A 109,453-nucleotide genomic window follows, 5' to 3' on the forward strand; every position below is an offset into this window, starting at 1 on the left:
AACTACTTTCAATCCGTATTAACTCCGAGGTTATTATAGATAATAGCCGTGATGTTCCGATTTATCGCCACACGATATACTTGAAAAGTCCGGTGCTATTTAAAAATTGACAGTTAGCTTTTAATTTACTATTAAAGTACTATAAACATACTTTTTGGCGTTTCTTAAAAATGCTTTTGATTTTTTAGTTTTCTATTTTAATTTCTAAAAGTGGCTGATCGTTCGTTTCCGTCTTTTGCGTATGTTAATTTTTTATTAAGCTGTGATAGATATTTAGTATTTTGTTTAAAAGTCAAATACAACTTTGTTGAGATTTTTGGTTAATAATTTTACATTCACCGCTTCAAGTCATAAGCGGCTGCATGCTTTAAGATAGTTAGTTAAACGTTATAAAACCCGTGTTCGCTCTGGTAAAAAGTAACTCGCTTCTGAGACATAATGTACCTTTAGCATTCAGTACAGACCCGACATTTAGGGTGGAACCGTAGCGTGACATAATATTTTAAGGGGTGAATCGAGTGCAGAAAATATATGCTGTATTTCTCACTAAAATGTTCGTTGAATGACATTAAAATATTTATCCGTTTGATAATAGTCATGTAAATTACATCAATACTTTTAGTACTTTGATTTCATGTGTGACGTCAAAGCGCGCACTGGCTAGACTGTGTCTCGCGTGAATTTTGTCTACGACAAAGGCTGCGACGTCGCAGAAACACAACGTCTGCGACACGTTTCATAAAACGGTCGTACGACGTTGTCGCAGACGTACGGCACCGACAAAAAATTGTCGTAGACTACGACATGTTGATAAAACGGCCCCCTGGTTTGTTAGAAATTATTATTGTCTTGACGTCGTCATTAATATATTTGGTTTTTCTGTCAAGAAAAGTATAATATTCAATTGTTTTCTTTATGATATGAAATATGAATGATCTAAAGGAGCACTTAATAAATAAAAAGATTTTTTTTTTTTAATGAATAAATTTCTTGCAGAATCATACATTAATTAAAACTTTTATACATTTTGTCCCATTGATTTTCAATTGGACTAGAACAGATATGTCAGTTTCGACCAATGAGATTTTCCCTGGCACATAGAAATGTCTTTCATATTCTGTGCTTGAGAATGAAAGCTGCAGCATTCACGCCATAGTAACATCATGTTTGTATGTAAATCTTAAACAGGATGTAAAAAGAATTCAAATCTCACCCCAGAAATTTAGATAAACTATTTTCAGCTTTGGGGTAGCTTTTATGATTAAGTCAGCACCTTGATAAGAGAAATAGGCCGTATAAACATAATCCGCCACACGCAGCAAAAAAATCGGAACAAAAACGCATGTCAATAATTATTCTCAAGTAGCCAGAATATGTAATAACTATCGAATATGATAGAGACGTTTTGCATTAACATCTATGTTTTTTTTACTGCCTGTAACTAATTATGGGTATTTGTATTAACCGATTTTGTCTTCTTATTGTGAAGAGTATTCTGGCATTCATCATATTCCTCCGTCTTTTATACGATGTTAGATTGATGAATATGAAGGGCTGTGGACAATTTTTTTGCAATTTCTTTTATGATCTTACTATTAGATGAACTCTTATAATACTTGAACTGTATCCATAAAAAAACGCAGTTAGAGTGTGAGGAGAACATGTGACGGAGTGACATAAAAATGCGGAGACTTTATTGTGATTTGGTGCCACCCAAAAACCTTGTTTGAATATTCAAAAGGTGTGAAACCTCTTCCTGTGGCCTTTGATATCTGAAGATAAAGGGTGTTAACTCCGGTAATTTATTATCCAAAGTGTTTCTAATACAACGAAATTGCCACAAAAGCCTAAATATTCAGTTCTTTGTACCATGCTTTACTGTTTCATGCTTTGCCTTTGCTATTTTGTTCAATAAATGTTGTACAGTTACATAAAGCAATTATGTCATTGGAGGATTTGACATGATTTTTATTATAATATTCTAGTTTTTATTTGTACCGAATGCCGTAATTGCACTTAACTGATTGTTTGTCTTTGTTGACATTATTTTTTGGCAATAATGGCTTGCCATGTCCAAGATATTTCTTTATTTTACTTATCATTACTGTTTCAAGTTACTTGCCAATCCACTTCAAACTGTAATCTTTCTAATATTGATGTGCATTTTCTTTTCATATTGTTTTAAATTTAATTTTTCATATTGTTTGAAATTTAACTTCTGAAATTGTTTGAAGTTCAACTTTTCATATTGTTTGAAAATTAACTTTTGATTTTGTTTGATATATAACTTTTGATATTGTTTGAAGTTTAACTTTTGATATTGTTGAAAAATTTAACTTCAGATATTGTTTGAAATTTAACTTTTCATATTGTTTGAAATTTAACTTTTGATATTGTTTGAAATTTAAAATTACTTTCTTTCTTTTTTTCAGCAGCTGAATTGTATAGTATTACAAAAAGAGCTATAAAGAATATCAAAATGTATTTACTAGTTACGTAATAAAGACAAGAGGGAGTACAGAGGTATGCCATTTTTACCATTAGGACGTTAATACTTCCACTCCCACATGCTTATTTCTAGATTTGTTTTTATTAATTCTTGTAGAAGTCTGCCAAATTTTGACCTATCAGCGCTTTCATTAGTGAAAGCTGTACTCAAGATTCATAAGGAATTTGTAAGTTTTTACCTATTAGCACAATTTTAGTGAACTTAGAGCTGTACACAAAATTTATAAGGAATTGTATTGTTTTACCTAAAATCACATTTTGAGTGAACATAAATAAAGCACTACACAAAATTCATAATGAATTGAAAGTTTTGACCTATCAGCACATTTTAACCTTTTCCCTTATATAAGCGTGTTTCGACGGCTTTTTGCCCCCCCCCCCTTTTTGAGGCCTCAAACAGTGAAAAAATGTCCTATTTAGACCCCAAACACTGTTTTTCGTTTGAGAAATGTTGTTAAAAAAAGTGACCATTTTTTCGGCGCCGCCCCCCATCCAAATAATACATCAGGGGGTTGCCAGAAGGGGGATGTGCCCCCTTCTGTTTGGGGGGTTTGAAGGGGGGCGGAGTCCCCCTCATCGCCAAGAAAATTTTGGACTTGTTAGAGGCTTAAAATGACCCCAGGTTGATCATAAAGTAACGTGTAACCAACGCTGAAAAGCCTTTGACTCTATCTCAATCCATTGAGAAGTTGCAGCACTTTGAAATAAATTTTGATGGAAAAAATCGAGGCAAAATAGTGATTTTTGGCAATTTTGAGAGGTCCCCTCGTTGCCATGGTAACAGGAAATTTGAGACTGAGCATGTCGTTACAAAGGCAATGGTCCAGTCAACATTTGTGCCAAGTTTGATTAGTATTGAAGCATTTCTCATAGTTTCATAGCAGTTTGAACTTGTAAGAGGAGGCTTTTCAGTTAAAATGGCCATTTTTCACGATATGCTCATGGGGGAAAGGGTTAACTAAAAAAATACAAATGTTACAAAACAACAATTTTTCACCAAAATTAGACAAAAGACCACATGTTAACATGGAAAAACTAGATTTTGGGTGATTCCAAGGTTTTTCATCATTTTTTGTTAACTAAAAAAATATAAATGTTACAAAACAACAATTTTTCACCAAAATTAGACAAAAGACCACATGTTAACATGGAAAAACTAGATTTTGGGTGATTCCAAGGTTTTTCATCATTTTTTGTTAACCTTTTCCCTTATATAAGCGTGTTTCGACGGCTTTTTGCCCCCCCCCCCCTTTTTGAGGCCTCAAACAGTGAAAAAATGTCCTATTTAGACCCCAAACACTGTTTTTCGTTTGAGAAATGTTGTTAAAAAAAGTGACCATTTTTTCGGCGCCGTCCCCCATCCAAATAATACATCAGGGGGTTGCCAGAAGGGGGATGTGCCCCCTTCTGTTTGGGGGGTTTGAAGGGGGGCGGAGTCCCCCTCATCGCCAAGAAAATTTTGGACTTGTTAGAGGCTTAAAATGACCCCAGGTTGATCATAAAGTAACGTGTAACCAACGCTGAAAAGCCTTTGACTCTATCTCAATCCATTGAGAAGTTGCAGCACTTTGAAATAAATTTTGATGGAAAAAATCGAGGCAAAATAGTGATTTTTGGCAATTTTGAGAGGTCCCCTCGTTGTCATGGTAACAGGAAATTTGAGACTGAGCATGTCGTTACAAAGGCAATGGTCCAGTCAACATTTGTGCCAAGTTTGATTAGTATTGAAGCATTTCTCATAGTTTCATAGCAGTTTGAACTTGTAAGAGGAGGCTTTTCAGTTAAAATGGCCATTTTTCACGATATGCTCATGGGGGAAAGGGTTAACCCATTACTTCATGAGCATTTTGTGAAAAATGGCTGTTTTCATTGAAAAGTCTCCCGTTACAAGTTCAAATTGCTATAATACTATAAAAACTGCTTCAACACTAATCAAACTTGGCACAAATTTTGACTGGACCATTGCCCTTGCAACAACATGCTCAGGCTTAAATTTTCTGTTACCATGGCAACGAGGGGACATCTCAAAATTGCCAAAAATCACTATTTTGCGTCGATTTTTTCCATCAAAATTGATTTCAAAGTGCTGCAACTTCTCAATGGATTGAGATAGAGTCAAATGCTTTTCAGCGTTGGTTACACGTTACCTTATGATCAATCTGGGGTCATTTATAGCCTCTCACAAGTACAAAATTTTCTTGGCGATGAGGGGGACTATGCCCCCCTTCATTCCCCCCAAACAGAAGGGGGCACATCCCCCTTCTGGCAACCCCCTGATGTATCTTTTGGTTGGGGGCCGCGTCGAAAAAGAGGTCACTTTTTTTAACAACATTTCTCAAACAAAAACAAGTGTTGGGGGCCTAAATAAGGCATTTTTTCACCATTTGAGACAACAAAAAGGGGGGGGGGGGTGAAAAAGGCGTTAAAAGGTGTGTATATAACGTAATGGGTTAAGTGAATTTAATGAAAGCTGTACAGAGTATTGATAAGGAATTGTAAGCTTTTAATAATAATAAGCACATTTTGAGTGAACTTAAAAGAAAGTTCTACACAAAATCCTTAATGAATTGAAAGTTTTGACCTATCACAACATTTTTGAAGTGAACTTAAAGCTGTAAAAAAAAGTCATAAGGAACTGAAAGTTTTGACGAATCAGCACATTTTGAGTGAAAGTTCTACACAAAATTCTTAATGTTTGAAAGTTTTTGACCTTAGCACATTTTGAGTGAACTTACTGAAAGCTGTACACAAAATTCATAAGGAATTTTTAGGTTTTACCTATTAGTACATTCTGAGTGAACTAAAAGAAAGCTGTACACAAAATTGATAAGGAATTAAAAGTTTTGAAATATCAGTACTGGTTTGGGAGATAAACTCGGCCGAAAATCAGTGTTTTGGGGGCATATTTCATTTATTTGTTTACGTATTCTGATGAATCTTGCACCATAATAAACTTCAGCTCTTCGATTTTCCGGTATCACCATAAAAGTTATATTTAGAAACATAACGGGTAATTTTGAGAGGCCCTGGAAGAGGTACGTAAAAGGGATATTTTTAACGCGCGCGAGTAGATAATTCCGGCTCTTTGTTTTTCTTCTTAAATGAGTAAGTTAAAACGTAAAATAACATGTTTAGACATTTTATTATTTCTTTGCTGTTCATTTATGTCAAATAAAAATATTTGTTACCAAAATTGTTGAGCATTACGTTCGTATAATGAATATCTATGTGACACGATATTTATATGCAACGGACTTGTAACATATTAATCATTTTTACTTAAAAACACATGCATTATCATTTATTAACGTATAACGAAATATGTAGTAAAAGAATTAGTGATTCAGATTTATTTTTGCTTAGCTTAACAGAGTGAAGAAGAAATTAATTTAGTGGTATTCAACTTACACATTAACATATAAAAGGAGCATTTACCATCAGTCTTTCAATCCATTTCACTTAAAGATTACAATTGTGTAATCAGCCTTTTTTCTGAGTTAGCAAGAATTTCATCTACAAAATGTATACGGAAACGTCGTCACCTTTACCGGTAGTCGGTCAAAATATAAAAGTACCCCTGTGCGAGCCTCAAAATGAGCACCTGCTGCACATGCGCACAACAATGGGATTCCCGTACTTTTTATAGGCATGTTTTGTAAACAAACAGGTAAAAGTGTGTGTTATTTTTTAAATACCTTACCAAACTTGACAAAATTTCCAGATATTGTCGAATTCCAGCAATACTATGAGATGGTGAGCTTGATTAGATTAAAAATTCTGATACTTCGATTTAATTATAAAAAGCCGAGTTTATCAACCAGCCGAAGTTATCTCCCCAACCAGTACATATGAGTGAAGTTAAAGAAAGCACTACCAAAATTCTTAATTAATTGAAAGTTTTGACCTATCAGTTCATTTTGAGTGAACTAATAGAAAGCTGTACACAAAATTTATCAGGAATTTAAAGTTTTGAAATATCAGCACATTTGAGTGAAGTTTAAGAAAGCACTACCAAAATTTTTAATTAATTGAAAGTTTTGACCTATCAGTTCATTTTGAGTGAACTTACAGAAAGCTGTACACAAACTTTCTCTGGAATTTAAAGTTTTGAAATATCAGCACATTTGAGTGAAGTTTAAGAAAGCACTACCAAAATTTTTAATTAATTGAAAGTTTTGACCTATAAGTTCATTTTGAATGAACTTAAAGAAAGCTGTACACAAAATTCCTAGGGAATTGAAAGTTGTGACCTATCAGGTCATTTTGAGTGAAGTTACAGAAAGGTCACCAAAGCTCTACACAAAATTCTTAAGGAATTGAATGAAGAACCCTTGGGTTCCCTTCATGCATATTATCAAGCAAGTCTTATACAGCATGCACCTGAGTATAACTACCAACCTACCAAACTTTCATAAAACTACCTGGATAGCTTCCTCACATGAAAGTCTAAAGTCTCTGGCAGGATTTCGGAGGAGAACGAGGTTGTAAGTCAGAAACATTTAAAAAAAAAATGCTTAAAGCCTTATGAAATTGTGGTCACTTGAGGATATGTAAGGTATTAAGTGTATTATGATACAACGTTATATTGGTCTCGCAAATAATCGTCATGATCTGACACTCAATTCTTGTTAACAAATTTCCTTTAGGTCTTGCCTGGTTTGAAAGATGACAAAAATGTATGATTAATATGTACCAACTGGAAATTGGAAGCAAAGTTTGTCTGTAGTAGTCTAACACTGAAAAAGTTGTTTCTTTACTATAAATAATAAATTCTGGGTCAAAGGAAATTGTGTTTTTTGCGTGCACAGGTGATTTATTGGTCTATATGGAAATATAGTTTTTGTCACAATGACATGATGTTGACATGGTAACCAGGTTCGAAATAAGATGGTAATTATATTTTAAGATAGACAGTAGAGTAAAATGTCAGATTAAGGAATATATAGTAAAAAAAAAATTATTTTTTTTTAATAATTTTTTTTCTTTTTCTTTTTGCATTATCAATGAATGGCTTGTTAAAGGTGCTGTACATTGTGTTGGTTTGTGAGTTATATCTACATAGTAATCATAGTTAGTAGCCAATCTCGGTTTCCAATCTGTTAGCTTCTTTCCTACATAAAGTTTGGAAAAGTCCCCTCTCAGAAAGTGGGGGGGTGGGTATAGTTACTTACTGTGATGATGATTGTCGGAACTGAAGGGTACCGTGTTTCAGCTGAACTACATTCATCAATGAAATGTATGTGTTACATGAGTTTCTAAGGTTTATTGTTCCTAGGGGCCTGTTGGTATGAAGAGCTCCCTGTCATGGAACCGTACCAAAAGTACCTATAGAGAGGTGCATTTTCACATTGGTTTCCCTTGTACGAAAAAAATTTATGAATCAAGGACCTTTGTACATTTGTATATATGTAATTCTGGTCTCTAGAATTGAGTATTTATGGAAATGTTTAAAATCAAACAGAGTAAGGATTTTAATGAAATAAAAAAAAATAGTTCTAACAAATCTCTTATGTAGTCAGACAACAAAAACTTCACCATACAAAATGTTAAGACTTCTTTAATAGTTGTTTTCCATATCTTGTACTAGTATTTAAATTACATTTGTGTATGATTTAAAATGCTGTTAAAGTTGGCTCATATCCTTAACAACCCGAAACAGTTTCCTATATTTAAGCTTGAATAAATTAGATTCAAATTATGTTTTGTGTTGCTTTGTGGTGTTTTTTATGTTTACTCTTTCTTGTTGTTTTTATTTCAACAAATCCTAATTGTCAGTTACAGACACAAGTGGTGATAATTTATGTACTTGCATAGCCACTAAAAATGTCCTTGACTTGATAGTCAATACTTGATGGTGTAACTGGGTTAATTAATCTTTTTGACTCTTCACTTGAGAAGTCGCCAATGGTATGTAATAAACGCCACACAGGCCTGCCATACTTAAATAACGGAGCAATATTGTAGCCAGGTTTTAGTGCAAATTGGACACAGCTGATCTGGATTTGTCACTGATTATAAGAATATGCCCAATTACTTTAGTTATCAGTTATGTGATGTGGCTAATTTCTTTATGTTATTGCATATAGTCACTTGAACTTATTTTTTTGGCTTTTGTTGTTCAGGGTTATAATAATTAACACATAGAAAACAATAAAAATAGCGCCTTCGCACCATGTCCTGGAAACGTGTTTCACACATGTTTTTAATATACCATCAGGATGTATTTTCTGATTTGATTATTGGATTTGATTTTTTTTGTCTTTGCTTTGTCATCAATGTGCATATTTTTTACGCCGGTAGCAGTCGTTATGATAACAATAAAATCCAGATGTCACTTGCATTGTTACTTACTTCTTAATGTACAGTCAAATCTTAGACCAGTGACAGGGCATCGGCAGAAGATTTGAAGACTTGAGATATCGAAAAGAGAGACCAGAACTTGAAAAGCAGACTGGCTGCCAGTGTCCTGACTAATGCTGAGGGGAGTGAAGGCAGAGTCGACGAGGATGGTGTACTAGGGTGCGTGAGCCCCTAGTGCGAATGACGGCTTGAAAGGCAGGCCCTTTGCTTTACACCAACAGCCCTTTTAAGGGCTACCTTCTTTCCTCATACTGTCTAAGCTATATATATATATATTATCCAGCTAGCTTACGGAACGTTGGTGGTTCTACTCAGGTGCCCGTTCGTGCCTGAAAAATGCACGGAGTGCCACCTAAGGTCTTCCTCCACCAGTAAAGCTGGAACGTCGCCAATTATGACCTATACTGTGTTGGTGTGACATAAAATTCAAGTAAAAAAAATATTGTCTCAGGTTTCTGTACATTTTGGTTCTCATTGATTGCAATACAATGATCTAATTTTAGTAGTAAGGGTCACTAACTTTGAATCAGTTGAACCTCATCGATGTAGGTTTGAATCCCAGCATGGACTTTGGATGTTACTAGATTACAGAAGGATTGGTCCTTCAACATATGTTGCCCGTTTGTGCCCTGAATTAATGTAAAAATTCATGCTTTTTTTCATGAAAATTATGAAAATCAATTTAAAAAGTAAAATATTGTGAAATGAACCAAGACAAAACTTTACTTATTGCAAACAGCATAAATTACAAAAAAAGATATGCCCCTACAGTGTTACCCCTGTGAAATGAATGCTTACAGTTCATGAATAATTCATGAAGTATTCATTCTAGTTCATGACCTAGATTCATGAATAGTTCATGGGATGTACATGAAGACAAAATGGCACAAATTCTTGAAAAGTTCAGAGGACACCTAGTTCTTGAACTGTCCCATGTTCTTGATCAGTTCATGACTCAATAAAACATGAACATTTCATGAACTGTTCTTGAACAAAATGCAATGAAATGCTCATGAACTGTTCACTTACAGTAAATTATGAACTGTTCATGAATTTTACCTCTACATGAACTTTTCTGGCACTTTTTCCAGTGCAAATTCATTGTGCCATTTTATCTTCACGAAAAGTACAAGAACAGTTCAAGAACTACAGTTCATGAACAGTTCCTAAACTACATTTACATTATTTCACATTCATGAAAAATGCAAGAACAGAGCAGACAGATGATACCAATCAATTTGCGGACTAACAAGTCTAAACAATATGTACTCAACATAAGCTCTAAGTTATATTGTTCAAAAGTAAACCACAAACATGTAAAACTGCTTGTAAAATTTAAAAACTACACATCTTTGTTTAACAAGAACTAAGAAATAGTTTCTTCAATACAGCTTGCTGATTTTCAAAAGTGCAAAAATCAAGAACTTGAAATTAGAACAGTTTCCAATGTTTCACTTATTTTGTGATTTATTTCCTTCTGATGACCTTTTGCAAAGTCTCTAGTTTTTTATTAAATACTTCTTTTGATACACCGGTTTTCCTCCTCACTAGTCTTTCAAGATTGCTGAGTTTCGAGGGTTCAAGTGGTGGTCTCGGGGAATCCTTACACTTATTGGTCATCTTTCCAGTCATAGAGTGGGTTCTAAGTTCCTCCACAGTGAAGATAGTCTTTGCTATTGTAACCAAGACTTCTTGAGTATCACTAAGATGTTCCACAGCTTATAATTCGGGGTCCTCCACTTTTGTATTCTGACTCTCTAAAGCAGTAATTGGCTCCTCCATGCGTCGAATCTTTCTACGCAGGCTTCTGCACTCATCCTCCCATCTAGTTTGGAAATAACAACAAAAAAAACAACAATATAACGTCTTGTGTTTGAAATGACAGTTTTAAACATCACACAAATGTTACGAAAAAATGCGTTTCCATAGTACACTTCAAACCTATTTTTATACCTCGATATCAGGGTATATAAGTTTTTCATTAATATTTAAGTAGAAAATGCTAATTATGCGAATTTTAATACTGGTGAAATTAGACTGAATTAAAATTCTAGGAATTTTGCCATGCAAAAATATCTGGTTCTACTGTAGACAATTGTAAAATTGGGTCCTTGTAACCTCAACTATATTGCTTACCCGTCAGATCTAGCCTCAACCACACAACCCCCAGCAGTTCCTGCATTTTCGATTCACTTTCACATTTGACACTGTCAGCAGGACCTATAATATTATATATATAGAGAGATTAAATCCAACACACCCCAAAAAAAACAACAACAAAAAAAAAAACAAAAAAAAAACAACAGAAAACGTGATTTCTGTTCCAATAAAAATTTTGGATGTATCTTATTTGCTTTAAAAATACAGTCAGTCATGTGTTATTTTCCTTGTTGATCATATTCCATTATAAAACTACATAAATAATGGTGATATAAAAATATTGTCTCTTTATGAAAAACTTTTTTCTGATATAAAGGAAAATTGGCTAAGGTAGTCAACTGTCAGCATACCAGGGTGTTGAACTGTCTGGGGATAAAAAAGACTTGCTGCCATGCATTTTTTCAAAAAACTATTTTAAACTAGATTCTATATTTTAGAAGGCATTAGCAAATAAGTTCCTGCAGGGAAGCAGAACCATGTTCAATCTTCAACGATGCTTTGTTTTTTATTCATTTTATATTGATCCTGTTCAACAATAAAGAAATAAATAAAAACGGGTCGCGAAAATATGTGACAAATGTCCGTTTACGCAATATTTCCAGTAAGGTTGAAGTATCTAAACTGTAACAAAGAATGAGCTGGAAATACAATTATTATTTCTATTGTTACAGTCGGCAAATTGTTACAAAATAATGCTTTTAGAAGTGAAGAAAGTTCATTAAAATAATTATAGACTCTTCATTTTTTTCTTGGAGGAGTCATAAACACGCCGGCTCTGTTTGAAAAAAAATCAACGGGTGCATTTATGATAATACTCACAGTGAATTTCATCGATTGCAGCTTTGAAGGTCTTCTTCTGATAATTTGCTTGAGCAATTTCACTTTTCTTGTTGTATGTCAATTGTCTTTATTGGGGAGATGATATTAGATATGAGACGAAGTTTTTGCCGTCTTTGAATATTGAATATTGCGCGCTTAATAGACCTGTGTACTACGTAATAAATCTGTGTACTACGCAATAAACCAGTGTACTACGTCAGCAACATGTGCTCGATTCTCATAATTTCGTGTAATTCCGTTGTTTTTGCCGTCAATACAATGACCATACATGCCATAATTTTTAGACTCATTTCCGAGACACTTTTCATTTGAAGGTGGGGCATTGATCAGCAAACGTATTTTTTTTTTCAATTTACATAGTGGCATACAGCCTATAGGCCCTATTACCGGTAATTACAACTTGCAAATTTAATGACACCATAAACAAAGTCAGAATGTCAGTAATTATTAACAGTTTTTCTATCTTTTAAAGTACTTAGGCATCGTTAATTCAATCAGACACAGAAAAGAATGAAGATATGTTAAGTAATGACAATGAGCCATGTCCTTTACCTGAAACATTCACTGAATATTGTAGATTTTATCACCTCATATTTAGCGGGTATTTTTCACGGTGTTTGACCACTAATAAAATTTAATTTATAATGGCCAGTTGGCCAGTGTATGACACCTTCACTGGGGTAATTAATCTTTTATTTGATCAAAATTATTGCCGATAATTGTTATTTGGAAGGGGCACGTTGATATACCAATCAAAGGATAAGTGTCACCATTGCAAAGCTGTTAGGCCACTTAGGGGATAATTGTTCCTTATTAGCGTTCTAGATAAGTTTACAAAAACTTGACAATAAAATTATATAAAAAAGTAAAATTTCTTGCTTCAATGTAGATTATTTTAGATTTTTTTACCGGGACATAAATCATCTCCGGGACTAGGGCTGGGGCGAGTATCCGAGTACTCGGATAATCACGAATCAAAGTGAAAAATCGAGTTTGAATATTCGTAAGCCCAGAGATCGTGGATCGCGATCTAATTTTTTTATATACATTCACTGTTTCTCACAATCTTCAAATCGAGAAAAATACGATTTGAGTATAAATTATTTGAAGTTTACCTAAATGCAATTTGCCGGTTAAAGACCATGTACCATGATGCTGAGCTAGGTAGTAATTGGTTTCAAAAACAAAACAAAAAATACCCATCCAAAGAATAAATACATAAACAAAGTTTATATTTTATATGTTAAATGTATAGTATTGTTGCTGTTTTCTTAAATGAACATGTTTTTTATAACTTTTGTACATGTTTTTATGGGTGTCTTGATAACAAAAGATTTGTGGTTCGATTTGTGAATCGTAAGTGCTGAATCTTGGTTCGGATCGGATCGTCACTTATCTGACGATCCACACCCCTATCCGGGACAGACACCTTATTTCCGGGATTGTCCCGGACACGGGACGTTATGGCATGTATGACAATGACTGAATAATTTCAATTAAAACATTGAGGCCTACAAATTTTATTTCACAAACCTAATTTGAAATTAGGCAAAGCCTATGAACGGGGAAGTCGTTAAAAATTCCTTTCATTCTTTCCGTTTTAAAGGTGTCATTCGGTATTACATGCACCGCTTCCGTTTTCACTCGGAATACTCGACGATTATCTTTTATCCGAAAAGTTGAGATTTGTTCCGTTATTGGAATACCCGCCTATTATCATTGAGTAACATTGTAAATGGCGGCGCCCGACTAGAACTGACACTGAAAATTTCATTGATAGGTATAGAATTCTATACAGTATATTTTTTATGTTTTTTTATTCGATTTTCTTTTAAATATACACGTGTAGTCTATAGCCGGGCAAGCCAAAGCCTGGACCCGCTTCGCGGGCCCGGTCTTTGACTTTCCCGTATTATTTTAAGCCCAACAGGCACTTGAATTTCAAACAAAGCTACCATAGTTTTCCAAAAAATTTGTGTTGCTACGTCAGTATAAGTATCCAATATATATAGATAGATGAGTTGGTTGAGTAAAAAAATGGGGAATTTTATTAAAGAAGTGACTGATTGAATTTCCATGGTCAAGCAATAAAAAAAAAATACTGATGTCTTTATTTTATGCAAAAAAATGTTTTGGGCCTGTGCTAATCTACCCAGGTCTATATCTTTTCTTAACCAGTTATCATTCTATTTCTGTAGTTATTTAATAACAATTAAATCATGAACACATGGTCTTCATCAAAAGTTCTTCAGAAATTCATTAACCAATGTATTTAGGTCATCAAGTGTTCTTGAGCAGTAATCATTTCTATTTCAGCAATTATTAAAGGACAAATCATGAACTCATGGTTTTCATCAAAAGTTCTTCAATAGTTTGTGACATTATTAAAGGACAAATCATGAACCCATGGTTTTCATCAAAAGTTCTTCAATAATTCATGATCCTAAGTTCATGAACCTTTAAAGAATTCGGTTTTGTTCTTTTTATGTCAATGAACAGTTCATGAACAAGCTTGAAGAACTGTTCATGAACATAAGTTCTTGAACAATCATTATGAACTGTTTAGGACCAGTTCATGAACTGTTCTTAAATGTATTGAAAAGTTCATGATTTCAAGAACACTATTTCACAGGGGTAGTCATGCAGTATAAATAAAGTGATACATACTGCAAAGTAACTCATTACTAACACACAAAAAAATATGAATTAATACATTAATTTGATGGGAAATGGCAATCTTTACATGAATTGACCAGAAGATCAAGTAATAATGAGTTTGACCATGAGTGGCAAAAGTTATTTTCACATAATGCTTTTTAATTATTGATTGATGAACAATATACCGCCTTTACCACCAGCACAGAGCCAGGCCAGCCCGTAGGTCTGTGCAGACTGCTTAGGCTCTATAATTTCGGCTAGCTCATGAGATTTTGATTTTTATCTTGAAATATGACTGTATCTGCAAAATTAACAGTGGACATTTCCAATATTAAATGGAAACTGGAAAATCTTACTGAAGAAAGTCAGCTGCTTCAGGGTAAATATTACAAAATCAAAAACTTAATATGAAATTGCGTAAGATATAAGGAGAATAATTATATTTAGAAAGAATTTTGTAATTGTTATTGCCTCTTGAATAAATAACTAGGTCTTGAATAAACAATAATACAAAAAGACAGCATCATTTTCATGTGACACTTAGAACAAATGAGTTAATAAGCACTTGCACAGTGGGTAGTAAATTCTGTAAGTTTTTTTTGTGTGTGCTAGGAATGATGTTTTGTACCCAATTAAAACCTCACTGGTGCAAAAATGTCACCTGTCATGTATGTTATTGAACTACTTTTGCAACAGAAGAATGCCATTCTTCATTCTTCCAGAATGTTCTCATTCTCAGTGTGTAGCTTTTACCATTGGTAGCTTTTACATGTTGTACAAAGGATCATTTTCTTGTGTTCTTAGATCTTTTAAAAGGTTTTTTTTTCTTTATTTGACATTTCCTTCAGTTCTCCAGACCATTCTATACCTTACTGTTACTGGGCAAAGTTTAGTAACTTGTGTTTGAAACAGATTTAAAATAGTATCCACTTGGATTGTAACAATTTTTTGAAATACCCAAAATGTATTCTCATAAACAGAAAGGCATGTTGGAAGATGAAATTGAAATTGATGTCCATTTGGAATTAATTTATTTTATCTTTGAGCATTTGCAATAAAACTCAACATAAGTGACTTACATTACCGGTTATACAAACTTTTGCATACAATATTTAAGGCCTCTGTTGCCGAGTGATTGTAAGGTTGCTCACTGACTTCAAAGCGCTTGCCCCTCCACCCTGTGTGTTTGAATCCTGCCAGGGACTTTGGATTCTTTCATGCATGACAGTCGAGGTAGCCCATTACTCAACCATTTTTAAAGAAATCAACATCAAACTTAGAATGCTTCAGATTATCATGATAAGGTACGGCTGTTAGACAAGAGAAATAATTCTGAAAGCTGTATTTTTGGAGTTATGCCCCTAATATTTTAAGAAAAGTAAAAAGTTTCAAGATTCAATTAATAATTTACATGTCACATGCATTAAATGACTGATTTTGCTGTATTCATCATCATATTTGTACTGCATGACCAATGCAGTAAGGACTATTTTTATATACTTCAAACTTATTTTTGGTAATTTTTGTAGAATTTTAAGTGTTGTTTGCAATGTGTTAATTGCTTTCTTTGTTTACTTGACAGTATTTTACTTTTGAATAATTTTTATTTTTTTAAAGTCATAAAAAATTGGCATGAATCTGGAGGCTATTCCTTAAACCTGACCTTGTAGTATGTCAAACCCTAGTCTTACAATGATGAAAATATCTTTGAACAAGCCTCTTACCTCGCAAGTCACAACTAAAGACATAAAGTGATAAACAAATGCTAACTATATTAGAGGATAATGTTCTCAAGACAGAAATTCCATTATTCTCTCTCACTCACATTGGATCAGGGAATGAAATTAAAGGAATTAACACCATTGTTAAATAACTGGATAGGGACAGCACACTTGTGCCAGTAATTGATGTATGTCCCTATTTACATCTTCTGTAGAAATATGGAAAATTGAGTTATGGCCCTCAGTAATGATGTGTATAGGGAACAGGCATGTTCTAATTATTATCACATTTTCACCAATTACTGTACTTTTCTATTTCTCGCTGGATGGAGAAGAATTGACCACTGGTCGATAAAAATCTGCTGACCATAATGGTCGTAAGACTGTATGTAATTAATGTAATTAGCATAACTTTTGTTATCTGCTGATAAGCCCATTTGGCTGGGCATTTAATGCCTGATAAGCCAACTGGCTGGGCAGTTAGTGCCTGATAAGTCTGTTTCAAGCTGTGATACCTTGTATTATGACATGTAGACAATAGAAGGTGTAATGTTTCAAATTAGTAGGACAATTATTGGACAGCTTTATTCTTACTAATTTCTAATCAAACAGATAAGGGTCATTTAGTAATTGGTCATTATTACCAAAGTCTAATTAGATAATCATGGATAGATAGGCTTATTGTATAATTATCACCCTTTATTTAACACATTTATATTCATGGGATATTAACTTTAAATGCCCATACAGACACACTTCATTACAAATTGAACCAGATGTTAAGAGATCTTACATATGTTGGAATCAAAATAGAACCACAGCATAAGTATTTAACAAATTCTGATCAAGAAACAGTTACTTTACTTAGTTGGTAAAGAATATAAGATAAGAAAGTGACTGTTATGCAGTGTCATTTATTTACTTTATAGCAACCCATCTGAATGATATTTTGACTCGGCTCAACTTGCGTCACAGCCATGTTTTCTCATATAAGGCAAGTACTTATCGGTATCTCAAAAATGTGAATACCAACTTACTATTACATTGATACCAACTGACTATTAACTTTATTCCATTAGACTTGCAGGTTTATATAAACTAACTGTTAAACAAAATACCAAATTACCCTTAAGCATATTGGCTTACTGTGAAAGTTATATCAACTTACTGTCAAGTTTATAAGAACTTAATAACTGTTATAAGTTTATTCCAACTTGTTGTTAAGTTTATTTCCAATCGCAGCTGTTAAGTTTACACCAACCAACTATTTCCAAAAGTTTATTTCCAGTTACAGCTGTTATATTAACAACGACCTACATTTTCCAAAAGTTTATTTCCAGTCGCAGTTGTTAGGTTTACACCGACCTACTATAACCAAAAGTTTATTTCTGGTTGCAGCTATTAAGTTTACACGGACCTACTATTACCAAAAGTTTATTTCCAGTTATAGCTGATAAGTTTACACCGACCTACTACTACCAAAAGTTTATTTCCGGTCCAAATGTTAAGTTTACACCTACCTACTATTACCAAAAGTTTATTTCCAGTCATAGCTGTCAAGTTTACACCGACCATCTATTACCAAATGTTTGTTTCCAGTTGCAACTGTTAAATTTACATCCACCTACTATTACCAAAAGTTTATTTCCAGTCGCAGCTGTTAAGTTTACACCGACCTACTATTACCAAAAGTTTATTTCTGGTCCAAATGTTAAGTTTACACCGACCTACTATTACCAAAAATTAATTTCCAGTCCGGCCGTTAAGTTTACACCAACTTACTATTACCAAAAGTTTATTTCCAGTCGCGGCTGTTAAATTTACACCGACATGCTATTACCAAAAGTTTATTTCCAGTTGCAGCTGTTAAGTTTACACGACCTTCTATTACCAAAAGTTTATTTCCAGTTGTGGCTGTTAAGTTTACACTGACCTACTATTACCAAAAGTTTATTTCCAGTTGCAGCTGTTAAGTTTACACCAATCTATTATTACCAATGACAGCTATTAATTTTTACCAACCTGCTATTACCAACTGCTGTTAAGTTTATACCAAACCAATTGCTGTTAATTTTATACCAACCTAAAATTAATTGTTTACCAACTTACTGTTAAGTTCATTATCCATTTTATTTAAGTGTGCTTAAGCTATACATTTAAAGGGGTTATTTTTTGCATATCAATTGACAAAAAAACATGTTTTCCTATGATATTAGATTGAATAGTTTATGAGAAAACAAATTAGATTTTATTCCAGGAAAATCCTCTTTATATTTCAAGAAATAAAATAAACAGTAAAAAACTGTAGTTAATGATTACAGACTATCCAAACTTCATAGGACTTTTTTGTGTATGTGGTTCTGTAAATTCTATGTGATATTTACACCACAAGCTTTCTTATTTATGAAATGAGCCACGTCATGACAAAACCAACATAGCGCGTTTGCGAATGCGAAGGCTGGTCTGGATCCATGCTGTTCGCTTACCAACCCTGTTACAAGACAGGAACTGATAGTGAACAGCATGGATCCTGATCAGACTGCGCGGATGCGCAGGCTGGTCTGGATCCATGCTGGTCGCAAACGCATTATGTTGGTTTTGTCGTGACGCGGCTCAAATGTTTTATTTCATAGAGAATCTTTGTATAAGATGTTGTGAGCACATTGTAACTTGAACTTTGATTATGTTAGATGTTTTTGTGCATTATATATATAGATTAATGACAGAAGGTCACTTTGTGGTATTCTGTCTTGTCTTGATATTTACCACAGTTTCTAGTTAATATAAGTTGGAATATCTTTACCACAATATCTAGATTATGAGCTTAGGTGGTTTAATATGCATGGTAATATGTGGGTTTTTTTATGTGATAAAGCAGAGTTTATTACAGTATTATTTACATAGATCAATGTATTTATAATAACTATAAACGAACAAAAATAGACAAATAAAAAAACAAACAAAAAGCAAATTAGTTTAACAATTGTACAGCTCGTGTGCCAATATGTCTTAATTTTAATAAATGATTCTGTCTTGTTTGAATCATTAGAGTGTTTCTTTGAATTATAAGAGTGTGTCTTAAATTTGAATTATTAGAGTGTGTCTTTGAATTATAAGAGTGTTTCTTTGAATTATTAGAGTGTGTCTTTGATTTATAAGAGTGTTTCTTGAATTATTAGAGTGTGTCTTTGAATGATTAGTGTGTCTTTGAATGATTAGTGTGCCTTTGTATGATGAGAGTGTGTCTTTGTATGTTTGGAGTGTATATTTGTATGATAATAGTGTGTCTTTGAATGATTAGAGTGTGACTTTGAATGATTAGAGTGTTTATTTGAATGATTAATGATTCTTTGAATGATTAGAATGTATCTTTGAATAATTAGAGTGTGTCGTTGAATGATTAAAGTGTGTCTTTAAAATATTAGAGTGTTTCTTTGAAATATAACATTGTGTTTTTGAATGATCAGAGTGTGCTTTTGAATGATTAGAGTGTGGTTTTCAATAATTAGAGTGTTTGTCAGTCATTTCCTTGCTAAGGGTTTGTCTGCCTCCATTTAAGTTAATCTTTTTAAGATAACATCACTTCAGCCATCTATTTAACTTCCAGGTACCTATATTTAGTGTCCAGTTTACAAGACTTATTTTATTCCTTTCTTGTCATATTTGTGTGCATATGTTGTGTTTATTGTAATTTTATTTTGTCTGATGGTTGCTATTGAAAATTCTTTAAATTCAATTTGATCCAAAGAAGGCTCACATCTGCAATCAAAGGCTCAATAATAGAAACCTCTCCTATTGAATTCCCTCTGTACTTGCATATCCATTTCACTATGGCAAAGTTTCTTGTTGTAGCAATGGAACTAATAAAGAATTTTTTTCAAAAATCTTTGTTGAATAAATCACTTTTTATTTTAAATGCTGAGGCATTTTTTGGACAACATTCTTTCATAAAATTTGTCATAAAATTTAATTATTAAGAAAATAATTATTATGAATACGGTAATTATCATATATGATTCGTTTAGTGAAATATTTGCCTAATTATCCAATGAAATAAGGAGAGAAAAACAATCAAGTAATGTAAAAAAATAATATTTATTTAAACCATGGATTCTCTATTTTAACAGTATCCAAACCAAAGACTTAATGAAAATTTTAAAGAACGCTTTCAAAATGAAAAGATTCAAATTTTGCAGAAAAGATGTCACAAAATTCATGAATTTTGTGATGATAAAGAACAGGTTTCATTGTTCTGATCATATATAATAGTTATTGGCCTCAATTTTATAGAGAACAGGATAATTTTGCATCATGATATACATTGTAGGGATGTAGATGTTTCTTGGGTCAGTATCTATGCCACAATATAACAAGTGTTGTCAATGTAATCTGAGGAATATAGGAGTTTCTTTGGTTCTTTCGCTAATGAAATGGTTCCATGCCACAATATACCTCCGAGTGGTGTTATCAATGTAATGTAAGGAAAAAGATGTTTGGGATTCTGATACTATAGAGAATTCTGTTAAGTTTAATTTAAGTTGTTTTTTTTTACAGCGCATGACTGTTGCTCACAAGCCCAACCATTAAAACACATCTAATGACTTTATAAAAATATATTTTGTTGTTTTAACATTTAAATTGACAGTGTACTGATATAATTCATACTTCACTAATGAAATATCCAATATTTCACTGAAGATCATGAATAAATAATCGTAATTTTTGTATATTTCAGTGAGATCTGAAAGGAGCAGCACCCAAGTGTTCTTGTTGATGGCCAGGAAGGGGTACAGTATAAGACATTAACCTTTCCCTACCATCTGACTGACCATCCAACCCCCATAATTTTCCTGTAGTAACAGTCTTGTTCCAGATTCAACTATATATTTTAAACAAGTAAGTTACAATATTTGGCGAATAATTGTTTTCAATAGATATGAAACTAGATAAGATTGGTAATCTTGTACGATCTTGTTGGTAATGTGTATAGTAAGTTTGTGATATAGCAAGTTTGTAACTAACCAAGAGGTTTCGGACACATGATCCCAAGGTTTGAGAGACAAGACTCCTTTAATACTTAATACCACAGCCCTTTAATATATCATATATTTTAAATATGTTTCTTGAATGATTATAAACACATGTTTTATGACATTTTCTGTATTCTAATGTGACAAGGTATATTATGGTTTAATTTGCTTTGTGATAAAAGGGTGTACAGTTTAACTATTGTTACAAATCAGTTTTGACCAATTTTGCAACTGATACATTCTTATACAAATATGAGCCATTACGTTAGTACATATATCTCAAAGACTACAAACCCTGTCAAACAAATTCGATAAAAATAGATATACTAGATTATAAAGAAGATGAAAAGAAATAGTTGAAGAGGCAATGAAACAATTACTTGAAACCCTCTCAGGAGTAATGATTTTGTATGTAGGTACTAAGTAATTAATACAAGATATTGTTTTTTCCAATCTATTACATAACTATAATATTTCAAATTTGTTGCATGACCTTATTTCAGATCTGTAATTCGACCTTTTTCAAAATCAGTAACTGTTCCAAATCTGTTACAAGACCATGGACCAACTCTGTTACATGACACATATTCCAATCTTTTACTATAGCATGACCTTATTCCTAATTTGGTCCAAGACCTTATTCCAAATTTGTTACTGTAACATGACCGTATTCCAAATTTGGTCCAAGACCTAAAAAATATTCCAAATTTGTTACTTTAGCATGACCTTATTCCAAATAAGGTCCAAGACCTTATTCCAAATTTGTTACTGTAACATGACCTTATTCCAAATCTGTTACTGTAACATGACCTTATTCCAAATCTGTTCCAGAACATTATTCCAAATTTGTAACTGTAACATGACTATTCCAAATTTGTTACTGTAACATGACCTTATTCGAAATTTGTTACAAGACATTATTCCAAATTTTTACTGTTAAATAACCTTATTCCAAAAATGTTACATGACCTTATACCAAATCTGTAAACATGACCTGATTCCAAATCTGTTACATGTGACAATTTTTCCAATCTGTTACTGGACTTTATTCCATATCAGTTACATTTAAGACCTTATTCCAAATTTGTTCCAAGACCTTATTCCAAATTTGTTACTGCAACATGACCTTATTCCAAATTTGTTCCAAGACCTTATTCCAAACTTATTCCATGAACTTATCATAATTTACCATCTTTCTCATATAACTTGAAGCAAGACATATTTTTGTTTCAACAGATATATTCTATTTTCATATTTGTATATCTTTGTCTGGTGAAGTTCTGCTGTTAATTTTCTGCCAGTGAGTTTAAACGGTATTAACTTAATAATGCACCCAATTTGTCATATGGTAATAGCAACGTTTTCAGAACCGCGGTTTCCTTTACATTCTTAAAATTTGTTTTATTACATTTTCATTCAGCATTTGCCTCTGATGAGACAATTAATTGCTAAGAGTTATGCCAAGGTTTTCAAAGACAATGTTTTGATATTAGAACCTTTGCGGTGCATTTTGCATTGCCCAAGGAACTTTCCGTCTTTAAAATTACCGACAAGCCTTATTCATTTAATGAGGCAAATATAAATGATGATTAGCCAAGAAAAATAAATGTATATACATCAATGAACACAATAACCTTTTCGCACACGTACATAAATAATTAGTTTAGTTTATAGGTATTTGTACAAAAGAAAATACTTAATTACCATCCTAGATAAATGTATTTGGTCGATTATAGTTCTTAGTGATGACGAAAGCAAAATTGCAGTGTGATGCGTTCCCGTCTGTAATTGCTGATAGAGAGGCATGTAGAGAATAGAAATATACTCGAGACCAATGTGCCGATGTTGTACACCAACTGAAACCATATGTTCTTGCTCATAAGAACGACTGTTATTGTTTATGTTTTGAGCGAATTTGACTACACAGAATGACATCCAATAGAATTGCGGAGATTCTTGGGATTATCAAGGGATTTGAGTAGGCAAGAGAATTATTACTTCATTTAGCGTACAGCCATCGTCTGTTTTTACTTTCTTCGATTCTTTTTTTACCTGAGAAAGTCTGGTATATTTACGGATTATATTTGTAACCCCTTATGTCTTGTATTCTACCTTATGTTTAAAAATAATAAAAAATAATCTTCGACATGAAAGATAAGTGAAACAAAATATATTTCACTGAATGATAAATTATACTAATTAGCAACTTTTGCTAATTGATTGTTTATAAATTTGCAAGCGTGTTTTTTTTCTATAATATATGGGGGGTATTTTCTAGACTAAAGTTATGTTTTACTAAAATATGACTTGTATAATGAAAGGTTATAAAACATGTTTTAATGTTTTGGTGCTGTTGCCAAAAATCAAGCCCAACTTTTACTTCTGTTTTCAACATAGAAAAAAGATCAAGCACACTATTGACATTTAAAAGAAATCAAGCACACCTTTTACATAATTATGTTTTCAAGTAAGAACATAATTAATCAAGCATACCTTTTGACTTTAAAAAAAATACAAGCACACCTTTTGCTTAATATTTTTAAGTATTAAAAATTATCAAGCAATCTTTTGACTATTGGTTTCTTTTCAAAGAAATCAAGCACTCTTTTTCATAGAAAAAAATATAATCAAGAACAAATTCAACTTGGTTACTTAAAAAACATCAGCCAGAAAAATAAATTAAGCAGATCTTGTTTTGATCTGCTGCATTTTCAAACAATTGCAAAACTATGAGCTCAATGTCGCTTTACGATGGTAATGTTTGTTTATATAATATACATGAGACAGTGATTGACCGTGCCATGTGAAATATCCTCTATGAATGACTTGCAGAATCTGTACTGGAATCTGGACTTTCCGTAGGTGAATAAAGATCCATAATTCAGGCAGGTGTCACATATTTTCTTAAGTTTCCTGAAAAGAAAGGCCACTGTCACTTAACATCACTGGGGATAGTAAACAATATGAAATTGTGTATCATATGATACAAAGAATAGAAATTTTCTATAGCACAAAAGTTCATTTCCTTAGAATTTAAGAATTGTATAATAATGAATGCTCCAAATGGGATTTTCAATGTTAATTTAAATTTGTACATTAAGGTAAAGGACATAATTTATTGGATGATCAGGCTCGATTACAATACCAGTATGAGTACAACATTAGTTTCTCCTAAGCCTAAGAACATACCTTAACTATCCTGACCGATTGTAGGGAAACTAAGATTTCCTTCTACTTTTGAATGGCACCCTTTGATGTAAATATATAAAAAAAGAGGTACAAAAAACAAATCATCAAGTCACCTTTTCCCATAGAGATGAGGAAAAACAAAGCACGGGAAATGCAAGTTATGCCGTCATCGTGCATATTTCCTCGTGCAGCAGCTGCTTACACTGGTCATGGGTGCAGACAACATAAGTTTGTACCTTAGGACAGATGTGATTAATGATATGGCTTTCCAGCAATGGTAAATAATAAAGTCCGCAGCTGCTTTTGATGTCTTAGCCTTATACTTAATAAAGGGAAATGCTGCTGATACAACTTAATTTTGCTTAATAACACTTTGTTTGCTTATGGAGGATATAAGAATTATTATATTGTGCTGGAGCAATAGTTTGTAACACAAACACTGAAAGAGAAAATTAAAATTAGCATATCTGAATAAAAATGTCATATTTTAATGATATTTTTATTGGATTTGTAAACATATATCAGATATTCATAAACATTTCTCTAATTATGTCAGTATACCAAACATTTGGACCAAGTCATCTGAACTTTGTATGCAGTTATCAATCATCTGGTATATACAGTAGAGACTGCCTGAGCGACCCCCCTGATTTAAATGACTCTCTGTCTTACCCGACCTTGTTTCAGTCCGTCCAACATATTTACTGATTTAAATGGTCTGAATTGTATGACTCCCTGTCAATTTGTGACAAGCGACCCTAATTGTTTGGTCCCAATGCAATGGTTCTAAATCTAAAAGATGTCAGGTTGGAGTAACATAATTGAAACTGATAAAGAAACTGTCTTGTAATTGCAAGAAATTATATAATGAATAAAGGAAATTTTTTCACTCTTTCCAGAGTAACTTAAGTGCTTTATTATTTAATTCTTTACACAAGACTATGTAGGCGGTACCACAAGGTGACATGTCGGGTTTTGTTCCATTTCTTGATTAAACAAATTAGAGAAGGTTTAGGGGGGTAATTGGAGAGGGCTAGGGGGCGAATACTTCTTGCCTTTACTTGATTGTTTCATATTATCTATGAAGTTTCTTATTGTGCTTGGAAATAAGTAAAGTTAATGAAAAGATCTTATCATATTAACCTGTGAAACAAAAGCCACCGTTAAAAAATTACCTTTGCTTATCAAGAGATGGTTCACATATTTGTGGCTTTATCTGAACAACTTCTGATGTAATCATATTTTGTTCTTCTGGTGTGAATGATTTAATATTGTTTTAAAAGTTAAATAGAAGAGAGAGAAAAAATTGATGTCCTTTACTAATGTCTGAGTCTGTCATAAGTAAGAGAATAAGTGTTGAATTGTTTCGACAATGTTTTGCATAAATTTCTGCTAAAAAGTAATACAATCAAAAGTAAGCCATCAAACCTTATAGTTAAACTTAAGACACATACAAATTATTTCCTGTCATTTCAAGATATAAAAAAAAGAGTTATGGCTCTTGTTAATGTTACAATTTATGAATTATGCACATGTAAACTATACTATAAATCGTCTTTATGCTGCCACAATTATTCTCCTCTTTAAACACTTCTAATTTCTCTATCTTATCCCTGGAGTATCATTTGAATTCTTTGAAATTGACTCTAATCTTCTTGAACCAAAAGTGATCTTACCTTGCCACAAACATAAAGCCATGCGAGCTTTAGTTCTCTACCTTGATATCCTTTAAAATTGATAATGGACAATGCTAAAAAATGAAAAATGGGCAAGTCCAATTTATTCAGCAGATTAAAGGTTTTGTGTGACGTCAGTAAGAAATTAGATAAATAGAATGCCTGCCAAAAAGAAGCAAAAAAAATCAAAAAGACGTTCCCTTGACACAGAAAATAAACCAGCTCGTTTACAGTCATGTACTTGTTGACTATATGATGCATGTGTTCATCAATTGGTTACAGATTTTGACATTCTTTTTTTTTCCTTCTCACGTTGTTTGCCTAAACACGTGAATGTCTATTGAAAGGTACGTAATTATAAGCAATGTTTTGTGTCAACGTGAATGAGATCCACTTTACTCAGTAAAGATTCCGTTAATTTCGGTAAACGATTCCGTTAATTTTCATCCATTTGAACTACACCGTTTTTTACTGATGAATGTCTTTTTTTTTGAAGTAACGAGGTTATGTATTAGAGTGACGTTACATTATTTCAACATAATAGACTTGTTACTGGTTTATTTATAGGTGCTTTGTAAAATGAATGTAGATCATTTCCATTCAGGAATATTTTATTGTTTTACTCTTTTTAAGATGAAAGTAAAAGAGTCCGAAGACACTCTAGGTGCCAGAAGAGTGTTCTTGTGTTCTTGTTATTTAAAGTTCATTGATGCTTAAATTCCCCCTTTGTAATACTATTATGTTATTTATGTATGATTGTTATAGTTTCAACAATAAGTTGTTACTGTTCCATCAGACCATTTGTGGTTGAGTGGTTATGGTTGGCATTTTGTGACCGAGTGGGTAAGGTCGTTGACTTAAGCGGTTTATAACCGCTTGCCTCTCACCCCTCTTGATCCTTTTATGTGAGGGAATATACTATACCAGCTAGCTTTAATAAGGTGGTTCTACTCAGATGCCCATTTGTGCCTTTTAGGATTTTATTTTGAATTTTTGAATTTCACCTTTGAAAAAAGAAGAGCTTACAAAGTGCAGATAGGGTTAATAAACTCATGTGAGAGTTATATAAGCCCTGCATGAAAGAAATATATAAAAAAAAATGATTGAGCATACCAATTATTGATGTTGCCAGATTGTGTTATTTGCTTTGATATTTTTACAAGCAAAAAAGAAGACATAAAATGACATTCCTAGGGTTGATGTTGCTTTCAGTTTAGCTTGGAATCTTATCCTATGTTTTTTACAGATTTATAAAGATTATTTGACAGTTATTATGATTTTTCTTGTGATACTGTAAGAACAGACAGCTATATCTGTCTACTAATTTGTTGAAGATAAAATGATGCAGGGATTGGATAAGTTATGATGCTTTTAATTGATTACCTCCCTTTGTGATTCTGTAACCATTTGTAAGTATAGGATATGCAGTGATTAACTCCCTTGATTATGTTATATCTATTTTTGATGGAAACCGAATTATTGTATATTTTTTCCAATAATGAATTCATTACATAAATCTTTTAACTTGTGAATGATAATCTGTTGTGCTTATTGTATGGAAGAAAGAAATTGCAATAGAATGGGAAGGAAAAACTGAATGAATATTCCAGAATTCTAGTCTTTCAATATGACACAATGTATTAGAAAAAAATCCCATCAATGTAAGTCTGATGTAAATCCTTAAGTATATTTTTATGCAGTTAGGATTATCTAGCTCTAAATGTGATAGGTATTATCTTGCCCTCAGAGGCACATGTTTCTAGTAAAAAATATTTCGTTCAGAAATTTCCCTCATTCCGAAAGACTAATGTACACCCACTATTTAACCATAAAATATACTACCAGCATTTATTGTATGGATTTAGTGAGGGTGACTGACTCTTTTAAAACAAGGTAAAAGTTTATCTCCCACTAAAACAGGCTTACCGACAAACATTCAACAGTTCGTTCTTCCATTTCTTGTAACACTTGTATTTTTCAGTACCTATTCCATTTTGCCTCTCATACCAAATTTGCGAGGCAAAACTTTTTATATATATATAGAAATTATATATATATTTTTTTATGTAATTAATATAATATCAACTTATGACAAACATTGTGTCAATTTTATCAAAATTGGTACCAGTAAATAATGTCTAATAATTGAAAAGAGGTATCATATGTAAGTTAATGAAGCTCGAATAATTACTCTAATGTATAGCCTTAAATCATCAAGTTTTCTTCTGTCACAAATGTTTAGCTCTAACTGTCATAGTAAATTATGATTTTGTCAGGTTTTACACTATCAGAATGTGAAAAAGATAAATGAAACTACAAAAACATAATATAAATATTATTTAATCTCTTTTTTTATTATAAAAAAGAACAAGTCTGTCTGAAATAATGGTTGTTTGTTATTTTTTGTGTATTGTACTTTTACAAGAAGAATGAGTACTTCTTTTATATGTATTTTTTTTTTTGGCCGGAAATATGAATTTATGATAAATCTCATTTATTATTGAATTTCTTTGTATTATTTAGTAATTAGTTTCACATTAGATATCTTGCTGTAAAAAACAGATGTTATTATTTTTTTCCAAGATATTGTTATCATGGCAAGGAGAGATGTTGCAACACCTTGGGTAGAGCAAATGTTAAGCATACCTAGGGTAACTGTTACCCCACCCCCCTGTGAGAACACCTTTTTGAATATATAATCTCTGAATTTGCATGTTCCTGTGGAACCCTGGGAAACTTGTCTGGTACTCAGCATGCACTGTGGGAAGATAAGAAAAAAGTAAAAATCTCTTTAAGAAAATAAGTAAGCGCAGATGATGAGTGCAAAGTATTAAGTATTGACTCCATGCATGGTGCTTCTTGTTAAAAATTGATAGAAAAAATATATTAGAATCTTAAATAGCTCGAAATTGGGTGGAAACAGGGGGCTGGATATATGTTTGTTCATCAGACAACAATTTTAAAGTCAAATATTTTTGTAACTATATTCTATAACAATATAATATGTCTTTGAATGACTGATTATTGACTTGTGATAACTTCTGTTGCCCCTATGCATCAAAGGACAAGTTGCAATTACAAATATTTCAGTTTTGTGACGGGAAGCACTTTCACACACAGCAGCGTTTCTTTTTTCAACTTACCAACCTTACAACCTGTGTCCTTTTATAGATACCAAATAAATATTTCATGAGAATGAAATCAATTTTGAAATGATTTTATAAGATACACAAGTGCAGAGCTTGCCCTGCATGGTAATGAACCTAACTAACAAATTGCCGAAATAAGCTGGCAGTTGGCTGGGAAACGATTTAGAAAAAAATGTCCCAGACTAGAAAATCCTGCAATAATTCTTAGTCCCCTGCGGTGGTCAGTAATTTCCTGAGATATATTATATAGATGGAACAGTCCTTAATTAGACCTTCAGACAAATAGAGTCATATTTATTTGAAGTAAATGATTATTTAGAGAGATCTGTAATATAGAGTTACTTCCCTTTGTAATAAATCCCCATTTGTACAGATGAAAGAGATTATTGGCTCTCAGTGAAATTGTGTAATTTCAGAAATGTGTATTATAATATTATGTCACAGGAATGGCTGTCCTAAAGATAAGAAAATGGCAAAATGTATTTATGAAACATTTTTTTTTATTTCGAAGAAGACAAAAGACAAAGACTACAGTGGGGGAAAAAACAATAACCAAAACAACATAATTTTTATTTGCAAATCTTACTTCACATAATGACTGTGAATTTTTATTAAACCTATTTTAATTAACCTTTAGTTTATACAGTAAGCAACTGAATAAATTGTATTTCCTGCAACCATGCTATCTGAATAAAGTCTACACTGATAGGTATTTTAGAGCCAGTTCATATATATTTTAAAATTTTCCCAAAAATTAACTGGTTTTGTCCAGATGTGAGATATGTTGAGTAGAAACAGTTGACTTATGCCTATGTGTCTGTGATAGAACATCTTGTATGACTTTATTCAATGTCACAATGTGTTTATCATTATTATAACAAAAGAAAGTGGCATACTGTGTTAGAGTGCAAGAGTTGCAGTTTTATATATAGGTGAAATATCGGTCAGGGTAGCCTATAATAGACAATGTCCCACCCATAGAACATCAAAACATCCCCCTGCAGAACAGATCACCCGCATAACTTTATTGTTTGTCTTCAGGTGGATTGGCATGAAACTGTAGGCAATAATAAGAATAAGCAGGCCTCGACCTTATGTCGGAAATCTGAATAATGCAAGCTAATGTTGACCATGTGTTGAAATGATGGGCAAATAACTTGTTGATGTCTTCCAAATTTGTACCCCTCATTATTATGATTAGAAACAGCTTGGTCATCTAAACAGTGAGAACAATTCCTCCCATTCTTATATCTTGCATTATTTCTATTACTTGTTGGCACTGTCTGTAAAGATCCAGAGGATGAAATACATTTTTTGTAAACATTAAAGCCTATATATACAGGATATGCATTATGATTGAGGCCGACGATAAATACACTCGTTTCTAAAACAATGTCTTACTATAAAAACATTTGTATTTTTGTATGCTTCCTGTGGAAGTTTGTTGTCCTACCTTAAATTTTTTCATAAAATACATTTGCTTCCCAAAATACTTCAGTGGAACTATTACAAATTCTTGTTTGTCCATCCCCTAAAATTTCCATAGCTTAATTATATTATAATAATGTCACTCTTATGTACCTTTTCTTGCACCATTTTGTAATATATTTATAGCTATAGCAATACATACCTTTGCCAGATGTGTTTGTACCTTCATTGGACAATTGTACCCTTTCCTTATTTGAGCTTTCAGGACGATAAAATCAAGATCAAGGTTGCTTGAAATAATTATTTTTCATCTTCTCCCGATAATTACTGAAATAGGCCAAGTTTTTAGCTTTGTCACATATGTCAGTGAAGGAGCATCCATCTCTGTTGTCAATACTTCCTCTGGTGGGAAAGTTCATTCTATTTTTCAGCAATTTCAGCAAAAATTACTGGTTAGGAAATAGAAAACAAATATGTGTGTTTGTCAAGTTAAGTAACATACCACTTATATTACCTACAACCCACTCTAATTGTAACTTTTAGACAGTCATTTTTTACGTACTGTTGTTATTTTCTTTTGCATTTCATGCATTTTTACCTGAAAAAAAAAAGACATAGAAATATGTGTTACAATGTATATACCAAATACATTTATTTAGAAGGCTGAGTAACTAGCTTTTAGTTAGCATTGAGAATGGAAAAAAAAACCCAACTTCAATCTGGTTATTTAATTTAATAGTCAAGTTATGATATGTTTTGTCCTGATTTAGCTGTTTTCAAAGCAAGGAAGAACATCAGTGTAAACATTATATTTAATATATTTAATATAAATATAAATTTTATCTAATGTTAACTCTGAATATTTTGGACATTGGTAAATGTTTTTGTTATATTTTGTTGTCAGGCTTTGATTAGGGCTGGATTAATCATATTGGACATAGGAAGTGGCAAATTATGACAACATTTTCACCGAAAAATGTTGTCAGAGTCCAGGGGCAAGAACTCCTGTACATCACAAGTTTTGTTATTTTAAGCCTTTGAATGAATGTTGATTTTGTGAAAATATGCAGTTACTCAAGAACTGTAACTCGGGATTAATTTATTAGGATATTGACCCAGCTTGTTTGCGTTTATTGGAATATTTGCCTAATTACATGTCAAATACATCCCATGTTATATATGTACCTGATGTATAATAGACAGCAGAAATTGTTGTTCTTTATAGCTGTCCCATTCATTTGACTACTTTGAAAAGGCAGAAAAGAACTTGGGAAAAGCTTGCCATTAAGGGTACGGCTGAACCTGAAAAAAAGTCTGAAAATCTTTCCAAGAAACCTTGAACAAAGAAAAAGGGTAAAATGAATGTCTCTCCACGAATGTGAATAGAATGTGTGTATTTTGAAAATGACATTGAGCAAAAAGGAAGTTTACATTTTTCTTGTATTGTCAAATCGTTTTCTTCTTTCCATCCTTTATTACATTGTGTTAAATCGTAAGATGTTCCTGGAATCTCCACATCCATTTTAGAATAACTATAAAAACTTAAGTAGGAGGAACTAAAAGTCATTTGCTATTTTTGTGTTCATGACAAAGATAAATGGGATTTAAACTGTTTGTTTATTCTATCCTTGATCTATGCACACTCAAATTATAGAATATATTAATGCAATACATAAATCATTATTACACAAAATATTACTCTGATAAATATTTTACTTGCGATGTACATTGCTTTTTACGGAGGCAGTCATTTATACTGCTTCCGATCATGTCAACATGTACGAAAAAGTAACGGACCTCAGATAAATGTCATCATCATGCCCTTCGATAGTTTGTTTTAAAAGCACAAACGAGAAATAATTTACGTCTGTGCAATTTCCACTGAGTATTAGTCGAAAAGATGCATTTTGAGCCAAATGGGTGACCAATAAGACCTAGAATGTACCATAACCTGTGACATTAATATGGAAAGGTAATTTAGCACTGTTATGCCAACTTAGGGCCTGTGCCTTGCAATACATCTCTTCCTACAAGGGGTTCAAGCACCCTTTAACCTTTCCTCTTTTTCCCACCACTTTGTAGGCAACTTATCAAGGCATTAGTCAGAACATGGATGCTGGTTTTTCAGAGTCTAAACATTAGTGCACTTAGTTATTTTCATTTTTAGCTCGACTTTTTTTTTGAAAAAAAAATAGAGGTATTGCTACAGTCAGGTCGGCGTTGCCGTTGCCGTTGCCGTAGCCGTTGCCGTTGCCGTTGCCGTCCGAAAACTTGTACCTGGATCATAACTTTTTTATTTCTTTGTGTATTGTCTTCATACTTGGCCACAACAACCCTTGGGACAAGACCTTTCAGTAGACCACACTAACCTTGACCTTCATCCATAAATGACCTTGACCTTCAAGGTTAAAAGTCCAATTTTTGCTTGTTCATGCTGTTATTGGCTGTAACTTTGTTATTTTTGAATGGATTGTCTTCAAACTTGAACATAATAATCTTTAAGGATATCCCTTAAAAATAACCAGCCAGACCTTGACCTTCACTCATAAATGACCTTGACTTTGAAGGTCAAATTATTGAAATTTTCATTTTTTTGGCTTTTATTGGCTGTAAGTTTGTTATTTTTGAATGGATTGTCCTGAAACTTGAACATAATGATCTTCAAAGATTACTGTTAAAGATATACCGGAAGACCTTGACCTTCACGCATTAATGACATTGTCTTTGAAGGTCAAATTATTGAAATTTTCATTGTTTTGGCGGTCACTGACTGTAACTTTGCTATTATTGAAGGGATCAACTTCATATTATAAGAGAACATTCTTAAGGACCAGACCTTGTTGTTTATCAAACCCAACTTTGCTTGGGCTCTTAAATGACCTTGACCTTGAAGGTTAAATTACTGAATTTTCTCAGATTTGTGCATTAAATGACCATATTTAAATATTTATTGGTGTGTGTGTGTCTATATATATATATTTACAACAACAACAACAATAACTAAAATTGTGTCATTGTTTCTATTTATAGAATTGCGTCATTGTTTCTATTTATAGAATTGCGTCATTGTTTCTATTTAGAGAAATTGGGTCATTGTTTTTTTTTATAGAAATGCGTCATTGTTTCTATTTTTAGAGATTGCATCATTTTTTCTATTTTTAGAAATTGCGTCATAATTTCTATTTTTAGAAATTGCATCATTTTTTCTATTTTTAGATATTGCGTCATAATTTCTATTTTTAGTATTTTTAGAGATTGCATCATTTTTTCTATTTTTAGAAATTGTGTCATAATTTCTATTTTTAGAAATTGCGTCATTGTTGCTATTTATAGAAATTGCGTCATTGTTTCTAATTTTAAAGATTGTGTCATTTTTTCTATTTTTAGAAATTGCGTCATAATTTCTATTTTTAGAAATTGCGTCATTGGTGCTATTTTTAGATATTGCGTCATTTTTTCTATTTTTAGAAATTGCGTCATAATTTCTATTTTTAGAAATTGCATCATTGGTGCTATTTTTAGAAATTGTGTCATTGTTGCTATTTTTAGAAAATGCGTCATTGTTTCTAATTTTAGAGATTGTGTCATTTTTTCTATATTTAGAAATTGCGTCATAATTTCTATTTTTAGAAATTGCGTCATAATTTCTATTTTTAGAAATTGCGTCATTGGTGCTATTTTTAGAAATTGCGTCATTTTTTCTATTTTTAGAAATTGCGTCATTTTTTCTATTTTTAGAAATTGCGTCATAATTTCTATTTTTAGAAATTGCATCATTGGTGCTATTTTTAGAAATTGTGTCATTGTTGCTATTTTTAGAAAATGCGTCATTGTTTCTAATTTTAGAGATTGTGTCATTTTTTCTATATTTAGAAATTGCGTCATAATTTCTATTTTTAGAAATTGCGTCATAATTTCTATTTTTAGAAATTGCGTCATTGGTGCTATTTTTAGAAATTGCGTCATTTTTTCTATTTTTAGAAATTGCGTCATAATTTCTATTTTTAGAAATTGCGTCATTGGTGCTATTTTTAGAAATTTCGTCATTTTTTCTACTTTTAGAAATTGCGTCATAATTTCTATTTTTAGATATTGCGTCATAATTTCTATTTTTAGTATTTTTAGAAATTGCGTCATTTTTTCTATATTGAGAAATTGCGTCATGTTGCTATTTTAAGAAATTGCGTACTGTTGCTATTTTTAGAAATATGCTTAATGTTTCTATTCATATATATACAAAATATATAAAGAAAACTAATGTGACAAGACAGACCAACTAAATTTATAAAAAGGAAACGTTAATATATGTTCAAACCTTTCTATGTTTGCGTTTAGAAAAAGTAAAAAGTCGAGCGTTGCCCCCGCCCGGCGGTGGCTCTTGTTTTTTAGTTCTGTAGGTCTGTTCCGTATGCCCTGTGACAATCTGCAAAGATGTACACACTCTGAGAGGATAAGAGAGACAAAAGGCTTGTCCAGATTTTCATATTGCATTTGTGCTTTTATTTGTTGGTTTTAAATATGTGTCAGCTTTCTGTATTGAAATATGAAGTAAACATTGTGGTCATTGAATGCAGGTGGTCTTTTTCTCAGGGGTCAAAACATTGGTGTCACTGAAGACTGAGACAACAAAAAGGTTTCTTAAGTTGTCATTTTTCTTGCAAAGGTATATCATCATAAAGTCTCCTTAACAAAATATTGATGATGTGGATATTGTTTTTCATCTAGGTCATAAGAATGCTTATTAAATTACTTCTGTCTAATCCAGGTCATATTGGTGCTTTGAAATATGAATTAATAGTTGATGGAAGATGACAAAAAAAGACGCTGAGTAAATAGATTGGTGGCTTTGGAACCATTTCTTGAATATCTAGATATCTTACATGCTTATCAAACAAATACCATAAATACACCAAAAGTAAATGAAATTTAAGCTTTTAAGTCTGTTTCTTTGAACTGGCTTCATAGAGCAGATTATGTTCTGTTACCTGGAGTTTGCCAGGCGTACAGAATTATTTGTTTGCTTGTAATTCTTGTAATTGTCAGAATTCAAAGAGATAATTAAATGTGTTTTCAAAATGATTTCATACCAAAAGATTAATTATGCTGTATCAACTGTATATCTGGAAACAGATTGCAAAGGTGCCGTAAATATTCTGATAGAGGTAACACCTTTTGTAATAAGTACATTCTCAGAATAAAATGTTTGTATAAACAGTATTAATTAAACACACCTATTAATAATCAATCAAAAAATTGCCTTTGGATCAAATAACACTATGATGCAGAAAGCCATTTCAGGTTTAAAAAGAGAGCCACTGAAATTGATTAATGGTATTTAATTTATTTTTAAAAAAGAATCAAGTTTAAAATGGATTCTATTCAAGCAAGCATTGTGTTATTTGATTAAAATGTGGAATTGTTCTTTTATAAGAACATGTTTTTACGTCTTGACCAGTGAATTGCATCTATGAAATATTACAATGGTTGATTTGTGAAATTTCAGAAAAGATCTCGGGTTTTTTTTGCCAAGGACCTTCAATAATGATTTCTTGCTATATTCTGTGGCTTAGATCATTGCCCCATTATTATATCAGCATGTTTTTTCAGGTAACTTCTTAACAAGATTAAGAAAATATTCTTTTTGTAAATGAAGGAAGGCAAAATGAAAACAAACATAAAAGGCCTAGGTGTCTTTAAGTGTTTCTCAACAAAGCTTGGTCCTGTATAATGTAAATATTTGAACCATATTCTGATGTGTTTTGTAAATTATAATTACTGTTCCTCTAATGAATAGCAGAAGACAAAATGAAGGTATGATGTTCTGGGAGGAAAAATGATGATACTGTGTCAGAATTTATTTGCCACAGGCTATATCTGGGATGTTTACGTAATCTATAAAAAAGAAAGTCATTTTCAGAAGTTAATCAAGAGGAAAATTGAATTGTCCCCACGGTATATTTTTGTTAAATATTCTCAGCAATTCCATTGATTTGCACCCAATTACTGAAAATAAAAAATGCTTTGTCGAAACAAGGGGGGAAAAAAGGCACTACTTTTTAGGCGTAGTAATTTCTCATAAAAAATTTTTAATAATAATATTGCAAGTTTTACAGGTAACTAAAACAGCTCTTCAGAGACCAGTTGTAGATGTTTAAACTGCAATTTTCATGGCAAAAAAGTGTGCAATTTACATTAATGAAAATCTGCTAATGTGATGTACTGATTAAAAGAACCGTCTCTGTAAATATCGTAAATATTGGTGAAAGTTTTAGGTAAGTGATTGAAATCTTATCACTAGAATGGCAGTGCTTTGTGATAAGTTTTGAAGTTATAAATTTCTTTTGAGATTAATTATGCGCAAGATTTATTATGTACGTATGTAGCAAAAAAAAATGTACGGAGGTTTTTGTTTTTGTTTCCAAATAAGTTTATTAACTTTATTGAACAAGTTATCCATTGTCTTACAAGAATTATGCATAGTTATGACCCTTGATTTTGAATAAAAATTGTTAATATTTTTTCATAACAAAACAGTTTTTTTTATGAAGGAAACAAGATGATGTGTAAAAAAGGGAAATAAACTTAAATGTATAATAATGCAGTGATTTTTCTGTATTCCAAAGCATTGAAAGACAATTTTATATTTACGGGTTAATTTTTTTCTTTTGAGTTATGTCCCCGTTGACGTAACAAATAATATTATCATTAAAGAACTTTTTCTTCTAGTGACACTCATTAAGGTATTTATTTATAAACTTATGTTATATGCATTCTTCTGTAAAAATTAACATATGGGCAAAAAAAAATGATCACACTTTTTACTGATGCGCAAGGAACCATGAGTTTATATAAATACAAGTGCCAACTGACAGGGATTCCTTATATTTATTTACTCCAGGAATATCACGTATAATGCATCAGGATATATATTAACATCTGTTTTAATGAAAATATGTAAATCATGGAAAACTCGTCTCTTTCACAATTATTTACACTTTCATCCGTCTTGCAAAAATTTCAGCATGATTTGATAGGAGAGTATTATGGCGCCATGGATTAGGTCTCGTTGATGAATCGAATTGTTCGGATTGGTTATTAGTTGAAGATTACAATCAACAATAAACTGGTATAAATATAAATAAGCGTGTTTGTTTATGAAATTGACATATTTCAATGTTTTCCCATGCATTTGTTAATGTCGGCGGAAAAAAGTAATGTTCAGTGAAAATCTGCGCATCATAAGTACGTTGACTGCATTATTGAAGGAGAGAAACAAATTAATGTAATGAATGAAATCATTTATTTATTTTAATTTCTGCATATGGCTGTGAAGTATGGGGACAGATTAGTGATAAATGCTGTAGAATGTGGTATATATGCTTATAATAATTTTAGAGATTATTTTATTCTTCTATTTTTGATATGCACTTGATATACTTAAATGTAACTCTTATTGGTGAGAAGCAGTTGATTTCTTAAAACTACGAAACTTTTACCATTCAGCCACCACTGAGTCCAGATACCAAGGTTCAGTCTTCACCATATAAAGGGTTGTGCTCTGTTCAAGGCAAATTTGAGCACGTGTGTACTAATTAACAGAGCAGTGTACAATATACACGGTCTATAACTTGTAGATAATTTTTATCAGAGATTCTAAGCTATGATTTTTTAACAATCACATAACAATATGGGGGATATTACTTTGTCATAAATTTGCTTTTAAAGAAACCATTTAGAATAATATATAGACATACTTACTAATAAACAAGCCTGCTTTCAGTTATAGTTATTAGTAACCAAGAATGCAGTTTGTAGTAATTTATAATATTACAACGCAATTGGTCAAAAAAAATGTAATTGCTTGATTTTTGTTATTTTTGGATTCGGAATACATTATCATATACATACTTCATTTTATTTTGGTAGCTTAACGCATATGGCATTGGTTAGTATGAACGTGTGACAGCTGTATTATGAGAATATTACGAGCCGAGCTGTATGGCAATTTTTTTTTTCTTTCGATTTTTTCTTGTTTTTTTGGACGATTTTGGATCATAGTTAAGTAAGTTGTTTTAAGCATAAGATTATCCTGTACATTAGCAAAAATACTATTTTGTCAAGGTTACATGTTATATATGTGCACGGGCTTAGTGCGAAATTGTTGCATTAATATCTTCATTTCTTTATAGTTTATTGTACTGCACTCAGGCTGGGTACTAATGCACTTATTCTCTGCACATCTGTGTGTGTTCTTTAAGATGATCTAGATACTTTTGTTACTAATGTATGTGAAAGTTTGATTGTGAATACAATGGAGCTATTGACAGCCCTGAATTTCCAAGCACAGCTAGTCAGCTATGATAAATTTCAATATGGAAGTTTGAGCCAGGTTATTTGAAAAAATAGAATTCTGACAAAATACGCCAAAAATGGTAATCTTGAAAAATTTGCTTGCTTATTAATTAATCGAGTCTGTTCATGGACGGAAATGGTACATGCAAGGTACACACTTTTGTCAGTACATTTTCAATTGTCAATAACAGTAGGCAGCAATATTAATGAAGTAAAATCTTCACAAAATAATTTGTATATAAGAAGCATTTTGATTGGTTGTTTCAAGAAGCATTCTAATTGGTTGTTTCAGGAAACAATTGAAAGGCAATTAGTCAAAAGTTTAAATCTGTCAAACTTTTTTACAGACATTTTTTTTTCCAGTAAATTCATTTTGGTAACATTTTAAATTCTAAAAACAGATTAACTTTTGTTAAAACTTTATTTCCCTGGGCAGAAGTAAATGCGTAGTAAATCTAGACTAAACAGTCAAACATTTTAAATTTTTTTTACATATATGCAATTTTTTCCCATTAAATCCGTTTTGATAATAATGTTTTGAGTGTATTGTATAAAAGATGCATCTTTAGCACACATCATTTCCTTACCTTTAAAAAAAAATTGATGACTGACGTATTGTGGAAGATTATTTTAGAAAAATGGTAAAATTTAGTAACACTTTATTTTATTTCTCTTGAAAAACTGTAAGATACAGTGTATTGTTTTATTTTTTTGTAAAGTTTTACAATTAAGTCATTTTGCACTGAAAGAGATACAGTGTAAAAATTTAGTATATGTTAGAAATAAATAAACATGTATATGAATTAAATCTGTAGATTAAAAAAAATTTGTAAAAATTAAATAATATTGAGTTTAAAAACTTTTTTTATAACTTTATATTATGTATGATATTATAATACATGTATTTTTTAAAATAAGAAAGAAATAAAGAAATACAACACTTGAACACCAGTGCAGGTTGAGTAATTTAATATTCTACAGGTTTTGGTTCTTAACGAACCTTCATCAGGATGTATTTTTTAAGGTTGTTTGGTGGGACTGTTATACTGGTACTGTTCTGACAGTAGTAACATTAGGAAAGTTCATTAAACTCTGTATCATCAACAAAATGTGGTGCACCAGTTTCTACTGCACAAAGTCATTATGATACAGACATAGACTAGAGAGGTTTCTCTCGTCTTCGATGACATTATATTTACACAGATTCTAAACAGAATGCCAATGATTCGCTAGCGGCAACAACATTTGAATCAAGCGTGGTTGATATGACAGCTAAATGAAAACAAGCCTAATTGATGCAACAAAATTGAATGTAACCGTAACTTTTACTATCTATATAACATAAAGTGATATAATGTAATATCATCATGTGATGAAACTGGAATTCTTCCTCCTCCATTGAGTGTTGAGAGATATGAGTGACTTTGCAGATAGTATACAGAAACTGGTTGTCACATTTTAACATTAAGAGCTGCACATTTCGGAATTTTTTAGCACATGTTGCGATACGTTTTCTAAATGTATTATAAATATATGTATAATGCTATACTATAATTATGATAATTAAACAATGTATGGGGAAATTCTTAAAGAAATAATGTTCCGACATAAAATTTCGGAAGAAATTCTCAAATGTAAGCTTAGAGTAGCCGATTTTACAACAAAATATTCTTAAAGTTAGAAAGTGTTTGTTCATTTTTGTTTTCTTCTACCGCTGCTCATGAAGATTGTTAAATGCGAAAGAATTATTAATTTCATTGTAAAACAAACAAAAAAATTTAAATGAAAAAGAAAGTGCACAGATGTGTGTATTGAAAATGAGGCGATAAATATTTAAACATGGCGTGAAGTGGGCTGATTAATGAACAATGTTCGAAGATAATTTTGCGAGACTTAGTATGAAATTTAAAGCGTTGCTTTCCTGCAAATATTGGACCAATTACGGGGGACTTTGCTCGTTATCGAATTGATTCAATATGCAATATCTTATGCACAGCGTAATTATGTGCTAACAATATGTGATCAATCTACGTTAGTGCAGCGCAAACTTTGCAAATTTCGTATCAAATCTTTATCTGACTTATCAGAATGATTTTAATTGGAAACAAGGTAGAAAGCAGACGTGTTTCTTGCTGTTTTACATACATGCCGTCATGGTCGCAGATGTAAAAAAATGAGAAAAAAAATAACATAAATAATGTAGCGAAACTGTGTGAAAAATAGAGAGAAATGCATTATATAAATGAGATTTACTGTTCGGTACCCTCGCATATAATCTAAATCATGACTTTGCGATGCAGGTCTCTTTTTTTCTTAGAAATAAATGAGTGTAAATGTATAATTATTAAACTTGTAATTGATTTATATTTAGTAATTATCTTTACAATACCTACCAGTACGAACAAGATAAGATGTAATCTCCTTCGTAACCTTTTATAAATAAGTACGCGCAGACTGGTTGGAGGTGTGATGTAGTTGTAGTTCCTGATATTTGTAGGAAGAATTCTTAATCTTCAACATAACAAGTTTTATGCAGACGTTACTTGCAGATCATATATTTAGTATATACTGTATCTCAGAAAGGCAGCCATATTCTTGTTAAGGGATTCTTGAACAATTTTATTCGGTCAAGCTGTTATCAATTTATTTTGTTGCAAAAGAGGACTTAATGTCATATTTATTTGATAAATATTTTGATGAAATCATAATTACAAAGGACCGACTTGGTGAGAGATAATTGTAACTGCCCCTTTATCGTCTGTTGAGTTACAACCGTCTTGCACAAAGTGCTAAATATTGCAAATTATTATGCCCTAGTTTTGGAACTGTTGTTAAAAAAAAAAAATAAGCATTCAGCAAAAATAAATATTCTGAGCCGGGCCAGAAAGCATGCAATAGTAATGCCTATAAAATTTGTGGAACAATCCTTCCATTATCATATCGGCACTTAACGAAATATTATATAGTTCATGTCAATGACCTATGGGGAAATGTTCAAAAGACTTCTTCCTTTGTTGTATAGCTATTGTTGTTACAATATAAACTTATGTTGTTTCAATATAAAGTTTCCCGACTTTCCTTTAACTGTACTCTTTTTTTTATTTTTATTGTTTTAATAAAAAATGTCCGTGAGCATTTCGGTAACTAAATATAGCAATAAACATAAGCATTTTATATGAGATAATAAGGATCATTATTTATAATTCAAAGATCCGGTGCGTGTAAATAAAGTTACCATTGAGTTGCAGTCGTGTAAGTTTTGATTACCAGTCAGTACTTTGCTCTACTAAGTACCTCACTTCAGATGAATGGAAAATTAGCTGCTGGTAGTTAATTATATCCAAGTGTTTAACTTAATACTTGAAAAAAAATGTAGGGCTATAATTCATTAAGAAAGACATATACAGTTACAAAATACAAAGCCTTTTTTCAAACAGGGTCTTAAAAATGAGTACATGTATTTAAGTTCTTTTGTTGCTCCTAGCTTAAATGAACTGAAGGATGCTGTGATTTGATAAATTAATATGAGTCTTGTAAGTGAATGTATAGGGTTTAATAGTTAATCCCAGTGTCAAAGACAAAGATGACTGTAATAAACCGGAATGATTTGATTTCTTTATTATTTGAGTAAGCGAAAAAAATCTGAAGACCTCATACTTAGCTTAATGTAATATAAGTTTATGAACAGAAGTAAAATCATGATAATTATATTGTTACTTAGTTTAAATATCCAAAACTTGTAAAAAATGTTACAGTCAGTTAGCTTAAAGGGAGAGTATCAGATTTGTAAACCAAGAGGTTGCTGGTTTGATACCTTGGCAAGGTGTTGATTTCTCCATGACATTTGCTCTCAGACATTCAGTCTAATGGTCATTTGTCTTTCACCACTGATAGGGGGAAAAAAAAAGAAACAAAATGTACAAAAATTGCGCTAAAGCAGGTGCTTGATAAAGGGGTGTGAGTGATGTTGCACCTTTAGCTATCACCTTTTCACAATGGTTGTCATTGCTGATCTCCATTGCAAGGATGGATTGTTCTTTTTCTGGAGATTTTGGAAACGGAGACTTAAGAGAACCTGGATACAAGCACTGTAGATCTATAGATGTATGCACGTTTATCTGTTTATACAGTGTCAGCATGCTGTTGCTAATTGAGGTAATTAGTTAAACATGGTGTCTTTATTTCTTTTTTCAGGTTGTCAACGGTGTAAATCAGAATTTGTCTTATCTAGAGAAAAGGTAATGACTTTTATTGTAGTTTACCAGATTTCATGCAATCCCCATCTCCTATTAATTATTCTGTATACGATTCAGACATCTTTAGAGCCCTGAATGCTGCTTTTGCCAACAGTATTACGACCAATAAAAATTCTTGTTATAAAATAATGCTCATTTAATTAACCAATCAGAGGACAGTTTGCTTAGAAACAGATGGAAATAATTCAGTTGTAGCATTATGCAATGGAATTTCAGACAGATTATTACTGTCGCATTAAATGAAGTATGATAAATAAGGTCTGTTACATATTTCATTGTACAATATTAGCTTATAAAGTTCTTTCCTTGTTTACTAGGTCTTCTTTAATATCATTCTGTATACAAGATTGATCTCTGTTTCAGATGTACTTTCCTAAAATCTTACCATGATCATAGTATATTCTCTCTGCTTGAACATCAAAGATTCCACATTTTGCTTGTTACTTGTATTAGATACTATAGTAATTTTATAGCTGCAAGTTACTTGCTATCTTAGTTTCATATTGTAATTGATTACAGCTGATCAAGGGTTGTGGCCCCTGATACAGTCCGGAACATCTATTTTATATTACTGCTTATTGACACATTTAAGTAGAATAATCAACTAGTTCGCCTGATGACAAGAATATTCCTATTTGTTTTAAGTATCATAAAATTCAAGTTAGTTTCTTTTAATAAATTTAGATATATATTGTGTTTGAAGGGACATCACTCTTCTTGTGTAAGAGAGCTTCAGATATGTTTCTTTATATAAAAGTCTTTTATTTTGCATTCAAAGTAGTACTGTACATTTTAAAGAATCTAATTTTTTGACATTGGATTAAGTCTACTGTATTGTTGGACTGAAAGTATATACTATTAAGCAGTCATAATAATTATTGGTACCAATAAAGGGAGATAATTGTAGTTTAGACAGAAAAGTTATGGTTCTTGAATTATTCAATTAAATTTCAATTATTGTTACCTTACATCTGAGAAATAAATATACAAGATGAAAATAACATTGTTCTTTTCTGCAGCTTTATTAAAGAAATTACTTGGGGGAAATTACTTAAATTCCCTTGGGAGGTAGAAATAAAATCAGATAAATAATTAGTTATGTATTTTCTGCCGTGATATATAATGCAATAGCAAAGTGGAACTAAAATACAAAATGTAAATAGTACTGGGAAAACAAAAGTTAATTGACATTTTAAGTTTTAACACATAAATCTTGTAGATTAAAGTATAAATTGAATTTGTAGATCTAGAATATGTGAATATTAACAGAAATGAAATATGTAGATTAAAATATAATTATTTTGAGGCACAATTTTACATATAAAGCTGAAAATTATATGATATTCTTTTATTTCTATGAGGTAAGTTTTGAATGTAATCTTGTATTTCCCCATAAAAAATTTTTTTTTCATAAAAAAGCTCAAGGTTTTTTTATTGAGCATTCAAGATGTATATAGTTAAACGATTTTGTGTATTAGAGTGATTTTGTGTTTTAGAATGAATTATTTTAAATATTTTAAGAAAATTGATCGTCATTTTAATACTTTGCATGCACATAAAGTATTTAAGTGACATAAATAAATATTTAGTATATATAGCATATTAAAAATTGTTTTCTTATGTTTAAATTAGTATTATAATATTACTCAATACGGACTTATCCCCCTTGCAGCAATAGATTTGACAAGTGCAGACCAAGATTAACAGGCACATACATGCCTTCTGCTGATTGTCTGCACTGTTTGCTTTTTGGTCTGTATTTCGTTATTTTGAAATTTCCCCAAAAAATGATGAATGGTTTTTGTCTAGATTTAAAGACAGATGAGAGCCATTTCAGATATTTAGGGCAGAAAGGGTTCTAAGATTATAAAATTTATATATTTAAACTACGTTATACACATTATAAGTATCATTTAAATGAAACATTAAATATTTTAATGTTTTATATAAGCATTTAACTAAAGTGATAGTACCATGTTTAAATTTCATATTCTTTTTATCAATATCTAATTTTATTTACCTAATTAATTATGTGTCAATGAGCCAGTCTATATTCTAATGATTGGAATCAAATTCAGACATGGAACAAAGGGTATGACTATAATACACAACAGAGATTTTTTTGGTGCTACGGGCCAATATATATCTCATTCTAATAATTATAAATGTTTGACATTTGCTTTTATTTATGGTGAGAAAAAATACTTTGCAATATTGCAGTACTGCACATCTAATTTGAGTGCATATATAAAATATGAAAAAGAAATATAAATAATTTTTTCTGTGTATAATCATGAAAATGTTTGTAAATGAACAGACTTTCACCATGGTTTTCAGGCTTGTGGGAATTAGAGAGAAATTGGAAAGTATTAGTAAAGATGTTGCACCCAGATTGACTTTATCATTTTGAGCATCCTGATTAGTCCCTTATGATATAACAATCAAGTATAATATTAAATACTGTAAAATTGTCATATTTTATAAGCAATTGTTTTCGAGGTTTTTGAGACCATCTTTGATGCTAAATAAAGGGGCTATATTCTATCTCCCCTGGTGCCTTAGTCACTGAATTAGTAAAGTACTTATATATGGTTTTATATTTTAATTTGTATTTCTCAGTTACCACTGGAGGTGTTTGTTCAAAACTCCTTGCACTTCTCTGAGATCATTCCTGAAGGACTGGTCTCCTGCCAAAGAACCTTAACTCTTGTAGTGATATTCACAGAATAATGTTCCTTTATAAAGTTAAAAAATTCTCAAGTTTTCATTTAAAGTAGCACGCCTCCAGATTCAAGTTAAATTTCATGAGAATTTTGATATTGTATTTGACAGTAAAATATTGTGAGGTGAACAAATAAAGTTATTTACATATTGCAATTGGCACTTACATTCCATGCAAATAACCAAAAAGAGGTCAAAATGTGCAAAAAAGCCCTTACTGCGTTTAAGTAACACAGTAGAAAATATGGTGATAAAATACTGCAAAATCAGTCTTAAATCGCAAATAACATGTAAACTTCAACATTGATCTTGATTGTTTTTACCTTTCCTGAAAAAGTACATAATCTCAATTTTCATTTTCTTGAAATATTTTGGCTCATCTGGAGGCGTGCAGCTTTAAGTTTCATCATCATGGTGTCATTATCCTGAAATTATGATGCTAATATTAAATATGCTTATTACCTCCCCCGGACAGGAAAACTATCAAGCTTAATTTTGTTGAAGGTTGGTGGTTCTACTGAGATACCCACTTTTGCATGAAATAATGAATGAAAGGGCAAAGATATTGGGGAAGAAATTCTAGTAATGTCATCTTGTTAACATCATTTTGCAGTCAAAACAAGTTTTTTAGAGAATTATAAGAATCACAGGTGTAAGCTGGTTTGCATATGTCTCATCTTTTTAATTACAACTTTTATTATTAGAATTCAGTATAACCAGTCTGGCTGGATGTGTGCTATTGATCTCTTTCTGTTGTTGGAATTTTGAGATCGTTGTTTCAATTTTATTTCTGCTATTTTGAGATCATTGTTTCAATTTTATTTCTGCTATTTTGAGATCATTAATTCAATTTTATTTATAGAATTTTGAGATTGTTGTTACAATTTTATTTCTGCTATTTTGAGATCATTGTTTCAATTTTATTTCTGGTATTTTAAGATCATAATTTCAATTCTATTGATGATATTTTGAGATCATTGTTTTAATTCTGTTGAGATCATCAATTGTGTTTCTGAAATATTTGAGATCATCTTTTCTATTTCTGATATTTTTGAGATCATCAATAAATGTATTTCTGATATTTTTTAGATCATCAATTGTATTTCTGATATTTTTTAGATCATCAATTGTATTTCGGATATTTTTTAGATCTCTATTTCTGATATTTTTGAGATCATCAATTGTATTTCTGATATTTTTTAGATCATCAATTGTATTTCTGATATTTTTTAGATCTCTATTTCTGATATTTTTGAGATCATCAATTGTATTTCTGATATTTTTTAGATCATCAATTGTATTTCTGATATTTTTTAGACCGTCAATTCTATTTCTGATATTTTTGAGATCATCAATTGTATTTCTGATATTTTTTAGATCATCAATTGTATTTCTGATATTTTTTAGACCGTCAATTCTATTTCTGAAATTTTTGAAATCATCAATTGTATTTCTGATATTTTTTAGATCATCAATTGTATTTCTGATATTTTTTAGACCGTCAATTCTATTTCTGATATTTTTTAGATCATCAATTGTATTTCTGATATCTTTTAGATCATCAATTCTATTTCTGATATTTTTGAGATCATCAATTCTATTTCTGATATTTTTGAGATCATCAATTGTATTTCTGATATTTTTGAGATCATCAATTGTATTTCTGATATTTTTGAGATCATCAATTGTATTTCTGATATTTTTTAGATCATTAATCGAATTATATTTGTACTTTAACTTTATAAGACTTGCTTTGGGGACTAAATAATCTGTGTGCACCAGATTAGTTGCTTTTATGTGAGTTTTTCAAAAGAACCATACTGTAGTAACTGTTCATATTTGTGAACCAATTTTGTTCTCATGTAATAATGTCAGGTATTTTGAGATAATTTATTCAATTCTACTTAAGCCTTATAAGTGCAGTAAGTTCTTAAACTTTATAAAAGTACATATGAAAGCCATTGCTTTTGGGAATACATGACTTGATTGTACTGTCTTTTACAAGTAATGCTTGTGGGCAGATTTGATTTAACACTATAAATTTCCCTTTATACCCATAAAGGGTCTTTAGGGATTTCTACCATTTTGAGAAGTTGAAACGTTTTCATTCAATTCCATTACTTGTATCTGCTTCATTGTGCAAAATTCAAAGTTTTTTTTCCGTTTTTTTTTTTAACCTTTATTATGTGTTTCATTAGGCATCTTGAAACATTTTGCTTCAGTTTTTTTTTTCAACAGCATGTTTCTGACTGGCATGATTGTTGCAGATTATGGCAGTGGCCCATTATAAAATTTTTCAAGAAATAATTGACTCTAAAAAAATGTGTTTTACTTCAGACAAGATTGTTTTTACGCCATTGTCAGATTTAATCATAATTAAGACACTTCAATAGTAGGTATAAGGTATAGGAAAATTATGTACCCATGTTGCAGAAACAATAGAATCAGCTGGTAGAGACTTCTGTGAACTGCAGGGAACCAGGCATTTGTTCCCACCATGTGTTGTGTGGGAGGCGGGGCTTAAGAAGATAACATGAAGGTATGATTATGCTGAGTCCAGGGCCTAAATGTAAAGCGCACATATTGTAATGATTACATGAATGCTTGGTACAACATATAATAATTGTTCTCTGTAATTGAATGACAATAATCATTTGAGGGGATTTGTATAAGAGATGTGCAGAGTTCTACATACTTTCATGTGTCAGTAACTACAGCTGTTCTCAGAGAGGAAAGGTATATTGCTGAAGAACCAGGGTGATTTAAGAAAGTGTATTATTAACACACTTCTCATACTGTGGTGGGGAGAAAAGATTGGTGTCTCTGCTAATTTACTGATTATGGTTCAGATCATGACTTGTGATCAGCAAGCCTAGTTGACTTGGAGGTCTACTTTTGTCTCATTTTGCCTGTTATCTCAGATTGATACACTCTGATAGTGAGAAGATTATTGGACTTAATGGTCGCAAAGTCCAATAACAGTCTTAGTGTCAACAAAGGATTTACACAACTTAGTTTAGTTTTCTACCAGTACCTCCATTTGACTGTGAAACTACAACTGCTTTTATAGATATTTTTTTTTATGTTTCTGCAGATAGGAAAAAGAAAGTAAAAGAATAAGTTATTAAAAATATTGTAAAAGACAGTTTGGTGTTGAAACTAAAAGAAAATGAGTGAAAGTGTTTAAACAGTGGATGTTAGACATTTATCTAAAGCAAATCATACATATTTACATATTATAAAAAAAGTGGAATTCATCTTCTATATCCAGGTAATTACAAAGTTTACATTGTATTTTCAAATTTCTGGAATTTATAATATGTACATGTACTTCATTTCAGTAAGTGGTTCATTGATTTTTAATGCCTCAATGGGATTAAAGATGATACTAAAGAAATAATGCTTTTAACCAAGAAATTATATTCTCTTTATGGATTGTTGTTCAAACAATAAAATAGATACTTAGCTGTTTTATTAATAGCTCACATACTTTGAATATAGCATCTACAAAATGTAGGGGTTGAAAAAAATATATCTGATCTAAATGGACAGATTTATTTTTACAAATTGTCAATACAAAATAAAAAAAGAGAGATTATTTCATGATACAAATTTAATGGAGGGGAGAAAAAATGTTCATATTTGATAAGAAAATATGTTAAATGAAAGAAATTAATGGCAAATGAAAGTACACTTATGTATAGATTATCAATACATTTTTTTGTGCTGCAACATTTTTTAGCAATTTCAAAAAAATGCTTATTTAATTAATAAATCAAATTGTTTTGCACTAACAACATAAAAAATAAAGTCCAAAACATATGCATGATTATTATTATTTTTTTTTTTTAAATGCAATTATGTGAAAATGCCAATTAAATGGGGAAAAAAGCTTTCAGAAAATGGCGAATTTATTGTTAAATTCTGAGATATAATTGTCTAAAGGAATCGCAATATTAATATACTATGCAGAGAATAAATGAGAAAGTAAAATTATATTGCAAATTGTTATTTGACTATTTTATTGTGAAGATATGTTTATGTTCTCATTTATTTCCTCAGTAATATCTGTTTTAGTGTTACAAAGGTGAAGGGGCAGTAAATCTGAGAGGCCAATTTATATAATGGTGCCATGAAGAGTTAATTACCCCAAATCTTACAAACATGAAAAATTGAAAAAAAATAAAAAGATATGTTTACTGTTATTCTGAAGATTGTTTTGTAGTTTAAGTCAAATGCTGCATAATGTTAGTACATAAATAATGATGATATTATTTAGTGTTTAAAGCAGCATGCCTCCAGATACCTGCTAATTTTTCATGAAAATTGTTGAAAATGTTTTAAAAAGTAATCTATTGTGAAGTGAACAACACATTTCAAACGGCACTTTTTTGTTTGTAACCCATGTAAATTGTAACCATAAAGAGGTGAAAATTTTTTTTTAATGAAGGTGTCGTGTCAATGGATATGTTTTTCAAGATTAATGAATTACATAATTTCAATAGATCAACTTTATTCCATTATTTTGGGTCACCCGGTGTAAGAACAAATTGAATTAATTAACAACATTCAAAATTTATACTATATATACATGTATATGGGTAGGGATGAAAAAAAGAAAGAAAGATTTTGAAAATCTAAAGAAAATAAATGTTTTTGTTATGTTAATTATGGAATGGAAGTGTTTATAAATCTATACAAGAATATATACAAATGTATATAAGATTAAAATTTAAGCTTCAAATACTATATATTATATATATATTATATATCCTAGTTAATCAGCAAAACATCATAATTTTCTTGTAGAATTATTTGTGATGTTTGCTGAGAATATTATCATGTTTGACAGTGTTGCAGTATATATCATCCTTAAAACAGTAATGCAGGCAAGTTGTTCCCACCTGGGAGGGGAATCTCTCGTCAAATTCGACACATTTTACATCCATTTTGCAGGCAGAAATTAGATTTTAACCAGATTTTTACAACCTTTTTCTCTCCTGTTAAATGATTTATTGCCGTGATGTAAAACCAGTGTTTTGCATTGTTGTATTGCCGGTTTGATAATGAATGAAGTGCATGATGGGAAACAGCGAAAACGTAAGATTATATACCTATTTTACTGATAGTTTCTGTTAATAAATTTTACGGATTGTTTCGAATTATTAACGATTAGTTGAAATGTGACGAGAGTGTAAATATCGTAAGCAATAATCTTAATGAACCGCAGATGCTGCAAACTTTAGTAGAATTACACGAGGGTTCTTGATGGTTCATGCTGCTCAAACATGCTAAATGATTCTGAAATGTTTTCTGACTTCGGCATTAAGACATTGCATTGCAGATGGATTTTAAAAAAATATCATTTTGCGCGCAATGATTACGAAGTGCTGAGTTAAAGCCTTTTACATTGATAAGCTTGATTTGTTTTCCGAGGTATAAAGCTTAATTTGATCATTGATGGCATAAGCTTAAAATTTACATGAGCTTTGATGATAATGAACATTATAGATGTGAACTATCGTATTTTTTTCTGGTTTGGTTTGGTTTCACTTTTAGTTACGCATTCAAGGCCATTTAATTGGCCGCTAGAGAAAGACCTATAACAGAAATACCACAGGCCCCTGGTGTGTATCTGAATAGAACAATGAAATACAGACCACTCTGTAAGTCAGTTAGATGATAATTTAAGGTCCCAGAATTTCATGTCCGGGGCAGGGATTAGAATCCACATTCAGGAAGGTTAATTATGATTTGAAGACATCAAAGGTAAAACCAGGGGCCCACTGAAGATTCCCGGACGATTCCCCTTCCATATTATTTACACAACCCGGACATTTCCCCTCCCGTTATTTTAATAGGGCGGACTTTTCCCCTCCCGTTAATTTAGCAGAGCGGACAATTCCCCTCCCATTTTTTAGCAGAGCGGACAATTCCCCTCCCGTTTTTTCACATTGCGTAAAAAAAAATCTATAACCATTCTTATTAAAGATGACAGTTTTTACTCTTAACAATAAACTGTTAAAGATCGGAACTTTTAACAATCATTATTTCACAAAAGTGACATTATACCGCCTTTAATCATTGCCGCCGCTGCTTAAGATAAACAAACTGTCAATAAAAAATCTTTAATCATTGCCGCCCTTAATTAAATGTGTCCTTGATTGCAAAACCAATTAAAAATGAAGGAGAATATTCCGACAAATGTGTTCAATCATATATAAAATCAAAATGATCACTGATATTTTGTGTTAGGACTTCATGTACTGATTCAATATGGTGAATATGATTTTCTAATCATAATGACGATGATGACAGTTCAATTTACTATAACATGTGCATAATATATTCTTTGCAAGAATCTACAGCTTAATTGTTTTTTTGTTCTTATCAATTGTTCTTTTATTGTTTTGCCGCTGCAAAAATGTATATACCTTTCAAATAAACAATATTATATAATAATTATATATATTCAATAGCCACGGGAGGGAAATTGTCCGATCTGACAACAGCGGGAGGGGAATTGTCCGGGTTGTTAAAAGAACGGAAGGGGAATTGTCCGGGTTGATAAAAGAACGGGAGGGGAATTGTCCGCCGTAAAAAAATAACGGGAGGGGAAATGTCCGGGTTGTGAAAAAACATTCAAATTTACTGGGAGGGGAATCGTCCGGGAGGGGAATTGTCCGGATACCCCCACTGAAACCCCTGAAATTCTCAATGTAAACTATATTGAGAAGAAACATTAACTATTATAAGCATGTACTGCATGACTACTGTTAATAATTTTTTTTATCTTTTAACTTAAAATGACAAATTGGGTTAATACTCATGTCATATCAAAGATAGATAACTATTGTGGGACAATCAAGAGATAGCACTTATCAATTATAATGGTCAATGTACAAAGGTTAGGGAGCTAAATACTTCTGAATGACTATAATAATCACATGGAGATAAGATAAGACCCTTCAAATAAACACTTAGACTGCTTTCTAGAGGCCATATTTGTGTAAAATTTTAATTTTATAACATAATACTGAGAGGATTTAGATCGGGCACCGATATCACCAGCTTCTTGAGACTTAAACATGCTGGTTCCCGTTCTTTTAACTGTCGTCTGCTGCAATATTTGAGAATTGAACATTCTAGTGTTTTATGCATTATAGTGAAAAAAGTTCAAATTGTTACATGTAAGAATTTAAAGTAACAGAAAAGAGATTATAGATAGAAGAAAATATAAATTTGTCTAGATTCACAGGTTAGTACTACTTTCTGAAATTAGCAAATTGGTTTAATTTTTAAAATTCATGTATATTTATGAATTATCATGTTATACTAGTTAAAGTAAACATTGTAAAGTAAATATGCGTATATATTCAGACCTAAATATAGATTTAATTGCGAAATGAACAAATTTCAGTTAAAGTGATCTTAAATTTAAATACCTTTTTTTATACTGATCAAGCTATTTAATGGTGTGCATTTGATTTAATTAAACTTTCATTCCATTTATATAGTTTAAATTTGCTTTCAAAAATGTGTTATTGCTATTTTTAGTGTCAGAGATGCTATTTATAGTGTTCAAGATATTTTTAGTATCATTCAGTCCTACATTTAATTTTGATGTACAATTATGTATGTATGCCATCTAAAATATTATTTTATTACAACAAAATTTAATTTATTGTTTTCTACTAAATTCCTTAAACTTGCGTTAAAGCATTCCATTACCATTGTCTCATCAGGCATTCCATATCTGGTGTCAATTATTCTTGAGGCACAATGTCTGTAGATATTGCATGGCCAGGTTGAGCCAGCCTATGTGGTGGACAAAACAGAGATGGCAATGACATAATCGCAAGGCCTGTTAATTGGGGGTTATTATTGACACAAGTTCTTGTATATTGGGGTTGACACATGCCTAAGCAAGGTCATTTAAAGCTGCTGGAAACTGCAGGGGATTGCGAAACAGCTGTGCTTCATTCAGTAATATCTACATAGGGGAAAAAATATTTTATTTTTAGATTTGTTTTTATCTTGTGATGACTCTCATCTAGGAATGATGGTGTTACAGTGTTAAGGTATGACATTATTGTGTTAAATTTTTTTGTTGTATATGAAACTTTAACAGCTTGTTTCAAGACTATATTTAGAATGAATTGAACCTCAGATGGCCAATCATGACTGGAAATAGAATGTATTGGAAATTTATGAAACTGGGGTTGATATTTCGCTTATAATAATCTTTTAGTGGTTGTTCTTGAAAACGGTATGTTATTAATATTTTTTTACGTTGTTTATTATTTTTAGAGATCATAAATGACAATAATATTGAGCGTGACAGTGTGTACGAAAAATAATTATTGTACTGATTACATTTTTTGGGGGTAGATTTTCTTTGTTAACACAAATAATCATGACGTAAAACGAATAATATTTTTCTGATTACCTGACAGTGTATGATATTAAAGCTGTATATAGAAAATTATAAATCAATCTCGTCTCTGATGCATAATTCCATATTCAATAGTCAAGTTATCCCTGCTGTTTTGATCAATCGAAGACAGGTATTGAAATTAATTGGTTGCTATGGCAACAATTTCCTATAAGTAGTAAAAAGGAAAATTAACGCAATATCCTGAAAGACTGAATGGCAGAGCCTGTTGCATTACGCTGACCTTAATGTAAATCGAATGATATAAGCCTATACACCTAATATGGAATTAACGCACTGGTCATTTGGGGAGACTTAATGTAACTTTATTGTAGCGGAGAAATAACGTGTTTTAGCAATAAGTCAAAAGTACGAGGGACGAAAACAAAAATGTTGGACTTTTTCATCATCACAAGGTATAAACTTCTTCAAAAATCTTTTCAAAGTTTTCTTCGTTGCGATTTTTGTTTTGTTTTACAAGGAATGACGAAAGTATAATTTGCGTCACCCAATTTTCTTGTTTTAATATAATCACTCTTTAAAGTATACGGAAGTAGACATGTAAGTGTTAAGGTACAGAAGTTAGATTTTTGCAAAATAATTTGATAGTGAAGCTTATTTTCAATAAATAGTGACCACAAATTAGTCTAAGATATGTTAATATATGAAAAACTGTCATTATAGAGACAGTGTCCTCTTTTGTTGTTTTATTTTCAATTTTGTTCTTTGTGTAAATACATGTGAGAATTTTTGTAGCCCTTACATAAATTTCAAGCAGTTGCTCTGCCTTCTAGAAAATTCATACATTCAAAACACATTTATTTTGTAAACTAGATTCTTTTTTATACCATATGGAATCATCTTAAGGGACTATTTTATATATTTAAGTTTATATTGACTCTGGGGATTATCTCTATTTAGTACATTTTGGGCAGGATTAGGGGGATTAATTGCATAACTAATACAAGGCATTAATGGATTAGGATGAAGTAATTGGAGCTAACCTTTTTATTGAAAAACAAATAAGTCTTCTATTTTCGATTAAGTCAAAATTAAGTCATGTTGTACGCTTAAGATTTTACATATTGTTAAGTGTAAATAATTGTTTTATACAATCATACCCACCAAAGAAAAAAGAATATATATATAAACTGTAAGAAACTGAATGACATTATGAAGATTATTATTGAAATAAATTATTATATTAAATAAGATTTAGTGTCAATATTGACTTGCTAATGTTTTTGTAAAAATATGAAATTCATAAGCAGCTTATCTGATTCAATTGTCCGAATTTTAACAGTTTGTGATAACGGGACGACGATGTTTCCGTGCATGTATAAACATAGAAATAGGGAATTATCTCATAAATACAGATAAAGTTATATTTAATATTACTTTGGATTAAAACATTGAAACACTAGTACGACTTTTGCTGAAGGACTTTGTTTTTCGGAGATCCACCTGCACTGAAACTGTATTTACGTTTTATTGACATTGGAAATGAAATCTGTTAACTTTGTACTAATTAATATTTTATGACTAAGTGCGACATAATATATTATTAAATAACTTCATATATATGCAGATATATATAGATATATTACAATTTGGATTAAAATTCAATAGTTGTAGAAGTTATATACATGAGGCATACATATATACAGGTATTTATTTTATATATTATCTTAGAGTTTTAGAAATTTGTTAATCATTTCAGTTGTATGTTTTATTTTCTGTCATGATTATATCTGTACGTTAGTGGGGGTGATGGGGGGGGGGGGGGGAATTACAGATTTAAAAAAAATGGTTTACATGCTGAGTGTTGTTTAAAGGAACTCCACTGAGGTACAAAGGTCTAAAATAATAAAATTTGGAATTGTTTCAAAAATAAACTGATGCACCTAAAATGGAAGAGTATTATGAATGCAATAGATAAACATACTCTGAATTATCATTGATAATCAATTTTTAATGCAAGTTTTGGGCTAATTTGAGTGCAAGGCATTTCATTTTTTGGCATCACTTTTCACGCTAAAATTGATTATTCCTTGTAAACGAAGTGAGCAAATGATCTGAATTTTTTTGTACTCCTGTTATTCAATCTAGGTCCCTTCATGTCAAAAAAACCTCAGTGGAGTCCCTTTAACATTAAATTTGCAGTGATCTAGATTTTTATGACTAAGTACAAATGCAGCAAACTTAAAACCTTCTGAATTAAAATTGCAACTTTATAAATTGTTATAGCAATAACTAAATGGAACAGCAGGATCTAACTTCTTACAGAATTCGAAGTCTGAGACAGCCAACACTATAGAGTCTAGTCAGTTGACCATTAAGTGGCGCAGCGCAGTGTAGTGAAGTGGTTACACTCTTCGACTACAATACAAGGGTTGCAAGTTTGATTCCCCATTAATCCTACTAAACATACAAACAAGTCTTTGCGATGAGACTTTGAATTATAACAAGTGTAGTGGTGCCACATGTATACTCTATTAGTCTTTGCATATAAAAAAAATCCAGATATACTTGAATAATTTTCATATGCTTGTTTGTTTGTTTCATTTTACGCCTTTTCCCAACAGTATTTCAGTCATATAGGCGGGTAGTTTCCTAACCATCGTTCCTGGAGAGTTACACCAGTACTAGACTACCTTCCCCCGCGCTAAACTACCAAAGCATCTCCCGGGGATCGAACCCACGCCAGAGAGGTAACTGGATTAGAAGTCATCGACTCTAACCCCTCGACCACGGAGGCGGCGCAATTTTCATATGCATTGACTTCAGAACAAAACATATTAACATTCTGGAGCCTGAGTTGGCTAGGCCAAAATATGAGTATTGTGGCAACTACAAATAAACATGCATGCCTGCATGTAAACATTGGAAGTTTTGTCTCGATCAGCATTGGTCACTATTACTTCTTGCATTCAAAGAGAGCTAATAACAGTTTCTCGAATAGTGGTCCTTGACGACTTAAATTTTCATGGTATATGTGGTAATTTTCTTGTATTATATAGAGGTGGAACAGAAATATAAGCATTGACAGGGACGGGGCATCGTAACGTAAGACACGATACATCAAATTACATGGTACATCATGTCTCAACGATTATTTTCATGCAAATTTAAAAGTGCTGCAAGTTGTTAATGCCTTTTTCATAATTATGTCATTTATTTTAATCCACTTAAAGGTAAGTCAAAGCTACAACATCAATTCTGATTTTGTGATATATATGGTAGATATCTACTAGCCATTTGATTAATAAAATTTAGGTAAAATGTCATTAGCAGAAAATATTTATGTTACTGAGAAATCAATTAAGTGAAGAAAACTTCTAATTAAATGGCACCATACTGTTACAGGAACAAAAACGACAGACCATAGATTTTCCTGCCTTTATAGATTCATACATTAAGAAAATTGATACAAAAAAAAGGTGACTGATTGATTTTACTCAAGAATGATTTTTTTCCGTCTTTTGATGACAAGCGAAAGGTATTGATTGAAATAGAAATATATACTGACTGCGGAGAACTTTAGAAAATCTCTGGTTTTAGAACCTCATTTGAGGCCGTATTCAAGACCGATTTAGAATGCTTTAGCAATGCCTTTTATTTCTCAGAAAATAATGGAACACGGTTCATTGTCATAGAATAGAGGATTAGAAGATGTTGATTGGACGCGTTTATGATTCGATGGTACATGGCATCGTGGCTGACAGTACAGTGTCGTAACTTGATGTATACGAAGAACAAGTAACGTTGATGTTACAATCAACCTTTGTTTTGACCATGCGGCTGCCATGGTTTTACCATTTAATGATAAAACAAACTTCCAGTATCATGACCTTTGCGGACTTAAACGTTATAAATATTATGAAAAAACTTGACGCCGATATGTATGGTTCCTAAATCATAATATTACATCCGGTTGTAATGTTTAAGTAATTATTAGTAACTTATAATTAATGACAGAAGCATTTTGGTTAATCAATTTAGAAATGTTTAGTAATCACCCGTAAATGTAAGCAATGCTTGAGAGTGTAAAACCTGTTCTTCTCAACATTGAGGGAAATTTAGCGGTGTTTTAAGCTATATTGATGAACCTTATTGTTCGTAATGAAAACAAAGTGCATAATGTTCTGATGCAAAATACATAATGCATGGAAACGGAATTTTGATATATATTTTCTCTAGATTAAATCATCACCGCTAAGATATTGTGTATGATACCTACATGTATAATATTATATTCTTAGTAATTTTTTTTTCGTCATCTTGTATTTCAGTTTTACGGCCATTTTGAATCAGTAAATAACTACAATTCTGCCTTTTTATTTACATTTTCATACCTTGGTTTAAAGTACACATTTATTATATACATATATTATGTAATTGTCACTTGTTACATGTGTATTTCTACATTATCACATATTTATGTTACACATCATTATCACTTGATTAAATGTTTATATATAAGAATATACATCATGCTCAAATATTATAAAGTATGCAATATGGCATAATATACAATTCAAATTTAAAATTAAAAACACCAGAGTCCTGGAATTTAAATGTGCAATATTTCCTAAAAAATAATAATAAGATATCAACAACAGTAAACATATTACGATGTTCTTCATACCTTTGTTTATTGTCACCTCTTTGATATAACAATAGCCTTGCTAAGTCATGTAAAGTGTTGACTGATTACATGGTAAGAGGACAATGGGTGGGTTTGAACAGAGCTCTTAATGTTTGGGTCACAGTTTGTGCAGGGTTCTCAGCTTGAGACCTTGGTTGGAGTATGATATTGAGTGAAACAGGTCTGAAGTCTAGATTGTGCCGGGCAGACTGTTATTGAAATTGTTATTGTTGTCTTAGAAAGGAGTCTCGTGTCAAGGAAACATATTTTGTGTTAAATGTAAAGGAATTATTTATTTTAGTTAATGAGATATAAATTGTAAGTGAAAAGGTACAGTTAATACATAATATGATTTTTTTGAATTTATAAAACCAATTGTTAGTTGAATGGTACACAGATGATAAATAATATGTTTTTGAATTTATGATACCAATTGTAAGTTAAAAGGTTCAGTTAATAAATAATATGTTTTTGAATTAATATGCTGATGCAATAATAATAGACCCACTTTTAGTGAGAAATGCACATAAATGTTTCACCACTTGACTGTGACACAAGTGGAATTGGTAATAGTTTCCAAAGTGACGTTTTATATTATGTTGTTAGGTACTGTTTTATATGGGTTTTTAGGTATAGTTTTATGTTGGTTTATTTACCTGAAATTATTTAAGAGTTCTTTTTGACATTTTTTGCTTTTTTGTGTGAAAAGGGTAATGTGAAATACACTTTGCTATTATTATAAAGATAATACTTAATTATCACAGTATTTTTACGAATTTTCCAGTATTTCTAGGAACACTTTAATGAAATCAATCTTTATAGCATTTGTACTAAAGTGTTTTTACCTTTTATTAATGAAAAACTTTGTTCAGGATGATTCAATCATAAATCATGTAGAATCCACATACCAAAAACTTGTAACAGTTTCACAAACTTGTGACTTTGAAGAACAGATGAAATTCAAATTATGTACCAAGATAACAGTAAAAGAAAGATGAAAACATTTTTACATTAAAACATTTTGAAATATAATTAAGGAATTACTGGGAAGGGGAGTAACATTTCTTTCTAAATGAAAGAATTTGAGTAACTATGCTCTTGTAAAATGAGCTGCGTCATGACAAAACCAAACTGGTAGCGAACAGCATGGATCCTGACCAGACTGTGCAGATGAGCATGCTGGTCTGGATCCATGCTGGTCGCATACGCACTTTGTTGGTTTTGTCATGATGCGGCTCAAATATATTTCTTATGGACAGAAATTCAAGAGCATTGGGGGAGATCTGTGACCAAGCAGTTATTGTTCACTTAAATCAGAATTGAATGATAATAATGATCATACGGAACAGAAAATATGATGCCTCCCTTGTGGATACGACTCAAGCTGTATATGTGTCGACCACAATTACACTTAATGACCATTTAGCCACTTTGTTTCTGGATGTGACAACTCGCCAACATTCGAAATAGCGGCTTGATTTTGTGACGAACATGGCAGGAAAGTGAAAAAGTCGAGGGAAGGAAAATTGAAGGGGAAGGAAAAAAACGTGGGACATTGATTTTCAATTTTTACGTGCAGCGGCACACTCTGTCCATTAACAGTCTTTACTACCTCCCATTGATTCGCCTTTAATTTGATTCATCGGGAATTTATGGTCATGCGGTTTTATTCGAGCTGCGTGATTTTTTATTATATGATTTTTTTAGGGGGGTTGCCATTTTATGAAGTCTCGTTCATTCTGCTTTGGTTTAGAATTCGCTTCAATCCGTAGGAAAGTTTTTTTTGTTTTCGTTAAGCAATGTTTCAATATGCTTCAGATTGGATTTTTTTTAAATTATAGTGTGTGTTAAATTAAACCAATTTTAAACAATTAAAAGTAGGGTTTAATGTTTATTTTACAATGTGAAGAAATAATTTTAGTCTCTAATGATTTATGAACATCTTTATGTGGTATGAAAATTATAAATTAATTGCATTGGCATTTACACACAAAAAAACCTTTTGACTTTTAAGGACAATTTCTTCTTTTCCTTTTGTAGAAAGCCATTAAGTTCTTTTTTCCCTATGGCATACTATAAATAGATAAACTATGATTTATATTGTCTAATATTTAATGCACTTCTGTTTTCTTAATATGTGTATTGACAATATTATATTCGATCTATATATTTAAAAAACAATTGGTTCTATTTTTGTAAAAAAATGATGACAATTTTTAGTAAACACCTTAATGTAATTCAACACTAAATTTCCACCTTCTGGCAAATTAATGTTCAATATGTTGTTTTATTTTTAACCTACGTATAAATGACACCCAGTACAGTAAACTGCATCATAAGATTTCTGCCAATATAACAATACAGGAAAAAAAAATGTCACATATGGAAAGACATAGAATTTGTTGTCAACCTTGTATATTGAATATCGGTCTTTTCTTGAGCTTGGCATTTATTCATTTTGGTGTAAATCGCGTATTAAGCTGTTTCACCGTCAGATGAGATATTGGTGTTTCTCGGTGATTTGGATAAGCCAATTATGGTAACACGTTTCTATTCAGATTAATATATTGCTTTTTCTTGTAACTGGTATATCTTGTTGTGATTTTCCGATTTCAATTTCTGCCGTTTTTTATTTTCATTGCGTAATAGTTTTTACATGGCTGGGTTATACAAGTCAATTTGTGTATGTAAAGTCTTATGTAAGTATATAAGTATATATTGAACAAGAATCAGGTTAGCTTGTTATTTTGATGTTACGTACTTGATTGTCACGTATTTCAGATAGTCAATGATATTTAAATATGACCACATTAGTTTAATCAGAAGCACTGAAGATTTCTATATTTTGTGCATGATTGTTTTACTTAATTAGAAATCGGGTTGAAGAATGTTTGGAAAGAGATGGCATATTTATGTAAATTTATTATAGTGTTAGTAAAGTGATATAGATATGCTCTTTAATTGTTTAGTTTTTTTGTACTTTAACTTTTTATAATAACTCACATTAACTGATGTACATTTTACAATTCTGTATTAAATGGTGTTTTCTTAACCATATATTTAGCAAGGACAAATCATGAAGAATAAGTAATAATTTTTTCTCTTCCGATGAAATTATTTCTATTTGGAGATATGAATTTCCATGGAGCTGAGGAATTTACTGGCAGGGGAACCAATCAACTGGTTTCATTTATTATAATAATAAAAAAATATTTACACTGACAAATACTGAATATCTTAAATGAACAGGTCCACCTTATAATCTGGACAAAACCATTCATCATTGTAAGGGAAAATTTTAAAATAAGTACAGACTGGAGGGTGAATAGTGCAGGCCATGGTCAAACCGCACGGACAAGCTGACCAACTGATCTAGGTCTGTGCCGGTCCGATGGAAAAATTCTTTTGCTGTAGGCTTTAACTATTTTCGAGGAGCTTTAGAACAAAACAAAAAAACTGACTGTTTCAGTATTGTTTGTTATTTATTAGAATTTGAAAGTACAAATGTAGTTCTCAAATAATCATATCAGCATATATAACTATTATTATAAGTTAAAATAAATGTAGCATTTTTTAAGGAAAAAGCCTATGCAGTGTACTATATATTTCTTGTAACAATGTCAAACGCACATGTTTTTATAAATGGATACATACCAATTGTAACTGACTTGTGAACATGATGTGGCATTTAAATTACGTTACCACAGATTAATTTATGTGCATACATGATTATACATTTCAAGACTGGGTATTATTTGCATTCAAATTGTTTACCATTTTACGAAAACTGCTGTATAGTTTCTGAAGATGTAAAAAAAACATCTCTAAACAAAGGATATGTTTATATCGAAGTGTTTGTTTTAAGTATGTGACTTTTTTTCTCCAGTGTCATGTATGTGACAGCCTGATGGGCGTCTGCAATAATGTGTTATCTTGAGAATCGGTGTATTATCGGATTATAGGGTTTTATCTTGAAGTTGATGTTGCTGACATAATAAATCGGGTCCATTCTTGTGACATCTGGCTAAGATGTATGTATACATTAGCCTGTAGTATATTCTAGCATAGACAAGAATTAACTATTGAATTTGTATTCTGTTACATCAATAGTGAATACATAGGATGTTATAACATCGCAGAAATTTTCTTGGATGATATTGCGTTTTTATTTTTAATTTTTCGGTTTTTAGTATGTGACACAGGTGTCAAGTGAAAAGGTGAGAGAGAGAGAGTGAAAGAAATGATTGAGGGGGTGTGGGGGTGTTACAGTGTAGTGTAAAGTAGTACCCATAAAGTAGTTTTGGTTCATTTGAGGTCATTTGATGATATTATGTCATAAAATCTATTGTAAAGCAGCATGGATTGATTGCTATTACCCAAGACTAGTAGAAGTACATCAATTGATGTCACATGATTTTGATGAGTTTTATTTTGTTTGTTTTTTCATAAAAAAGAAACATATTATGTTATTTAAGGATGGTTTCATTAAAGGATGTTTCTGATTAAATTAATAAATTATTTCACCTTGAACTTATATTTAATCTTAAACTAATATTTAAAGAAAAAATAGAATGTTGCACAAGGGTATGGTCAAAAGAAGTGGGAAAGAAAATCATAAAACATTCATGGTAAATATGACATTGAAATGGTACAATTCATTATTTAATTTACCAATAAAAAAAATCGTCCAAGATTTTGACGTTTAAAATTACAATAATTATGCGATATAAAAGCATCTGTTTTATTTAAAGAAAAATGTTGTAAAATTATGAAATCAATTATGATGCATAAAACTAAAAAAGCAACCTTGGAAAGTTAATTAATGATTGTGTAAAAAAAATAAAGCATGAAAATTAATCATTGTAAACAATAAATTTCTGAGAGTATTTTCAGAATTTTTTTATAAAAGCATTGGCGAGTGGTTTTGTAATAAAAGATAATAAAAGGCAGGTTAAAATTTGTTAATTACACTGCCTATTTGTGACACCTTGTTGGATTAAAGTACACGACTCTACACGACTAATATACGAGCGTTGGAGAAAGTTTAAACATGGATAGTTAATTTAGAAAGGAAGTCTAGTGGAGGGATATCACATGTCATGGCCAAGTTTTTTTTGTTGACTTGCCCATTAAAGCATGTTAAATAATATTGATGATTGTGAGCTAATGAAGTTAACTAGAATTTATCGGTCTTTCCGCACTAATAATGATTCTTGGGAGGAAAAAAAATCGGCAAGCTTGTTAATGCCAGCTTTAGGAATTATTGAGGAGCAGTAGAAAATTACGAGCTTTATTATGATATTTGTTTAATTTACGTCTGAGTCTTGTGAGAATTTGAAATGTCTTTTCGTATTTGTTAAGGACGAAATTGCTTATGTTCGTGTGGTTCTACTCAAGGGGTTGCTGGCGCCTGAATAAAGGCATGTATGGGCAACTTTGGTCTTCCTTCACCATGAGAGCTAGGAAGTGGAACATTGTCAGGGTGACAAAAAGACATTTTGATATATAAGATAAGATAATTTAAAGTGAGGTTGACAGTCTTTAAGTTACAAACATAAATGTAGGTTTAAATCACCCTGATTAACCATCTTTATAAATACCAAGAGTTTTATCAGAAAATATTTCAATCCTTATAAAATAAGTATGTTTTAGTTACTGAAACTTATTTGTATAAAGTCTAAATGAAAATCAGTTAATTGACTTTTGAATAATTGTTTCCCAGAAGTGAAACTGCTTAATTTGGTATCCCCAGTATTTTATTTCTTTATGTATGTTTGTTGCAGATTTTCAAGAAGCAATCTTCCCATGCAGAAAAAAAACATAGGGAATTCAAGGTTTTAGTAACAAAGTTAAATTAAGATCACAGAAGTTGTTATTTAGCGTACTGGCTTAGTTTTTGTCATTCCCGCCATAAATGCACTTTGCGTCTGCTGTTATAATATTCCTTATGGATTTAGAGGAAAGGCTGGGTTCATTTCAAATGTTACACATTTTTGATATTTAGAAATATTTTCCTGGAATAACTCCTTTCATTTCAAATGTTATATATTTTCAATGGATTTCTTCTCTTATATTTTCAGATTGATATAAAAACCACGTAAAGACATTAGAACTGCCACCATAGCTGTAGCGATAGCCGCTACCCCCACATTATTCAGGTTGTGTTCAGATTGACATGGCAACAGAGAAAACCATGGTTCAAGGAAGTGAAAGTAACGGCATTGCCCCCTCCATCCTTACAGTACGCATGATTATGCAGGGAAAGGTAAGATTTGACTTCCTTTCGTAGAGAAATGATCTTGGTATTACTGGAATATAATTATATGTTCATATAAGTAAAAAGACACCATCACTAAAATTTAATAGCTGGTAAATATTTCTATGTGACTTATCGACAAAAAGAAACAACACATAAAAACAACAACAACAAAATCCTACATTACCGCAAGTAATTGCTGGACATGCCTCTTAATTTATAAATTGTGACAAAAGACAGTCTTTGCATTTTAAGGCAGTTGGATTGGTGATGAAAGGGCTACTGAAAAGCCAAGAACCAAGTTATGCAATTTATTCAGATAGCAGATTCTTTGTGAAAATGTCATAAATGATATAATTATGATCTATGTCTGAAAAATACCATGCAAAAATCATTGTCGAAAAAATGTATCAAAATGTCCGACTTACTACTCAAAAACATGGATGAAATAAAAAAAGTGTCATTTACAGATGCTCATAAATATAAGTATTAAATATTCATGATTTACAAAGCATTTTCTCACATTATGATGTCACTATTCTTTTAAAAAAAGTTTTTTCTCACAAATAATCTGGTAAATTCTGTGTTGGATTCTATGCGAAAAACAATTTTTTATAGTGATACATAGTTACGTAAGATTATACAGTACAAAAATGTGAAATTTTCCATTTTGATCTTGAAGTTGAAGAAAATATTATTATAAAATAAAGTATAAATTTGTTGATGAAATTTGAAATCTTGCATATCACTTCATTAGTGAACCTGACTTTTTATGTTTTAAATCTTTTGTTTTTTTTTTAAAAAATATATATATATATTTCGGAAGCATTAAGAATAACATCTGTATCTTTATAGTATATACTTTGGCAGCAATTTTGAGAATTCTCCGTGAGAGACTGCCTAAATTGATCTTCATGTATATCTTCATAAAGCTTATAATAAACAAAATTTTCAAGATTTTTTAAAAAATATTGTCAAACCTTCAAGCATGTATATTAAATTATTTTATAAATAATAAATTATATTAATATCCCAGTGGTAAGAAATAGGCAAGGGAAACAATCTATAAAGAACATGAGAATTGAAGAGAAAAAGAAACTTAATCTGATAAACCTAAAAGGAAATGAGATTGTAACTTGCCACTTATAGTTTGTGACGAGATTTCCCCCAATTAGGGCTAAACTTTTATAAAACTTGGATTAGAGGGCCGCAAATCAGCTTACGATTGGCTACAACTCGCTGGAGCCTATTACAGCTCTTCTAATTACATGTTCGGTCCCGCTTTATGTCGGAAACGGTTTTTAAGAAGAAAGTAAAGATAAATAGGATTGTGGCCAGTCTCTTAAAAGAAAAACAACATGTATTTATGATAATATATTTTGAAGGCAAAGATATTGACCTGTTTGACCTTTCTTTTGCAGTTATATTAAACTATTATATATGATTATACTATTATATATATTTCAATCATCAAGATGATGTTATTAAACTTTTGCCTTGTTGAATTTCCGTATATTTTTGTCAATGTATCTGTGTGACAATATGAAACCGTAACATAAACATTATATAAATAGATCATTAGAATGATGGGTCAAGTCATTTATATATATATAAGTCACCACCTTCAAGTTATGTTATATTTCATTTTTTAAACAAATACAGTCAATAAGCATGAAATGGATTTACCACAAAGTGTTACAATTTTTTTTTTATCAAAAGGCGACACAATTGACATTATTTATTTATAGATTTACAAGAGAAGAAAAAAATCCTATATTTGTGGATTAAGTAACAAGATAAATCCTTAAGGAGTTAAGAAAATTCAACATTACGGCCAAATCCCATAATCTCTTCGGTAAATATATGCAAAAGGCTTTCTTCATGGTCAGAAGTAGGCATGAAATTATTTTTTTGACCAGTTCAGAATAATATAGCGTCCTGTTTCAAGCTTGTCCATTATTTATTTATACAATATACCTAAATAGGTTTGAATCAATTAACTATGGTAACGAAGGATTAATATGTAAATTGAGAAATTGAGAAAAGGTCATGGGGATGATTTTTTTATCGAACCCTTATCTTGCCAAATATCTTAAAACGAATTTGTCGATGATCTTTCAGTATGGAAATATTCATCATTTTTAGGGAAAATATGTACTGACTAAAAAATAGAGAACAGTGCAAACCATGACCAGACTACACAGATGTGCTGGCTGCTGTTTTTTTGCAAAGAAATAATTTGTTAAACAATAATATTATTATAACCAAGTTCTAGAAGGGTTATTCTTGAAAAATGTTTCTTGAAAATTACTTCTATTTTCTTTGGAAAAATATTTTATTAAAATTAGTCATGTATAGATTTTGAAAGTAGTAATATTTTTTCGTTTTTAGTTTGAAATTTTCTTTTCTAAGAAAAAATAAAATTATTGTTCATAAGAGAAGTAAAAAGGTCAAAGTGTTGCTGAATTTTATGAATTGGTGCAAGTTGTTGTTTTTCCAAATGCGTCAAGCTGTTACTTTACAGCATACAATGTTTTTTTCATTGTGACAAAATAATAACCACAGTGTTTTTCCATGTATGCATTAATTTCATTCAGGAAAATCATACATGTATAAAAGTGCACAGGTACTAATTCTTTTTATGAATAAAAATCAATATCTTTTCTCATAGTGTCAGATATATAGGAGGTCATCTTTCTAACGAATGCTCTGAAATAATGTAGCGAAGCTTGGATGTCGTATTAATGCGTATTCCTCGTGGAAAATTATGTAGAAATCATTGCTATATATCAACTGTTTACCGATTTATTGATTGTTATTGAGGCTTTATGTTGATTATCACAGATTTAATACAACAAAATACAATTTAACCGTCATGACTCGCGTAATAATTCTTGCAGTAATTCCGATGCTCAGTCTGTCTTTGACGGTGGATTATTTTATCGTTCCCGACCGCAGAGTAATGAAGTTTTATGATCGATAACATGTAGACAATCATTGAAGGCCTGATGTCCTTTAATTACTGAAGATTGCTACTTGGGTAATTGTTTATTGTGCGAGCAGCTCGCTTAAATTTTCTGGGGGGAAAATCACGAAAATAATAATCAACCCTAAAATTGTGAGCACTAATATTCTATAGAGAATAACATATTTTTTTTTCCTATTGGCTTCTGTCTAGTTGGGCTATTTGTAATAAATTTAAGCTGAGAGAAATTCAAAATTGGTCGTGACAGTTATTTCATTCTTTTTCACAGATTTCAACAAAAATATAACCATTCACTAAGATTTATAAGAAAAGAAATTTAATTGAAATTTTTTTAAGTTAATTTGTAATTTACTTTTTTCTTGAAAAAAAATTCTTATAAGCCACCGAAGCTGGCAATGTATAGGTTTGTATAAACACAAAAGTGCTTTGACGACTATACCTTATTCTAAAGCATGTCATGGCACGTCAAATTCCCGAGAGTTACACACGACAGTAACTTTTCAGCATCAATTAGAAAAGCGGATTTTGTAAATCTATTTGAGATTACGGAAAATCTATTTGATTGACTGAGAAGGCTATATGATGTCATCTGTTGTGATTTTGTGCGATTTTCCTTCTGATGATAAATGTAATTACGGAATTTTCTCATGAGGAAGCTTGCAGTTTTTCCTACGAAGCTTTCAAGGAACTCAGATTTACCGATCACAAATCAATATGTTCATGTCACGTTTTTTTTTCTCATTTTTTTATGAAATAAAAAATCGTACATGGTAAAACAATTATTGTTTTGTTTTTTTTTCTTCGGGATTACGTTAACAATTACACCTTATTTGAAGTATAAATTGTAATAATAATGTGACAGGGAGGAAGGAAAACATAATCGACAATCTTGTACAAAAATATAATCCCTGTAATACAAACGAATATTAAATAATAAGAAAATAAGGAGTTCTAGATTTTTGCATTATCCATACAACTGTGATGTCAGTACTCGTATTTCTCTGTTGACAACATAATATCATCAGTTTTATTTTCTAGATGATCATGTTAAAAGTAATGTAGCTATTATGGTTGAAGAGCATCTTGTAATGTTAATTGTCGTGGCGGTAATATTAATCCAAAATCGCATTAATTTGTAGCGTATGATGGGGGGAAAATTCAATTTTCTCAAACAATGGTCAGTATAATGAAAACGAGATAGGGTACAAATTTGATCAGTCATATGAATGACATAGTAATTATTATCCCTTGTAAACAATCATGTCTTTCTGGCCGTCCGGTAAACCCATACTTTACATTGTAATAAGGCGAAAGTCTTAAAGCAACAAATATCTTGATAAAAAAACAAAACAAGCCTTATATCGAAAACCATCAAGTTCGTCTAGCTTCTTCTATTAAACATTGCTTCCTTTAAGGCATGCTTACTGGATCTCTCTATTCGTGAATAGCTCGCAGTTTTCGTATTTCTTGTAGAAACTCATTCCGTTTTTCCTCGGGTCAGATGCATTCATTTTCTTCCCAATTAGTGTTTTAAAGTTGGTACGATGCTGGCATTGTCATCCCTCCTGACCACTCCAACACTCAATATCACTTGATTACAGAGAGACATGTTCTTTCTTGGTACACTTTCCGTATTTTGTGTAAATGACCGCAGTACGAAACTGATACGTCAAAAACACAAATCAATCTTAAACGGGGAAATTCTCTTTCACTAATTCGTCATGAACGTCAATATGTTTAAGAGTGCAACATATATAATTATGTAAGTTTTCCACGGCATAAGTACTATAAAGGTGAAAAAAATTTAAGAAAATTACTTTTGTTTTACGTCTTATTTGTGTTTAATTTAACAAGTGAATATAACTATTACAAATACGAATATTAAAAATTTACATTTCTTGATAAAATATATGAAATTATAAAACTGCTGTTTTATGTTTGGTAAAGCATTAAAACAATTTTTGTTTAATTTCATCATACCTTTATTGTTATTTTTATTCTTTTGTCATAATTGTTTTGTTTTTTTAATTGAAAACATTGTTCAGCGTTAAAACAAGTGCCGAATCTTCATCAGGGTTAACAGGAAGTCTGAAATCAATTTTCTTTTTTTCAAATTTCCTAAGGGGAATTACGGAACTTATTCCTTTTCCTTATTTCAGTTTTTATTACAATGGAAAATATTGCAAAAGACTCAAGGGCTGTTTCGATCAGATTTAGGTAAAGGGAATATTTTCTTGATTGGGTATTAGCGATGCAATAACGAGGGGCAATGACAAATCTCGAGCTGGGATTTCAGGGAGATAGTTTGCGAGGACATGCTATGAGAATATTGGTTAATTCCTGCAGAGCACAGTTAAAATCCGAGTATTAACGGACTCGTACAGAATTGCTCATTAATTATTCAAAATACTAAACTGTTTTTCTAGGCGCTGTTAATTACCTTAAGAATTAAGACTTTTCACGTTGATAAAACTAATGTTATTTGCAAACAGATATTTATTTTAACGAAACTAGCAAGATCTTTACGTGGTAGTCCAAGATGTTGCAAATTATTCGTTCTTATAATGAAAGACGAAATAGTAGTTCATGTAAGCTTATTCTAAGAGAAGGTAACGCAAAAATTCATGATATTTTTTTTTGATATGCCATTTTCTGCACCATAACAAATGAATACAGTGAATAAAAAGACTCTGTGCGTAATAGTAATTTTCTGCACATGCAAAAATGCTTTGTTAATTATTAAGTCATAAAGAGAGTTAACAGATTCAGATTGTATGTAATAAAGGAATCTCACTAACTAAAATCTATCTTGACATAATAATGACAGGCATGTGTAAACACCAAGGTATTGCGTTGATAATTTCATCTAAGCATTTCCATTTATTTTTTTTCCAAATTATTTTACACTATTGAATTATTTTCACATTTACCTTAACTTACATACCCACAGTCATAATTGCACATCAATTAATTAAAAGAGTAAAAAAAAAAATTATACTTTTAACCTGCAGAATGTTTAAAATGGACTTGTCCAGCTTCAGTAATTGGAACTGTCCATTATTAGTTTTGAGGATATCAGAATGAAATTTTAAAGTTGATCGTCCAAAAATAAAAGGCCTTGTCAATCAGGCTGGCTTGGTAGCTTTATAAGGGTGGAAGGGGCTTATAAGTAAAAACTTTCAGTACAAACAAGTTAAAGGTAAATAAATGTAAATGCGCAATTTCTTTTTTTGCAAAAAAGAAAATAAATAATAAAATTACAGCTGTCATGTATATAGATGATAAAAAACAATTATCCAATGAAAATTGACGTTACAAACATGCAGTATAATGATATTGATGATTATGCACTATGGGATATTTCTATACTATATAATTGGAATAATATCTACAGTAATGTATTCATAAAGATGATTGAAAAGTAATAAACTTTCTGTGCAAAAAAGAATTACTTCCATAGACTTTGTTAATACGTTAATATTAGATATAGGAATTAAAGAAATAGTTTCAAGTCACTATAGATTAGATGCTATTTGGGAAAAGAAATGAACAAGAAAGAATAGAAAATCCTCATAGTATTAGGTACCTTAATTAGGTAGAGGAAATAATTCGTTTTCTGGATTGCAAACAGCTTGTTTTCATTTCAAAGGTAGATTTTATTCCATGCCAGTGTTAGTCCTCTTTATTCTTCTTTATTCTCGCTTTATTCTTCTTTATTCTTGGCTTTATTCACCGCTTTGTTCCTGTTGTTTTTACATTCCAACAGAACAAATCTCGTTTCTACTCTGTTCTTTGTAAGATGAAATAATCATGAAATAGTGTGATTGAAATAAACAGAAAACATGCCTATGAATAAATGAAACAAATTTGTCAGAAGGTGTTATGCATCTTTAATAGGAAGGTAATAACTCTTCAATCAGTGAGGTAGTTAAAGCCCTATATGAACTACTCTTCAGTTAGAAGGTAGTTTATGTTGTCATTTCCTATTGTTCTTAGTGCGGCTGTAAAACAAAATGAGCAACATTTAGTAATTTTGTCTAATCTTTTATTTATTTTCATTGTGAAATAAAAGCAGATGTAAAAGGTTTATGGCCCAATGTAAAGTTGTTTATTGAACAATATAGATAAAACCCAAAGTCTTTTTTGTGACACGAAAGCTCTAGGAGAAGCAATGTTATTTTGATCTTTTTGTTTCTTAACTTTAGTGTTGTTGTTGCAAAGATCTTCGGCAAAGTGGCTTATAATGAAAAATACATGTAACACAATAGTAACAAAAATTTTAAAGGTTGAATGAGACAATTAAATATGAAAGTAATTTGTAGAAATATCCAAGAATTTATGACAGCATTAAAGTTCGAAAGACTTACACCTCGAGTTCAAGATACAAAGTGCTGTAAATGCTGTCCTTTTTGCCATTAAAGAAAAAACATGAAATTTTCAGTATTTAAAAAGCACCAATTAATAATTTGGGTATGATAATAGTTTTAGAAAAACCCAATGAAATGTGTTTTTTTTTGTTTTTTTTTAAAAAACACACACAGATATCGCATATCACATACATGGGCAACAAACAACCTAAAAAAAAAAACTTAAATTGAATTGATTTCTTCCATAGTAAAATATTGAAAAAATATTTCTTTACAACGCTTCTTTTCTTGTATCTTTCAGGAAGTGGGAAGTATTATTGGAAAGGTAAGTCGCATACTTATTTTATTTCATTCCTTTTAAATGGAAGGAAAGTCTATCAAATCTCATTTTGCCATTGGTGTGCTCAGACAATAGCTTAATTCATTTTAAATTTCCGTCATTGGCTTATGTGACACCTTCTGTTAGCAGACTTTGATTTAGTGAGAAAACGCCAGACGCATACTTTAAGATTTTTTTAGAATGATTTTTAAAAAAGAAAAGAACAACTCCCTTAAGACAAACCAAGCTGAGGTTTAGCTTTGACGTAAAACTTAGGGGGTGTAGGGGGGGGGGGTATTTGTCATTCAGACTGTCTGGTGTTGAAAACCCAGGGGTACAATTAACGAATAATTATATTGAAAAGTGGTTTGATATGATTAGTTTAAAGCAGAATTAAACTAAATTTACAGCCATGAGACGAAGCTCTGTTTATGTTCAGGGAAACGATTTTGTTTTTCGGACAAAAGCGGAAATTACATGACAAGTTTTTGCGTTTTATGATTTTGGGTTTTTTTCCAACCTCAAGGAGAAGTCTTTGCAAAAGTCATGTTGCACTCAAATTATCCCTGAAAGATGTTTATTTATGTAATATCTTACCATTTAGGCATATTGTTACAGTTAAGAGTAAAAAAAAATAGTGCAAGAAAGTCATGCAAACTGCACTAGTTTATGGAAAAAAACTTGTAAAAAAAAACTTATATGTTGATTTTTTTCTCAATTACCTTAATGTCTGTTTACAATTAAACACTTTCCAGATAATATACAATGTGTTTTTTTCCAGGATCTTGCTCATTTTTTCCTAGCATTTTTTAAGAGCCCCTTCAGTTTTTTGTCTTCAAGACGTAAGGTAAAGAAAAAAACCCTTAGGCCATTCAAAGAAGAGCCGCTACAGTTTTTATATCTGCTAATTTTACTCATTTGTAAAGTGTCATAAAGAATCTTGACAAGACATTTTCTTAATTTGTCGGAAATGATCTTACTGAATATTAACAGAAATTTTATGGTATCCAGTGACATGTGAACATAAAATGCACAAAAAGCCTGAAATTAACGAAACACAAATTCTTGCGGAGAATGATTTATGTAATTTGATGTAAGTAAATTTCGGGAAAAGACAAAATCTTGATGGAAGACAAAATCTGGAGGGTTTACATTTAAAACAAAGCTTTTCTCGACACTGAATCAATATCTTAATTACCCAAATCCCGCTAATTTGATAACTTCAGATAGAATTGTCGTAGAGTTGGCCTACGCCTTGTACTTATACGAGTAATTTATTTTATCTTTCCATAAAGTCGTTACTTTACGAACATGACTAGTATCATTTGTTATGTTGAATTGATTCTTAATTAGGAGGCGACTAGTACAGTCTTGCTGTTTAATTAATTTTTACACTGTTCTTATCAACTTCTAATTACAGAAAGGGGACAACATAAAGAAATACAGAGAAGATGTAAGTATCGAGATTATACATGTTAACTTATTTATCCATGTATTTATAGTATTATGTAGATATGTTAATCCATGACTGCGTCTATAATTTTATTTATAATCATGCTAATGCATTACTTGATAGTTGCCACCAGTCACCACATCTTTTTGACTCGACCCTTGGTGTGCATTTATCATTTAATGGGCGTGAGTTCGTTATAACTTTGATGGCAACGTCTTCTTATATACATGTATAATCATTGAAATGATGACGCTTATTTTACCACAGCCAACTAACAAAGCCAATTTTTTGCCTTGTATAATTCTGTCATTTTGAAATATTGAAATTTAGATGGAATGGAAACATAGTCAGGATTTAGCTCTAATGACATGATGGAACCGGTCATTGCCACCATAAAAGAGCTAGACCAGCTTGCACATCTGTGTGCTATCGTCTGCCCAGGCTTTATATAGCTGGCAGATACATTTTTAGCTCGACTATTCGATAAGAATAAGTAGAGCTATTGCAGTCACCCGAGCGTCGGCGTAACCACTTATGTTAAAGTTTTTGTAATAGTTCAAATATTTTCAAAGTCCATTGACATATGGCTTTCAAACTTTGCACACTTGTTCACCATCATGACCCCAACCTGTAGACAGGATGAGGTAACTCTATCAAGCATTTTGACAGAATTATGCCCCTTTTTCGACATAGAATTTACGTTAAAGTTTTTGTAATAGTTCAAATATTTTCAAAGTCCATTGACATATGGCTTTGAAACTTTGCACACTTGTTCACCATCATGACCCCAACCTGTAGACAGGAGGAGGTAACTCTATCAAGCATTTTGACAGAATTATGCCCCTTTTTCGACTTAGAATTTATGTTAAAGTTTTTGTAATAGTTCAAATATTTTCAAAGTCCATTGACATATGGCTTTGAAACTTTGCACACTTGTTCACCATCATGACCCCAACCTGTAAACAGGAGGAGGTAACTGTATCAAGCATTTTTTTTACTATCAAGCGCTAAGAATAGTCGAGCGTTGCTGTCCTACTGACAGCTCTTGTTTTTGTCGGTACCCATTTATGGTGTCAACGTTAGTTAACTTTTTTGGTTAATTTTAATTATCTTAAAATTTAGACACATACCTATAACAGAGATTTACCTATAACACCCATTTTTGGGTCAGAAAGGTTACTAGAACCAGTAAAATTAGTCATTAAATAGAAGAGCAGCTTAATTTATTAGCAAAGTAGAGCACTCTTTTCCTTGGACAGCTCTTGTATTTTCATATTAAAATCCCTTTAACATTGAACGGACTGTCCCAAACCCAAACCAGGGCATATGCATTGCACAACTTCACCTAGTTACAGATTAATATAATGTTGTTGTATTTTGAGACATATTTTTCGTCAGTGTTGAATCAAATGCATATTGTATAATTACAAAATAAGCTTAGGAATATAAAAGATAACTAAGTTAATTAATTGCATTATTGTATACATCTATCTGTAATGCTTCTAAAATAGCAATCAAGAAATCCTACTTTGTTAGACATGTTTTGAGTTAGCTATATAGGTTCAATGACGTGATGCTGGAATTACCCTAATACGTAGAATACATTATATAGTCACTATGGGAACTAATAGGATTGGGTTTTTTGGGGGGTGGGCGGGGGCTGTTATTTATTTTATTTTTTTTGTCAATATGGATGTTCTACCTTAAGCTATATAGTTATGATATTAACAGTATGTTAATTTAATTATTTTTAAGGATTAAGTTATTACAGTCTAATACCATGTATTCTAAATGAAATGAATTATATAAAAAAGGGAAGGGACGGCTTTTATCATGTTATTGATTTTCATCGTTGTTTAAAGGTCGTATTGTAAATCAATACATTTCTATAGATAGCGGCAGCAGGTAAGGGAAGCTTAACGATGGTGTATTTTATGAAATTCATTAATGAAGATGAATTGAAAAGGTACACTGCCATTTGACTTCATTAACCTGTTGGAGATATCATCTAAGTATATTAAATCTGATGGACGTTTAACGAGAATTTCTGCATGAATTCTTGTATCATTGTTATTTCTTGGCAATAAAAAACAGCTTAACATCAAAGCAGCTCTGTATTTCACTGTGGCGTTTTTCACTTAAAATTAAAACACCAACAAAAAATCATTTGAAAGATTTGATACATGAATGAATTATTTGATATTAAATAATTGTACGCCTGACATGCCTGAATTTGTGAAATGGATTTGTCCTGCTCTGAATTTGGAACAGTCCTTTATTGTTTATAGGAATTTCAATATGAAAATTACGGTATAGACTAGAATCTGGTCAGTTGAGCTGGCTGGTAGGGCTTTCTGCACATGACATAGAGAAATGATGTATTGGGTATTAAAGTCAAAACTTGTATATTCAAAATATTATATACTGTATTAGTTAATTTAAAGACACTGAAATTGGCAAATTTAGCGTATTGATGAAAATCCCTAAAATTTCTATTAGCATATATATCAACCAACCTGTCATTAAGTTCTACCCTCCCACGATTGGCTAATATTTCCTAACACAAAATGTCTGGAATTTTAAATTGGCAAACTTTCGACACACAAAAATATCCACTTATACAGTATATGAAATAAGTACAAGATAAATTGAACAGAAACCGGTTTCTTTCCTTGTAGCCTATTTACTTGAAGTGTATAAATGTCTCTATTAATATACCTCTGCATATGAAAATGTAATTATATTTGCGTTTTTTTTGTTTGTTTACAGAGTGGTGCTAAAATTAACATATCTGATGGTTCATGCCCGGAGCGAATTGTCACTATCACCGGAACAACAGACAACATTCATAAAGCGTTTACGATGATCTGTTGCAAATTCGAAGAGGTATTGTACATGCTCCTATGTGCTTACATTTTGACAATCAGTCACATGACTTTTTACAAACAGTCACATGATATTATAACTTTAAGTTATGGCGGCAGTAACAACTCGCTAATATGTCACTAATGGGGATCTTATCTGGTTATATTTAGATGCTAACTTTTATTGGATGGATTAAAAGAAATGAGGAAATATTAAAATAAATATTTTAGACTGGTTATGTTTTGAGAATAAGCCGACTGTTTATGGAATAGACTTGTTATTTTGGATAATAGAACAGAACAGAACATTTATTTTATTAGATTTGTACCATAAGTACATCATCGTAACATATTTACAATAGACTGGTTATTTTTGGGAACAGACTGGTTATTTTTGTGAATAGACTGGTTATTTTTGGGAACAGACTGGTTATTTTTGTGAATAGACTGGTTATTTTTGTGAATAGACTGTTTCATTTTGGGAACAGAATGGTTAATTTTTTAAATACACAGGTTATTTTTGGGGACAGACACATTATTTTTGGAAATACACTACATAGTTATTTTAGAATTAAACGGTTTTTTGGAAGGATTGTTTTTGGGGTTTTTTAGACTCGACTGATGACTGGTTGTCTTTCCTATGCAGCATTCTTTGTAATGTTAGCACAGATGCTTCCATTTTTTACCCTTTGTTTTATGTCATAGGTTGCAGTTATCATTTTAAGTTTATTTTCAACCTTTTATGATTTAGTTGAACGCATGCATTTTTCTATGATGTATTTATATAATAACTGACATACATGAAGCAACATTGTTAATGAAGAGTTTATGCTTGCTATAATTTTATGTTATGTTCTGAAAATTGTGTTAATATTATAACGTATGGTAATTAAACGTGAATTAAGATCTTGCAACATTAATATGCACTTACGAGAAGGCATATAACATAATCATTCTGTATGTATTTTCTGCGAGAATTAAAGAGAAAACATGCATCAGCACTTAGTTTGCTATGTATCTGCCTGTTACCATGTATTTGACGAGAAGAATCTCAGATAAATCTGTACTGAAGTGCTCACAGAAGAGCCATGTTGTTCTACTGGTATAAATGGTACAAGAAATATACAAGAATAGACCTGTAACAAATTTGAAAAGTAGTGAAATGTCAATATCAATTTTATTGCGATTTAAATCAATTTTTTTATGATGTTATTATTGTTTTATACGATGTTGAACTTTTCCCCTGCATGTTGTGCTGTGTTGTGACCTTTATTAATCTTTCGCCTTTGCAGCAGCCTTCCATCTTTCAGGACCTACAAAACACGCCGACTGTGCCTAAGCCTCCAGTTACGTTACGATTGGTTGTTCCAGCAAGTCAGTGCGGATCACTTATTGGTAAAGGCGGAATTAAAATAAAAGAAATCAGAGAGGTATCCATTTAGTAATATTTTGTTATATTATAAACAATATTAAACAGTTATTCAGGTAAAAGATTTAATAAATCACTAACATTGTCACATGATTTTAAAGAGATGTATTTACAAAAGCAGAATGTCTTTCTAACAGTTTTTCACATTAAGTTCAATTGTATTATTACAAGTGAAAAAGTATTGCTTGAATAATTTTTGTCTTCTGCTTTGTAGAACAATTTGATATATATTTTTGTCATTTTGCCATATAGAAAAAAAATATAAATTGTAGTTCTTTCTTTTAAATTGGGCCTTTGAAATATTTTTCTAGAGTACTGGAGCTTCAATACAGGTAGCGAGTGAAATGTTGCCGAACTCAACAGAACGAGCGGTCACAGTGTCGGGCACAGCCGAGGCGGTGACTGCATGCATCAAAGTGGTCTGCAATATCATGTTAGAGGTATGCTTGTATATATTGAAATCAGATTGGTCTGTGGTTCGAGCATTTTGTAAAGAATGAATTGTGACTCGTAACTTTTTATAAATCTTAGAACTGAATGACTGAAATTAGATTTATTTGAGCCGCGTCACGACAAAACCTACATGATGGGTTTGCGACCAGCATTGATCCAGACCAGTCTGCGCATCCGCGCAGTCTGATCAGGATCCATGCTGTTCTCTACTTGTCATAGAGTTTGTAAGCGAACAGCATGAATCCTGATCAGACTGCGCGGATGCGCAGGCTGGTCTGGATCCATGCTGGTCGCAAACGCACTATGTTGGTTTTGTTGTGACGCGGCTCGTTTGGTGTGCTTTAGATAGAGAAACATTGTTATGGTGTTTTTGGTTTGATCTGCATTAATGATTTGGAAATACAAAGGGAGAAAAGACTTAGTTGAAAATTTCCAATAACATGAATTGTCAAAATAATACTGGTTTGTCAAAACAGCACAAAATTATGTTCAAATTAACAATAAAAATTTCAAGGAAAGAAGACTATAAAGGGAAATAATAAGAGTTGCATGTCATAAATGATATAGTAACTATGCTGTTGATCTGATTGATCAAAGCCATGGAGACATTGTAATTTTCAACCAATCAGTTTTGTTTCGTAAAGTTTTGTCTTTATGGAATATTTTTATTTTAAACAAAAAAAATAATAATAATAAAAAGAAGAGTTTCAGAACATTCTTTGCAACGTTTTTGAATATGATAAATAATGGTAAAGGGTTGTACATTTAGTTTGTTTTGTCTAAATGAACTGAAAAACAAATGTGAAAAAAAGCAGTTTGTTAATATTGATTTAAATTAGTTTTTGAAAAAAAAAGTCATCTAAGATATTGTTTGTATTGTACAAAGTGGTTGAGATTTGGAAAATACTAAGCTGAAAATTTCAAATATAGCTGTGTAAGAAAAATAATTACGGAAATACAAAAGAAATGGATCCAACTTTAGATTACGGTCTGAAATTTGGAAAAAAAAAATAATTCCATTTTGTGTTTGGATATATAATTATGTACAAATAAATATAATATATATATCAAATTGTCATATTGGAAAAGATTTTATATGTATGATATTAGATATATAAATCAGATTGTCATATTGGTGGAGATTTTACGTGGAATGATGCTTCTCATTTTGAAAGTATCCCTGTAGACAATTTACTCTGTAATTACGTGCCGTTAAACAGTAATAAATCCGTAATGGGAAGATGATCATGTGACTTATTCGACTTTAGCTTAGGAACGATGCTTCAAAATTCTTGTAATTATAACAACGGAACATACGTCATTGTTACTATTATTATGTCCTCCTGGATGATGTTACGAATCTGGAGAGGGAATGGGGGTGGCATCGAAGGGAAACATATGTATTATGTATTTAACAAAAGCATTCCCCGATACCTCGCCATATTGGCCTGGTGTATTTAATTGATACACATTCCAGGTAAATACACAATATTTGGTTTTGATTGTATGCAGGTGATGAAAAAGTGGCGATAATTTACTGTGAATTTGCTACTGTATGATGTATAATATTTGTGACAAATCTATCCATGCCCCGATAATTACAAACAGACTATGTGCGAGATTTTTTTTATGAATGCTTGAAAAACATTTTCTTCTACTGTAAAACAAAATAACAGGCAGAAATTTTGAATAGCCTTTTATGTTATATCATATCTGATATCAAATAGATTTTGTCACAAAAATTATTTATATTACGGCAACAATTTAAATCATATACATGTATGTATGAATTATGATGTCTTCATTAAAACTGGTTTTTACGAAAATGAAAAAAATGAATTAACAATGTGTAAGGTTTTTAAGTGTTTTGACTGTTCTGTTGGCATGCTAATACAATTCTAATTTTTCTCTTCTTTTTTTTCTTTTTTTTTTTTTTTTTTTTTTTTTCAAAGGATTTGTAAATACCATAAATCTTTGTTGTTGTTATTGTTTTAAGGATGTAATATGTGCAAAAACTTTATTTGTTGATTAGGATTGGAATGATGACGCATTTGTTGAGTTATTTTTATGCGAGTGATTTTTTTTTCTACTATTATTTCTTTAGATTCTTAAATGAGTGAAAAAAACATCATCTTTATTTTATTTCTTTATTTGCTAACAAAATTGTATTAAACATTTACCAAGTTTGTTTTTAAGAAAGAATAATAACATATGCATGCTTACCCAGTGTTGAAGAATTTCTCTGCTCTCAAATTTTTTTTTTTCTCGTCTGATTGTCCTTGTTTATTGTCACAAGTGTGTGTTTAGAAAAAGATCATAGCCTCTATGTCTGTCAAAACAAAGTTTTGTGTGTAGCGTATTATTAGTTACGTATGGTTTTCATTTACTAAAAAAAAATAAAATCTCCCTAACTGTGTTTTCTGCCTGTGTCACATTGTTTCTGATTTTAGTAAGATTACAGTGTGAACATTAATTATTATTTTTTTTTTTTTCATTTTTTTCATTTTACTTGTAGAAAATGTTTGAAAGAAAAATAACTGAATTTACTGAATGACATAGGATTTTTTAACAATTTGCTATAATAAATTACACTCATACCATTTTCCAAATTATTGTATTTTAGGAGACCTTTCTCGTGTAATTCAAGGTGAGCCACTCTGGATGTTATTGGCTTCAGGACCTTAGACTTATCTCCCTTTGATTAATCCACCCAAACAGTAGCTTCGTCCTGTCACCCTCGAAATCTTGTGTAGCTTTGTAATGAAAGATATATACTGTCATAGTCTCGCAAATTAATATGTCTGTTCTTTTTATAATTGATTTTTAACGCTTTCATCCCATCTGAACAATATTTTTAGAGGGTTTTTATCTTTTATTTCCTCTTGTTATATTTTTCTTCAAATAGACAATGTCCAGATTTTCAAAAAAATGTGGGATGAAAGGGTTAGCATTTCACTGAAAAATACTTTTCACCATCAAGAACCGATTGTAGATTTTTTTCTGACAAAAATGAGCACATCAATAATTAACATTGTCTCTTTTTTTTTAGATAACAGATATTAGGTGTATTTGAAAAAAGTGATACATATGTATATAGATTACAATATATAATAAATATATAAAAACAGGTTGCCATAATCCGAGGAAACACTCAAATCACAAACATAAAACACGTGTTACACGTAGATACTAAAGTCAGCTCGCATGTATCTCACATAGCTTTAGAATGTAGAAAATTCGGTGCATTGTCAACTCGTCACATATTCGCTTTGTTGAATTATTGTTTGTCTGCGTCTGGCTCGACACTGGCAGCAGAATGACTTTGAAAAAAATGTACATGAAGAAGCACAACATCTGCTATTTGTTTTCGCAAGTTATGTTTTTCTTAACAAATATTGCTTACGTTACTGTGATATATATAAGTCTTAAAAAAAATAATTTAACAAGCTTTTACTAAAACCTTACAAAAGCATCAGACATTTAGCACTGTGAATGAAACTTTTATTATAATTTCCGAAAAAACTTTTTTTTGCGATACTAAAACTGTACCCCACCCAGGCTTTTTTTTACATTTTGTCAGTGTTTTAGTTTTTCATATAAGAAGATTTTTTGCTTGTGATAAAATCAATTTTTCCACCTGACATTGTCACATGGTGACCTTGACCTTTGACCCACCTTGGTGATGTTGTTTTCCTCAAGGTTAAAATTTGGTCGTCTCTAACACCTTGTATAACCTTATATTCCAAAGTTCAGAAATGACTTTCTTTCCCTGAAGCGTATTTTTTTGTCCAGTGATTTCTTAACTGTAGCCACTTTATGATTTATCCATTCAATACAGCATGTTATATATAGAACAAACAGTCTTTAATAGATATTTTATTTTAATCTTTATCATGAATGTAAGCTTTTATTTTTGTAATTTTCCCAAATAACGACTTCCGAATGGCAGTCCTAAGTGATGACTTTTTGTTTAGTATAAAACAAAAACCTGTTATTTATTTAGTTTTGGTTTTTACTTTTATTTTTAGTTGTATTGTAACAATCTTTTCTTTAATTTACATTTATAACGTAAATGAATTTATAGGCATATTTTGAAAAAGTAAATTATAAAAAAAAAGAAATCTTGTGTTATGAACTTCGTAACTTTTATTGCTATAGTAATAGAAATTTTGCACCGACAGATGGGCAAAAAAATGATAAGTCAGTCCTTGTGGATAGAAGAATAGATTGTTATAGGGAGTGAGTTTTTTTGCTTTGTTTGATACACTTTGAAATTTTTCCCCCTTTCCCTGTTTTAATCTGCATTAAAATTCAACCAGTTTTTCACCTACACAGAAATAAAAATGCAGTTTGGAATGACAGGGACAATTTTTGAACTCTTCACTGTTTTTCAATTGCAGTTATAAATATACCATTCACTATACATACATTTATATATATATATATCTGGTGTGGTGACCTTGACCTTACCATAACCTTTGACCTTCTTTCCTCCAGTCCCCACCAAAGGGAGCAACCATTCCCTACCGTCCAAAACCAGCTGTACCACCAGTGGTGTACGCAGGAGGGCAGGCGTTTGTGATACAAAGTCCACAGATGCCAGTACATCAGCCGGCTGAGGTATGTATTGGACAGATTTTTTTTTGTGCAAAATTCTATCGTAAAATTATTTATATCTCGGGGGAACACATCTAACACAAAAAAAGGATCACTAAAACCTCAACCTTTTTGGAATAGTATATGCCCTATCCTTTGAATTATTTTTATTCAAATAACCAAATGTTATATGAAAGAAATTCCACTTTTTCCACAGTTTGCCTGAGAAAAAAAATGATTTTACAAAACACAGAGATGTTAGAAATAAATAATACGGAAAATATTAGATATTAGATATAATATTAGAAAGTATTTGAAGGAGTAAAATTATACCAGAAAAAAATTTCTTTCATGCATATTATTGTTATTACTTTTTCTAAATTTTAACAACAGTTTGTTACAATGTACCTGATTGGTTAGTTGTTATCACTGTTGTTTCAATTCTTTTGATTGGTGATTTCTATCAAGGCTTCTGATTGGTTACTTTTTAAAATTGAATATTTCTTTACATCTCTGGCATCTTTTGTTCAACTAATAACCTAGAAATATAGTACTATTTTTAACACAAATTAAAAAATGTATTTGTTTTTGGAAAAGATTTTATATCTTATAATCATCCACAATCATGCAGGTAAATTTTAATTATGAAAATTATATTTATATACAACACATGTATTACAAAAATGAAAAAAAAAACAAAGAAAAAAGAAACACATTTGATTTGAGCGAGAGAAAACAAATCCATATTTAAAGCGGGTTTTGTTTTTTCAATTCATATTACAGTTTGGTCATGCTAAAATGATGGACTCGTTGTATGATAGTCGCCTCATCGCTATGAAACAAGTAAACATTTCATCCTACTCCTTTATTGTATTATATTGTGGAATCATTCACTTGCTACATTGCAGTGTGGGCGTTTTTTTTTTTGGCATTAAGCCAATTTCTGTTATTTTTTATTTCAAATTTGAAGCAAAGTTGAAACATAGTGTTAAGCCAAATTAAATTAATCAGTAAATATTCATTTAAAAGTCACAGTCTTGATTGATCAGAGATTGATGATTTCCATGTGACTAATAATAGTCCGTGTCAAAAAGGTGTGACATATGTTGTTGTTGTTATTTGGGGGTTTGGGGTGAGTGGATATATGGGTGAAAATATTGCTTATTATATAAATTAAACAATTAAGTTGGTTAGTTTGCTTTTATCTAAGTTATAGTAAAGGAAAACAGTATGACTTACAAGAAAATTTAAAGAGAGTTGAGAGAGAAAAAATAATTGTGCTCAAAAACTGCTGTGCAAACATAAATGATTTCACAAAATGGGTAAAAGGAATTGTAAAATTGGTTGCAAATATTTGTACACTTCTTCTTACAGTATCTATGCGACATGTTTTTTTCTTATTTACCTACCATCATTGTAAACTCTTTATAAGCATTATAAAAGTTTGTGTTCCGTGTTATTTTTAGCAGGTCTGGTGTAACTGCCCCCAGGAGCCCTACGGGTATACGGTAAATACGGCCGCCACCCCAAATTATTATTTTTTTGCGTGAAAATATCCAGGTTGAATTTGTTCTCTTCTCACTGTGCAAGCTTCTAATAACTACCAGGATTATTTTTTTTTGACAGAAATGTTGCTATTTTTAGTCTTGAAATTGTCATTAAAAACTCCCCCATGTCGAGATTACCTCGTGTTTATTGTGCTCAGTGTTCCATTCTAACCCAGATGTCTAACTCCTTTCGTTTAACGTTGGGTATTCAAAGGGAGGGTCATTATTCATTAACAATGTGATACGTAAATATATTGCTTGTGATTGGTTGGTTGGGATGGCTAGATACATGTTTGTGTGATTGTCTTTTTCATTTTTATGTTTTCTCCTGTTAGACTCTAAATGTATGTCAGATGACCTGTTAAAAATATAGATAGAATAAGCATATGGGTCTAGCATAACACTGATTTGTAAATATAATGTGACATGAATACATGTTCAAAACCAAATATAGGTTAAAATGAAATAAGACAAAAAAGACTTTAGGCTTCAGAAGAACCATGAAATTATTATGATGAGAGAAATGAGCAAATATTAATGTCTGGTCCATTAAGCTCCCAATTTTAAAAAGATTTAAGTCAAACTAAGTGAACAAGGAAGGGATTTAGAACCACATGCCAAGATTTATGTCAGTCAGTATTTCTGTTTTGCCCAATTTGCTTCTATATAATTACCTTGCGATTAATTTCAGTTTTGACATGTTTCGAAAAGTTGAGTCAATTTTTTTTTGTTTGAATTGGCATAGTATTGTGTATCAGAAAAGAGCTTAATTTACTCATAATGAAAATAGAATTCATAACATGTAATATTTGCTTACATTATTGATTTTTTTTTGTACTGGCATGGCTAAAACAAACATTACACATATGTATGTATTTAAGTTTTCAGTTTTAGTTTTGTTACACCAGACCCTGCTTCTACAACTGGAACCAAACTTTTTACTCCTCGTAGAATTGGTTGCCATGTGGCGCTAGTGTAGAACATAAATCCCGCCCCTACCCAATAAGTGATCTTTTCAATGTTCTTCCTTTTCTCTTTTGAAATCCCCAACTTTCTACAGAATGCTTCACAGCCCCCTTTTTGAACATTGTATTTTGTCAACCTTTTTTCTTACATAAATATCGTGGAAAAGTAAATGTTGTGAAACAGAAGTAATTTTTGCGCAAATGTTGCGAAAGGAAAAAAAAACATACCTGAAAAAAAATTTCTAATATATTTTATTTTTACATGATTATTTCTTTTTCAGTTATACTTTATTTGGAATAGGTTTATCGCATTAATGTGATTTTATCTGTTCTCTTTAATGGAATAATCATTTATCATATTTTAATTTAATTTTAGATACTTTTAACTGACATGGTTTTATGTAAGATGATTTTACAGAACAAAGAACATATATTTCAGTTCTTTTTATATGTTAAGCACCATCTTGAAGATTATGAAATATACTATTTATCCTTCATTTCAGTTGAACAAGTTAAATCAGATGTCATTAGGACAGCCGGTTCCCATGATGCCGCCAACAGCATACTTGCCAGGTACCAGAATTTTTTTTTTTTTAAATTTTAGCGGCAAAAAGATCTTTCTTTTGGTAAATGTAAAAAAAATTAGAAATTAAGAAATAAAGTTTGGATATTTCAACCATGCTGTGCTACATGTGTTATGAAAATGTCAATCTGCAGCTGAGTGGTTAAGGTCATATACTTCGAACCGTCTGCTTCTAGCCATTGTTTGTTCAAATCCTGCAAGGGACTTTTGATTCTTTCTTGTTAAGAAGCTATCCAGCTAGCTTACAGAATGTTGGTGGTTCTACTTGGGTGCCAATTCAAACCTGAGTTAATGGAGGTCTTCTTCGATAAGTAAACCTAGGAAGTTGAGATATGACTTCTACTGTGTTAGTGCAACATAAAACCCAACCGAATTCATAAAAAATGCCAATCAAGTAAATTCCAATATGTATGTGAAAATAATTGGGATTAGATTAGTTATAACGTAAATAATGATTTGTTTTTGTGGGGGGGAGGGGGTTGTTGGTAAACATGTTGTATTTATTCAACAATAATCTATGAAGTCGTAAACATGCAGCTGCTAAATAAATTAATTTTTGGTCAGGTGGCATGGAAATAATATTGCATCCAAGGTGGTATAAACTGTTTTGTTTACAAGTATCACTTAAAAGTCTTGTTGTGCAAACATTTCTCTAATTACTTGATTCCTTTTTAAATTGAAGACGAGAAGCAAATGTTTTGTTGTTAATGCTTTCAGTTTGGTTTCATATTCTTTTTTTTTGGCACAGATGGAATTAAGCTACATATGTTTAAGATGAAGGTGTTTTTTGGATAGGACTAACAAAGAAATATTTTCACTGTGTAAAAGCATCTGTAGATTTTACACTTATGTAAAAAGGATGTGGATACAGTGTGCGGCATAAATTTTTTTCGAGCCTTAAGCTCAAATGTATTTTTGATCGAGTATTAAAGCTTGTGATTTTAGTTGTTTTGTGTTTTGAGGAATTGCATAATATACAGATTCGGATCAAAGCTCTTGGCTGTTATCCTTAATCCATGAATTAGGGAGGAGCTCGGAATCAAACAATACTGAAAACATACAATATTTCTTGAGAACCAAAAATACAAGGGGGAAAAAGAGACACACTTTGATATTTTATTTTGAACTTTTATTTTTAGTATCAGCAGCCCCAGGGTACGCTCCCATCCCATTTCAGCAACGACCTTTACAGAACGGGCCAATTGCAACACCAAATGGTCAACAGACACACGAAATGAATATACCTAACGATCTCATTGGATGTATTATTGGCAGGGGAGGACAGAAAATCAACGAGATTAGGTACGACCCTGCCCTTAACTTTTACTGTACTAATTATTAAGGTCGACACAGTCATGTATTATGGTCGTTGGATAAAAGACAAGGTTACCTGTTAAGGAGTTAATAGGCCTGATGTGCCATTGCAGCGTTAGTTTTCAACTATTTTCCCATTACTAGTTAAAACCATAAATTCTAGAAGCTTCAAGTAGTTAATGGCAATAAACTTTTTGTCCTGTAAAAACAGTTCTTCCTGTTTGCCAAGAAGTGAATTTATGTAAAATTGTACATTATGGCAAGTGTTTATGTAAAATATAAAGAATTAAAGTTTTTTGTTTGGTATGTAATACTGTTCTTTAGTTAATGCAGTAGAAAAAACATGGCTGGAAAAAAAGATCAGAAATGTTATGTGTAATGATAATAATTTTTTTTTCTGCTCCCTATTTACAGACAGATATCAGGTGCTAATATAAAAATTTCCAACGCAGAAGAGGGTTGTCCCGATCGAAAAGTTACAATAACCGGAACTCCGGAAACTATTGGCATGGCTCAGTACTTAATAAACACCAGGTAAGTGTAGCAATAATACAATACGAGACAAAAAAAAGTTAAAATCTATACAAACTGACTAAAATCCTTTTGGTTATGACAAAAAATAACCATTATTCTATTATTATTGTAAGTTTGAATGTTTAATCCGAGATAAAAAATAAAACAAAATCGGAAAAAAATTTCTGAACATAAATATATCTATTTTAAAAAAAAACAACTCAGTTTGTATGGACTATTGTATAAGACAAAGCAAGTTGTATAGTCTTGTTTTGTCTTACGTTTTATATATATTTTAGTTTTATTGATAAAATGGTGTTTCAAGATTTTAAAATGGACCTCCCCTTATTCTCAGTATTTTGGAGAAAATGTACATATTTGAGATAGCAAAAAACTGTTGTCATCAAAGCTGTGAAATTTTCGGGCCATTTAAATTTTGACACATCATTAATTTATTATAAGATAGTACAATTATTATTTTTGCCAAGAGTAACCTCTCTTTGTGAATTTTAAGCAAGGGAGTTAACTCTGTCAGACGTGTCAGGAATTTGTCTCTCCGGCCTTATGTTTCTTATAAGCAGGGGAGTTAACTCAAGCAGAAGTGTTGGGAGCCAGCTCTCGCAGGGGAAGCAACTGCCTTTTGTGCTTTTGTAAAGTTGTTTGAATAAATAATAACATCTCCTTCCACAGGATTTTTTTTCTCTCAGTTACTTTTCAGATACTAAATTTCAATTTGTTATACATAAAAAAACTTACTCTTTACAAATCATTTAGACTGAAAAGTTTTGGGAAATGTGGGTGGGGGGGTGTCTTTTTTATGTGGGGAGCGTCTATTAGTTTTTTTAAATTGATGAAAAACTGTGGAAGGAACTAATTTGGCAATTAGTTTCTAGATCCTTGCTTCGTTTTCCTTTATCAAACAATAACCAGCAAAACTATATTGGTCTAGAATTATCGCAGTGTGTGTATTATAGTCCAACTTTAAAGTCAACATGCAGATTATTGCCGATATTTGGAGGGATGAAAGCTAGTTTAATTTATTTATAGGTTTAGGGCAGACAAGGGTATTTTTGTGGGTTTTTTGGGGGGGAAGGGGGGGAGGGGTGCATCAAGTAAATTGAAGTAAACCAACTATATTTGTGAATATAAATAGAACTACTTTGTGAGGAATTGTGAAAATGTAATTTTTGTTGTATTTTTTATCATTAAGGTGCTTTAAAATTTTATTGAACTGAAATTTAAACATTGAAATCCGAAAATTTTAGATTCAATGGTGTTGGGGGGTGGGAGAAGAAAATTTAAAGTGTGACATTTTTTGATTTTTCGGCATAAATAAAAGTTAAGTTGGGGAATAAGCTAATATTTTTTATGAGCCAAAAATTAAAATGTTTGTTGGTATATTTTCTGCATGTTGACTTTTAACTCAGTATTGATAATAATCTGGTTGTATTTCTAAAGTATGCATGACAAAAAATTTTACATTGTATTTGTCAGATTTTATGACACTCACTGCATTAATGGCTTATATCTTATTTTTTGTGGTACTTTAGTAATAAATTTAGTTTGTTTGCACTAAATCTGGCAAAATTCAGGTTTACTTTCGAACTGTTTCTTTTTTCGACCATCTTGGTTACTTTGCTTTTAAGTTATGTATCGGACTGCATTGGAAATGTATGGCTGAAAAGAGTTTCGAGTTTTAATATAAAACTTTGAATGCCAGGGATGATTATGACTTGTCTATGCCACCGGTATAAAGTCTGGTAAAGCCTACACATATGTGTTTTCTGTTAGTTGCTCAATTTAAAGATTTTGATGTTGGGACACCTTAAAATGACAATGGAACATTCTAAATTCATAACAGGTCAAGTCAAATATACAAAAATTGGGGGTGTTTTAATAATAGTGGGTTCAGTACAACAATGTTTTTAACTTTTATATTGCAGTATTACATTGAAGCGCGACTGGGGAAATTCCTTTTTAAACTTAACCACTTCTTTGTCTAGTTTTACTTCGAAAGAAGCAGATTTTAAATGGGCGGTAAATTTATTATGATATTACAAACGCTTTAAGGTCATCCAGATGTATCTTTCCTGTAATTAATTTACTTTGGGTTATTTCATATGTTTCATGATTATCTAAGAAACTGAAATGAAGGGAAAATGGTAAATTTATATTAAATAATATAAATGGAGGATGGTTATATCAGCAACTTTAAGTTGTGTTTTTATTGCCTTTACAGTATATGTGCCACTTATGTCCTTACTAATTCTTGACTGAAAATTGAAAATTGGAGCATACAGGTTGTAGTTTTATTCTTATTGATACGTTCTTTTTTTCCACACGAGTATACTTAACTGGAACAAGACATGTACATTCCTATGTGTTTAAGTAGTGACAACCCTCAATCCCAACAGATTAACTAATGGTTAAGTTGAGTATACTCATGTGTTCCCATGGCAGCCACAAAGAAAGATGTTTGCATTTTCCCGCCTAAAATTTGAATTTACGTCTGCTTCTGTAAAAAAAAAAATTTCTTTTACTTTTTCTTTGGCAATATTTTAGATTTTCTCTCCAAAACTTTAATTTGTTTACAAGTATTTTGAGTAATATGGGTGGGGTAATGCATAAAAAGGCAAGCATCTTTTGACATTGGTTAGCCAGATGTCCAAATGTTGGTGTTTAGTGATTGACAAAGGCATGCATTCAGAATATATTCCTGTTCACAAAAAAAAACAGACACAGTAAAACAATCAAACTATAATGGTAAAAGATGAAAATATTAGAAAAATAGATCATCCTTTAATATCGCATCAAGTTTATCTCATATAGTAATTTTTGCTTTTGGAAAAAGCATGCCTACAAATTTGATATTTTTCATTAAGAAAAAAAAACCACTTTAGAATATGAAATTTCAATTTCTGTCAGATTTTACAAGAGAAAATACACCTGCTTTCTCATTATTATCAGCTTGTATATGAATTAAAACTAGTTGATTTTGCTATCCTTATAGGTTATGAAAATTGTATATTTTATGTAAAGGAGTTCAAATATGTAGGCATCGCGACTCGAAAATTCATTTTTCTAAGAGAATCAATTTTATAAATTTTTTATCATTTCATTGTTAAATGATATGCCAGGAAGACTCTTAAGGCGTCATATTAAATAAGATTGAAATTATAGGTAAAAAGATAATTTTTAGAAAATATCAACGGTGGATTCCTCAGTTGTGAAAGCTTATCAGCGGTCCTTATTTTCCTTAGTCTCCCGGCCATTTAAAAAGTTTGCTTGTGTTCTGTGTATCGTATATTTATATATATTTGTATAATAAAAAAAGATATTTTTCACAGCAAGGTTTAGTTGATAATTCAGATTCCGTAATCAGCACTGTCGTATGAATAGACCAACACAATCCAAATCGATGTCTTTAGTTGTTACTTCCTAAACACCTTCATTTACCTACCCCAAGATATAAAAAATCCCACAAACGAATAAAAGCAAACAAATTATGAACAAAATTACATATTTATAAAAAAAATATAATATTTTTAACTTTACTTTCCATTTGGAAAGTAGAATCTGCAAGTCAATTTAATGGAATTCGATCCTTTCTAAACACTTAATTGATGTTTGCTTTAACTGTTTGGGGATTTTTTCTTGGAGTGGTGTATTTTATGGAATTACAAATGTAATGCTATTCAATCTCTTATAGTGATTGAGTTCACAGCCTTGCAGTTGTATTTCCTAGTCCTGTTTTTTATTTGCCTGCACGAGGTTTGTGGTTACTGTTTATCCATCTGTCTAATACTTTTCCCATCCCGTTTTTTTTTCTACAGCATGGAATTACATAAGACTCTTGTCCTAGATCCTAACTCCGCTGCTACGTCCCCTACGAGTACTGTGAGCCCCACGTCTGTGAGTCCAGTGACTTCTATGGCACCACCAACAGTATCCCATCAAGCAACTCCAATGCCGATGTCGTTAACCATTCCAGCGATGAAGCCACTTCAGCTTATGGGGATGAATGGACTCAGTGCAATGCCGGCAAATTTGTCTTCTTTTAACGGCATTAATGGCTTGAATAGCATAAATGGGTTGAATTTTCAATTTATGGACCCTTTATTGATGGCTGGGGGAGTCCCCCAGCCGGGACCACAACCAGCTTCTAATTTTACCGGAAAAGTGCGTCTGGGCATGGCAGCAGTGAAAACCGGCTCGCCAAAATTTGCACCCTACTAACATTGACTTTTATATGTGCTGGTTATGTTAAATAGAAATAGATTTATATTTATATATTTGGTTGCTTAAATTCTGTATAAAAACATATTTTGTGTACCCGCATATTCAGAAATTTGTTATACATTAGTCATCGATCTTTTTATTATTATTTTTTTTCACGACACCCCTGAATGTTCTTTTAGTTTCGCTTTCAGTTGTATAGAGCACCCAATAAGTGTTCATTTTGTGATTAATCGTTATGTTTTTTTGTTGAAAAATCAAGGCGATGTTTTCATTCACCTTTTTACCTTTAGGTGTCTTGATCGTAAGAAAACATTACAGTGTAATGATGATTTATACTGGAATAAAAATGGCAGCAGATTTGGTTGATGAAAAATTCTGTTTTTTTGTAGATTTTATAAAGATAATTAGTGAATCTGTTAATGATGCAGTCAATCATTGACAAGTTCTTGTGTTTCATATCCTGCACTCATGAAGTTGTCAGAGCATCTTAAAATTTGATTGGTTAAAATTTCAATTTCACAAAAATATTTGATAAAGAGCTTGAATTTGATTGGTTGAAATTCAAATGCTCCTACATTATCGTCTACTGAATCTTGAAAATGATCATATTTTATTGAAATCTTGCAACTGATTGATAGAAGTTAGATTATTTGATTATTGTTTACTAATCTTGAATTTAATTGGTTAACATATAAAATAATCATATTTTTATTTTAAATCTTGCAATTGATTGATAGAAATTAAATTGTTATTAAAAGATGATTTACTTCAGATCTTGAATTTGATTGGTTTTAAATTGTGTTATCTTTTTTTTTTCATTTTATGTACATAGCTACATAGGCCTTGGTGCAATGATCACCCCACTTTGTTCATACATTGGATTATTTCTGTATGTGGGTACACAAAATGTGTGTCTTATATTCTATAATGATTAAATGTGCTGTGTACATAATTCTAATTAGTTTGTAAAAATTGTGATAAGCACATGTTCTCCAAGAAAACATTAACAATACTTTGTAAAGATAGTTATATGAAATTGAAAATGACACTTGATACAGTGTTTAGCGGTGTTTCTTTTTTTTTTAATAATTTGATAAATCTATAAGGAAAAATATGCACTTTCACGAGCAAACAGTGCTTTTTATCCTTGTTCTTTTCCCCCCTACTGACTTGGTTATTAAAAACGTTATTAATAATGATGACAAATTCCAAAAAAGTGATAAAAATAATTTTAGAGTATCAAAATTTTTAAATCTTTGACATAAAAAGAGAGCATGTGCCGAAGACAATATTTACAAACTTAAATACAACTGGTGGCCTTTGTCAGGGGGATATGTTACCTCCAATATTGTTTGTAATAATTGTACAATTTCTTGCTAGCATCAAGATCATGTGATACACATATCCAGTTTATATTTAAATAAGAGGTTTATATGAGCCGTGTCACGACAAAACCAACATAGTGGGTTTGCGATCAGTTTCTGTACTTGTAATAGGGTTGGTAAGCGAACAGCATGGATCCTGATCAGACTGCAAGGATGCGCAGGCTGGTCTGGATCCATGCTGGTCGCAAACCCATTATGTTGGTTTTGACATGACGCGGCTCATTTATGTAACAATTTACCCATGATTCTTGTTGTGTCATTTTTCTTTTCATTTTTTTTCTTGTTTGTTTTTTCAAAAACCATTTTTAAATTTTTCAATTGGCTCATTTTTATTAGAAATGTCTTTAATATTTATGTACAGTATATAGATTTTAGTGTATAACTTTATGCCTTGTTGGTTTTTTTCCCATCTGAATTTAATTAAACTATGCTGTTAATAGTTATTTAACATACATTTTTTGTCTAAATAAAAATATTAAAATGTTAAATATTTTTTTTTATTTTTTTTTTTCTGAAATAAGAATATGGACTTGATTTTAAATGAAGGTGATTTTTTTCATGTTGCTTGCTATTAAAGTCTAAATTTGCATTTGAATTTTTAATATTTTGTTCATTATTGTTGAATTTTTAATCCCACCAGTTTTGGGGCTGTATGTTTACAATGGCAGTTTATTATCTTTCTTTTTTTTCTCCATTTTTACATTTCATGTAATTTCACAGTCTGGCATAGAAGACCATTATCATGAACTAAAGGGAGGTAATTTGGAAGAGGTTAAAGGGGAGAAAAATAAGATTTGATAAATGTTGAATTTAATGAAGTCACATGTATGCCATCTTCAACTTATTTTGATGATTTATTTGAAAAGAAAGGAAATTTCAAGCAGAAGTATTAAGAGTTCTATATCAGTCATTTAAACAGTAAAAATTACTGTATTTTCTCAAAATGTCAGGTACAATATTTTTAATAAATGCATTTTTAACTTTACTAAAGGGATATAAATATCAGATTGGTTTGTATTTAATAGTTATAATTTTGTCTTTGTGACTTGTGAAAATATTAACGCTTAAAATTTCATTGAAAAATGTGGAATAAAAATTTCTTCTTTTTTTTTTTCGAAATTCTTTTCTTTTCTTTTGAAATAAGTTGGCAAAACTTCATTGGGTGAAAATTTGGTGTCAGTTTATGTGTATATTGATCTCTAAAATGTTTTTATTGTCTTTTTATCAACGTGATGATCACTTGACCTCATTCTTAGAAAGAAATTAATTGCAATGACATAATTTTATCGAGGAATCATTTGATGTTAGTAAGAGCCATTTTAATTCATGTATAGTACTTATCCAGGTCCTGTACTAACTATTTACATTGTTCTATTGAATGGTATTCAACGGAATATTCATGTAAATTGACAATCTGTGGAAGTTGGTTGAATGAATTTGTTTTAGGACACAAAGAAAAAAAGATATACCATAATAGAATCAGCTGTCTCATTTTATCAAGATATACACAAATGCATAATAATGTACCCAAAGACAGAGATAATTACCGAAATCCATAATTAAATGTACCATAATTGACAATAAAATACAGTATTTTTTTATTTAATATGAATTTCATTATCTTGTTTATGTATTTAAAAGAAATAGGTTTCATAAATTGTTTCATAAATTATTTCATAAAATCTGGATATTTAATAAATGTTGGTGTAAGTCACAAAGTTTTATTTCTAACCAGAAAAGGTTCATGTTTAAAAGGTCAAGGCTGAAAACTTGCATTCATTTTCCTATGAATTTGACCAAAGAAACAACATTTGCTCACAGTAGTATTAAAGACTATGGAAAATTTTAGATAAACAAAAAAGTTCATGAAATTTTTTAACTCTGTTTGACACAAATATGGTAATGTAAGAAATAATTTGTAAGTAATAAAATGTAAAGTTATATTATAAGATATTTTACTTTACAAATCTTCCTACATTTTTAAGACAGACTAATCCCCAATTGTCTTATCAACATTCCTATGTATTTTTATAACATACCATATTTATTCTGCAAAATGATCCGAAACTCGAGGACTGTATTTTATTCGTATGAAAATGATTGGGAACACAATAATGTTTTTTACGGTAACAATATGCAGGGAGCTGTACTGTTTACATATACCCTTCATCATAATGACATTCCACTTAATGTCTCCATACTAATTTATAATCCCTTAATCCCCTTACCTTATTTAAAATCCTTAAAGCAACTTATTCAGTTTTATTTATATGTTGGTCAGTCTCCTGCTAATTTAATTATGATATATTTTTACTTGTAAATATGATAGGCACTCCTCGCCCAAAAAAAACCCCTTACGTTCTTAGAAATTTTATTGTGATTTTTACCATAGGTGGAGCAGAATTTTGGTTTTTATTTTCATGGTTATCATTTGTGGAAGGGAAATGAAATGTTACAAACTAGTCATTAAGTTTCCATTATACTAAAGTGATTCTATTTGTCTAGTCAAGCTTAATTGTCAGGAAACCTGTCCCACAAAAAAAGAAACTTCTTAAAAGTCAGAATTTAAAATTCTATTTTTGATGTATTGGAAAAGTTAAGCAATCATTTTAACGAAGTTGAAAATAATGAGTCGGAATTAAATTGCTGATGCTTTTGTTAGTTTCCGGCTTTCGAAATCATCTATTTACCATTATAAACCTTAAAGAATTTTAAGCTTATATTGATTAATCTAATATTGATTTATGTTTTATTATTGCAATATTTTAAACTGTTGCAATACTTTCATTTTAGTTGTTAGTGTTCATAAGTATTGTTAATTGAGTTCATTGAAGATCATTGAGTACAACAACAGTTCTTTGAGTTCATTATTTTTGTTTAGGTTTATTAATTATCCTTTTTTGTCATTGTTATTGAGCAATCACCAAATAATGTTCCTTTTTTTAGAAGAATTAGTATTACTTAATTTTGCTTTAATTATTATTATTATTTTTGTTTTTAGCTTTAATATTTTTCATGTTTGTTATTTAAAATGATTTTTTGTTATCACAAATGATCATTTGAGCTACATTGTTGAAATAATGTCCCTATTTCTAAGTCAGGTTATTATATTTGTGTACAAGAATTGTTCTTGAAATCTTTATTATTATAATTATTATTATTATTATAACTATTATGATTTATTTTAGAAATCCAGTTATGTGTGTAGTAGTTCTGTAAAAATAAAAGAAAATGCATGTTGATTATTGAAATATATATTGCATTCCTTATTACTTTTTTTGCATGGTTTAAGCATGTTCATAATGTCCAGTATAAATCTAAACTACAGTTGTTTATCCTTGTTTATAAAGCAATAATTGCAATGGAATGACTCATCAAGAAGTTGTGGTGATTTTTTTTGTGGTGAATTGGAAAAAATATGGGTTTGGGAAGTGACCAGTTAGGATAGGATGATTTAAGGGTTAGAAGAAGTGCCCAGTTTTAAAGGCATGCTTTGTGGGTTAGGAAAGTTGGGGGGAAGTGACCAGTTTTGAAGGTATTGATTTGTGGGTTAGGGAAATGACCAGTTTCAAGTTGGTAGCATTGGGGAAGTGACCAGTTATGAAAGGTGTGATTTGTGGGTTGGGGAAGTGACAATTTATAAGTGGGTATGTTTAGGGAAGTGATCAGTTATGAAAGGTGTGATTTGTGGGTAGGGGAAGTGACAACTTATAAGTCAGTTAAGTTTGGGAAGTGACCAGTCATGGATAGCGTGATCTGTGGTTTAGGGAAATTACCAGTTTTAATAGGGTCGTGTGTGGAAAGAGACCAGTAAGGAAAGGTATGATTTGAGGGTTAGGGAAGTGACCAGAGTTAAATGGGTAGGGTTGGTGGAAGTTACCAGTTTAAAAGGGGTGATTTGTGTGTTGGGGAAGTGACCAGGTATAAATGAGTAGGTAGAAAGTGACCAGTTATGAGAGATAGGGTCGGCAAAATGGCCAGTAATGAAAGGCTGATTACCAATAATGGTATATGAATATGGAGGTTGTATAGTTGTTTGAAAAAGAAAGGGGTGCAAGTTATTGTTTAATTCATTTATAATATAAATTCATGCAAGATATCTGAATGGAGTTATAATTTATGGAACAATGGGCAGTTAAAAGGTTGCTAAGGGGTTACAGTGTTTTGACTGTCAACCAAGTGATATAGGGGTTTGATCCCTACCATAGTAATGACCATAGTTATACTATATCAATATTATGTCACTGTGATTGTACGAGGGTGATTGGAACACAGTAACGGCCATTAACTTCCATCATGCAGTTAACACATATTTACTTACTTTTTTCACCAATTTGCAAAGAACTTCTGCAAAAAAAATCACCATTTTATTTCAAATATTGCTTTATAGACAATGTGCACAAGTACAAATACTCTATGTGAATATCTGCCAGTACAACATATCTTTAGGGTTTATCTCTGCACAGTTGTGACTAACCCTCATCGATCAACTTACGCCCATTGGTCATTTCTAGTTACAACTGTACCGAGTTAAACCATCAAAACATGTTTTTGTATAGGAGAATACCTCTGTTTTATTCGAAAAATAAAAAAAAAAAGATAGAAAAAAAAATATATAAACTTTTTTAAAAAAGAAGAAAAAAAAGATGTGGAATAATATAACATATCATTGCATTACGAATTATAAATGTCAGTACATCTTGTTATCTCTTACATTTATCTTGTTGTACCAATATCATGTTGCACCAAGAGATTACATTACTTTGATAAATCAACACAAAGTGTGGAAGTGTGGGAAGTTCTCACTTCATTACTGAAGATGTATGGAAGGACTTACTTCCCTGTTAAGTAGGCATTATGCCTTTTATTCTCTGAAGTAAAAAAAAAGAGGAAAGAAAACAAAATCATTTGTTAACACATGTTTCTGCACTCTACTACAGCATTTAAAGAGATTTCATTGGAGAAAAAAAGCATCGAATAGTTTCTTTCATCAATTATGTGGTGCATTTCTCAGAGAAAATAGTTTTACAAAGACTTTCCTATGTAAGCTTGAATTTATTTTTAAATACAAAATGCAGAATTTTGAGGCCAACAACCCTTAATTACCCTTCCGTGCCCTGCCCCCACCCACCCACTGTCTTACCAACACAACTTAAAAATACTGAAGAGTTTGAAAAATAGGAAATTCATACTTAGGGTAACTTTCCAAATGATTTCTTGTCAAAGAGTTTTCTGTTTACACACTGAGAAGGAAATGTATTTTGAAAAGCCTTTTATATGAATTTTGAAAAAAAAAGATGTTTTCAATAAAACAGAGGTATTGATATTTTTAGTTGAATAATTGTGGAAGTTAAATGTTCTTGTATCTGTATTTCATTTAAATGTTTGAAATGTGTATTTTTAAATGAGCTAATTTGTATTATGTGAAATGTTGTTTTCTGATTCTAGGGTGACAACAGAAGTTTGCGGTATGGGGATACGCTAACATGCACTACGAACATCCAAATATCATATTAGACATTTTACATATGGGAGATAGGGAATTAAAAGCTGTTGGGTCTCAAAAAATTGACCAGAGTTGTGTGATATAGTGTTACATCAGCTACCTACACAATCATTTGATTGGCTATCATTTATTGTAAGCACAATCGTCATTGGCTCGTAGCTGACCAATCACATTTGTTGTCTCATGAGTGCTTGATCATGTGACCAACTTCTATTTTTATCAGTTTTGAAGTGTTACATTTTTAACTTATAGGGGAGCTTCCATTTTATGCTGTAATTTTATTGATTTTCATGGCATATTTGTTGTGTAACTTTTAACATGAAGTTTTGCGCACTGGTGTAGTAATATTTTGTATTTATGAATGGTAAGTTTAAGTTCACACATATGAATTTGTCTTGAAAATTAATAGGCTCACAGTGATTGCCTTCTCATAACATGTTTGCCTATTTGTTCTTTTGTGTTGAAAACCCTGCTCTAAATCATGTGCTTATCAAGGTCGTCAGGTACATAAATTTTTGAAAATTAATATTCCCATATATTCACCTTATTGTGATATATATGTAACACTTGTTTTCATTGGTTGATGATAAACTCATATGAAACACTTGTTTTCATTCGTTGATGATAAACTCATATGTAACAATTGTTTTCATTGGCTGATGACAAAAACTCACTTAGTCTTTAAACTAGATTAGTATTTTTACCTGGTATTGTTAATGACAATATAAATGAAAAATTTTCATGTAAATTTCTTTACAGAAATGCTATATGGAAATACAAAAAATTTAGACTTGTGTAACCTTGAAATTAGGCAAAATATATATTAACCTGCTTCTATATTATATAAACATTATATATAAATGATTACCCAGTGCTGACAGAATTAACAAAGGTTTAATATTTGGTGACTTGGTAACAGCATTAGAAAAGTGCAGGGCTTAAACACAAAATATCTGAAGCTGGGCTTACAAAGTCATTGTATCTTTACATATGAACTCATTTTCCTTTTGGCAACGATCCAAATTCTGTAAACTCAGAATATTGATCTATAGATATGTATGTTGCCAAAAAAAAGCCTATGACTTAAACCAAAAAAAATGTTATTATCAAAGATATGAACTGTATTTAGACAAAAGAAAAAGTTACATTGCCTTTGTACTTGCAAGCATGAAAAAAATGAAGGAGCAAAAATCGTCTGGATTTTAATAAAAATGAAATATGTGTAAAAATATATTGACTTTGTCAAACCAAGCTGCAGAACTTGGGACTGTTTTATATTTTTTTCCCCTACCTGTCTGTATAAAGTACCCTTTATTTAATTGTTAAATTTGTAAAAGGTGCTGAAAATTGTTTGTTTTAATGCCAAAATTAAATTATACATAAATAAGCATAAAACTTGTTAATCTCAAGTGTTTATAAATTTATGAATACAGTAATATACATGTATATATTTGACTAGGCCTATTTATATACGTTTTTCTAGACCTGTTAACTTATTGAGTATATAAAATGTAGTCTGTATCGCAAAAATTTCTTCATAAGTATGTATAAGTTCCTGAAGTGGAATATAGTTTTTGAACGTATAATACTTCACATTAGTATATTATGCAATAAGAAAACTGAACACTACACTTACATTCATAAATGTTATTCCAACAAATTTTTGAAGTCTATTTAATAAAATTTTACCTCACAGTTTTAACTAGTCACAGTCAAAGCTATAAAAAATTGTTTTTTGATACCAAACATTGTTTATAAGGAGACATTTTAACCATTTTGTTCGTAAATAAGTCGTCTGTCTTGTATTATAGTATTAGTTTTTACTCTCTATTCAGCGTGTTTCTTGTTTCTAAATCACATTGTAAAAAGTGCAATCTTTATAAAAGGGTATTATTTTGAAGCGTTCACTTTTTTATAGTCATATTGAAAGAAAAATACATGAAATGTTCTTTTTTTTATTATGTACATGTATTTTTGGTCTCATGGTATCTATGTGAAGTGTTGAGTATACATAATTTTGCATGTTTTTTTAGAAAGTAGCTGTCATTCATTGTTAATATTTGTAAATTGAATACTGTAAATGTTGCTATTTTTGCAGTCACATTATTTAAAGAACAGGAAACAAAATTCCTGACACTATAAAGAACAGGAAACAAAATTTCGGACATTCTATTTTATAGAAATATATCATCTTTAAAAAAATCTGTAGTAATTCCAGAAAGTCAACTTCAGCATTGTTTACCTGATACTTAACATTCAAACTAACATCGCAAAAGATACAATTAAAACCATAGTAAAAACGTTGAGTTACTCAAAAATATCAATATTTATAGAAATGTCACTCTTGAAGATAAAATAAACAATGAACATTTAAAGGTGCAAGTCTATAAAAAGGTTGTGATTTTTGTAGAAAATTGTAGATAGTGTGAAATACAAGTAGCACATAGATTGTTTTTATTAAATGTCTCATTCTATTTTTAGAAGTCATGTGATTTGATGTTTAAAGGTCATTTGGTCACATGATCAAGCACGTTCTGTTTTTTTTAAAGATGTAACATGCAGAATTTTGTTAATATGGTTTTATCATAAGTGGTTCAAAAGTTCAAAATTACTGATTACATAATTTGTAAAGTTTTTGAAATGGCATTATTATATAAAAATGAACTAGTGCAGGAAAATAAATGTTGATTTTTTTTTTTTATGAAGCTTTTTGTAAAGATTGTTCAGTAGTTTGTTAAACAAACTCATTACTGTCTCTAGTTTTAAATTTTAACATTTTGTTATTTCAAATCCCTTTAACAAATAATGGACAGGTCTAAATTCAAATCGGGTAATTTCCATTTCACAAAATACAGGAGAGGGTTTTTGTGTTAAAAAATGAGAAAATCATGGTGACCAAGATTTGCATGTTTTACATTAATACGTAGTTGTCTATATGTTACAGTAAATAATTTATATAAAGATGTTAAGGAGAGTTATTTTGAACAGTTTTTCACAGGTATTTTAATTAGGTCACGATTTATCGTGACTTAAGAATCATCGTGTATAAATGTGTTGCCAAAATTATAAAGATTAAATAAAATTTACAGAACTACAAAATGAAGTTGGAGTTATCAATTGTTTCCATATTGTTTTTGTTGGTTTGTCTTTATTTTAAATTTTTGGTTTGGTTTTAAGTCAAACCATCATTATTTATGTCATATGGCGATTTTCCAACTTTACTGGTTGAAGAAAACCTCAAGTGCCCCTCTCTACAATATTTCTGGCATGAGGAGTATCTTGAATAGAACCAAATATGTTCTATACCCTAGCTGAATAAGCTTTACACATGAAATAATTCAAAGTCCCAAGCCAGATTTGAACCAACTGTGGTGAGGGACAAGTGGTTTGAAGTCAACGACTATAACCATCCGGTCATGGACGCCTTATATTTCCATGTACTTAATTTTAGTGTAATACTGGTATTACACAGATAGCAATTTGTGAAGCACGAGAACACACCTGCTGTGATTACTATATCTATATCCTCTGAAAACACTTGTCAGGGTGTCCATTCCTGGTCCAGTGGAGCTATGTGTTTATCTGTTTGTGAGCTTATGGTTTCAAGTTTTATCTGATGCATTTGCATCATTATTTTATGAATTTGAAAATGTTTTTTAAGATGACCCTTCAGGTATGGTGATTGATGGATAAATTTAATTCTTGAATGGAGCTTAATAATGTGCTGATTTGAAGTGCTACTTTCCTTGAAATGGAGGGTTTTTTATGCAATACCTGAAAGAGCAGGTTGCAGATATATTACCTGAAATGAAAGGCTGTAGGTATATTACCTGATAATTTCAGATCATAGATATTTTACCTAAAATTGCATGTCATAATAGATATATTACCTAAAATGGCATGTCATAGATATATTACTAGAAATGGCAGGTCATTATATATTATCTGAAATGGCAGGATGTAGGTATATGATCTGAATGGCAGGTTGTAGGTATAGTACCTAAAATGGCAGGTTGTAGGTATATTTCCTGAAAAGGCAGTTTGTACGTATATTTCCTGAAAAGGCAGTTTGTAGGTATATTTCCTGAAATGGCAGTTTGTAGGTATAAAACCTGAAACGGCAGGTTGTAGTTAAATTACCTGAAATGACAGGTTATAGGTATATTACCCGAAATGGCAGGTCAAAGTATATTCTTCCTGAAATGGCAGGTCGTAGGTACTAATGTACCTGAAATGGCAGGATGTAGGTATATGATCTGAATGGCAGGTTGTAGGTATAGTACCTGAAATGGCAGGTTGTAGGTATATTACCTGAAATGGCAGGTTGTAGGTATAAAACCTGAAACGGCAGGTTGTAGTTATATTACCTGAAATGACAGGTTATAGGTATATTACCCGAAATGGCAGGTCGAAGGTATATTTCCTGAAATGGCAGGTCGTAGGTATATTACATGAAATGGCAGGTGGTAGGTATAGTACCTGAAATTGCAGGTTGTAGGTATATAACCTGAAATGGCAGGTTGTAGGTATATTACCTGAAATAACAGGTAGTTATATTACCTCAAATGACAGGTTGTAGGTATAATACCTGAAATGGCAGTTTATAGGTATAGTACCTGAAATAGCAGGTGGTAGGTATAGTACCTGAAATGGCAGGTTGTAGGTATAGTACCTGAAATGGCAGGTTGTAGGTATAGTACCTGAAATGGCAGGTTGTAGGTATAGTACCTGATATGGCAGGTTGTAGGTATATAACCTTAATATGACAGGTTGTAGTTATATAACCTGAAATTGCAGGTTGTAGGTATAGTACCTGAAATGGCAGGTTGTAGGTTTATTACCTAAAATGATATGTTGTAGGTATATTACCTGAAATAACAAGTTGTAGATTATTACCTGAAAAAACAGGTTGCAGATATATTACCTAAAATGACAGGTTATAGATATATTACTGGAAGTAACAGGTTGTAGGTATATTACCTGAAATAGCAGGTTGTTGATATATTACCTGAAATAACAGGTTGAAGATATATTACCTGAAATAACAGGTTGGTGATATATTACATGAAAAAGCAGGTAGTAGATATATTACCTAAAATGGCAGGTTGTAGGTATATTACCTGAAATGACAGGTTGTAGATATTATTACCTGGAATGGCAGGTTGTAGGTATATTGGTTGTAGATATATTACCTGAAAGAGCAGTTTGTAAGTATATTACCTGAAATGGCAGGTTGTAGGTATATAAGAATTTAGATTTATTACCTGAAATAATGGATTGTAGATATATTACTGGAAATAACAGGTAGTAGATATATTACCTTAAATAGCAAGTTGTAGATATATTACCTGACATGTCAGTTTCTAGGTATATTACCTGAAATGGCAGTTTGTATGTATATTAGAATGTAGATATATAACCTGAAATAACAAGTTGTAGATATATTACTGGAAATAACAGGTTGTAGATATTTTCCCTGAAATGGCAGTTTGTAGGTATATTACCTGAATGACAGATTGTAGGTATATAACTGGAAAAAGCAGATTGTAGATACATAACCTGAAATGGCAGGCTGTAGGTATATTACCTGAAATGACAGGTTGTAGATATATTTCCTGAAATAGCAGGTTTTAGATTTATAACCTAAAATGACAGGTATAGGTATATAACCTTAAATGACAGGTTGTTGATATATTACCTGATATTGCAGGTCATATATATATAACCTGAAATGGCAGGTCGTAAATATATTACTAAAAATGGCAGGTGGTAGGTATATTACCTGAAATGGCAGATTGTAGGAATATTACTTTAAATGACAGGTTGTAGGTATATTACCCTCGAATGTATATGACCTGAAATGGCAGTTTGTAGGTATATTACCTGAAATGGCAGTTTGTAGGTACATGTATATTACCTGAAATGGCAGGTTGTAGGTATATTACCTGAAAGGACAGGTTGTAAGTATATTACCTGAAATTGCAGGTTGTAGGTTTATTACCTGAAAATGACAGGTTCTAGGTATATTACCTGAAATAGCAGGTTATAGGTATTATATCTGACATGGCAGGTTGTAGGTTTATTCCCTGAATGGCAGGCTGTAGGTATATAACCTGACATGGCAGGTTGTAGATACATTACCTGAAATGGCAGGTTGTAGGTATATTACCTGACATGGCAGGTTGTAGATATATTACCTGAAATGGAAGGTTGTAGGTTTATTACCTGAAATAGCAGGTTAAAGGTATTATATCTGACATGACAGGTTGAAGGTTTATTCCCTGAATGACAGGCTGTATGTATATTACCTTTCATGGCAGGTTGTAGGTATATTACCTGAAATGGCAGGTTGTAGGTGTATTACCTGAAATGGCAGGTTGTGGGTATATTACCTGAAATGACAGGTTGTATTTGTATTACATGAAATGGCGGGTTGTAGGTGTATTACCTCAAATGGCAGGTTGTAGGTATATAACCTAAAATGGCAGGTTGTAGATATATTACCTGAAATCCCAGGTTGTAGGTATATTACCTGACATGGCAGGTTGTAGATATATTACCTGAAATGGAAGGTTGTAGGTTTATTACCTGAAATAGCAGGTTAAAGGTATTATATCTGACATGACAGGTTGAAGGTTTATTCCCTGAATGACAGGCTGTATGTATATTACCTTTCATGGCAGGTTGTAGGTATATTACCTGAAATGGCAGGTTGTAGGTGTATTACCTGAAATGGCAGGTTCTGGGTATATTACCTGAAATGACAGGTTGTAGGTGTATTACCTGAAATGACAGGTTGTAGGTGTATTACATGAAATGACAGGTTGTAGGTATATTACCTGAAATGACAGGTTGTAGGTGTATTACCTAAAATAGCAGGTTGTAGGTATATAACCTGAAATGACAGGTTGTAGGTATATAACCTTAAATGACAGGTTGTAGGTATATTACCTGAAATGACAGGTTGTAGGTGTATTACCTGAAATGGCAGGTTGTAGGTGTATTACCTGAAATGACAGGTTGTAGGTATATTACCTGAAATGACAGGTTGTAGGTATCTTACCTGAAATGACAGGTTGTAGGTGTATTACCTGAAATGGCAGGTTGTAGGTGTATTACCTGAAATGACAAGTTGTAGGTATATTACCTGAAATAACAGGTTGTAGGTATATTACCTGAAATGACAGGTTGTAGGAATCTTACCTGAAATGACAGTTTGTAGGTGTATTACCTGAAATGGCAGGTTGTGGGTATATTATTTGAAATGGCAGGTCTCAGGTATATTACCTGAACTGGCAGGTTGTAGGTTTATTACCTTGAATGACAGGTTGTAGATATATTACCTGAAATTGTAGGTTATAGGTATTATATCTGACATGGCAGGTTGTAGATAAATTACCTGAATTGCAGGCTGTAGGTATCTTACCTGACATGGCAGGTTGTAGATATATAACCTAAAATAGCAGGTTGTAGGTATATTACCTGAAATGTTAGGTCATTGATATATTACTTGAAATAGCAAGTTGTAGGTATATTACCTGAACTGGCAGGTTGTAGGTTTAGTACCTTGAATGACAGGTTGTAGATATATTACCTGAAATTGTAGGTTATAGGTATTATATCTGACATGGCAGGTTGTAGGTTTATTCCCTGAATGACAGGCTGTATGTATATTACCTGACATGGCAGGTTGTAGATATATTACCTGAAATTGCAGGTTGTAGGTATATTACCTGACATGGCAGGTTATAGGTATTATATCTGACATGGCAGGTTGTAGATAAATTACCTGAATAGCAGGCTGTAGGTATCTTACCTGACATGGCAGGTTGAAGATATATACCTGAAATGGCAGGTTGTAGGTATATTACCTGAAATAGCAGGTTATAGGTATTATATCTGACATGGCAGGTTGTAGATATATACCCTGAATGGCAAGCTGTAGGTATCTTACCTGACCTTGCAGGTGGTAGATATATTACCTGAAATCGCAGGTTGTAGGTATATTACCTCAAATGGCAGGTCGTTGGTATAGTACCTGGAATGGCAGGTTGTAGATATATTACCTCAAATGGCAGGTCGTAGGTTTATTGCCTGAAATGGCAGGTTGCAGTTATATTACCTGAAATGGCAGGTTGTGGGTAAATAACCTGAAATGGCAGGCCGAAGATATATTACCTGAAATGTCAAGTTGTAGGTATATTACATGAAATGGCATGTTGTAGGTATATTACCTGAAATGGCAGGTTGTAGGTATATTATCTGAAATGGCAGGTTGTAGATATATTACCAGAAATAACAGGTTGTAGTAATATTACTTAAAATACTTACAAATGACAGGGTCGTAGGTGTATTACCTGAAATGGAAGGTTGTAGGTATATTACCTGAAAATGACAGGTTTGTAGTGTATATTACCTGAAATGACAGGTTGTAGGTATATACCTGAAATGACAGGTTGTAGGTATATTACCTGAAATGACAGGTTGTAGTAATATCTTACCTGAAATAGCAGGTTGTAGGTATATTACCTGAAATGACAGGTTGTAGGCAAGGTGTATTACCTGAAATGAAAGGTTGTAGGTATATTACCTGAAATAACAGGTTGTAGGTATATTACCTGAAATGACAGTTGTAGGTATATATACCTGAAATGACAGGTTGTAGGTGTATTACCTGAAATGGCAGGTTGTGGTATATTACCTGAAATGCAGGTCTGCAAGTATATTACCTGAAACTGGCCAGGTTGTAGGTATTATTACCTTGAATGACAGGTTGTAGATTATATTATCTGAAATGACAGGTTGTAGGTATATTACCTTAAATGGCAGTTTGTAGGTATATTACATGAAATGGCAGTTTGTAGGTTTATCTTACCTATACATGGCAGGTTGTAGATATATACCTGAAAAAGCAGGTTGTAGGGTTTATATTACCGAAATAGCAGGTGTGTAGGTTAGATATATTACTTAAATACTGAAACTGGCAGGTTTGTAGGTTTGTAGGTTGTATATTACCTGAAATTGCTAGGTTTAGGTGATTTATCTGACATGGCAGGTTGTAGGTTATTCCTGAATGACAGGCTTTATGTATATTACCTTACATGGCAGGTTGTAGATATACTTACCTGAAATTGCAGGTTGTAGGTATATTACCTGAAATAGCAGGTTTGTATTATATCTAGGCAGGTTGTAGATATATACCTAAATGCAAGCTGTATATCTTACCTGAAATGAAATCGCAGGTTGTAGGTATATTACCTAAATGGCAGGTCGTGGATATTACCTGAATGACAGGTTGTAGATATATTACCTCAAATGCAGTTTATCCTGTGCAGCAGTTATATTACCTGAAATGGCAGGTTGTGGGTAAATTACCTGAAATGCAGGCCGAAGATATATTACCTGAATGTCAAGTTGTAGGTATATTTATGAAATGGCATAGGTATATTACCTTGAAATGGCAGGTTGTAGGATATATACCAAAATAACTGTAATATTACTGTAAAATGACAGGTTCGTAGTGTATACCTGAAATGGAAGGTGTAGGT

At 31.4% G+C, this 109,453-nt stretch overlaps 1 protein-coding gene across 14 annotated transcripts; it reads left to right on the forward strand.

Moving 5' to 3' along the window:
• Nucleotides 1-2,412: 2,412 nt before the first annotated feature.
• On the forward strand, nt 2,413-103,004 carry LOC132735586 (poly(rC)-binding protein 3-like). Of its 14 annotated transcripts, XM_060722560.1 has the most exons (17): nt 2,414-2,523; nt 20,983-21,143; nt 43,266-43,309; nt 65,211-65,395; nt 73,041-73,064; nt 74,479-74,511; nt 77,281-77,397; nt 78,668-78,805; nt 79,116-79,244; nt 83,755-83,877; nt 84,637-84,696; nt 85,320-85,361; nt 86,869-86,938; nt 88,088-88,250; nt 88,677-88,796; nt 91,015-91,075; nt 99,848-103,004. In XM_060722560.1, the coding sequence occupies exons 4-16, from the start codon at nt 65,306-65,308 to the stop codon at nt 91,046-91,048; spliced, it is 1,143 nt and encodes a 380-aa protein (XP_060578543.1). In that variant the 5' UTR covers nt 2,414-2,523; nt 20,983-21,143; nt 43,266-43,309; nt 65,211-65,305; the 3' UTR covers nt 91,049-91,075; nt 99,848-103,004. The 14 variants fall into 14 exon arrangements, with proteins under 14 accessions (XP_060578530.1, XP_060578538.1, XP_060578539.1 ...); XM_060722547.1 differs by lacking the exons at nt 91,015-91,075; nt 99,848-103,004 and adding an exon at nt 92,609-99,011 and having other exon boundaries at nt 2,413-2,523; XM_060722559.1 differs by lacking the exon at nt 91,015-91,075.
• Nucleotides 103,005-109,453: the final 6,449 nt, after the last annotated feature.

This window comes from Ruditapes philippinarum, unplaced genomic scaffold, assembly GCF_026571515.1.
Source record: "Ruditapes philippinarum isolate M1 unplaced genomic scaffold, ASM2657151v2 ctg1366_1_1_1_1, whole genome shotgun sequence".
Taxonomy (NCBI): Eukaryota; Metazoa; Mollusca; class Bivalvia; order Venerida; family Veneridae; genus Ruditapes; species Ruditapes philippinarum.

What these genes read in the sequence shown, in the direction of transcription:
- LOC132735586 (XM_060722547.1), top strand. Translation starts at nt 65,306, where the DNA reads ATGGCAACAGAGAAAACCATGGTTCAAGGAAGTGAAAGTAACGGCATT. An exon ending in TCTGTTGCAAATTCGAAGAG is followed by an intron (nt 77,398 to 78,667) that starts GTATTGTACATG and finishes TCGCCTTTGCAG; the next exon opens with CAGCCTTCCATCTTTCAGGA. An exon ending in AGGAGCCCTACGGGTATACG is followed by an intron (nt 85,362 to 86,868) that starts GTAAATACGGCC and finishes CCTTCATTTCAG; the next exon opens with TTGAACAAGTTAAATCAGAT.